The sequence below is a fragment of the Haliotis rubra genome, unplaced genomic scaffold, assembly GCF_003918875.1.
Source record: "Haliotis rubra isolate DU_JTF1 unplaced genomic scaffold, ASM391887v1 Scf479, whole genome shotgun sequence".
NCBI lineage: Eukaryota > Metazoa > Mollusca > Gastropoda > Lepetellida > Haliotidae > Haliotis > Haliotis rubra.
In genome coordinates this window covers 742,331-877,922 of record NW_025767167.1, presented here as the reverse complement: position 1 = coordinate 877,922, position 135,592 = coordinate 742,331, and the positions used below count along the sequence as shown (strand labels likewise).

The following is a 135,592-nucleotide window of genomic DNA, read 5'->3' as shown; positions in this document are numbered from 1 at the left end:
TTGATGTACTTCGTTCAGTGTGTGGATAATCCGGAACTCATACAGGATACTCGGAACTCATACAGGATACTCGGAACTCATACAGGATAATCGGAGCTCATACTGGATACTCGGAGCTCATACAGGATAATCGGAACTCATACAGGATACTCGGAGCTCATACTGGATACACCGGAACTCATACACAGGATACTCGGAACTCCATACAGGATACTCGGAGCTCATACGGGATACTCGGAACTCATACAGGATACACGGAACTCATACTGGATACTCGGATCTCATACTGGATACTCGGAACTCATGGAACTTCCTTACAGGATAATCGGAACTCATACAGGATAATCGGAACTCATACAGGATAATCGGAACTCATACTGGATACTCGGAACTCCATACAGGATAATCAAGGAACTCCTTACAGGATACTCCGGAACTCATACAGGATACTCGGAGCTCATACAGGATACTCGGAACTCATACAGGATAATCGGAGCTCATACAGGATACTCGGAACTCATACAGGATAATCGGAACTCATACAGGATACTCGGAACTCATACAGGATACTCTCGGAACTCCATACAGGATAATCGGAACTCATACAGGATACTCAGAACTCATACAGGATAATCGGAGCTCATACTGGATACTCGGAACTCATACAGGATAATCGGAACTCATACAGGATACTCGGAGCTCATACAGGATACTCGGAGCTCATACTGGATACACAGAAACTCATACTGGATACACGGAGCTCATACTGGATACTCGGAACTCATACTGGATACTCAGGAGCTCATACAGGATACTCGGAGCTCATACAGGATAATCGGAACTCATACAGGATAATCAAGGAACTCATACAGGATAATCTGAACTCATACTGGATACTCGGAACTCATACAGGATAATCGGAACTCATACAGGATACTCGGAACTCATACAGGATAATGGAACATACAGGATACACGGAACTCATTACAGGATAATCCCGGAGCTCATACTGGATACACGGAACTCATACAGGATACTCGGAGCTCATACTGGATACACGGAACTCATACAGGATACTCGGAACTCATACAGGATACTCAGGGAACTCATACTGGATACTCGGATCTCATACTGGATACTCGGAACTCATACAGGATAATCGGAACTCATACAGGATAATCGGAACTCATACAGGATAATCGGAACTCATACAGGATAATCGGAACTCATACAGGATAATCAGAACTCCATACAGGATAATCGGATCTCCATACAGGATAATCGGAACTCATACAGGATACTCATCAGACTTACAGGATACTCCGGAACTCATACTGGATACTCGGAACTCATACAGGATAATCGGAACTCATACAGGATACTTGGAACTCATACAGGATAATCGGAGCTCATACTGGATACTCGGAGACTCATACAGGATAATCGGAACTCATACAGGATACTCGGAGCTCATACCGGATACATGGAACTCATACTGGATACTCGGAACTCATACAGGATACTCGGAACTCATACAGGATACTCGGAACTCATACTGGATACTCGGAACTCATACTGGATACTCGGATCTCATACAGGATACTCGGAACTCATACAGGATAATCGGAACTCATACACAGGATAATCGGAACTCATACACAGGATAATCGGATCTCATACTGGATACTCGGAACTCATACAGGATAATCGGAACTCATACAGGATAATCGGAACTCATACAGGATACTCGGAGCTCATACAGGATACTCGGAGCTCATACAGGATAATCGGAACTCATACAGGATAATCGGAACTCATACAGGATACTCGGAACTCATACAGGATACTCGGAACTCATACAGGATAATCCAGAGCTCATACTGGATACTCGGAGCTCATACAGGATAATCGGAACTCATACAGGATACTCGGAGCTCATACTGGATACACGGAACTCATACAGGATACTCGGAACTCATACAGGATACTCGGAGCTCATACAGGATACTCGGAACTCATACTGGATACACGGAACTCATACTGGATACTCGGATCTCATACTGGATACTCGGAACTCATACAGGATAATCGGAACTCATACAGGATAATCGGAACTCATACAGGATAATCGGAACTCATACTGGATACTCGGAACTCATACAGGATAATCGGAACTCATACAGGATACTCGGAACTCATACAGGATACTCGGAGCTCATACAGGATAATCGGAACTCATACAGGATAATCGGAGCTCATACAGGATACTCTCGGAACTCATACAGGATAATCGGAACTCATACAGGATACTCGGAACTCATACAGGATACTCGGAACTCATACAGGATAATCGGAACTCATACAGGATACTCGGAACTCATACAGGATAATCGGAACTCATACTGGATACTCGGAACTCATACAGGATAATCGGAACTCATACAGGATACTCAGGCTCATACAGGATACTCAGGAGCTCATACTGGATACACGGAACTCATACTGGATACACGGAGCTCATACTGGATACTCGGAACTCATACTGGATGCTCGGAGCTCATACAGGATACTCGGAGCTCATACAGGATAATCGGAACTCATACAGGATAATCGGAACTCATACAGGATAATCTGAACTCATACTGGATACTCGGAACTCATACAGGATAATCGGAACTCATACAGGATACTCGGAACTCATACAGGATAATCAGAACTTATACTGGATACACACGGAACTCATACAGGATAATCGGAGCTCATACTGGATACACGGAACTCATACAGGATACTCGGAGCTCATACTGGATACACGGAACTCATACAGGATACTCGGAACTCATACAGGATACTCGGAACTCATACTGGATACTCGGATCTCATACTGGATACTCGGAACTCCATACAGGATAATCGGAACTCATACAGGATAATCGGAACTCATACAGGATAATCGGAACTCATACAGGATAATCGGAACTCATACAGGATAATCGGAGCTCATACAGGATAATCGGATCTCATACTGGATACTCGGAACTCATACAGGATAATCGGAACTCATACAGGATACTCGGAGCTCATACAAGATACTCGGAGCTCATACAGGATAATCGGAACTCATACAGGATAATCGGAACTCATACAGGATAATCGGAACTCATACAGGATACTCATACAGGATACTCGGAACTCATACAGGATAATCGGAACTCATACAGGATACTCGGAACTCATACAGGATAATCGGAACTCATACAGGATACTCGGAGCTCATACAGGATACTCGGAGCTCATACAGGATAATCGGAACTCATACAGGATAATCGGAACTCATACAGGATAATCGGAACTCATACAGGATACTCATACAGGATACTCGGAGCTCATACTGGATACACGGAGCTCATACAGGATACTCGGAACTCATACAGGATACTCGGAGCTCATACGGGATACTCGGAACTCATACGGGATACACGGACCTCATACTGGATACTCGGATCTAATACTGGATACTCGGAACTCATACAGGATAATCGGAACTCATACAGGATAATCGGAACTCATACTGGATACTCGGAACTCATACAGGATAATCGGAACTCATACAGGATACTCGGAGCTCATACAGGATAATCGGAACTCATACAGGATACTCGGAGCTCATACAGGATACTCGGAGCTCATACAGGATAATCGGAACTCATACAGGATAATCGGAACTCATACAGGATAATCGGAACTCATACAGGATACTCATACAGGATACTCGGAGCTCATACTGGATACACGGAACTCATACAGGATACTCGGAACTCATACAGGATACTCGGAGCTCATACGGGATACTCGGAACTCATACTGGATACACGGAACTCATACTGGATACTCGGATCTCATACTGGATACTCGGAACTCATACAGGATAATCGGAACTCATACAGGATAATCGGAACTCATACAGGATAATCGGAACTCATACAGGATACTCGGAACTCATACAGGATAATCGGAACTCATACAGGATACTCGGAACTCATACAGGATACTCGGAACTCATACAGGATAATCGGAACTCATACAGGATACTCGGAGCTCATACAGGATACTCGGAGCTCATACAGGATAATCGGAACTCATACAGGATAATCGGAACTCATACAGGATAATCGGAACTCATACAGGATACTCATACAGGATACTCGGAACTCATACTGGATACTCGGAACTCATACAGGATAATCGGAACTCATACAGGATACTCGGAACTCATACAGGATAATCGGAGCTCATACTGGATACTCGGAACTCATACAGGATAATCGGAACTCATACAGGATACTCGGAGCTCATACCGGATACATGGAACTCATACAGGATACTCGGAACTCATACAGGATACTCGGAGCTCATACAGGATACTCGGAACTCATACTGGATACACGGAACTCATACTGGATACTCGGATCTCATACTGGATACTCGGAACTCATACAGGATAATCGGAACTCATACAGGATAATCGGAACTCATACAGGATAATCGGATCTCATACTGGATACTCGGAACTCATACAGGATAATCGGAACTCATACAGGATAATCGGAACTCATACAGGATACTCGGAGCTCATACAGGATACTCGGAGCTCATACAGGATAATCGGAACTCATACAGGATAATCGGAACTCATACAGGATACTCGGAACTCATACAGGATACTCGGAACTCATACAGGATAATCGGAGCTCATACTGGATACTCGGAGCTCATACAGGATAATCGGAACTCATACAGGATACTCGGAGCTCATACTGGATACACGGAACTCATACAGGATACTCGGAACTCATACAGGATACTCGGAGCTCATACAGGATACTCGGAACTCATACGGGATACACGGAACTCATACTGGATACTCGGATCTCATACTGGATACTCGGAACTCATACAGGATAATCGGAACTCATACAGGATAATCGGAACTCATACAGGATAATCGGAACTCATACTGGATACTCGGAACTCATACAGGATAATCGGAACTCATACAGGATACTCGGAACTCATACAGGATACTCGGAGCTCATACAGGATACTCGGAACTCATACAGGATAATCGGAGCTCATACAGGATACTCGGAACTCATACAGGATAATCGGAACTCATACAGGATACTCGGAACTCATACAGGATACTCGGAACTCATACAGGATAATCGGAACTCATACAGGATACTCGGAACTCATACAGGATAATCGGAGCTCATACTGGATACTCGGAACTCATACAGGATAATCGGAACTCATACAGGATACTCGGAGCTCATACAGGATACTCGGAGCTCATACTGGATACACGAAACTCATACTGGATACACGGAGCTCATACTGGATACTCGGAACTCATACTGGATACTCGGAGCTCATACAGGATACTCGGAGCTCATACAGGATAATCGGAACTCATACAGGATAATCGGAACTCATACAGGATAATCTGAACTCATACTGGATACTCGGAACTCATACAGGATAATCGGAACTCATACAGGATACTCGGAACTCATACAGGATAATCGGAACTTATACTGGATACACGGAACTCATACAGGATAATCGGAGCTCATACTGGATACACGGAACTCATACAGGATACTCGGAGCTCATACTGGATACACGGAACTCATACAGGATACTCGGAACTCATACAGGATACTCGGAACTCATACTGGATACTCGGATCTCATACTGGATACTCGGAACTCATACAGGATAATCGGAACTCATACAGGATAATCGGAACTCATACAGGATAATCGGAACTCATACAGGATAATCGGAACTCATACAGGATAATCGGAGCTCATACAGGATAATCGGATCTCATACTGGATACTCGGAACTCATACAGGATAATCGGAACTCATACAGGATACTCGGAGCTCATACAGGATACTCGGAGCTCATACAGGATAATCGGAACTCATACAGGATAATCGGAACTCATACAGGATAATCGGAACTCATACAGGATACTCATACAGGATACTCGGAACTCATACAGGATACTCGGAACTCATACAGGATAATCGGAACTCATACAGGATACTCGGAACTCATACAGGATTATCGGAGCTCATACTGGATACTCGGAACTCATACAGGATAATCGGAACTCATACAGGATACTCGGAGCTCATACCGGATACATGGAACTCATACAGGATACTCGGAACTCATACAGGATACTCGGAGCTCATACAGGATACTCGGAACTCATACTGGATACACGGAACTCATACTGGATACTCGGAACTCATACTGGATACTCGGAACTCATACAGGATAATCGGAACTCATACAGGATACTCGGAGCTCATACAGGATACTCGGAGCTCATACAGGATAATCGGAACTCATACAGGATAATCGGAACTCATACAGGATACTCGGAACTCATACAGGATACTCAGAACTCATACAGGATAATCGGAGCTCATACTGGATACTCGGAGCTCATACAGGATAATCGGAACTCATACAGGATACTCGGAGCTCATACTGGATACACGGAACTCATACTGGATACTAGGATCTCATACTGGATACTCGGAACTCATACAGGATAATCGGAACTCATACAGGATAATCGGAACTCATACTGGATACTCGGAACTCATACAGGATAATCGGAACTCATACAGGATACTCGGAACTCATACAGGATACTCGGAACTCATACAGGATAATCGGAACTCATACAGGATACTCGGAGCTCATACAGGATACTCGGAGCTCATACAGGATAATCGGAACTCATACAGGATAATCGGAACTCATACAGGATAATCGGAACTCATACAGGATACTCATACAGGATACTCGGAACTCATACTGGATACTCGGAACTCATACAGGATAATCGGAACTCATACAGGATACTCGGAACTCATACAGGATAATCGGAGCTCGTACTGGATACTCGGAACTCATACAGGATAATCGGAACTCATACAGGATACTCGGAGCTCATACCGGATACATGGAACTCATACAGGATACTCGGAACTCATACAGGATACTCGGAGCTCATACAGGATACTCGGAACTCATACTGGATACACGGAACTCATACTGGATACTCGGATCTCATACTGGATACTCGGAACTCATACAGGATAATCGGAACTCATACAGGATAATCGGAACTCATACAGGATAATCGGATCTCATACTGGATACTCGGAACTCATACAGGATAATCGGAACTCATACAGGATAATCGGAACTCATACAGGATAATCGGATCGAACTCATACAGGATACTCGGAGCTCATACAGGATAATCGGAACTCATACAGGATAATCGGAACTCATACAGGATACTCGGAACTCATACAGGATACTCGGAACTCATACAGGATACTCGGAGCTCATACTGGATACACGGAACTCATACAGGATACTCGGAACTCATACAGGATACTCGGAGCTCATACAGGATACTCGGAACTCATACGGGATACACGGAACTCATACTGGATACTCGGATCTCATACTGGATACTCGGAACTCATACAGGATAATCGGAACTCATACAGGATAATCGGAACTCATACAGGATAATCGGAACTCATACTGGATACTCGGAACTCATACAGGATAATCGGAACTCATACAGGATACTCGGAACTCATACAGGATACTCGGAGCTCATACAGGATACTCGGAACTCATACAGGATAATCGGAGCTCATACAGGATACTCGGAACTCATACAGGATAATCGGAACTCATACAGGATACTCGGAACTCATACAGGATACTCGGAACTCATACAGGATAATCGGAACTCATACAGGATACTCGGAACTCATACAGGATAATCGGAGCTCATACTGGATACTCGGAACTCATACAGGATAATCGGAACTCATACAGGATACTCGGAGCTCATACAGGATACTCGGAGCTCATACTGGATACACGGAACTCATACTGGATACACGGAGCTCATACTGGATACTCGGAACTCATACTGGATACTCGGAGCTCATACAGGATACTCGGAGCTCATACAGGATAATCGGAACTCATACAGGATAATCGGAACTCATACAGGATAATCTGAACTCATACTGGATACTCGGAACTCATACAGGATAATCGGAACTCATACAGGATACTCGGAACTCATACAGGATAATCGGAACTTATACTGGATACACGGAACTCATACAGGATAATCGGAGCTCATACTGGATACACGGAACTCATACAGGATACTCGGAGCTCATACTGGATACACGGAACTCATACAGGATACTCGGAACTCATACAGGATACTCGGAACTCATACTGGATACTCGGATCTCATACTGGATACTCGGAACTCATACAGGATAATCGGAACTCATACAGGATAATCGGAACTCATACAGGATAATCGGAACTCATACAGGATAATCGGAACTCATACAGGATAATCGGAGCTCATACAGGATAATCGGATCTCATACTGGATACTCGGAACTCATACAGGATAATCGGAACTCATACAGGATACTCGGAGCTCATACAGGATACTCGGAGCTCATACAGGATAATCGGAACTCATACAGGATAATCGGAACTCATACAGGATAATCGGAACTCATACAGGATACTCATACAGGATACTCGGAACTCATACTGGATACTCGGAACTCATACAGGATAATCGGAACTCATACAGGATACTCGGACTCATACAGGATTATCGGAGCTCATACTGGATACTCGGAACTCATACAGGATAATCGGAACTCATACAGGATACTCGGAGCTCATACCGGATACATGGAACTCATACAGGATACTCGGAACTCATACAGGATACTCGGAGCTCATACAGGATACTCGGAACTCATACTGGATACACGGAACTCATACTGGATACTCGGATCTCATACTGGATACTCGGAACTCATACAGGATAATCGGAACTCATACAGGATAATCGGAACTCATACAGGATAATCGGATCTCATACTGGATACTCGGAACTCATACAGGATAATCGGAACTCATACAGGATAATCGGAACTCATACAGGATACTCGGAGCTCATACAGGATAATCGGAACTCATACAGGATAATCGGAACTCATACAGGATACTCGGAACTCATACAGGATACTCGGAACTCATACAGGATAATCGGAGCTCATACTGGATACTCGGAGCTCATACAGGATAATCGGAACTCATACTGGATACTCGGAACTCATACAGGATACTCGGAGCTCATACTGGATACACGGAACTCATACAGGATACTCGGAACTCATACAGGATACTCGGAGCTCATACAGGATACTCGGAACTCATACGGGATACACGGAACTCATACTGGATACTCGGATCTCATACTGGATACTCGGAACTCATACAGGATAATCGGAACTCATACAGGATAATCGGAACTCATACAGGATAATCGGAACTCATACTGGATACTCGGAACTCATACAGGATAATCGGAACTCATACAGGATACTCGGAACTCATACAGGATACTCGGAACTCATACAGGATAATCGGAACTCATACAGGATACTCGGAACTCATACAGGATACTCGGAACTCATACAGGATAATCGGAACTCATACAGGATACTCGGAACTCATACAGGATAATCGGAGCTCATACTGGATACTCGGAACTCATACAGGATAATCGGAACTCATACAGGATACTCGGAGCTCATACCGGATACATGGAACTCATACAGGATACTCGGAACTCATACAGGATACTCGGAGCTCATACAGGATACTCGGAGTTCATACAGGATACTTTTACGTTTATCTGTTTAATGTATGCTATGGCGTGTGTGTTTAAAGTCGGACCCGAATTCGATGAGATTAAAGACATCATTACTGCAGTCATCCTTTACAGCAGACCCTACCGTTCAGGACAACCACGATACATAATCATCTCGACCTAAAACCTAGACTGTTGAATATACTTTCCTATAAGCCCCACATGTGTAAGAAATATTTTGTATGGAACCATATGTTGTTTTGCTCACGTAAATTTTTTGTCCTGTGAGGCTTTTGTAAAAATAAGTACTGACGATAAGAAGAGATTACTATTACTCCCTAATTAGCACGCCCAACCGTTAAACTCAAACTTAATAATGCACCTTTAAGAATGTTTGATCATCTGCTATATAAATATTATGTCCAATAACATAAAAATACATATTAAAATCCTACGCTAGGAGTGTTTACTTTCGACGAAAGAAAATCTAAAGAACTGCCTTAAAAAATAAGCTATTGTGATTGGGCAACATCAATATAATTATATTCTATCAATACTTAGATGTATATTTACATATTTCTCTATAAACAAACATCTTACATAGATGCATCCAGCATATATTTTCAATGACGAAACATAAAGATGTTGTTGAAATCCTTTTGGTATATTAGAACATCGTTGCTATTGATGAGCACAGTAAACAACACACTGTTAGTATTTATATTCGTTCATTTCCACTTTCGATTTCCGTCCGTCCCATACATTATTAAACACGTTGTCTAACGTGAGATGGTCAACACATGCTGTCCACAATCACGTGAACATCAATAATTTGTCCGATAGACAAGGTCAGAAATGTCCTTGATCACATCATTGACCATTCTAACGGAATGAACATCGCAAAGGTCCCACAATGTACATCCATAGCTAAGGTCGATATAACTTTGCCTGAACTAACTTGTCGGAACAGATGATAAGATCGTATGAATTGGACCTAAAAGCGTCCACGCGTCTTGTTTCGGGACGTGTTGGTTTTCTTCATTGAGTAGGGGCGGTTGGGTAGCCTAGTGGTTAAAGCGTCCTCTCGTCACGCCGAGGACCCGGGTTCGAATCCCCACATGGGCACAATATGTGAAGCCCATTTCTGGTGTCCCCCACCATGATATTGCTGGAATATTGCTAAAAGCGGCGTAAAACCATACTCACTCACTCACTCTTCACTGAGTATGCAATAGATACTGCTATAAGGGAACGTTCATAATTTATGGGTGGGGGTGGGGTGGAATGTGTGTGATGATGATGATTTTGTTGGGGAGGGTGGGGTGGGTGGGTGTGCACCCATCTTGTTCTGGGGAGGTAGGGGTCATCAAGTTGGTACAAGGCATAAAATTGTACTAACTAAAACTAAAATCACTCATTCTGACTTTTTATGTAACATTTATTCATGATACCATTTCCGTCACATCAGTATATGACTAGTCCAAACTGCTTTTGTAAATTTCCAACAAAAATATTTTATGTCTCTATAAAAACCCGGAAGCACAATTAGACCCCTTCCCCTAAAAGAAATGACCAGTCTGTAAGTCAATTGCAAGTAGGTTTAGTGTCCCTGTTACGAACACTCATTGAATGAATATTATCGGAAGCTGTTTTCCCAACTATCCTTGTATCACTAATGGTTGTTGCCGTGATGTGTGGGTTGAGAGCCTAATGACATGGGGACCTGTCGGTTTTGAGCAATTAAACTGGCGTTCAAAAGAAGGTACACAGGCAAAGATTTGGTCAAATAGCACAAAATCAACATTTTTTTTTAAAGATAATTTCATGTGTTTATTGAGGCACATGGTCAAACAGAACTCCTCACAATAAAATGAAACTTTAAGCGTGAACATTATTGCCTTATGGTACTGTCAAACATGCACGGGTCCAAATGACACATTTCATTATTGCAGATGAAAAGTTCAGTGTTGATTACCAGACACCCAAATGTCACAAAAACAGGTATCACATTCAGTATCTTGTATGGCCTCCACGGGCATCAATGCAAGCCTGTACTCGTCTCCTCGTGGAAAACGTAAGTCGCCTGATGACGTCATTTGGAATTCTTGCCCATTCCTCACGGAGAGCATTTTCAAGCTGTCGTACATTAACGGGCTGCTGTTGCCGAAGTCGGAATTGTCTTCCGAGATGGTCCCATAGATGTTCAATCGGGTTGAGGTCAGGTGAACGAGCGGGCCATGGCAATACATCAATATTATGGTGTTGGAGAAAGTCTGTGGTGATCCTGGCTGCGTGGGGTATGGCGTTATCATGCAGGAAAATAATTCCATGATGTTGTCGCATGAAAGGCAGTACAACAGGTCGCAACACTTCATCACAGTATCGCTGGGCATTCAGATTGCCATGAATTGTCACTAAACGTGTCTTCTGATCACCACAAACTGCTCCCCATACCATAACACCGCCGCCACCAAAGGGGTGAACATCTTGTATACAGTTTGGTGCCAACCGTTCTCCCCGACGCCGATATACCCTTATTCTACCGTCAGCATGAAACAGTTTGAATCTGCTCTCATCACTGAAGAGAACACGTACCCAGTTACGACGTTGCCACCGATGCACAGTCCTTGTCCACTGTAAACGGTTCCTACGATGTAGAGGTGTCAAGGACATGCCACGGAAAGGTCGACAGGCCGGGATACCAGCAGCACGGAGTCGCCTCATCACTGTGTACCTGCTGATGTGGTGACCTAATGCTGTCGCTGCTGATGACGTTGCAGTCAACATTCGATTGCGTAAGTGGATTATCCGCAGGTGCTGGTCATCTTGTGGTGTAGTGACTCTCGGACGTCCAGTTCGGGGTCGGTCAGCTGTCTGGCCTGTCTGCTGAACACGTCTGAACAGTCTGATTATGGTTTGTCTTGTGCACTGGAAGGTCCTTGCAATATGACTGTTGGACGCCCCCATCTGTGACATACCAATGGCTCTCTCTCTTTGCGCCGGTGTTAGTCTTGGCATTTTCTTCGTGTTTATTGTCGTCTGCCATATCAGCATTGGGATGAGTGTCTTTTATACCCGTTTACAAGTTGATTGCATGTGCAAGAGGGAATGATCACAATTTCCACAAATCTCGTGTTGCACGTGCAGCCACACATATGGCTGCATTTTGAACATTTTACCCTTATAGTTGCCTTTGTGAGATCTATTTTCAGTGCAAATCTTGATGAATTGAAACGAGCTTCATGTACGGTGAACAAAAGTTTAGGTGTGTACTTTCTTTTGAACGTCAGTTTATGTTAATGTCATAATTAAGAGATTATTCCAGATCCTGAACTTCCTTCCTTTTTATGCTATGCAGTGGTCATATTTTAAAGTTAATTCAGAGACTAATCCGCCTATATCACATGTTAAGATCAGTGCCAAAACCTTAAAGCCAATACGACATGCGCGTGACATGTAAAAAGATTACACATTGCCAGAAGCTATTGATGCTCACAGAAGGAATTGATCACCTATGTTCTTTCAGAGATAGGCTTTGGCATCAGTCTTCAAAGAGTCTTAACGTTAAGGAGGCAAAGGATCTCTTTTGTCTGTAGCTGACATCTAATTACGAGAATGTTGCAGGTGTTTCAGCTGTAGGTCTCGATCACATCATGATCTTTATCTAGACGGTTAATTGAGTCAATGATTGAGAATGGTTTCCGTCTCGTTTGGCAATATTGTAGAGAAGAAACGTGCACACCTTCAAGTGGGTAATTGCATCCGGTCTCCGTCATGACAAACATTCATGTTGACATGAGTGAGTGAGTGAGTTTGGGTTTACGCCACTTTTAGAAATACTCCAGTAATATCACCGCGGGGGACACCGAAATGAGCTTTACACACAGTACCCACGTGGGGAATCGAACTCGGGCGTTCACCTGATGAGCGACCTAACTGCAAGGCTTTCCCACCGACCCGGTCTAGCGATGACAAAATTGCCACCATCTGTTAAATAACACGTGGATGTGTGTTTCCTTTTTGGGAGTCGATCTCCGGCCTTTGGGGTGATGTCGGAACACTTTGTCGGCTACCTTACTGCCACTAATTTGGTCAAGATGGCATATCCGGCGCTCATTGTTTCCAGTCATTATTGTAAATACCTTGAAGCGCACAGTAAAACCCATTTCTGTAACACATGTCATCATAGTATTTTTTATTTGCTTTTCCTTGTCATATTTAAAACGATGTATGCATGGCCTTGTAAAACCTGACTTGGTATTTCTCTCCGCAATCACAATCCATTAGCTTATTGACACTTCTCCAGTCCAAGGGCAGATTTTATCAGCTCTATTTGACAGTGTTTGTCAATGTTGTAGGTGGTGTCTCTCGAGACAAGTGACTTTAGCCTCTGTTCACCCAGCTGTCAATGGATACCGGAAAGTGGAGATGGCAATCTGATTTCTAAGTATACCTTCTAGCGCCTCATGGGCACATTTGGTTGTATTCATTGTTGTATGCACACTGATCCATTGATCAATCAATATTTATATAGCGCTTTGATCAAACAAGGTCGTGTTGAATCATGGGTATTATCAATATACATATATATAATGTATAATGTTTGTACAAGAATACTAGTAAGTGAGTATGGTTTTACGCCGCTTTTAGCATTATTCCAGCAATATCACGGCTGGGAACAACAGAAATGGGCTTCACACATTCACCCATGTGAGGAATCGAACCCGGGTTTTCGGCGTATCGAGCGAACACTTAAACCACTAGGCTACCCCACCTCAACATACAGGAATACTACAGCATTGATCAGTGTAATACAGAAACAGAAAGTATTACCTGTGACTCTGTATGGCCGTACTGGCGCCTTGCACGTGGTGATGTCCTTTATCGGTCTGCCTGCGTCATCCAGACACTGACACATTTCCGGTTCAGTGCTGCCCTCTGGGCTGAAGGCGTGCTCCTGACAGGGTAGGCATGCGTGGAGCCCGTACTGGGACTTGTACGTGTTTTCAGGGCACTCTGGGAATAAGGGTTTTCGTCATTATATTGTATGAAATATGTGTTCGGGCAGACTGAGAAAGTACATACGCCATTGAAAGTGAATGCCCTGTCATGGTAATAGGCTTAAACCATAGGGTATACAAGGCAAAAATAGGGTTGACATCTGGTGTTTGCGTTATACTGTAAGTTCAAATTCGTATCCAGACAACAAGACACCCGGTACTCTGAATCACAGAAAAGTGAGTGAGTTTAGTTTTACGCCGCTTTTAGCAATATTCAAAGGCGGGGGATACCAAAAATGGGCTCCACACGTTGTACCCATGTGGGGAATCGAAACCGGGTTTTCAGCGTGACGGGCGGACGCTTTAACCATTAGACTACCCCACCACCCCGAATCACATAAGAAAATAACATTATCGAAATTGTGTTGATTCAGGGATGCAGGTAAATCTGATTAATACTAAAATTATGGTATTTTGAAAAGTGATTAGATGTGTCTTCGGGATCGTTTAAATAGAAACAACATAAATAATGTCCATTATCATTTGAAATCTCTACTAAACACAGTGCCTTTTGTACGGTTCCGACCGTTTCATGGCCACATGTTAATGAATAATGAGGCGTTAAAGTATCCTGCACCACTTGTTTTGAATTCAGTTAGGCCTTGAACGTTGGACAGTTAAATGACGCACGCCAAAAAAGCCTATTCTGTGTATCGTTACTTTCTTCTGTATATGTCATATGTGTCTCTTGGACAAAGATGATTTGGCTGCTATGGCACTCACTTTAAACATCGGGATAGAATTTGACGATTACATTGAAAGAAACATTACAATATAATTAGATGATCAATGCAGGGAACTGCAAAACAAACTCCAGACAAAGTCAAGCTTATAGGAGGAGTGGGTTAGTCTAGTGGTTAAAACGTTCGCTCGTCACGCCGAAGACCCGGGTTCCAATCATCACATGGGTACAATATGTGAAGCTAATTTTCTGGTATCCTCCACCATGATATTGCTGGAATGTAATGGGCGGCGTAAAACCCAATTCGCTCACTCACTGTATTGTTACCAACAATAATAAGGTTATACACCTGGACCCGGTTGTATCAAACTTTAATGAAGCATTAACGTGCCATTAAACGTTCATTAACTAATGTATCATTAAATTCTGTTGTACTAACGTTTTAATGATGCTCTGTTGTCATTAGTGCGTCATTAACTTAATGAAGGTCCTGGGGTATCATTAGAGCGTCATTAAACTTCCTGGAAAAGTGAACATTGCGCCAGAATTTCGTTTGCGCCGCACTGGATCTACCTACAGCTATAAAATTACACAGAAATGTAGAGTATTGAATGTCCTATCTCATGGTATAAACTCAGTTTGAAACGTAGACACTGCTGAATGTTACTCCTAATTTTGTTATGCGTTAAAAACAGTAAATTTCTCTGCTTTTTATCGTGCACTGATAAAAGTACTGTGCTACTATAGTTTTAATTTGGCATCTTTACGGAAAGTGTGAGTGAACAAAATTCTGCCTGATACCTGAATGACATAGGTATGTATTAAATTAGTTTGTGTGCTTATGTAAAACGTTATACACTCAATCTTAAAAGTGACTCGCAATATGTGTTGAAAATGGATTTCCCCCTATGACGTCAAATGGCTACATAAAGGTCACACGCTTATAAAGATAAGGGGGCCTCACTCAGGTATGCTTATAAGTCATTGTAACTACTGGCGAGAATTTGCTTCATAGTAAGTCATTGTAGCATTTTTATTTATTATGTCAGTTTTACTTAGGTTTAAAATACTAAATGATGATAATGAAATTAGTTTCATGAAACCATATGTGAACGATACACAAAGTATTCATTAATAATACAAGTGTAATCCGCAGGACAGTGTGATTGTGTTTACTCTTATTCAACCGACCTTCACCTCAAAGAAATTGCCACATATGTCCAACAATGTTGATGTATGACATCACTACCGATGACCGATTTCTCATGAAATGGCGGCTTCGTGGATATGGGTGCCCATGATTTTGCGAGGGAACCTTTGTCCATAAATGTATGATGTAAGTAATCGGAAACATTCTGACTATCTGCGTATGGTTGTTTGTTTTTATTGTTTTCATTGAAAAAGTCAGAAATGCCGATAATTGCCTATGTCGTTCTCCATGATTTTGCGTCTCGCATGGCGTCACGCTTCACAGAACTTTCGTATGAATATGTATATCAAATTTCAGTATTGTATCTGTTTTAAGTTTTCTAGTTCTTGCTACGATACTCTTTCCGTGCATATACTAAAAATATTGAGCTCATGCATGCTACGAATAGACGAACTGATGTCTAAAAAAATTTAGAAAATGCTGCACAGTATAAAATCTGATTTTTGCTTTGTTTATATTTCTAGCAAGCGCTGTGTAATGAGCACAACGTCCCGTTTTCACACCCAATATGTTTCGTTTTTTCTTAGACACTTGGTTATAGTGACAAAGACCATTTGGAATTTGATTCTAAAATGTATGAGGAATTCAGCGATGCATTTGTCACAACTGAATATGAAATATACATGATTTAATAGGCGTCCTATGACTGGCCTTAGCGAAACTTGATTTTGTAAACACTATCCAATATGACGGAAAGCTCACTTCGGCGTTCGTGTTCGTGTATATTCCAAAACATCCCAACTGATTCTAGGTTTATCGGCGACGTTTCAGAATTATTTAGCTGTGTTTCTTCACAGCAGTCGAAATGTTTGTTTTTGTTCCGAGGGGTTTAGCCCTATTACATGTTAACAGCGTGGAATTGTGGGAAGAAATTTGGGGAATCCCCGGATTTAATGAAAATATTTACATTAGGACGTCATTAGATAATGATACGCTAATAAGTGTTTGATAAAACCGTTTTTAATGATGCCATTGACTAATGATGCATTAAGGATTTAATGTATGATTAGGGTTTAATGTTGACATTAGTTAATGAAGGAATGATACAACCGGATCCAGGCTATCAACCATCATTATACTTTAATGCAGAAATCCGACCAGCTTCATTTTGTCAAGACCTTGATGTTCCACATAATTTTGTATAGCGCCTTGTTTCCACCATGCGGTGCTCTACGGCGTTGTGAGAAAGAGTCTTAAGAGGAGAAAACACACGGAGTTCGAAATAATTACAGTGTAGTAGTGTACACAGATGATTAGAGTAGCTTTGAGAATGCAATTTTGAAAAGATGAGTTTTTAATGCTGTTTTGAATGCGGACTCTGATGACTGTGATCTCAAATGAACCAGTAAGGTAATATCACTGTGGTAGAAGAATTCCTTTTAAATATAGACATATTTTCATAACAAACAAAAACATTTGGGAGAAGACTGAAAACTATAGATTTTATGGCCAACAATTACGACGACAACAATATGGCCGTATGGCCATCTTGGATGAGATATATACCAGTATTCCATAGGACTGAAAAATAATTGCTTTGTCTTTGAAAACCAAGTATCTATGACTGTAATTAGTTACTTGAAACAGAATTCCGAATTTATATGACTGTTTACTGTTGAAATGTATACCTCATATGACCTGCCTACGTCTTTAATGAAAGAAAGCTGAATTTCAAATTATTAGGGGATATTTTAAGAAACCAAAGTACCGCACATACTGAAAGACTGTATATATTACGGTCTTAAGATGTCTTTTGTCCAGAATCAATTCCAACGCGGCTATTGAAGTGTAAATATTTGGGCATTGTCTCTCAATCTTTTGATACTGGTATAAGTCTTGGAAAGATGTAATTGGTAATATCGATTAACTGATGAAGCAATAACTCGCAAAAATTAATCCACTCAGATCTTAGCCTCATCCCGCTCCCCCGTGACTGGTCAGGTTTACATAATTCCACGAGCTGCATACGAGTGGTCATATTGCATAATTGGACTGTTTTAGTTACAGTTACCGATCGATCTCCTCGCATACAAGATGCCGGCCGATTGGGGAATAATAATAATAAGGCCACTTATATAGCGCTTAAGTATCCGTGAAGGTCCGGGTTAGAATGAACCTTCAGTAACCCACGCTTGTCGTAAGAGGCGACTAACGGGATCGGGTGGTCAGGCTCGCTGGCTTGGTTGACACATGCTGTTGATCACTGGATTGTCTGGTCCAGACTCGATTATTTACAGACCGCCGCCATATAGCTGGAATATTGCTGAGTGCGGCGTAAAACGGAACTCACTCACTCACTATAGCGCTTAACTTCACGCAATACCATTCTGCATTGCATCCATGCATTAGGTATAAGGTGGATGTATATTCACGATGGTCATGTAATGACAGTTATGTGAACGACTGAAACTAGCGAGTCCCGATCCAATATGGCGTCTCCCTAAATGACTTTTGGCGGATTTGTGTGGACCTAGTAGTGTAGGCTGCTATTAAGTTTGTTGGTTCCAACATACCTCGACATCTGCCCCGACGCATTGTCCAGCCTGGTGAACAGACACACGTGTCTGACCCGGTAGTAATAGTACTTGACCTCTCGTCACATGACACACATGGGCTGGAACCAGAGCTAGCTTTGTAGAACCCCAGTGGACATGCTGCAAGATGGAAGACACGTAACGGGTGTTTATAGGTTCTCAAAAATATTAGTGAAATGGTGAAATGATCAAGTTAATTCGGCTTGACGTGCATGTGTGTGTGTGTGTGTGTGTGTGTGTGTGTGTGTGTGTGTGTGTGTGTGTGTGTGTGCTTTGTTGTACTTGTCACGGCTGCCGTTATATGTGATATAAGTGTCATAAAGAGAAGGTATTTGTCATGCAAACGTTGACAGACATAGCATCTATGCCTACAAACGTTTTTGCGATTGACGCTATGATTGATATTTGTTTGGTCGTTGTTTCACACCGCTCTCAGCAATATTCCGGTTTTTTGGTGGCGGTCTATACATAATCTGGACAATACTATGACTGGCATGAGCATTGATCTGCGCAACTGGGATACGATGACATGTGTCAACCAAGTCAGCTAGCCCGACCACCTGATCCCGTTAGTAGCCTCTTACGAGAAGCATGGCTTAGTGAAGACCAATTCAAACCCGGATGTTCACGGGTCTTTGTGTCAGAGGTACTGTGATTGATATGAAGACTATGGAATCTGAGAAGAGAATTGTCGCTATGTCGCATTGTCGCCCTCTCAAAAACAAGTAAAGTGAGTCAAAATACACCAAAACGCGACACGCGACATCGCGACAACGCGACATTTCGCCCATTTGTCGCATTGTCGCGATGTCGCGTGTCGCGTTTTGTTTAATTTTGCTTCATTTTGCTTGTATTTGAGAGGGTGACAACGCAACAATGCGACAACGCGACAATGTCCCTTCCAGGATTCCATAGAAGACTATGTACGACTACACATGTTTGAGTGATTGACGTCACTGACATGTAAAGTAAGTATAAACTACTGGATATGGTTGCCACTACGAGTAACATATTCAGTGCGTTTTGGTTTGGTTTGCTTGTTGTTTAACACCACACCAAGCAATATTCCAGCTCTATGGCGGTGATCTGTAAATAATCGAATCTGGACCAGACAATCCAGTGATCACCATCATGAGCATCTATCTACAGAACTGGGATACAATGACATGTGTCAACCAAGTCAGCGAGCCTGACCACCCGATCCCGTTAGTCGCCTCTTATGGCACTCATGGGTCACTGAAGATCAATTCTTACCCGGATCTTCACGAGTCTATTCAGGGCGTACCTTCAGTAGGTATATTGTTTAATATGATGTACGTACGACTACAGACGTCGGTGTGGTTTTGTGTGTATCCAGGAAGGCAAGCACAGGAATTTCCTTTGTCCACTCTGCTGAATGCTGGACACAGTGGACACGCATCCCCTCCTGCCCAGGCGGTCACGTGGCATGCCACGTGTAGGGAGACTGCAAGATAAATATGGCCAGGTTAGAGTTACAAGTTTCTAGGGGACTCAAACGGTTGGGCGATGCATATACATGTATATGCATCAGGAATTGGAGCTTTTAGTCTGGCAGACTAACAAAAACCAGTTCCCCAAAGTTTTCAATTTGCTTTTGTTTTGTTTGTTTATCACCACACTCAGCTATATTCCAGCTATTTGGCGGCGGTCTGTAAATAATTGAGTCAGACAATCCTGTGATCAACAGCATGAGCATAGACCGACGCAATTAGGAACCGATGACATGTGCCAACCATGTCTGCGGGCCTGACCACTCGATTCTGTCAGTCGCCTCTTACGACAAGCATGGGTTGCTGAAGATCAATTCTAGCCGTGATCTTCACTGGAGACATAATTAGAAGTATCAAAGAACGGCGTTTTCTGTTCCAGGGGGATTGCAGAATCGTTGTACCTGAGCGCATGATTAACATTGTCTGTGTGAATGGCAGGCGCTACCAGTCTGGCAGAACATGCTTAACCCTTTCGACAACACCTGTTGTTATCACTACCTTTCAGTGATACATTAATATAATAATGACAACTAGTGTGTGTGTGTGTGTGTGTGTGTGTGTGTGTGTGTGTGTGTGTGTGTGTGTGTGTGTGTGTGTGTGTGTGTGTGTGTGTGTGTGTGTGCTTTGTTGTACTTGTCACGACTGCCGTTATACGTGATATAATTGTCATAACGAGAATGTATTTGTCACGCAAACGTTGACAGACACAGCAACTCAATGGAAAATTTGGTTCGCTGCACTATCGTGAAGGCGAAAAGTGAAAGTAATAAGTTAAAATGACATCCCGTCGTTCTGTAAAACAATATAAATACAGATATTATTTATTCGGTTCTTCATGGAGACCAGATAGCAACATGAACTGTCCTAACCACCGTGGTATTCTGATGGACGAACTGACATGACAACATGAGGACGTTCCACCACTGACTGATCCACCGTGAAGGTTTGATCCCACATGTCAATGACAGGGAAAAGGAATTAATTCACCACATCTTCGCACCAGTATAATTGACATGTTTTGTTCTTTGATGCATCCTTGTCATGATGGCCTCAGCTCGCCTGTCGCAGAGTTAATTCCCAACTGAGCTCGAAAAAATATGTGAATGCGAATGTGTGGTGCGTGTTGCAGAATGTCAGATATAAGACTTTTATAGTTTGAGAGAAAATTGAATTTATTCCTATCATTATCAGACTCAATACCCACACAATAGATAATTGTAATTGAAAAAGTCACCAAAATCCTAAAAAACGTGACAGAGAAATTTCTGATTGTATATCACTGAAATTATTCTCTATGAAAATGAGACAAGCAGCATTTTTGTTGATTGAAATTGTACTGACGACACATTTATTTTTAAGTGAAAATATATTGGGTACAGGATAAAACAGTTCATGTTACTTTAAAGTTAATGTAAAGGTACGTCAAGATGTGATTTCACAATATGCATCTAACAACAACATTTATTTAGTGTGAATTACATTTTCTATTGAAAAATTGGACTTAATGGTAGATGTTGATGTAATAGACAGTAAGTTCGTGTGGAAATGATGTGACGTTGGTGTTCGAAGGCTGTCTTTGCAAAATACAGTCCAACACCTTTCTGTCGAACACGTAAGTATATATTTACGCCACTTTTAGCAATATCATTTCAGTATCAAGGAACACCAGAAATGTACTTCACGCATTGTACCCATGTGGGGAATCGACACCAGAACTTCGGCTTTAACTTCCGCTTTAACCTTTAGGCTACCCTCTGTCCCCGTTGTGTCGAAGTTGGGGTCCTACATAAATACTTCGGTTTATCCGAGGTTCGCACAACCACATAATCGTAATTTAATAAGGAATGCGCAGGAACCTAGCTTTTACTTCTCGAGACAACCGTGAGTTCGGTACAACAGTGATACTGGTCGATCAAGCCACCATTCACAAGATTAAGGCCAAACTAATACTCTGAACACGGTCTCCCGATATTCGTCCCATTGTGAGTAATGGCCATTGACATGTCATACATATTCATCGGAAAACGACATCACACATGACATCTAGCCATTGACATTGAGGGCGGACATGAATGAGTCCCGCTTCTCTCGACTATCGATGAAAGTCGTAATTGTCTGTCCCATCACAAAGACGTATGTCATTCCTCAATATCTGTTCTATTAGCGCCGTCTTTGAATGCCGCCTTCGAATTGAGCGACGTCTCTAATATAGGTGATGTACTTATATTGCCTTGTTTGTCATCTCAATCTAAAAGTGGTTCATAATAACATCACTCTGATAACGGAATCATACAATGGACTCGTATTTCAGAATGAATTCCTTTTTTGATTATAAAATGTTTTTGTTGCTTTTTATTTACATATGTATGTAAGTCTTTAACGAATTGGTACTTGCCTAATAAGTTTCTTGTAATTGTATTTGACAGTTAGCTCTTTAAGTTAGTTGATGTTGAAATAACTTAAAGTAAAACCTCAGTTATTCGAACAATTCGAATTCCAGGAACGCCATGCGGTTTAGTACCCTGTAAACTAGACAGTGTTCCTGAGTGATGTCGAATGTGGAGCAAGTTTAGCATACGCTTATGTAACCTCCTGTTTTGAAGAACTATTTTATTCGCCGATACTGTTGGTTGTTGTATGGCTGTCGGTGTAACGTCACACGTACTGCATGGAATAGTTTAATACATTCCTCAAGGGGTAGCATAGGGGTTTAAAAAAACTTATAAGATATGACTTAAACTTTATGCCAGTTCATTTGAGTAGACGTCGGAACACTCTAATGAACACACATAAAGTCAAAGTCTTAGTTAGTTAATATGGTCGTACGCCGCCTTAAGCAAATATTTCAGCAATATCACGGCGGGGGGACACCAGAAATGGTCCTCACACATTGTACCCATGTCGGGAATCGAACCCGGGTCTTAAGCGTGACGAAGCAACGCTTTAACCACCAGGCTACCCCACCGCCGCTGAAAGTCTTAAATAGCCGTGAAAGTTCCTTCAATATTACAGGGTATCAAAATAAAAAAATGTAAAACGTCCGTGTAAAAGAATACCTAATCTTGACTATTCTAGAGAAACAGATTCCATTAGGTTGACAGGTCTAAATAGCTGTGAAAATCACACAAATGGACCTTGAAAGTCAGTATTGACAGCAGATGTTTCGAAAGAGGTAAACATGCCATGCTCTTCCGGTAGAACGCGTTTTGCCAAACATGCAAGTATTTACAGCCCGGGGCCACAAAAATGCATTAATTTTAAAAATATTTTATTTTAAAGACGGTAATACTTTTTCCCCGGTAAAGAGATTTTTGCTAATTACGGGGATTTCGGAAAAGCAGTGTTTACTATAAGTAGCATTACGCGTACAAATGATATCAGCATCCCTGGTTCCTTCAGAAATTCCCCATCACGTGCCGCCGAAACATAACGCTTACAGAGTTGACGAACTAATCACCCTGGGTGTCGCTAATTCCCTTGCGCTATTTCAAGCAGCGTAGTAACAGCTTCAGTCACGGAAGGAAATTGATTACATCTATATAACAAATGATATCATCTCCCCATATTCACCTGCTTAAACCATAGCGGTAAAACTCCTGCAGATTACGCACGTTGCTAAGGGTAGTAAAGGCTATTTTCCTTTTGATGAAATTTGTAATCAGGCAAATGGAAATCTTGTGCGAATAGAAATTGCTTTAGGGACCGTTCATAATTTATGGCTAGAGGGGGTAACAATGTAAATTACCCTAAACGCCCCCAATTTATGTAGAAGGTAAGTGACCCCTGTCCCCATCCTATGTCTAGTACAAAACAATAACCACCCCCTGGTACATGCTTACAAAATTGATGCCTGCCTATCTTCCCAGAACAAAATCATCACCCCCCACAATTATGAATGGTCCCTTAGCTGTTGTTAAACAAACCAAGAAGACTGTTTTGTGCCCCTCATAAACTACCGTGAATAAATAATCTCTAATAAAGAGATTATATACCCATGTTTCATCGTTGTTGCAAGTGAAACATACACGCAATGTTTTTTCGATAATGATGTATTTTAAACGAATTTTATAGTTTCTGTAACATATGAGCATTTTAGAAGTTGGTACGATGAAGAGGAACAAGGTACGTGCCTACGTGGACTGACACATATCTTGTATTATAGCTGTGTTTACATCGTGATGTAGTGTTCTTCATCCCTGAAATGTTTTGATAATGTTTGTCATTTTGGTCAGATTCAACTTTTAAGTGTATAGTCTCTTTTGTGCTTTAGTAAATGTGTCCAAAGTAGAAATAGAAACACATCTATATATAGTTTTAGTGTCAAAGCGGAAAATTGATGCGTTGGAGCTCAGTCTTAATGATATCAACAGGCAAAGATCCCAGCTCCTAACATTTTTCTGTAAATAATGAAGTCATCATGGACCGAGATCAAGTCGTTACCGTTATTTAATGGACACCGCATATCCCGTGGATGAATGTCTCGTATGGCAATGTGAGCTGGCCACTCGCAGACCGGGCTTGAATAACTGGAGGACTTGTTAACATACCAGTTCCTCAGCCAGGTCAACCTACAGTCACACTGCCAGGGGTTGTCGAGGAGGTTTCTGGAAACAGAAAATAACGATCCTGCTTGATCCGAAACTCATTTTAACTCAGTGTCTAAAACTCCCAAAATTCCAAGCTAGACAGCCGGACTGGTAACTTAAAAAAAGTCACCAGTCCGGATACAAACTTGCCTGTCCGGTTTTCAACAATTAAAAAACTGCGACTGCCATTTCCAGCTCGCGCAAGCTCCAATCACAATGAACTACATAGCACTAACAGGCAATGAACCGAGTTTAGGTAAACTGAAACTGGTTATTGTAACATGAACTGTCCAATCTTATGTACTTTAATAGTTCAAACTGATGACAAGAGAAACTGTCTGATATTATTGACCACTGGATAGGCTACTTTTAAAATTTGACCGTCCGAGACGAAAATAAACCGTTCCGGACGGTCGGGCTGGCGGGAATTTTAAACGGTGATTAACTCATCCTGATGAAGGCTATGTCCAAAGCCTTGTTGTGAATAACTATTGACTTGAAAAGCCGGTTTCGGTGATGAAAGAAGAAACCTGTCTCATTGTGGCCGATGTCAACGTTACACCAGGAAGTGGGTGAGCGAGTTTAGTTTTACGCCGCTTTTAGTAATATTACAGCAATATCACGGCGGGGGACACCAGGAACGGGCTTCACACAATGTACCTATGTAGAAAATCGAACCCAAGTCTTCGGCGTGACGAGTGAAGGCTTTAACCACTTGGCTACCCCACCGCCCTACATCAGGATGTATCCAGGTGTACCTTCCAGTCGGGAACAGTGTGGGACTTTTCTCCATCTAAATATTGGCTAAGACACAATATATGTTTGTGTGTAGGTTTGACAACCAGGCGAGGCAAACTTATGCTACAGTTCAGTATCAAGGTCTCTGGATTCTCTCTTCGACTGAGATAAGCATTCAGACCAGCGTATCATATTCCGGATTTCGAAAACGAAATTAACCAGTCAGTTCTGATTATCAATAATAAAGGCCGTGTGATTATCAATGTTGATATTTTGAATACAGTGTCGTTTTATAGCTTCAAGGCATGAACATCAGCAAGTGAGCAGCATTTATGGTATATTTTTGTTGTGACTGGGATTTCGTTTGTAAATATCGATTTTCTGAATTGAGATAAAAAATACACCCGATGTAGAAAGTTGACCTCTGATTCATTTGACGTGAGGGTTCGAGTGATATCGTATCAGAGAAAAAGTATTATATATTTTAATAGGATTGTAGTGAAATATAAATCTATCTGACCGGACTGATCGATAGCTATAATCTAGACCTATCAATCATCAACATGTCACGGTAGTCTACAAACAAACAACAAGTGAACATGCAAACCGGTGACTGAAACAATGAGCACTGAAACAGTGCCGGGCCATCAAATACCAGCATAGCCTTCCTTACAGGTTATGTGTACCTTTGACTCAAAGATGACTGGATGGTAACGACACGAAAAATCATTAACAATCATGTTTGACACTCACTGACCTGTGTCTTTAATGATCCTGTGAGACATGGTACCTTGATTGCGTGGATTGCTGTTCATGCTATCAAACACTGGCTTGTACGATTCTAGCTGTAAACGCTACCCCCTAACTCTCCCCTAAACCCCTTCATTTAATTGAACTTACACTTTGTCCAGGTAGTGGAATGTCATCTGAAGTTGATGGGGGAGAGTCTTGAGCTTGTTCCCTTCTATATAACTGCAATGAAAGTGCAGTATATAGTATGATATATATGATATAGTAAAGTGTTATATCATGATATAGGGTTCGATATACAGGGAACTGCTTATCCCCTATCATATCATACAGTAAAATATAACACAAAGCATACAAAGATTGCATTGTTATAATGTATATTCTAACCGATAAGGATCTTGAACAATTGACTTGCTTTGCATGTGTTTGTGATGGTGCCATCGATGGGGCAAAATACGTTCATGTTTTCGTAAAAAAACATGGTGCCATCACTCTTGGATGGTGATTTATGAACACGTCTGAATCGTACAATGGACACTGCTTTTAACAGACATGTCTTGTACTCATGGACATGTTGTTTTTGTGCCGTCACTTTTAAAAATATCATGACCTGCCATTTAGCAAAATGGCCAGAGATAGACGTCTCACAGTCCCCGAACCACACTATTCTCCCTGCATTCTAGCCCTTCCTGCAATGCTAAAGCCCTAAATGAAGCAAAACTAGATCTAGATTTCTGAATCTCCCATCTCACTGGGGCTCCTTTTCTATTTAAATGGGATTATTTGTTACTGTCAAAATTATATATATTCAGGAACTAAGCATTTGTCTAAAGGCGACTGGGGCGGGGTAAATGTCAAGGACATAATAATAGTACGGATATACACACTGGAAAAACGAATCCAGGTAACAAATCTTACTTTGGGGTAAATTTTAAAAAATGTCTTTGCTCGACTTCATACTATACTCCCCATCAAAAGTTTAGACTCACTAGTGTAAATGTAGCCACTTACTTAAGTCAACTCTTCTAAACTAGATTTTGCAAAATTTTCCATACTAAAGGTACTGTTTACACATGAACTGATGTATTGTAAAACAAAATCGTAACGTTGAAAAGGTTATTGTCATGGGTTAAAAAAATGATAAAACTGAGTGAAAATTGGCGAATTTTTAACAACATTTTACACAACAACACAGCTGTTCACATGCACGATATTTAACGCATGATCTTCGTGAAATTCATCTGCATAAAGTTCGCAGTTGGTTCCCCAAAGTTAATGGAGAAATTCATCTTCGTGTAACCACACATATATGCATTACATATAGTGAGTGCTTTAAGTGAGTCTAAACTTTTGATGGGTAGTATATTAAACCAGCTAGGTAGAGTATATATATGAATATGCTTCCAGTTGTTAAACAATAATCAGTGAAGTAGATAGTTTGACTTACATTTCTCTGAGTTTCTCCAGACCACCTAACGCTGATGGATGAATTTTTGATATGTTGTTGTGAGATAAATAGCTGTAAGCAAAAATACACGCTGGTAAGGACAAAGTTAGTTATCGAATGTACGCTTTGAACTTTCCTTTTTTCAAATGAACCTGAGTAGGTCACACACCGAGATACCACGTTTCATGTTTCAGTTATAAGAAATACATAACACTTTGACATTCAGCGTTGTTACAATCTTGATTAAAATACATATGCATGCCTAAGGAATTCGGAATCAATGTGACCGCCTCCGTGACGTAGTGGACGGAGCGTTTGCTGGGAGAGTGGAAGGTGGGTGGTTCGATTCCCAGCCCGAGTCATACAAAAGGTAGTAACATATGGTACTTGTTGTCGCCCTGCCTGAAGCCTGGCGTTCAGGGATAACCAAAGACCGTTCACCCGGAGTCAGTATAATATGTCTTAGTGGGGTATAATGTTATAGTGTGTCATGGTATCTCAGAGGGTTAGCTCTATTAAACCAAGAAATAATCTTGACTAGAACAAGCAGACGCACACACACACGCACGCACGTACACACGCTACGTCAGTGTAACCATCACAACGTAAATCACACTTCACCTAAAAAAGAATCGTTCTTCAGTTTCGTTTAAATGAAGAATACAAGTAAAGTATACAACAACTATTGATATGCTTACAGATAGGCAAGATTTCGGAGGCTGGCGGTGGTGGCATGCAACTCCCGGATGCCATTGTATCGAGCGTATCTGTGGAAGAAACAGACAGGTAACAGCAATCAAACACACCATCGAAAATCATTACAAGTACATTTGTAGTATGCAACAACATTATAACTCTCTGCGTAACATTAGTAAGTAGTAGAAATGATGATCTTAAATATCTTCAAGAACGCATCATTGTTATAATTTGGCACCATTGAGTGAGTATGGTGTCACGCCGTTTTACCAATATTCCAGCAATATCACGCCGCTTTAGCAATATTCCAGCAATATCACGGTGTTTTAGCAATATTCCAGCAATATCACGGCGTTTTAGCAACATTCCAGCAATATCACGGCGTTTTAGCAACATTCCAGCAATAACGTTGAAACAGACTATAATCCCCGTATGGTGAGAGTGTTAGTAAACTTCGGATGGATGACATGGTCATATCGCCATGACCCAAAAACAGCATTATCCAATTTGTATTGATGCAGTGAAAAGCCCAAGATGACAACATTTCTCAAACACTCAGCTCGACTTATCCATGATGTTAAAAACGAGTTGACATCCTACTTACAGGCCTCTGAGTTTAGGAATCTTGCTAAGTGCCATCACTGGAAGTGCCTGGAAAGCATTCTGCTCCAAATCCCTGGAAAAAAAATCCGTAAAGATTGATGGACTGACTGATCGAGTTGGACGGTCGGTTAATGTCAGTGTGTCAGACGTCCGTCTCTTTATGTATTTAAGCAACACCAGTTGTCCATTTACATGAATCTGGGTATGTTTTGTGAGTGAACACGCAGTAATCTTCACGTCAGACGTTCGTTTACCATCGACATTAGCTGTTGGGTATTTTTTTAAAGAGTCTCTTGCGGGTTTGATGTTTCACGCCAGTTTCAGTAACGTAAGCTTTGTGTTTACACTGAACGTGAACGTGAATGTATAAATAAATTATGTGTCAGTGTTATTCAACAGTGTTGTAATTGTACTTCATAATAGGTCTGTTTGTGTTAAGATTCGGTAAAGGGCAATGGCGTGCTTGTGATTACGTTAGACTGGGAGTCAAGACTCGCCTTGAAACTTCTGGAACAGAAGGAATAATCCAATATAGTCAGGCCCAGAAAGGTGCAATATGTTCCAAGGCAGATTCATAGTATATGTAGAGGGCCATCGAATGCGTCTCTCATTTCACGGTACATCAACACCAGCAACCGCCTAAAGATCACTCTTAACCATGGATTCCAGGCTTGTCTACTTTGGAAGCCTGACCAATGTTGCTTCTGAGTGCATATCGTTATTGCTGTCTTTGTTGCTATAACCATCTTCACGTCAGACATCCGTTTAGTATAACGACAGTAACTGCTGTGTAATTTTTGTTTCGTAAAGAATCTGTCAGGGTTTTAATCTGTTTCACGCCAGTTTCGTGAACGTAAACGTTCTGTGTACACTAGAACGTAAACATGTTTTAAAAAAAATTTGCCAAGGAATTTGTACTGACATTTAATTTGTACTGCCACTGTAATCGAACTGCCATTTTAATTGCCTGGCATAAATTTATATTGATTTGTAACCTAAGTTCATTTCAGAATATATGTGATAAATCTATAATGTTTCAGAATATATGTGATAAATCTATAATATTTCTGTGATGTTTGGTGGGTTAACACTTAATTCTACGTACGGGTTTCTGGTTAATTTACTGTTTCAAACGGGGATGGATGGATAACCAATTAAACACAAAGGAGGTGTTAATCACAAACGTGAACAAGAACAACGTTATTACGCAAGGTGTTTTATTTGTCCACTCTTAGACAACTAAACAAGTATACTTACAAATATTCAAGATTGTGCAGCTGTGAAAACGCCCTCTCGTGGACTGAAGACAAGGAGCAGTTTCTTAGTTTCCTGAAGAATACATTGAGAATACAATGAGAACATGGTATAACAAACACACAGTTCTTACGTTTAGGAATGTAGGCTACCACATTTCAATTTTAATCCCAGAACAAAAACAAACGAAATCCAAAGACGACTGTAACAATGACGTGGGCAGTTGGTCGTATTGTGTTTCAGCATATGTCATGGACTCGAGAAAATGGAAACAGATGACATAAAAAAGCCCAAATCTCTATACGTGAATTATTTATGTACGTAAAAAACATACACGATCAGCTTTAAAGCATGGGTGTTATCATGATTTCACTTAAGCACATGTGCTTAGATGGTTGTGCTCCCTCTTCACTATCAGAAACTATTCATGTTGGCAAATAATTCTGAATCAGTGATGAGCAATGTTTAAATAATGCTTCAACTGGTCAGTAAATGGGAAATCCATCATTCATCTGATGCATGGTGACCCGTGAAGGTTCGGGTTAGAATGAACCTTCAGTAACCCGTGCTTGTCGAAAGAGGCGACTAACAGGATCGGGTGGTCAGGCTCGCTGACTGGGTTGACATATGTCATCGGTTCCCAATTGCGCAGATCGATGCTCATGCTGTTGATCACTGGATTGTCTGGTCCAGACTCGATTATTTACAGACCGCCGCCATATAGCTGGAAAATTGCTGAGTGCGGCGTAAAACTAAACTCACTCACCCACTCTGATGCATGGTTGATGATGTCTCAGCCGTTGCTCACATTAACCCTCACTGATTCATCTACCTTACATTAAAGATGCCACGATTTGAAGCCAGAACACCCTTCACTCAATCACCCGTGTTCTCTGCTGTCTCTCCTGTACTGCTGTCAACCCGTGAAGATCCGTTTAGAATTGGTTTTCAGCAACCTATGCGTGTCGTAAGAAGCGACTAACGGGATCGGTTGGTCAGGCTCGCTGACATGGTTGACACATGTCATCGTATCCCAATTGCGTAGATCGTAGATTGACCACTGGATTGTCTGGTCCAGACTCGATTATTTACAGACCGCCTCTATTTAGCTGAAATATTGCCGTTTACGGCGTTAGCCAACAGCAGAAACTATTTATGCTGATAAAGAATTATGAGAAAATATATATGCCCAGCAATACTCACAGTGTCACAAGATTGTGAAGACCATTGAATATTTTGTGATTTCTAAGTTGGTTTGAGATCGGGTTATTCGACAAATCACTGCAAAATAGAAGCATATTTTACATAACACATTTTCAACGGATAATGAAACATAAAAAGTATATGAGAAAGATTTTAATGACTTTGTATTATTTGTGAAGGGGGGCAATGATGGGGGGCCCGGGATGAATGGGTGTATGAGTTAAACCTGACTCGAAGCCTTTTTCCAATATATCTGACACAAAATATTCATTTTAAAGAAGCAGAGTGGGAATTAGCCGCTGGCCCGCTAGCCCGTGGCGAGTAGAAATCCAGTCGGGCCAGTAAATCTCCACAGTCACTGGCCCTACTGGCTTGTGATTTTTCATGGGGTCTTTCTTTACATATGTCACTCTCTCTGACTACTTAACTTATTATATACATTTAAATCATGCAAGATTATGGCCTGATAAATGATGGTATTTACCTTTTTACCTTTTTATAATATTTTGCTTAGTTTCCATATTCAAATATCGGGCCAGTGAATTATTTTGTGGGCTAGTAACTTTCAGGCATAGCTAGCCCGACTGGCTAGCAAAATTTACAAACTGTTTCGCGCACTGTCAAGAAGTCAGCAGGTCCTCAGCCAAGTTGCCCGTGTTGTACTTACACATCACACTAGTTCATGTATAACGCACGTGGTGTTTACCCGCTGACCTCGGGCAGCCAAGTCAAACAACTTTAAAAGAGTTGCACTGCAGACAAGATATCGATAGGTTAAGAGATGACGTTTCGCATATCGACAAAAAACACCCACATTACATGACGAACAGTGGCCAGTGCTTTTGAAATGTGAGTGCTTAAGTAATGACTCTCCATTGTGTCTGATTCACAACGAAATGAATCTTTTTTTGTGAGTGTTTCTGCGGCCGGAACCGATACACCTTTCATGCTATATACACTAGTTTTATTATAGGTTCAAGTCGTGGTTTTAATGAGATATATATTTTGTTTCATAGGCGAAGACAAACGTGAGTGGGCCGGAATGCTTTTAGAAAATGAGCTAAGATGATAGCATTACCACTGGTCTCATTAGAATCACTGTAAAACAGCTGTACATCCATTTAGATTAAAACGCGTTACCTACAGGCATAGACGTTTCTTTATGTGGTATTTCCAATCAGGCGGAGTATTCCTTTTAGAGAACACTATTTCCATTTTGACAAGTTCTCCTTTCATTATGTTTAATATCTTGAAGTGTGTATAGATTTTCCTCTTTCATAATATATCATACAATATAATCCAGCAAATACGTTTTGATGTGGGTAGCCTAATCGTTAGTTTCACCAAGGTTAGATGAACTTGGTTTGATTCTCAAATTGGTAACGTGCGAGGCTTATTTCTGTTACCCTCCCGCCCAAATATTTCTGGAAACTTGCTAAAAGTGGCGTAAAACCCAACTCGCTCATTCGTATCTTAGAAATAAGGGTCTATTGTGAAATTCTTTGCGTATCTATCTACTTGTACCCTGCTAGAGAGACCACGTACCCTTCCACCCCTATCTCCACCCTACCCCATAACTTAATGTATGTCTCTGTCAACATGTCTATGTTAACATTTCGTTGTCTTCGTTAATATGATTTTATTACATAGAAACCGGGGCGGTGGGGTAGCCTAGTGGTTAAAGCGTTCACTCGTCACGGCGAAGACCTGGGTTCGATTCCCCACGTGGGTACAATGTGTGAAACCCATTTCTGGTGTCCCCCGCCGTAGTATTGCTGGAATATTGCTAAAAGCGGCGTAAAACCCAACTCACTCATCACTACAGAGAAACCGATTTGAACATTCAGATTGACGTATCTCCAATATCTGATTGTACCTGTCGGAACCAACACAGGCGTCTCACCATGATTTTTATTGATGTAGTAATGATGAATGATTGAGCAGGTTCTACCGTTAGGGCAGAATACGCACCTGTTTCACGAACACCAGGTGTCTCATTATCAATGATATATATCAATGATTTTCACCGCTATTTTACGTTTTACGTTGAGCCTGATTGTTAGCGATGACATATATTTATTTAATCTGTACAAAATATTACTGACTAAAAATCAGTTGCAGTCATCACCGCTGTGGCAGCGTTTTACTCATAGAACAGACTGTCGACTTCATATTGGAGGAAATCTCAAAGTAATGTAGATCTTAGACAGTAACTACTTTGATGGAATCTGCTATTATGGGTATGGAATTGAGAGATTATTTGCCAATCAAGGAAAATCCGAACCCTTGATCATCGGATCCCAGCTCGCCTCGGGGACGCAACCCCTATTACTTCAAGATATTTCATTTATCGATCACAGGTTACACACACTAATCATTATTTCTGTCATACCCGGCTGTAACACTGTATAAAGTTACAGTTGGACGCTTTCAAAGCGGGAAACGGGCAAATGGAAATGAGAAACGGGAAATAGGACTGAAGTAGGCCATAGGTAGTAAAAGTGACTTTCTGGATTTCTGAGAACGAAGTGTTTTTAAGTGTACAGATTAAACATTGCTGTATGTACTTACAGTTCTTGCAGTGCTGGTAAATCCGCAAAGGCATTGGAATATATTTTATCCAATCTGTTATTGCTCAAGTCTCTGAAATACATAAAGGGTGACAGTTAAAACCGTATATATTTGACATATTCCAAGACGTGACACATTTCAACTTGCACTTTCTTGGCCTGTGTTGATAGTTGCATTGATGCTACTTGTCTTAAATTGTCACTTGTTTTCCTAAGAAATAATAATTAACACAGACGGCTCACAGTCGAAGAGATCTACACATAACCATGATACAACACAAACATTTAAACACACTGTGTTTTACAACATTCGTTATATTTAGGATTCATACTTTGTATGTTTGAATCGTGGGTTAAATGTTTGGACATCACTCTGGTAAAAAATTCGAAAGAAATGTTTAATAGAACAATTAATTTTAGTGTATTGATATTTGTATTTGAAAAAAAAACCCACGCAATTTTTCTGATTTTCTAAAGATGCTTTTTCTGCATTTCTTTCCACGATCGCACAATCAGTGTAGGAATGACTGATATGTACAATTCATGATAATTCAGCCAACTTGCGTCATCTGGGAGTGGATATCAGTCTGTGGTTAGAGAAGTGAAAATAGCTTTTGAAGCAGGCAAACTATATATTAAAGAATACCTTTTCAAAGTGTCGAGACTTAATGCTTTATTATATCGCGTTTTGTTTTCATTTGCCTAGCGATCACATTTTGAACACCATTTCAGATCATGAATATCACAAATACAGAATCGATACTGCCTAAGTGATCTTGCGGCTAAAACCACCACTGATTGTTTGCTTAAAGTCGCCCTTGGAAACATTTCAACCGTAGGATAGCTGTCTAGCGAATCAGACAACCCAGAGAGTGACAGTATGAGCATTAATCCACGCAATTAGGATACCATGAAATGCAGTCAAGTCATCGAGGCTGAGTATACAATCCATTAAATCGCCTTTTTCGATCAGCATAGGTTTCCCAGCACAGAGACCCGTGAAGATCCGGATTAGACTTGATGATCTTCAGTAACCCATGCTTGTCGTAAAAGGCGACTAACGGGATCAGGTGGTCAGGCTCACTGATTTGGCTGACACATGTTAACGTATCCCAAATGCGTAGATCGATGCTCATGCTGCTGATCACTAGATTGTCTGGTCCAGACTCGATTAAAACTAAACTCACTCACTCATTTCTAGCACATGGACTAATGGAAAGGCATATTTAGGGTTCCTTTGACCTAAAGAATTTAAAAACCTGAAGAAATGAGCTGAAGAACCTATTCTCGAAGTCATCAGAAGCATTCACATAAATGATGACTAAATTGCTCATTAAAACATTAAATATCCATGTAAAGTGAAAATACAACAACACAAAATGTCCAAGTTTTGAGATTTTGAAGAAAGATATTTTAAAAACGTTAACAAATATATGAGTCAAGCTGAGTTTCTTAGAACTACTGAAAAAAAGACACAGCATATTCAACCGTATGGCAAGCAATTCATCTTGGATCACGAATATGCCCTTAGATGTTTCTTTGGAAATGTCAGCTTTTTACACACATACTCCCGGGCAAAAGGAAGTATACATGTTTGATAACGCTTACAAATGAAACAAACGAGATACAGATATTCGTGTTATTCGATGGTCATTTATTAAGTTGATGAGGGTGTCATTTTCGTGTTTAGGCATAACTCTTGCAGTGTTGTGGCGACTGTTTGGGCTAACTAACGTTTTGATAACCTTTGGAATCTTTTTCATCAAATTCTTCCTTCAAGTTTATAGTTTCTTTTGCCTGCAGTTTTGTAGCCGTACTTTGTACTAAGTAGATTCAATTAAATGTCAAACCAAACTTTGTACCAGTATTAATTGTAACATTAATAATTTTCCATTTGGCCAGCATGATCATAATCACACCTTGTCCTTAAGCTGCCGATAGTTGTAGACTTTCACCTATTTACTCTCTGGAAAGTGAAATAGGTCGAACAATGTAACCAGCCACGAGCGTCGAGCATAGCACTTTAGTTTCTCCCGCAGTAATTATATTGGTACTGACGCCATTCCACTTTGCGGCGGTTGTTTGTGAATGGTGTTACTGATAGACCAGCTGACGTTTGTAGTTAGCGTCTTAATTTCAGGACAAACTAACTCGCTCAACATCCCCCGCAATAAATTGAATTATTCCAGTAGTGTCATTAACATTGACACGTCTTCCGAAGATGTGTGTTTGATTGGTTGGTTGGTTGTTGTTTAATATACTCAGCAATATCCCAGCTATATGGCAGCAGTCTGTAAATAATCAAGTCTTGACCAGACAATCCAGTGATCAACAGCATGAGTATCGATCTACGCAATTGGGATACGATGACATGTGTCAACCAAGTCAGCGAGCCTGACCACCCGATCCGTTAGTCACTTCTTGCGACAAGCATGAAGAACAATTCTAACCCGGATCCTCACGGGTCGCGTGTGAAATAGAGGAACAGACTGTGCGTATATGTGTGAGTGGGAGAGTGCGCGTGCACGTGCATGCCTGACTTTTACGAAAACTAAATCTGTTCCCATAAATGCTGTAGAGATAAAATTCGCCCACGTGTGTACTTATTCCTTCCCTCGAATACAAAACCGGATGGTCCCTGAGGCCAGAAGCTGTCTAGAGTCTCCTCCATTAGCTGTCATAAATCTCCTCCATTGACATCCTGCTCATGACATTTAGTGCCCACGTTTTTCATCAAAACGCCGAACGTGGACGATCTGTGTCACATTTGGCGTCCCCTCTAATGTTAGGCAGACACGAAGTTGTGTCATTAGCCTGTTGCTGAAAGAACTTGCGTATGGATGTCTATGTGCGACGCATTAAGAGTCGTAATTGAGTCTTGTCCCAGGCAGACTTACAGAAAAGTCTCGTGTCAGGGTCACCACAACATCTCCTGCACATGTTATAGTTTAGTCATTCACATTTCTAGTTAACTTTTCGTTTATTTGAGAATCTGGCTATGGGGCAGGACGGTTCCGGAATATATCGTATATAACGAAACGTTCACCGGCCACTCTCCACCCGTGACCTACGCCCAGCTTATACTGTAACCTACATTTATTTAATAAATCTAATCTGTTTAAACTTAAACGGATATTTCAATAAAGAAAACAAAACATTAGAAAAACCTCACTAATTTTTAAATGCATTGTCAAATGTTTTGAAATTGTAGACGAATTGTACTATAATAATGATAATAATTTATTTATTTAACTATTGTATTTTTATTTGTATATTATGGTATTATGTACCACCGTGTACCACCGTGGGTGTTTCTTTTAGGGAATAAAATGTCCTGTTCTGTTGAAAAATAAGAAATACCCCGGGAAGAACTTAGTGACGTCATGATCCATTCAGATAGGTTGTCTCCCTTCTCCAGTACTCCCTAGTGATATGATACACGTTATTGTTAGGAGGCAAATTAACCTATACCCACCATTTATAATACACATGTTTAGAAGGTAGATGTACCCGTGAAGAACTGTTAACATATTTAAACTAATTGGATCTAACTGAAAACGCACTGAAGCACTTATCATTAACATAAATAAATATATATATGAATAAATGGTTTCCGGCTTGGGTCATGTGTTAGTCACGTGCACACAACTTGTAGACATCTAAACCAATCGCAGATGATCCATGGATATGTGCAGAGTTCCACAAAGCGATCTGAGCGTTACGACTGACGTTAGTCTATGTTAAGGAACCATAACTTTGGGCAACGCGACATGATCCGAAGGGCCTGCCATACAACATCTACACCGGTACTTACAACGTGTCCAGATTCGTGAAGTTGAGGAAGTCATCGGGGAGAAGAACTGTCAGTTTGTTTCCGGAAAGATTTCTGTAAACAAAACCAAAAATAATGTGTGTGATTGTTCTATAAGTACTATTGACAGTTGATACTGAAGAGTTGTTGGTAACTATCAGCGCCATCTCAATATTGATAACACTAAGTGGGCAAGACTAACAACGCAATCTTAAGAACATCTTTGTACCAAAAGGTCTAGTCTTGTCAGTCGTAAATTAAGAATGACAACACCGAATCTACACTGAAAACGATTCGGAATGATAACACGCGAACACGCAATGATAACACCCGACTGACCAAAAATAAATAAGACTCAATGATAACACATAATCATCAGTGTTACCGAGTGGGCAATGATAACACCTCCAAAGCAATAATAAATATGACCTTACCATGATAACACCAAATCATCAATGTTCGCATAATGTCGACACTGTTAACTCAACACAGCAAAAGGAAGTCCCTTGACAGCAATGTCAGCACAACCTCACCAACGTCAGCAATAATAACACCGACTCAACAAATATTACACCAAGTCAACAATGTGTGTACCACCACAGCAATAAGAACACCGACTCAACAAATATTACACCAAGTCAGCAGTGTGTGTACCACCACAGCAATGAGAACACCGACTCAACAAATATTACACCAAGTCAACAATGTGTGTACCACCACAGCAATGAGAACACCGACTCAACAAATATTACAGCAAGTCAGCAGTGTGTGTACCACCACAGCAATGAGAACACCGACTCAACAAATATTACAGCAAGTCAGCAGTGTGTGTACCACCACAGCAATGAGAACACCGACTCAACAAATATTACACCAAGTCAGCAATGTGTGTACCACCACAGCAATGAGAACACCGACTCAACAAATCAACAAATTACAGCAAGTCAGCGGTGTGTGTACCACCACAGCAATGAGAACACCAACTCAACAAATATAACACCAAGTCAGCAATGTGTGTACCACCACAGCAATGAGAACACCGACTCAACAGATATTACTCCAAGTCAGCAATGTGTGTACCTCCACAGCAATGAGAACACCGACTCAACAAATATTACACCAAGTCAGCAATGTGAGTACCACCACAGCAATGAGAACACCGACTCAACAAATATTACACCAAGTCAGCAATGTGTGTACCACCACAGCAATGAGAACACCGACTCAACAAATATTACACCAAGTCAGCAATGTGTGTACCACCACAGCAATGAGAACACCGACTCAACAAATATTACACCAAGTCAACAATGTGTGTACCACCACAGCAATGAGAACACAGACTCAACAAATATTACACCAAGTCAGCAATGTGTGTACCACCACAGCAATGAGAACACAGACTCAACAAATATTACAGCAAGTCAGCAGTGTGTGTACCTCCACAGCAATGAGAACACCGACTCAACAAATATTACACCAAGTCAACAATGTGTGTACCACCACAGCAATGAGAACACCGACTCAACAAATATTACACCAAGTCAACAATGTGTGTACCACCACAGCAATGAGAACACCGACTCAACAAATATTACACCAAGTCAGCAATGTGTGTACCACCACAGCAATGAGAACACCGACTCAACAAATATTACACCAAGTCAGCAATGTGTGTACCACCACAGCAATGAGAACACCGACTCAACAAATATTACACCAAGTCAACAATGTGTGTACCACCACAGCAATGAGAACACAGACTCAACAAATATTACAGCAAGTCAGCAGTGTGTGTACCACCACAGCAATGAGAACACCGACTCAACAAATATTACACCAAGTCAGCAATGTGTGTACCACCACAGCAATGAGAACACCGACTCAACAAATATTACACCAAGTCAGCAATGTGTGTACCACCACAGCAATGAGAACACCGACTCAACAAATATTACAACAAGTCAGCAGTGTGTGTACCACCACAGCAATGAGAACACCGACTCAACAAATATTACACCAAGTCAGCAATGTGTGTACCTCCACAGCAATGAGAACACCGACTCAACAAATATTACACCAAGTCAGCAATGTGTGTACCACCACAGCAATGAGAACACCGACTCAACAAATATTACACCAAGTCAGCAATGTGTGTACCACCACAGCAATGAGAACACCGACTCAACAAATATTACACCAAGTCAGCAATGTGTGTACCACCACAGCAATGAGAACACCGACTCAACAAATATTACACCAAGTCAGCAATGTGTGTACCACCACAGCAATGAGAACACCGACTCAACAAATATTACACCAAGTCAGCAATGTGTGTACCACCACAGCAATGAGAACACAGACTCAACAAATATTACAGCAAAGTCAGCAGTGTGTGTACCTCCACAGCAATGAGAACACCGACTCAACAAATATTACACCAAGTCAGCAATGTGTGTACCTCCACAGCAATGAGAACACCGACTCAACAAATATTACACCAAGTCAGTAATGTGTGTACCACCACAGCAATGAGATGTGTGTACCACCTCCACAGCAATGAGAACACCGACTCAACAAATATTACAGCAAGTCAGCAGTGTGTGTACCACCACAGCAATGAGAACACCGACTCAACAAATATTACACCAAGTCAGCAATGTGTGTACCACCACAGCAATGAGAACACCGACTCAACAAATATTACACCAAGTCAGCAATGTGTGTACCACCACAGCAATGAGAACACCGACTCAACAAATATTACACCAAGTCAGCAATGTGTGTGTACCACCACAGCAATGAGAACACCGACTCAACAAATATTACACCAAGTCAGCAATGTGTGTACCACCACAGCAATGAGAACACCGACTCAACAAATATTACAACAAGTCAGCAATGTGTGTACCACCACAGCAATGAGAACACCGACTCAACAAATATTACACCAAGTCAGCAATGTGTGTACCACCACAGCAATGAGAACACCGACTCAACAAATATTACACCAAGTCAGCAATGTGTGTACCACCACAGCAATGAGAACACCGACTCAACAAATATTACACCAAGTCAACAATGTGTGTACCACCACAGCAATGAGAACACCGACTCAACAAATATTACACCAAGTCAGCAATGTGTGTACCACCACAGCAATGAGAACACCGACTCAACAAATATTACAGCAAGTCAGCGGTGTGTGTACCACCACAGCAATGAGAACACCGACTCAACAAATATTACAGCAAGTCAGCAAGTCCACAGCAAGCAGGTGTGTACCACCACAGCAATGAGAACACCGACTCAACAAATATTACTCCAAGTCAACAATGTGTGTACCTCCACAGCAATGAGAACACCGACTCAACAAATATTACACCAAGTCAGCAATGTGAGTACCTCCACAGCAATGAGAACACCGACTCAACAAATATGACACCAAGTCAGTAATGTGTGTACCACAACAGCAATGAGAACACCGACTCAACAAATATTACACCAAGTCAACAATGTGTGTACCACCACAGCAATGAGAACACCGACTCAACAAATATTACAGCAAGTCAGCAGTGTGTGTACCACCACAGCAATGAGAACACCGACTCAACAAATATTACAGCAAGTCAGCAGTGCGTGTACCTCCACAGCAATGAGAACACCGACTCAACAAATATTACTCCAAGTCAACAATGTGTGTACCTCCACAGCAATGAGAACACCGACTCAACAAATATTACACCAAGTCAGCAATGTGAGTACCTCCACAGCAATGAGAACACCGACTCAACAAATATGACACCAAGTCAGTAATGTGTGTACCACAACAGCAATGAGAACACCGACTCAACAAATATTACACCAAGTCAACAATGTGTGTACCCCCACAGCGATGAGAACACCAACTCAACAAATATTACACCAAGTCAGTAATGTGTGTACCACCACAGCAATGAGAACACCGACTCAACAAATATTACAGCAAGTCAGCAGTGTGTGTACCACCACAGCAATGAGAACACCGTCTAATAACGTCTGACTTAGTAATGATAGCTTGACACAGCAATAACACCGTATCAGCTTTCATAACACCAACAGTACTGCTAACATTGACGTAGAAATGCTAAAGCCTGACTCAGCATGGATTACACCGACACTGATTTCATAACACCTCAGCAAGGTTAACATCGACACTTCAGTGGGGTAGTCTAATGGTTAGAGCGTCCGCTCACCACGCTGAAGATCAGGGTTCGATTCCCCACACGGGTACAATGTGTGAAACCCATTTCCCTGATATTGCTGGAATATTGCTAAAAAGCGGCGTAAAACCATACTCACTCACTCACCTCCACAATGGTAACACCAACATAGCAATGGTATCACCAACTCAATTTCAACATTAACTAAAGAATGACACTACTAACTTTAAAAAGTTAACAAAGCCTTTCAAACGTGAAAACCACATCATTCGGTTCCCCTATTTCACAGGGACGTCGTAAATTTGATATATCGACAGTTATTGAACATTTATGCTGCTGTAAGACATTAAGTCACTCCAAACAGCTGAGTCCCCTGGTGTGGACGGTTGCTAATATGATATTTATGATTGATGATGATATTTTGATTCATGGATATGGCTATAGTTATGAAACATGGTATTAATCCCAGGAGTATGGGTCAAGACGTTTTGGCATGAATAAAGATATTGTAGACAGTGTTCGTGTCAGTCGGTGAGGCAAGAGAATGAGTGGTATGTCTCACACGAAACCTCCGCGTCAATGACAAATCTGATATGCGATACAAAAATCCGGCATGCCAAACATGGAAAACGACACATTTTTGTTTTACGCCGCACTCAGCAATATTCCAGCTATATGACAGCAGTCTGTTCAAATCGTGTTTGGACCAGACAATCCAGTGATCAACAGCATGAGCATCGATCTACACAGTTGGGAGACGATGACATGTGTTAACTAAGTCAGCGAGCCTGACCACCCGATCCCGTTAGTCACCTCTTACGACAAGCATGGGTTCCTGAAGACCATTTCTAACCCGAATCTTCACAGGTACATATTATATCGAAGTGGTATATATCTCTGTGTATGTCTCCTCCAGTAGACTTTACAAGTATGAATATATACACATCTCCTCGGGTTTCCAACTGACATGCCGTGATGGCGCTGAAATATTGTTCAAGGCCGTTGATGACACTCGCCCACTAGGTCACTCACTCAGTCGTGAGAAAAGTCTAAATTGGGGAACTAACATGATCCGGAATTCCCACGGACTAAAATATGTCACGACTGTCAGGCTATGATATTGAAAGTATTCAAATCTTTGAAGGCCATTTAGACGTGATACACATTAAAGGGTAGAATGTATGCTCGCCAACGTCTGTATCATCAAGAAGTTGACATCCATTAATTCCACCTCACACTTCCTCCATATGTTCTCACATCACCAAACACAGTTAAAACTTTCCGACAGTAATATTTCTTATATAAATTCGTTTCTGAAAAGCTTGATTTCATTTTTAACGTCAAACCTGGTAAGATCTAAAGCTATTCTTCATAGTCTATTTTAATGTTTTTTTGCAATAAAAATCGCAAGTTGACGGAAAACGTGACCAAATAATAATGGAGAGTATGAAACCTCATTTAAACATGTCTAAAAGTGTGGGCAGGAACACGAGGGCGGAGAAGAGAAGTCAAACAGAGTTGGAGATGTTTGGAAATCTATACTGTTTCACAAACAGATTGAATATCCATCACATCTTTCATAGACTGACCGGGATGGGTTAAAACCGGTGTAATTGATTCATTAGTGATATCGCAGAAAGTGAACATTATGTGGAGGGAAATACAGTAGATTGTACAGCACTCTGGTGCCGCCCACAATCCCCGGATGTTACTGCATGGCATGTCTCTATACCTTGGGCTACTCAAGTCGTGATAGGGACAGGAAGGGTTACATTATTTTCAGTCGATCAGGAAAACATGATCAAATATCTGGCTTGTGAAACGGAAACGTCGCCATCAGGTCGTCCTGTTTTTTCTAATGTCATTGCAACAACCATCCTCTGACTTGAAGTATATAGGTTAAGATTTATGTCATTGGAAACATCCTCTGACTTGAAGTATATAGGTTAAGACCTATGTCATTGGAAACATCCTCTGGCATATAATATACTTACGGAAAAAAGAAAGTACACACTTGAATATTTTCTACAAAGCTAACGTTATCAAAAATATTATTTGTCTGAAAGCACTGATCGAAAGCCTGCAAAATTTATAAAAAAATGTTTTTATATAAATTGGATTACTCCACGCGACACAAAACGTTCCACACATGTATTTTGACACATGTAAACACAGCTTAGATTACTGAGTCTTGTGAATTGTGACGTTTTCCGTCTTAAAACTCTAAACTTCTATTTCCACCACTAATGTTAGCAGATTGCTTCAACAGTAAGCCCATGGAGTGCTAATCGGATTCCCTACACTGTGCCTTTCGCTTACTTCACTTTGCATCTGCCGTAAACAGTCGACTTGGTTGCAGATGATGTAAAATGGCGTCGTCCCTGAGCCATCCGTCATCATTTATTTAATAAATCCGTGACCGTTGATCCATCTCATGATTTGTCAACATCAGGATATGTTTTATCAGACAACAAAAGCACATTTCACCGATCGATAACGGATGCGGTTGGGCTTATCTTAGTGGATAGCGATGATGGTACAACCTCATTAAGGATAGCTTAAATATTGTCACCCCTTTTCCAAATACCAAAAGGTGCACTCTATTTCGCGTTTGATCTTTAAGCAAGCGTTTATAAAACAGTATGTCAGTTTTATCACGAGTGAGTGAGTGAGCTAGTGGGCGAGTGTCACCAATGGCCTTGAACAATACAGCGCAATTACGGCATGTCAGTTTGAAACCCGAGGAGATGTGTAAATACACACTTGTAAATTCTACTGGCCATACGGCCATGTATGCCACTATCACATGGACCCGTGAAGGTCCGGGTTAGAGGTGATCTACAGTAAACCCATGCTTGTCGCTAGGAAGACTAACGGGATCAGGTAGTCAGGCTCGCTGACGTGGTTGACACATGTCATCGTTTCCCATTTGCGAAGATCGATGCTCATGCTGTTGATCACTGTATTGACTGGTCCAGACTCAATTATTCACAGACCGCCATATAGCTGGAATATTGCTGAGTGCGGCGTTAAACAAAAACCAACCAACCTGCCAATCAGTATCATATGCGGTTCTCATATGAATTTTGGAAGACGTTTCAGTGTCATTAGGCGAAGATAGAAAGGATTTAGGTGTTTTCAGTAAGGGAAGACATAGACGAAGTAATATGTATTTCCCTGTCGCAGAAATGTTGGCTTTTGGTTCATCTGGAGCTCTGTTGGCTGCAACGACACGTACATCTCCGCTTAACGACTCCATCATCGGCACATAAACATGTTTTCGACTTCACTTTCCTCTGAATATTGCCTTTCCTGAAAATGCGCTCTGCGTCACACACAGAACGCCTGAACACTGGGTCGTGGCACTGGAAACCTATTAGGAACATTTAACACCTCAGACATTCCTAGTGGCACGCGTTTAGCATCATTGAAAGCGCTGACATTAGAACTGTCACTCAGTGTCTAACATTCACAGCACGAGTTCCGTGTTTGATGTGAGTTATAGAGGTGACTGTGGTTGATAGGTTGGTCACCACTCTGGTATTCACCTGTCACATTATTCACTATATGTCACTATCGACGAGCTTATCATGATTAAATATCTAAAACGAACACAATGTCACGGTTATCTGTCTCTAGAAACAGTTACTTGGGTAAATTGGAGTGCCAGAAGGCGATGCTCTGCGAGAGCTGCGTTTACTGTGTATCGGATATTGGAACCAGGAAGAGTGAGTGAGTTTAGTTTTACGCCGCTTTTAGCAATATTCCAGCAACATCATGGCACCAGAAAAGGGCTTCACACATTGTACCCATGTGGGGAAACGAACTCGGGTCTTCAGCGTGACCAGCGAACGCTTTAACCACTAGGCTACCCATCCGCCACCTGTCGTGTAAGGTGACGCAATTGGTTGTGTTGAGTTGCGTCCCTTGCGCATGCCAGAAACCTGTGACTTTGGGTTGGAATCTTGGTTGATTCCCATTATGTTACTGTGTTTGTTTTGCTTCGAGTGTCACCAACGTAGTGGAAGTTTATGACCTGCAAGACTTCGAGCTCCCCTTCCACATAGCGCTGGTCAACCCCCGTGATTTGACTGGAGCCCATCACACTCTCTCATTCACTCTCGTACAGTTCTCTTGGAATGGGAATGTGCAGTTATTGTTTCACGATGACACGAATAATAGTTCCTGTGACATATTGGATTAATTAAAAGATTAATTTTGCAGGGGACTTCTATACTGGGTTCTAATCTGCATCTAAAATAACAAAAGGAAGTCCATCTGGCACAAATAATCCTTTGATAATATAAAAGCACAATGTCAGATATTTATTCGTGACCCACACATTATGTCCCCGAGTTAAACTACTGTTTAACACTGCACTCTATAATATTCCACCTGTATGATTGGCGTCTTCAAGTCTTCGTGGCTGGAACAAAAATCCAGTGATTGATATCATGAACAACGATCGAGTCTCTAGGGGCAGGGTGACACGCCAGCAAAATACGGAAACTGGCAACCAGATCCATTTGAATAACTCTAACGACCAGAATACATTTTTTAACATTAAATATAGAATCCAGACACTATAAGGTAAGATTACATGGTAAATCTAATAATTCTATGCGTACAAAAAAAGAAGAAAAGAAGAAGATTGCATGCCTGACCACCTACGTAAGGTGCCATTGGTAGCAGAAGAAGGTAGCCATGGCAAAGACCGATGGCACTGAATCAATCTGTATTGTAAACTCGGTCACACCTCCACGATCAACCATCGACAAGAGCACCTAGGGCAATCTATCTACAGTGCAAATACCACATTCTGATGCCAATATTATGACGTTCATCTCCCCGGACCATAATATGCCCGGAGTAATTATCATCTTGTCACTATTATCATTAAATGGCAACTCTAGAGTATCGCGCCCTTAAAGATGCCCGGAAGCAGTGTGGCTTTCTGTAGCAATCCCGTATTGTGGGGTCGGAGGGAGTGCTATGGATATAACTCTTCCAGAGCGTATTGATCACGTATATATGAGGCCCAATCTACTCGAGGCCCGAGGAATTCTTCAGATATCAGATATCTTTGAACAGACGCCCAAATATACCATGGTATTTCGGCAAAGGACAAATTAGAAAACAAATTGTCTCTCCTGAGGAAGGATGATTGGAAACAGTGTTCTACTACACATATCGAAAGGATATGTCTGGTAAGTCCCTTTCAGGGCGTATTGTTGACTAACGGGTGCGTGAACAGCCTTATTACGACGGCATCTACAACAACCTCACCGACAAACAAGTCGGGAACGTCTTCAAGGCCATGTTCGATCGCAATCAAAACACATTCACTTCCTCCACTATTGATATCCTGTCCCACACTTTCTTCTCTAACTCTGTACAAAGGGCAATGTCGGTTTCATGGCTTTTACATTAAGTCGGTTTATTTGCTTGATGCCTAACGTCACAGAGAGCAATATTGTACCTACATGACGGCGGTTAGTAAAAGACATTCCAGTGATTGACATCCCGAAAATCAATTTACACCGTTGGTGTATGTACAATGACAAGCAGTAAGACAAATGACCGAGCGTGACCACTCGATCGGTGAAGTTGCCCCGTGTATCAAGCTTAGGAAGTACGGGGCTTAAAGTCTTACCCGGGACCCCAAGGATGATTAAATCAACACAGGTTTGGGAGTTTTCTCTCTTAACCTCGGGAGCCGATGATTTTGGGGTTGAAATCCAGAATGTGCCCGACTAGCTGGGTCTTTATCCTTGATGTTTCAACGCCATTGGCCTTTTATCCAAAATGTTCAAGAACAAACACACACCTGAGACAGTGATATCAGTGCCCCTGCACGACTGACTGACTGACTGAGTTTAGTTTTACGCCGCTTTTAGCAATATTCCAGCAATATCACGGCGGGGGGACACCAGAAATGGGCTTAACACATTGTGCCAATGTGGGGAATCGAACCCGGGTCTTCGGCGTGACGAGCCAACGCTTTAACCACTAGGCTGGAGAGCCACTTAAGGACATAGCTAGAATTCCAATATCAATATTACAAAGTGTTCCGAAATTCCTGAAAATTTGCTAAGTAGCGTAAAACCATTACGCTACCACTCATTTTAAGACACGTGTTCAAGGACTCAGTAAAACTTGTAAAACGTTTTATAGTGGACAGGTGAGTGGCATTTCCAAATATGAACGCCTGGTATCATCAATATATCAGGGTGGTTAATAAAAACAAGCTCGTGATGAATTCTACGATCGACTCTGCGTTTGCCAGATATTTCTTACGGATGTGTAAAGGCTGTGTCGTTATATTTACACGGTGCAATCGTTGGGGCATGACTGTCGTGGCTGGCATCAAATGTGATGACTTTCCCGAAGTGTTGAAGAGACCGCTGGAACTAATGACTACGTGAATGGTGCTTTACAGACCAAGGATCACATTCGCTGCGTTTTATGAAAATGGGTTCCAGTTCCTGAAACAGTCTAAACTGAAGTTTTCCCCATGGTTACAACGCCAGTAACAATTTACACTTAGAAGTGGTGTAGTGGTTAGAGCGTCCGCCCGGAGAGCGGAAGGTCGCGGGTTCGATCCCCGACCGCGTCATACCAAAAAGACGTTAAAATATGGTACTTGTTGGTCCCTGGCTGGCGCTCGGAATTAATGGGTACAACAAGGACTGGTCGGCTCGGAGTCAGTATGATGTGTCATGCTTCACTGCGGCATGGTATCTCAGTGGGCTAGCACTATAAAACCAGCTTCAGTCTGGGCTAGTACAAGCCGCCGCACATACACTTACACACGCATGCACGTCGTCATATGAGCGAAATATTCTCAAGCACGACGTTAAACCCAATCCCACCACCACCACTACTACACGGAGAAATCGTATGGGTATGACTGTCGTGGCTGGCGTCCTGGACCAAATGTGATGAAGTTCCAGATGTGTTGCAGATCAGAGACTGCTGGAACCAATGACTTCTTGTATTGTGCTTGACAGACCAAGGATCACATTCGCGGCGATCTATGAAAAAAGTGTTCCAGTTCCTGAAAGAGTTTAAACTGAAGTTCTTCCTGTGACTACAGCGCCAATAACAATTGCCTCGCTTTGCCCACCCTGACAACACATCTCCAGTTAACGTGGTATAATTTGACGCTTGTGGCTTACCACACATATGCAGGGTCAGTGAAGTGAATCTCTTTACAGCGAGGAGACTTCAGCGTGTGCTAAAACACATTAACATGTCTCCGGCTTAACTTATAGTTATTGCTTCTGATCGTTATGTCCATTCTTTTAATGGTTATGTTGACAGAATAGACTTCTATTCAGCAAATACGACCCGCGAGAGATTACACTTTGAAGTGTAAATGCCCTAGTGTCGTGAAAGGTAAATGTCCAGTCCAATTGTACACCACTGGCTGTTCCTGAAAGCGCTGTTTAGAGCCCCGCGCGTCTGATAAATGCTGTTAGTTGTAAAAACAGACGCGCGGTTACATGAAGACATGCCCGTTATTGGATTTCCAAGATTCACTGTCTCCGATACTCTGGAGGTTCCAGCAAATGTACGACTCAGTTCTTCTCCCAAACATTAACTAATGCAATCAAAGCCATCTTTTCTTTCTATTCACATACGTCTGTAAAGTTGGTCGAACTAATACCACGTGGATTCTCAAGAACTCAAAGGATATGCATGAACATTTACAATCTCAGAAGGGAAGTTTAATTTTGTCAGACAAAGATTTCCTTTTACAACTCTATTCCATAAGACAAATTTAATTACAATCTTCATTCTTGATCCACGGGATATTTGTCACTAAACGTGGATACGAGATGTAGTTAGATTTCTATTCCCAAAGGTCTATTTGTCATAAATGAAAGCAAATGTCATCGTAACTTTTAACGAGAAAACTTTACGTTAAATGCTTGACTTTCTCATGGACAACACCCAATCACGTTTTGAGATAAGACATCTGGGCAAGAAGTAGGCATCGCCAGGAAGACAGACCGTGTTCCCCACCTTCCTGATTTCCTTCTTCATACAGACTTTCAACCTAAGCATCCGGAATACCCAAGATATCAATGTTTCACTGATTCTCAAAGCGCCAGTTCCTTATCAATATCAGCACTTTTCCCAATTCCTTATCAATTTCCCAAACCGTTTCTAAACTATACTTTCCCGTTATGTCAAGCGATATTTAAACAAGTCCGTGGTAATTCACAACTTTTGGAGCGTAATGGAGTAAGCGCTTTCCACATAGATATCAAGGGCCAACATACGACTTCTTTAACCAGTTTTAGTACATTTCCTACCTTTCTGATTTCTTTCTTTATGCATACGGACTTTCAGCCTAAGCCTCCGGAAAACCCAAGATATCAATGGTTCACTGTTTCTCAAAGAGCCAGTCCTTTATCAATTCCAGCACTTTCTACAAACCGTAGGCTATACTTGCCCTTTATGTCAATATTTAAACAATTCCATGGTAATTCACAACTTTTGGAGTATAATGAAATAATATCTTTCCATAAAGAGAGCAAGCCCGACATACGACGTCTTCTTAAAAGTGACCAATATATATAATATTCAAAGCCTCAGTAAAGCTCTTCCAATCTGCTGCATTGGTGTCCATAATGATGCCCGATGCTACTTCTGCTTGTGTTTGCTGAGTGAACAACTGACTTACCTCTGCCTGTGTTTGTGACAAACCAGATTTCAGGGCAACTTTTACAACTGACACTGGTAATAACTACATTTTAACTACATTTACATCTAAATAAACCAAATCGTCACTCGCTATATACACCGGTGACTGGAGATAGACAACATTGCCCCACATAATTTACATGCGATAAAAATACATTTCCACACTATGTGTACACCTGCGACTGTTGATAGACGACATTGTCAAGCAATATTTACAACTTTGACAGTAGATAACACACAGTCATACACATATTAAAAGAACACAGATTGTCCAAGGGGTTTCCCGCAACGAAACCAAGCTGTGTCCAATACAAGCAATCCAATATAAGCAATGTGTTCACTTGTCCATCATATGGCGACAGCAATCATGTAACAGTAAGTGCTAAAAGTTATACTTACACAACCGCTAAATTTGCTTTAACTGTAGCGGATAGAAACCGTAGTCCTTGACGCAGAGAGTGCATCCTCCCGGATTTGATGTGTCTGAAACAAGTGTAGAAAATATCTATAGATTATCATACCTGAGCAAACTGACCCTAAACTTAAACTAACTGATATACCTGAACGTTAAAACCGGCTTCACATGATACCTAAAGAGAAACCGCTCGCTTGATGTCAATGTTATCCGGAGCTAACTGTATCTTCAACGTATGTCTTAACTGTTCAAACTGCGTATATATAATGTACACAAACTACCTAGTTGAGTGGCTAAGGGTTTAGGTAGGAATAGTAAATGTACACTATCCCCAAAAAGAAACGCACAGGCGATTTCCCTTTTTAAAAATCAATTAATTACCTATTGTGTTCAAACAATCGTCAAAATATGTAACAAAAGTGTTGATAACATGATTTTACACAATTGCACAAGTAAAAAATCGATTTTACCTGAAAATGTTGATTTTGATGAGATTTCTTACAAGGATTAAAAAGGCTTCGCCACAACGCAACAGAAATCACCTTCAAGTTGATATTGTGCAGCAAAGAGCATGCACTGTCTGGCAATAAAATCCAGATTACTTTCAGAAATTGGCATTCGTTTTGAAGGAGTTTCAAGGTCAAATCACTACGCCACGTCTTGACTCTGCGACACGGAACTTCGCCATTGAAAGAATGCACGCTGGAGATAACCAATCATTTGTTGCCAGGCGTCTGAATGTTAGTCTGAGCAAGATATATATATATATATATCGTATCCCAGTTGCGTTGATTAATGCTCATGATGTTGATCACTGGATTGTCTGGTTCACACTCGAACATTTACAGATATAACGTCATAGCTTGAAAATTGCTGAGTGCGGCGTAAAACTAAACTTACTCACTAATAAAGATAAGCCAGACTCGATTATTTACAGTTCTAAGATGCCCAGCGGTTAGAACAATCGAAAAAAAAAACCATTATCAGACAATAAAGGTATAGTTTTTTGATGACGTAACAATTGAATGACGTTATCCCGTCACTGCGCCATTCTAGTGTGCCCCCTCGTAATCGAACCATTTTACATTACGTCACAATGTAAGCGATGTCACGATGCATGTCAGTTGTCATCGCCTCGTACGGCCTCCTACAGTAAACTACACCGTTGCATCCCGTTTCTTGGTTTGCTGTTGCTTCACGCAGCTAACATCACTGGTGGAAACATTACGTTTATGTTTTACTACGGTTAAAATGTGTCATTTCGACTCACAAGTTTTCAGCAACACGGTAACGTTCGCAATGTTTACATTCCCACAATGCAATCGTGGAATGTCGCTTGACTACTCAACTTCCTCTGGATGTACTGATCTAAACTTACGTTGGTAGTAGAAATGCAACGTTCATATTGCCCCATATGGTTTACGTTAATGACAGATGTAATTAAAATAATTCAGAGAAGATATTTAATCCGAACGTAAACCGTCATCAAACTGTTATCTTTTGTTTTTTTTCTGGTAACGTTCGTCTTAACGTAGGGGGCAGACACATCAATAGAACAGCGCGCCAGTAAGCCCTGTGCGAGGATTCTTAATTTAGGTCACAGACACCGTCGTTTGTTTTCTGCCTTAAATTAATCGTAATTATCCTTAGAAAGTATTAAATTTGGCATCTTAGAAAAGAAATACAGTTCGCCCTACCACCATGTATAGTGTAATAAAACACACTTTCGCCCTGAACTATTATAACGTTAAAGCACTCGGACGCAAGCGTCCTCGTGCTTTTACTATAATAGTTCAGGGCAAAAGTGTGTTTTATTACACTATACATGGTGGTAGAGCGAAGTGTATAATTTTCTTAAATATAACGTCATATAACTGTAATATTCCAGAGTGCGGCGTTAAACAACAGTCACTCAAACCACTCTTCTCTGTGAAGACAGTTCCAGTAGTTATCGACGATGCTTCCAAAATTCAAATCTGGCATAAACAACTCAAGGTAATATTTCTTCTGTGAATCAATTCCTGTCTTCAAGTAGTTTCCACTATACGTAAAACATTCCCAGAGGCGACCAAATTGTGTGGCTCACCAAATTGTTTGTCATCGTTGAAAAACAATCTATTTTCCCAATGTTTTTTTCAAATTCACTCTAAAATACAATTCACCAATCAGATGATTTGCTGCAGTACAGAAAACATAAGTAGTTACCATTATACATATAGTAGCATCTCCAGAAGCGACAAACTTGAGTGCCTCCTCACAATTTTGTCCATCATTGAAAACCATTTTTGTAATGTTTCACAAAATCGCTTCCAAAATAACTAACCAATCAGATGATCAGAAGGTAAACACATGCAGAGAATAAAGGGATAAGGAATAATATCTACAAAACGTGACCAAGTAATAGCTATTGTAATTAGTACACGAGCACTGGCAAATAACGTTTACTTAACTACCCCTTACCACTGCGAGCCTTTCAATAATACACGATCGGCTGTGTAAAAGGCCGTGGATTCTGGTATTAGGCGGAATTTATTTGCTGAACGGTATCCACAGATAGCTCAACGATTTATCATCCCGACAGGCTGCAGATGGATTTTTATGTGGGAGGCAGTCCGGATGTAGATGGTTGTCCCGTTGATGGAAACCACGGCCGCGGCGTCGGTGCGAACAAACCAAGTAGGTAGGTAGATGCGGCTTTAGGGCGACCTTGGGCCTTAAAAGGCCTATATGCGCCCAACACTTAACAAACTGTTATATTTATGTTCAGTTAAATTACGTCGTACTTACCCGTTTTAACGAGGAAGTCTAAGACAGCTCTTTGTATGCAACCATACATTAAATTATCGCCAAGTACTCTGTGTACTGAGCCTGTTTCTCCATGCAAACAAACTTGAATTAGCTAAAAGCGGCGTAAAACCATACTCACTCACTTTAAGAGGCGATACATGTGACTCATCTACCAAACGTTAGGGATCCTAAACAGTATTTAAAGAAGCACGAAGGACGACAAATTCAATCGAGGACATCATTATAATCCTAAAACCAGGACCCAACAAATCATAATTTCATATTTGCACAAAGTGGTATTACCGCTACGTGCATTAACATTTGAAGATTGAATTCTACACGAGTTTAATGCAGCTATATGAAAGTGTGTCTGTAATCCAAATCAATTCTATTTAGTCAGGTTAATGGCCAAATTTCCTCGTATTTATCACTCGTCGGTATTCCTGTAAAGCCATCGATTCGTCAAATATGTGTCACCGTCTACAAAGAAAATCTATTTGGGAGGTCTCGTCTTTCACTAGAGCCCCATAACTCAATTCTGATGGTTCTCCTTCCTTACCAGCTCCATGGTTTACATCCAGAACTAACAAGGCGGTAAGCAGCGAGAATGTTTGCAGGTAATTGGTAATTAATAGCTGTGATTTGTCAAGGATTAGATTTCTGGAAGAACGACGTTGATATGTATCTTTAGTTTAAAGGCTAGCCAGGATTTAAGGATGACGAATGTCTTAAATGTAATGGATTGATTGTTAGTGTAAATAAGACGTCGACACCAGCTTTCTTCCCAATATGACATTAATTACTGTAAGCCTGAAGCTTATACAACAGATCCGGTTATTAGTGGAACAAGTCAGACTTGAACCTGATGCTCGACAAAGGTAGGTCCAAGGAGTGAAAGCGGCATACAGACTTATGTGGAATTCTTTTATGAAGTGGGTGAGTGGGTGAGTGGGTGAGTGAGTGGGTGACTGGGTGGGTGGGTGAGTGAGTGAGTGGGTGAGTGAGTGGGTGGGTGAGTGGGTGGGTGAGTGGGTGAGTGAGTGGGTGAGTGGGTGAGTGGGTGAGTGAATGGGTGAGTGAGTGGGTGAGTGGGTGGGTGGGTGAGTGAGTGGGTGAGTGGGTGAGTGAGTGAGTGAGTGAGTGGGTGAGTGGGTGAGTGAGTATGGTTTTATGCCTCTTTTTAGCAATATTCCAGCAATATCACGACCGGGGACACCAGAAATGAGGTTCACACATTTTACCCATGTGAGGAATCGAACCCGTCTCATCGGCATGACGACCGACCGATTTAACCACTAGGCTACCCCACCGCCCCTCTTATTAAATGTTCCACCAAGGCTGTCTGCAACTTCCAAATTCAAATATGTTATTAGTTGATTTCTAAAGAACGTTTTAAGATTCGGCCGAAAATGGAATGGTTTCTTAATGCGTTTTGCATTTTTATCGGAACCGGCATACGGATTACCCATTCGCAAGAAGTAAGAGGGTTTTGAATACATTATGTATTTTATTGAAAATATTGGCGATAAAGTAAAGCTACCCATCCACCCAACCTCCAGCATGAAAATGTTTTAGAGGTAATACGACTTGTAAAAGTTAATTTTGCATTTGGAATGAAATACACGAAGTGTCGATTTCGAACCCCTCCAATCCTCATCTCAATCACAGAGATCCCAATGATGTATTCAGGGTATACTCTCACCCGTAATACCCCTATTGGGATCCTCGCAGGTTGCACTGAACACCTTTACTACCTCAGCTTCTCCAAGGGGTTCAAGAAAGACGGTAAATGAGATATTGCTACTAATTAGTCTCACACTCGGTACACGTGGTCCAAGAATTGACCGAAACATTCTCACCTTGGCCAGGATGTAAGTTAGAAAACACGCACTAATAAACCGGAATTTCTTTATAGCAGCCAATTCTGATGCAGACTACCCATTCATTAGGGTCTGACTAAAAATGCCTAACGTTACAGATGTGGAAAGGGTTGTGTCGCCTCTATCATACTTATCATAATAGTGTTGATCAAACGCTCAGCGGGTGATCAGTCCGATTGGTAATTGTTTGGGACATTGTTCTGTTAGTTCCATCAGGGGTTGTCCAGGTTTTATGGTGTCAGCAGCCATGAGCATATACATGGATGTGTGTTGGATTTACCTGAGCAGGGAAGATCCGGGTTAGAATTGGTCCTGAGCAGCCCATGCTTGTAAGAGGCGACTGACGGGATCGGGTGGTCAGGCTCGCTGACTTGGATGACATGGCATCGTATCACAACTTCGTAGATCGATGCTTAAATACTGTCAATCACTGCATTGTCTGATCCAGACTCGATTACTTACAGACCGCCGCCATATAGCTGGAATATTGCCCGGTGGGGCTTTAAACAAACAATATTCATGCCTAAATATTTTATTCACCAAAGTAAAAATCTACAACTTACGTCTTTTCATTTACACATTTAGCTGACTCGGCAAAATATAACCTGTATTGGTGACACACGCATGTGCAAACACACTTACGCACGCGCACGCACACGCACACGCCGCCATTGTATAGGCCATTCTCCATTTATTTGGTGATGTAAACACCGTGCTGGATACCAAGATTCCTGTACACTTTGTTTCGACTTAACGTGTTTCAGTATTAAAAACAGGTATTAAGAAGTATCTATTAAATATCTATTTAATATATATATGACCATGTGGTAGGTAGGGATGTATCACCTTGAGAAGCGGTGGGGTAGCCTAGTGGTTGAACCGTTCGCTAGTCACGCCGAAGACCCGGGTTCGATTCCTCACATGGGTACAGTGTGTGAAGCTCATTTCTGGTGTCCCCCGCCGTGATATTGCTGGAATATTGCTAAAAGCGGCGTAAAACCATACTCACTCACTACCACTGAGAACATAAAACTTTGGCTCAAATATCTAAACGAAGACAATATAAACCTGTCTATGTTTATCCAAACCGAATATCTGGGTGAGACAGTTATGTACAGCCCTTTACCAGATTTATCCATAACCGGATCAGTATGTCAATATTTAACATCGTGCAATCCATACCCAGTCTGGGCGTCTTTCAAAACGATAAAACTCCACTGTTGACACAGACACATCTCTGGGTGGCATCAATACAGCTTTACGGCATTGGCAACTGAAGGAGCCGTTTGAAACAACAGAAGCCGAGCCGCTAATATTCACTGATTCCTCGTATCCGATGGAGATGGTCTCTGTGTATTATGTTCATACACACGATCTGTGAGTTGATGGAGTGTGTGTTCTATCATTGTCTCCGCGGTTTATTCGGTTAGCGTCTGTCAGTCACTGCGGCCGCCTCTATATACCTGCACTTACATTGTCGTAAATGCCTTCACCATAAATGGCGGTCATCAGTACCACCAGCACTGCCATTAACACCGTCACTACTGTCTATTATTGATAACTACCACCTCGAGCACCACCACTGTCGTCGTCGTCATCATCTTCATCATCTTCATCGCCATCTTCATCACCATCATCATCATCATCATTGCCATTAATACCATCACTACTGTCTATTATTGTTAACTACCACCTCAAGCACCACCACTGTCGTCGTCGTCATCATCTTCATCTTCTTCATCTTCATCATCTTCATCGCCATCTTCATCGCCATCATCATCATCATTGCCATTAATACCATCACTAGTATCTATTATTGTTAACTGCCACCACTAGCATCACCACTGTTGTCGTCATCATTATCATCACCAATAATCACCATCATCATCAATGCCATGACTACCTATCAGTACCATGAACATCACTACCAGCTGCCATCCATTGTCCATTGTATGATTCTGACATAAGTGATGACACCAGGTGTCCACGAAAAGGTGAAAACACGTGTAGAAAGTCCAAAAACGGTTGTTCTTCTTTAACGTGATTATTGAACGTTAATTATGGATCAAAATGTAAATTTACTCTAGTAAGAATAGATGATCAAGAAACATATTTATGTCACTTCCAAGCATTAGAACAAATATTGACGGCAAACACCTGTGCGTGTGCGTTTATCCTGACTCTCTGTCATTAACACCAAGACATCAGACTGCTTGCACGAACCGCATGCACTTGCGTAGGGTGTTATTCCTGATTTGGACATGATAAATATGTATTATGGCTGTAGATAATTATTTCTGTCAGTCTCATTTATTTTGCTCATGACACAGTTGTGATTTCATTCATAGTTTGAGTATGGTTCAGAGATGCAGCATCTGCAAAATCTATGGGCTACTGGCATTGCTGGAAACGTGATGTCAACGCTCTGTGGCAAGCAAGTTCGATTGGCAGACTGTGGAACATGTAACAATTAGGCTCTGAAAAGTAGAGCTGAAATGGTGAATCATATAGCTGCAAACCTTCATAAGGTTACTGGAGTTCGGGTCGGGCACCATGCTGAGAAATCGCCTTCATGAAGCTCATGTTATTGCTCGGCGCAACGTACATATCGTCATACTTATAGGCACAATGTCACACATATTCGACAATATTTTGGCTTATATTTTATATATTGGGGGCATATGCACTCACTTTAGCTCCCTATTGATGCAACAAAAGACATATTATCCCTTACGACTTACCTGAAATCGTAATTGAAACTTCGAGGCGAACAGCTTCCTAACAGACATACCTGCCATATATGGAATGTAAACAATTGCTCCGTATATCGACAACTGTCGCACTGTGTTTGCCGAACTGGTTTTCAATCACAAGTTGTGCTGGGATATTCGTAAGGAGCATTCCAAGGGACATAATTCTATGGGATTCGTTTGAAATAATGTTCGGCCGGTAGAGGGCGCGAGAGTCGATTTAATGCCACGTAGTATTAATTAATTCGAACTCTGTAATTTATTATTGTAACCTAAATACGTAATGGGTTTTTGAAATAAATTATATGTAGCTTCCTTGAGGGCTGATAGTTAGTATTATTGAGAGAAATGCATTATGTATTTTTAGAGAAATGTGGTGTGACATTGTGCCTTTAACACACACAACGTCAATATTGATGTAGTCGTCGGTAGCCACGTGTCAGGTGTTCAGATGAGTTCCGCAATATCCATTTCTTTGATGGGCGTGGTCGTGTCTGACGACGTTGAAATGAACGTCAAGCCAACGCCAACGTAGGACCTCCTGACAGGTTTGGTGAACGGTTTTAGCTTGCATCACTATGACCAAGTCCCACTCCATATTGTGCATGGACACTCACTGGACAACAACGTGTCAATCACCAGCCAGCGGCACACATCCATGGCCAGCAATGAGATCTTTCCCCCATTAAACACTTCTTGGACATGAAAGTGAGATGTGTGTGACAACGTAATATGCTACTGACAATATTGGCTGAACTTGGCCAGGCGCTACAAGAGGAGAGGGACAGCCAGTGGGATCGGAGAAATATGCGCAAAATGCCTCGTCGAATGAATGAGTGTTTTTGTCAGATTGGGATGTTTAGGGCGCACATCTGATTGAAAAACATCAACATTGAAATTTCTCCGTCCCAACTCTCATGTCATAACATCTATCGTAGTATTGCCTACCAGTTGTAAGGTGTTCCCTGTTTGTTTAATTGTCAAGCAGCTATTTCTGATAACTCATATCTTTCACAATTTTGGAAAATATAATTTTTAACAGTTCTACTTCTTGTTTGAACAGTACAAGTATATAAAACGCCATCGCCAGAGAATAACCAGTGCCTATTATTAGCCCGGAAGGAATCTATTGGGTATAAAAGGCAAAAGTGGCGGTGAAAAGTACATGGATGGATCACAGAAAATCCGATTGCACGAAATCTCTCTAAAAAGACACTGCAGCTCACACAATATTTGTAAGTACACGCCTGTTGTCTAAAGCTGCACGGGAGTACTCCTGACATACAACATAATCAGTATCATACACGGCTGACTGATCACAACACCACTTTTATTTCCTACACACTACTTAGGATGCCATGAAACCTTACTTAAAAGCGTATCAAAACCTACTTATTGATGAACATGAAGAAAAAGTAATTTAGGTCTTTTGAAGATTTCTCATCATACCAAACCAGCAAACCAATTACTCATTAGCGTTGAAATTGCTGCCTTTGTACGAATGCATGCATCTTGCTCGTTCATCAAAAGATCGTTCTGTGAGAGCAACAAATCTTCGCAAACCTCAAGAAAACATCACTTGGTATGGTAAAGCCATTTGTGATGAATAGTCGATTCTAATTGGTCAGCGAGAGGTTTCAAATTGCAATAACCACATCTTATTGAAACAGCTGATTTGATTCCCGCATCCTGTGGAAAAGTAATTCGTTCTCAATCTTTCGGGGTAGGCGTTCCTAAATATCGATATTAACAGTTGGTGGTTACTTCAGAGTCAGGGTCAGAACAATATTATGAAGTTGTACATGTGGTGCAGAAAATGCAATAGAAAACGAGAAAAACGAGTAGTGTGACGAAGGCTGGCAAAACTGACTTTGTCAGGGTCAGAACAATATTCAAGTTTATGTCGCAGTAGACGTTGTGCAGAACATACGATAGAAAACGACAAAAACAGCGTCTGGAAGGGGCTTCACACATTCTACTCATGTGGGGAATCGAACCCGGGTCTTCAGCGTGACCATTCACCATTAGGCTACCCCATCGCTCGTTTTAATATACTACCCATCAAACGTTTAGACTCCCTAAAGCACTCACTATATGTTATGTATTATATACGGTTACATCGACGATGCATTTCTCCACTAACTTGGGGAAAGCATCTGCAAACCTTATGCAGATGAATTGCACGAGGATCATGCATACATTTTCTGAAAAGCATGTGCAAATATAGTGCATGTGAACAGCTGCGTTTTGGTGTAAAGTTTTGTTAAGAATTCGCCAATTTTTTTTGAACTCATGAAAATATTTTTTTCAACGTCACGAATTTGTTTTACAATACACCAGTTCATGTGTAAACAGTACCTTTAAACAGTATGGAATATTTAACCAAATCTAATTTAGAACAGTTGACTGAAGTAAGTGGCTACATTTACAGTAGTGAGTCTAAACATTTGATGGGTAGTATAGAATGTGTTTATGCGTTATACTAATGCAAGTGCACCTGACGAAATAACGTAAATGTTGTCTAAGTATTTTTTTTAAAGCTGGGATAATGTTTAAGTTGAGTTTCTTCCTCTGTGATCAACTTGGAACGGGTTCTGTAAGTTAGATAAGTATAGCTTTCCTCAGTTTGTATCATTCTTACATTTACAATTAATATGGTAAGAATTTAGAGTGTATATTTTAGCTGTTATCCCCAAAAGCACAACTATTTTCCAGACACTTTTTATATACATACAAAATACATAAAACTACGCTACATGGATTAAAGTAAGTTGTACCAGAACCACTGATTGCCTGAACAGGGTTTATTACATGTCGTAAAAATGAGATCTTGCGGAACGTAATACGGTTATTGTTGGGAATACATTTTCTAATTATCACCAGTCTCAGGGGACAGGTGTTTTAGTCAAGATATGGCTGAAATATTGCTGATGTGACTATAAACCATAACTCACTCACTCACTCAAGGGACCGGCTGTTTTGGTCAGGGGCGGTGTTTCGCAAATGCTGTCTTCACGAAATATCTACAAACAAACTATCGGTTTATTCCTGTGATTTTGTGTTCTTTGGCATTCATGAACTTGTTAATAGATAATGGGCGACACGCCAAACAGGAACAGATTGAGGCAAATAAATGAATTACTTCTTTCATAAATCATAAGTTCTGCTTATTCTACAACTTAAGTAAACTCTTATATTCAAAAAAATATCTCAGATTAAAGAGGCTTATCAAGATTTACATCTCCTTAAGTTACTTAGAAATACAAAATTTTCACACGGAAAACTGCAATACTCATGAACCATCAATGTGTGTTTACATATGTGCGCAGAAATAAATGTCAAAGAAACTGATATATTTGTATAGTATCTATGAATAGAAAATATACAGAGAATCTGACCTAAGTGTCTACTGAAGACACGAGGGTGTGATTCTATGTATCATACAAAAATCACTCTTCGTTAGTTTACAATGAAAGATGTATATCTCATTAGACTTGCAGTGCAGCGATGCCGTAACATTGTGACGTCAAGCTTATGACGTCATAGCATTGTGATGCCATGTAATTGATGATGTCAGGGCATTGTAGAAAATCTGCTGTCTAAACGATATCTCCTAGGAGATGTCGATGATCTCACACAAGCAATATCTCCAGTGGAACACAGTTTTGGATGATAAATTGTTTTATATAAATACTTTGTAAAGACCATATTTCGATGTAGAGCATGTCTTCCGTCTAAAATGCGTTATGACATTGATGTATCATTCTCAGGAAATGTCCCCGCATAATGGCCGTGCTCAACGATTTACTTAACGTACAATCAACTGTCTGGCTTATCACCTCAGTGAAATACTCGTGAGTAAGAAAATGATGGGAAATGCCTGTCTGGAGTGGTAACGGATTAACTGATAGCGCAGGCTCGTCAGAAAATGTTTTTAACTCACATAAATCTACCTGTAAGAAAGTTAAGTTTTTCATGAGTTATTCAAGGTAGCAATAGTATACCTCCCATCATTAAATGTGTCATTACAGCATCATTTGTGGCCTTATAAGGTTTTCTAATCCATTTCATCATACAACATATATATTCTTCAATATTTTGAAGCTTTAATTGATAGAATGTGCCAGTTCAGTTTGGACTATGAAATCATTTGCGTTCTTCAAATACCACGGATATTCCAACGAAATCATGTTTACAAACGGTTTACACAACGTGAGTTCAGTATTAATGGTTTGATTGCATACTGTTCACTTTATTGTTATTGTTTTTTTTCTAAACGCAATACCCCATGAAGATCCGGGTTAGAATTGATCTTCAGTAACCCATGCTTGTTGTAAGAGGCGACTAACGGGATCCGGTGACTTGGCTGACAAATGTCATCGGTTTCCAATTACGCAGATCGATGCTCATGCTGTTGATCACTGGATTGTCTGGTTCAGACTCGATTATTTACAGACCGCTGCCATATAGCTGGAATATTAACTAACTCTTAACGCACTTAGTGCTTCAGTGATGGGCAATTAGCTTTAAACTTTAAGCAAGTTGAATTGTGTGTGTTGAGACACTGTTTGGCATAGAGATTTACAAAGTAATAAATATCAATAAAATCTGTCTTTCTTGAAAAAGTATAAGCCTTTATATTTCCATTGTTAATAATATGTACATGTATGTGTAACATTTGTATATATTTTCTCGTGTCTGTTACACAATGAATTTGCAGCCATGGCTTGCACACTTTGTGAATAATATTAAGCTGAGCTCAAATTAATTACAACATCATAATAATACGCAACATTGCACCATTTACATATACCATACAAACTGATAGCTCAGTAAAACAAATTCCGCACTTTCAAAATGATTGCCAAAAAGCTTTCACTGCCTGTGATATCCACTCTGTTGATGAATCAGTTTGGTGCACTACAACACATAGTGAAGAAACATACGGAAGAAACTGACAGCTCGGCACAAACCGATTTCAACACTTGTCACATACCTGTCACCGCCAGTACAGTCTCCCTTGTCTGCTAATCTGCTATGTGCATTAGACCATTCATGGCTACTGACGTATGTTGTTACGTGCCAGGACCACTAGACATGTCCTTGTCCTACATGTCAATATCATTGCAAGGAGAGTACCATCCAGCTAAAACCCAAGTTCAAATTGCACGCTACTATAACAGGACGTAAAAACTGCATTTGGTCCAAATAGAATAATCACTAAACATTACACACCTATTGTTTCCCTCACCAAGGAAAAACAATTTTATATATATCATCTTTACAAAATTGTTTAGGTCTTGTATATCTCATCTACACAAAACCGTTTAGGTATTGTAAATGTCATCCTTATTAGACACATACAAGCTTGTACATCTACACGTATTTTTGCAGTGCGGAAAATATAAAAAAACATTTAAACATTAAAGACCTAGAAAGCAAGAAAACCAAATAACACGTAGACATGTTTGAGGTAGTGTTTACCCATACCAACTTGTAACTGAGGGAGCTGCGTAATTCATGTACCACCTGCTGAGCTTATACTGAAAATTGGTTAGAGGATATACAGCGCCGTGGTTTTGATACAGCTTAAAGGTTTTGATGCTTGTCGTAGTAGGCGACTAACGGGATCGGTTGGACAGGCTCGCTGACACATCATATCCCATTTAAGTAGATCGATGCTCATGGTGTCAATTACTGGACTGTCCGGTCCAGTCTCGATTATTTTCAGACAGCCATCATACAGCTGAAATATTGCTGAATGCTGAAACACGCATTTGTTTTGGGATTCTAAAAGGGACATTGTCCCGTCGTTGCAATATAGCTCTAACTAAAAAACAAATAAATAGACCAAACAAAGAAACACAAAACACAATACAAAACAACAACAACAACAAGAAAAAAGACTAAGCAAAAGCAAGTAAAAAAGAAAGAAAGAAAAACAAGCAAAAAGGCAGAAAGTGCCACCATGATGTCAAATTACACCAAAGCGTGACAATGCGATGCGACATCGGGGCATTTTGGTAATTTGTTTTTGTTAAGACGACAACGTCACGGTGTCCCTACGGGATTCCGCCGTCCCTATGGGTTTGTGGTGTATTGTCTTCCCTTCTCGTGTTCAGCAAGTAGTACAGAACGCCATCTTCAAAGGATTATCTTATTTCCTTGGGGGCGAAATCGTTGCCAAGATTAGATCCATTCACCGAATAAAACACGAAATTAAATTGAAAAGATTCGCCTTCATTGACAGAAAGTCACGTTTAGCCTCGAGGTGAACTGAATATCAAATAGGAAGGAAGACTGTAGATTTGTCGTCATGTTTAATCTTTTGATAAGACATTTATTAAAAATAGGTAATTGATATTTTAACAATATGGTTTGGTTGTATTAAGAAGACTTCACTCTTGGAATTATTTTTTAAGTTTCAGTATTTCATTTCCTGTTCAGCGCATCTGCAAAGACACTTAGCCTCTGAATTTGTGCAAGTATATTGACTTATGTCATAGAAGGTTTGATAATATAATTGGAAGCTAAAGGGCAGCGTGATGAAAATAGTTTCTTCAATTTCCTTTAATACCATACTTGTCTGTGCATTGTAGCCGTCCTCAGAGAAACTGTTGCTAATGTCGCCGTTGAACTTTGAGAAGTCGTTCAGCTTGTGATGCTAGACAGCTGCGTGAGTGGATCAGCAATGTTTTAGTTATATTAAAATAACATGTAAATACTCGTGTCTGGGTCTTACAAACATACATGGGCGGATCCAGGAATTTTGAAAGGGGGAGGGGGAACCCCTTGAAAGCCCCCCTCCCATTGGCTCCGCCAACGCAAACATATTTTCAATGTGGTCTTAAGTCTTTTTAAAAGGGGGTTCGAACCCTGACCCCCTGTATCCGCCAATGAACATATGTGTTTATGGTTATATTTGTTTGCTGCTTAATGCCACACCCAGCAACTGTCCTTAGCAAAGTGTGAGTAGTATATTTTTCCGCATTTGCATAAGGTTGAGTACTTGATCATATTCGAATCTCACATCCTTGATGTATCATCCCGCGCGACCTACAGGGCCGTACAAGCTTACTGTTCCTAGCGCCCGGTGTCATCACTGATGTTCAGTGAAGCATTCATTCACATGTCAGCTCTAGTTTGCCATTGACGCCTAATGGAATCTGGTTTAGTGGACAATCAAGATAAAATATTCTCTGGCGTTGATGTTTGATATTCATGTCACATTTTGATATTAGTTCTTGTTATTGTGGAGTGAGTGTTTGAGTTTAGTTTTGCCCCGCTTTAGCAATATTCCAGCAATATCACGGCGGGGGACACCAGAAATGGCTTCATGCATTGTACACATGTGGAGAATCGAACCTGGGTCCTTGGCGTGACGATCGAATGCTTTAACCACTAGGCTACCCCACCGCCCCTTATAAACGTGGAAATCCTTCCTCATGATACACGGATTTAAGTAAAAAGCAGAATTACATTCACTCATTAAAGATCCATAAAGCGAATACAGGCAGAGTACAGTAAACTACGCTTATATAACGTTATATAACGAAATAGTTCTAGGTACAACAAGACTGTTTCACTTATAACGACATAGATGCTTTTAACGTTTTGATGGATGCTGCCAAATTATTTGGGTATCGGCCATTTGTATTCTTAGACGAAATGCATAATACGAACTAAGGATATAACGAACTAAAATGAGTGGTCCCTTTTAGTTCGGGATAACCAGAGTATGTTGTTATGTCAGAGTGAGACTGTGACTGATCGGCCCTCTCCGTGTTACGGTGATTCCTCGCGTCGCTTCATGCTCGTTTACAACTATTCAGAACACTTGAGTTACGAGTCGAAAGCGTTCAAAACTGACATTTTACGTTCGAATGACTATTTCACTGGATTTGCAACGACCAGTACCTGTATTTTTACTTACTGGCGCTGTAAATAGTTGATTTCTTTTCTCAATCGCGCTCTTCTCTTTCTCGCGGCGCGCCGTGTTTTTTGTTCCAATGTATTCGTGCGAAGAACCGAGTTTTGACGTTTACGCTAAAACCACTTTATTTTTGAATACCGAATTCTGTCTTATATTTGTGCCGGAACAAAGAAGTGAACAAACTTTAGATTACACTTGAGAGAATTTGGATTTCTCTGATTACTTTTGTTTAAATTAAATTAAACAAAAAACTGGAAGTACACAATATATAAAACATTTCGCGTGTCCAGTGAAATATGATATATCTGTCATCTCGTGACATTTTCTCTAGTGGATACGTCTCTTGTGAAAAACGTGTCTCAGATCCGTCACTGGACAGATGAAATACTGTCTATATATGTCTCCTTAGTCGAGATACGGCTTGCATGTAGCTGAAACGTAAAATCGTACTCACTCACCCTTGTCCAGAGGGGCTGATGTATAACATGTGTTAGTTATAGACAGGACCAAAACCCCAGGCCGATTTAAAGTCTTCATATTGCAAACGATCGTAAGCCCTCCCTGAATACATACATGTTCTACTTGAAATCACTTTAGCTGATCTAATGTCCTTGTTATAATACTCTAAAATCAACTTCCTCTTCTCTAATTCATCCATACTGAGGATCACTGAAACTCTTGTCTGCTAGCAAGTAAACAAAGGGGGATAACTCTTCACAAACTAATGAAAAAGGATTAACGGAGTTGTCTCTCTTGAATGAAACCAAGCACTTGATAGCTGGTCAAGGTTGTTTACACTAGAAATCCAATTAAACATATTCCTAAAATTCTCAATAATTTCTGGTCATACTATATAACAGGGTTCCATGGCACCACCCAGACTCATCATTATAGCTGTGATAAATGTGGGCGAGACACTCCTTGCGCTGAGTCACTTTTACATAACCCCCGTTTAATATAACCCTCCCCTGTATAATAAACGACCAGTCACCAAAGAATTGGCCTGTTTCTGCATTCAAAGCATTTCAAGGTTTGGAAGCTTCCAATTACCTCACATAATGAGCATCTTGTTATTGCAACCCATCAGTCAAAGCAACAAAAGACGGCACGTGGTCAGGAATGGCCTGCAGCTATGCTTCAGGATGTGAGTTTTTTACATGAAAAGAAAGACTGGCATTTGGTTCATACATTATACATCTACAACGCCGACCCTCGAAACAGCCCTCTACATCACACAGTACTGTCTTCCGATCGCATGCAATGGTGTAATAGAGTAAGAAAAATATTTGTTTCAAAAACATATACAGTAGACAGGAAAAAAACAAAAATAAAAACATGCCATGCTAGTACCTATTTACAGTGTATGGCAAGATTTAAAAAAAGAACTTCTATGATTGCTATCCTTGGGTACGGTAGCAAATACATGTATTTCGTTTCATGATTTGGAACCTTCTTATTTGTAAATACGGATATTTTATATTGAACCTGGTACTTTGCAGACTCACTTTCCTTTAAAACATTGACAAAATATTTGATTATTTTAAAGATTCTGAACCTTTTAGCAGCTAAATGCATGAACGAGACGTGTCGTCGACGCCATCCTTCCCTTCATGCTACTCCCGTTTCATTTTCATACATTTACGCTACCATATGAAGCCCCTGTGCAATTTCGCTTTTTCAAATATGTTGCCACTTAGACCCAATAGCTGTCACTTTCACCTTTTAAGCCCAGCTTCAAATCTTCAGTTTCCCCTCTCTTGTGCTTATGCTACCATTTTCGTTCCCTTCAACCTTTCTCTTATCACCCTCAAAGTCCCTCTCAGTATACCTGTCTCCTGTCCTTATGTTTCCATTTAAGTCCCTCTCGTACCTTTATGTTCCCCCAAGTACCTCTTCAGTGTCTTTCTCTTACATTTGTGTTTCCCCTTTTAGCCCCTCCTCGGGTTACTTAAGGTACCGTTTAAGCTTTTCTACATTTTTGTAAAATTTTGTTTATCATATACTTACGTTATTCTTAAGACATTCCTAACACTTATTCTCCAACACTTATATCATCTCTCAAGTCCCTCTTTAATATCGCTCTTTTACGTTTATATTTTCCGTTAAGTACCTCTTCAGTGTCTTTCCCTTACTCTTGTATGTCCCCTTTCTGTCCCTCTTCGGGTTGTCTCGTACCGATTAAGCTATTCTACAGTATTTACCTTTTTGTTTGCCATATACTTACGTTATCCTTTAAGCCACTCCTTAGTGTCTCCCTATAAAACTTACGTTATCCCTAAAGCCACGCCTCAGTGTCTCTCTATAAAACGTACGTTATCCTTTAAGCCGCTCCTTAGTGTCTCTCTATAAAACTTACGTTATCCTTCAAGCCACGCCTCAGTGTCTCTCTATAAAACGTACGTTATCCTTCAAGTCACCCCTTAGTGTCTCTCTATAAAACTTACGTTATCCTTCAAGCCACTCCTCAGTGTCTCTCTATAAAACGTACGTTATCCTTTAAGCCACTCCTTAGTGTCTCTCTATAAAACTTACGTTATCCGTTAAGCCACTCCTTAGTGTCTCTCTATAAAACTTACGTTATCCTTAAAGCCACGCCTCAGTGTCTCTCTATAAAACTTACGTTATCTGTTAAGACGCTCCTTAGTGTCTCTCTATAAAACTTATGTTATCCGTTAAGCCACCCCTTAGTGTCTCTCTATAAAACTTACGTTATCCTTCAAGCCACGCCTCAGTGTCTCTCTATAAAACTTACGGAATCCTTTAAGCCACTCCTTAGTGTCTCTCTATAAAACTTAAGTTATCCTTTAAGCCACCCCTTAGTGTCTCTCTATAAAACGTACGTTATCCTTCAAGCCACCCCTTAGTGTCTCTCTATAAAACTTACGTTATCCTTCAAGCCACTCCTCAGTGTCTCTCTATAAAACTTATGTTATCCGTTAAGCCACTCCTTAGTGTCTCTCTATAAAACTTATGTTATCCTTCAAGCCACTCCTTAGTGTCTCTCTATAAAACTTATGTTATCCGTTAAGCCACTCCTTAGTGTCTCTCTATAAAACTTACGTTATCCTTAAAGCCACGCCTCAGTGTCTCTCTATAAAACTTACGTTATCCTTCAAGCCACTCCTTAGTGTCTCTCTATAAAACTTACGTTATCCTTTAAGCCTCTCCTTAGTGTCTCTCTATAAAACTTACGTTTTCCTTTAAGCCACTCCTTAGTGTCTCTCTATAAAACTTACGTTATCCTTCAAGCCTCTCCTTAGTGTCTCTCTATAAAACTTATGTTATCCTTTAAGCCACTCCTTAGTGTCTCTCTATAAAACTTACGTTATCCTTCAAGCCACTCCTTAGTGTCTCTCTATAAAACTTACGTTATCCTTTAAGCCACTGACTCCTTAGTGTCTCTCTATAAAACGTACGTTATCCTTTAAGCCACTCCTTAGTGTCTCTCTATAAAACGTACGTTATCCTTCAAGCCACTCCTTAGTGTCTCTCTATAAAACTTAAGTTATCCTTTAAGCCACTCCTTAGTGTCTCTCTATAAAACTTACGTTATCCTTCAAGCCACTCCTTAGTGTCTCTCTATAAAACTTACGTTATCCTTCAAGCCACTCCTTAGTGTCTCTCTATAAAACTTACGTTATCCGTTAAGCCACTCCTTAGTGTCTCTCTCTAACACTTATGTTATCCGTTAAGCCACTCCTTGGTGTCTCTCTATAAAACTTACGTTATCCGTTAAGCCACCCCTTAGTGTCTCTCTATAAAACGTACGTTATCCTTTAAGCCACTCCTTAGTGTCTCTCTATAAAACTTACGTTATCCTTCAAGCCACTCCTTAGTGTCTCTCTATAAAACTTACGTTTTCCTTTTAAGCCACTCCTTAGTGTCTCTATAAAACGTACGTTATCCTTTAAGCCACTCCTTAGTGTCTCTCTATAAAACTTACGTTATCCTTTAAGCCACTCCTTAGTGTCTCTCTATAAAACGTACGTTATCCTTCAAGCCACTCCTTAGTGTCTCTCTATAAAACTTATGTTATCCTTTAAGCCACTCCTTAGTGTCTCTCTATAAAACGTACGTTATCCTTTAAGCCACTCCTTAGTGTCTCTCTATAAAACTTACGTTATCCTTTAAGCCACTCCTTAGTGTCTCTCTATAAAACGTACGTTATCCTTCAAGCCACTCCTTAGTGTCTCTCTATAAAACTTATGTTATCCTTTAAGCCACTCCTTAGTGTCTCTCTATAAAACGTACGTTATCCTTTAAGCCACTCCTTAGTGTCTCTCTATAAAACTTACGTTATCCTTTAAGCCACTCCTTAGTGTCTCTCTATAAAACTTACGTTATCCTTCAAGCCACTCCTTAGTGTCTCTCTATAAAACTTAAGTTATCCTTCAAGCCACTCCTTAGTGTCTCTCTATAAAACTTACGTTATCCTTTAAGCCACTGACTCCTTAGTGTCTCTCTATAAAACGTACGTTATCCTTAAAGCCACTCCTTAGTGTCTCTCTATAAAACGTACATTATCCTTCAAGCCACTCCTTAGTGTCTCTCTATAAAACTTACGTTATCCTTTAAGCCACTCCTTAGTGTCTCTCTATAAAACTTACGTTATCCTTCAAGCCACTCCTTAGTGTCTCTCTATAAAACTTAAGTTATCCTTCAAGCCACTCCTTAGTGTCTCTCTATAAAACTTACGTTATCCTTTAAGCCACTGACTCCTTAGTGTCTCTCTATAAAACGTACGTTATCCTTTAAGCCGCTCCTTAGTGTCTCTCTATAAAACGTACGTTATCCTTCAAGCCACTCCTTAGTGTCTCTCTATAAAACTTACGTTATCCTTTAAGCCACTCCTTAGTGTCTCTCTATACAACTTGAGTTATCCTTTAAATACCTCTTCAGCTGCTCTCTCTTAGGAAAAGATGTTATTCTTTTAGGACCTTTTCCATTTCTTCTAATGCCCTTACCAAGTAGTTAGGTTACCAGTTACGTCTTTCCTCGTCAAACTTTTACCAAAGGTTTAGCTTTGAGACCGTTGCTCATTTAAGGCATCTAATATAGACGTTGCCTTTAAAGCCCTTTAACAACTTGACTCTCTAGTGGCTTAGGTTACCTACAAAACAATTATTTTGCCGATTACTTGGTTTCGGGAGAATGTCACATACCAAACCCTCAAATGTTAATCTTTATATAGTATCACACAAGCCTGGATACGCTCTTCTTTGGCACTTGCTCAAACAGGAAAGAAGATCCCTGTCTTGCTCACACTATTAATCGGATAATTTCTACAAAAACATTACGAGGAAAGTGTGACACTCGGCATTCTATTTTTTATTTATCGCCCGAAAGGAGCAACCCAAGTGTCGTGATCATCGGATCGAAGACAATTCTGGGCAGTTCTTACATTTGCACGGCTGATGCCTATTGCTTCTACAGTAAGGTATTTATACAAACCATCTAAATGTAAACCTCTTTCCTCTTCTGTTGTCCGTCCTCAAAATGTCTCTTTAAATTATCAACTGATTTTGTTTTAAAATACATCATGACAAGAGGTTAATGGTGTTTTTCACGACTGCGTTCCTTGTTGTTAAATATTTGAAAAAGGCAGACGTAATAAAATCATGCCTTTCATGGCAGTTAGTATATTCATTTATCACCCACAGGGTTAAAAAAAAGAACAAAGTTCTTACAACTCGCATGTGCACTCGTGCAAATATCACTTGACGGGCACCACTGTACGGTTGGTGTCGGACTCAGAAAATCCTGCCCGCGATGGCAACATCAAAACAAGGTAATTTGGCCAAGATATTCTACTCAAGCTTAAGCTCGATGATGTAACATCGTTCAAATAACCAGTTCCCCTCCCACTCATTTACATACCTGATACTGAAATATGGGAAACAAGTATCATCGCCTCATGTGCTTCATATTGGATTTTGCATAAACACAAAAAAGAGACAAAAAATGCCCACAATGCTTTATGATTTTTTTTTTTTTAAATAATCAACATTCCCTTCACGTCGAGCAATATTCCAACTCCTCCAATCTTTGGTGACAATTTTTTAGGAACAGTGAAGCATGCTCTTTTTATCCCGCCTTCAAGAAGCGTCATCTGACTTGCTCAGAAGTATCCCGCCTTCAAGAAGCGTCATCTGACTTGCTCAGAAGTATCCCGCCTTCAAGAAGCGTCGTCTGACTTGCTCAGAAGCTGTTCTACAACATCCAAGGCATGTTGTAAAACGTTCTATGGTAGACCTGTGGAGGACATTTCAAAATTTGATTTATCAGTGATAAAAATGATACAGTTCCCTATTTTCACTTGTACCATACGTTTCCGATTATTTCAAGTGAACGATTGACAAGTTGTTTTATATGTTTATGGAGCCGGGTAGGCTCACCTTTTTGCGAATTTGAAATCATCATTATTTGACAGTGATTCATAAACACATGCTCTGTCATCGATCGCATTTCATGATGTTAAACAGTGAATTGTCTGGCCCAGATTCCATTATTTACAGATCACCGACATACAACTGTGATATTATTGAGTGAGGTGTTAAACAAACACTCAAACAAACTCATGCTCATGATATAGTAGGTATTGTTTATTGTTACTGCTTCTAACAGAGGTTTTTCTGCTTTCATTTACGTCTTCAGGGGGCATTGTTGATTCTTATCTTACTGTGACGTAAGGTTGTAATGACGTGATTTGAGGACCGAGGTCATGGCTGGAGTTAGTTGACGTCATTACGCGTTTTCTACGGCAGTAGTCGTGATCAGTACATTTTTCTCAATGAGGCTCAAAATAAGTTAATGGGTAATATACAAAGTATCACATACGCACGTACAACATATTAATTTTAAGAAAAAATCGTGAAAGAATTGAATCTCATATTAATTTTAAGAAAAAATCGTGAAAGAATTGAATCTCATTCTGACAATTGACTCGTTAAAGCAGTATAACACGCATGCTCGTATTATAATCGTCTCCATTTATGTTTCAATCTTACCCACTACAAATTTGTGATATTTTATTTCCTTTCCCTTTACACACATGGGAACCCTTAAACCCATGAACAGCCGCCCGACATCCTTAAATTACCCTCATGTTTGATTCTCTGACATTACTAATTTGTAGAAAAATACTCCAACATCATAAACACAAACCTTTTGAATTGTGAACATATCTATGACAGGCCAAATTATGTTCCTATCGCTCTTGACGTTGTTTCAATTTGGTCAATGTGGCGGAACTTGATATATATGGATAATCTGATACCATTCAATAACTATGAAATAGCCAGCTCCCTTTCGTTGATTTACGCCTCTACTTGACATAAAAGAGACCGGTGATACTGTCTCGTGTGTTTCGTATTTATATCTATGCATCTGTATGGAGAGAGCAAAGACTTCACCTTTCCCATATTCAACTGTCACTTCATGTCACAGTGTTATATTCCTGCACCTTCCGCCTTTAGTTTCACAATGTGCAATTTTTGAGGTACAATGACGCATGCGACTTCATGGGACGTCATTTGACTTGTCTTTTAGCGGCTTTTCAACTGTCACTTCATGTCACAATGTTATATTCCTGCACCTTCCGCCTTTAGTTTCACAATGTACAATTTTTGAGGTACAATGAAGCATGCGACTTCATGGGACGTCATTTGACTTGTCTTTTAGCGGCATTTAGAAGTTGTTAGACGACCAAGATATTTCCGTTCATCGGGTGAAGTGACAGTTGACACTATCAACTGTCACTTCACCTGATGAAGGGATCTGAGATGATCCCGAAACGTGTGGGAAAGAATAAAGAAGCTTAAATCCATAAAATATCTTGGTCGTCATGCAACTTCTTCACAGATTGTTCGAACAATGTTTCAACGTTCACTGTAAAGCTTTCAAAATATTTTATGGACGAAATGTCCATAAAGGACATTAAATGACATAAGTGACAAAAATGACATAAGATGCAATTCCCTATTTTGTACTATACGTTTTCAGAACAATTGGCTGGCCTTTGCATGTGTTTATGACTCGTGTCACTGTTGAGACAAGATACCCTCAGCTTTACCTTCCTTTGCCGTGATTCATGAGGACAATGCTCATGCTTTTGTCGAAACCACACTATCGACTCAGCTCTTAGCAGGGATTTCTTGTGGAAATGGTTTTGTGCTCATATTTGACTCAGATGTCAGTTACAAGATGTGAGACTGATTCATAATGCCATATGTGGGACAGGATACGCTCACCATTGGTGAACACCTGGCGTCATCACTATTGGATAGTGATTCTCATGCTTCTGATAAAGTCGAAATCGTATGGATTTCCCATGATTAAGGGGGCTCGTGAAGATCCAGGTTAGAAGTGGTCTTCATCAACGCATGTTTGTCATAACGGGCGGGTGGTCAAGGCTTGCGGACTTGGTTGATACATACCGTCGTATCATAGTCGATGCTCCTGATGTCGATCACTGGATTGTCTGGTCAAGACTTGATAATTTACACACCACAGAGCTGATTATTACTGAGTGCGACGATTAACAACAAACAAATCATGACTACGGGACTGTATATCAAATCTTATCACGTCTTGCCGTAGATACATGTATATAATACATGGGACGCCGTGAAAAAATGGAAATGTTGATATTTGTTTGGTCGTTTTCTTTAGAACGTAGTATTTGCTTGCTACTGTAAGATGAGAACGGTTGACCAATTCCCCGAAGCAGTATTTATGTGGAGGCTTTATTTACATGGAAATACAAATTGCTTTGTCCCGTAGACAGTTTGCTGAAAGGACTTTTTCAATGAATAAGACATACAAGGTCAAAGCCTTTGATTTCACACGAGGTGTAAAATAAGCTTTGTATCACTTGTAAGGTCTAAGCGGAAACGGAAGCGCTGTATTTTTATTTGATTAAAAAATCATCCATAATTACAAAAGGCGTGTTCTTGTTAGTGAGTGAGTGGGTTGAGTTTAATGCTGCCTTTAATCCTACTTATAATCCTACTTATGTCACCTCAATATAGCAGGACAGCAATGCTGGTCTCAGACGTGTACTAATGAGGTGAAACCGACGGTCATTATTTTGGTGATTTGAACAATCATAGGACTGATTTCTGCCAAAGTGTGACTGTGTAGAATCAAATAATGAAAGGGTTAATCCGATGAAGCTGAAGAAAAGAGTGTTTCCAAGCACTAAACATAATCAAATAACATGTACAACAGCATCACATTTCTTGTTGTTCTTGTGGATGTGTAAGACAAATATGTTCCTGGCTATGATATTGGTCTAATGTAACTATACCAGGCGTTGTATCCAGGTGTCTGTGGCTGTCATTGTTTTAGATTGTCTCTGGCTTTGTTTATGACGCATGGAACCCATGTGTCTGCGGCTATGATGTAGCTGTAATATTGGTTTATGACGCATGGAACCCATGTGTCTGTGGCTATGATGTAGCTGTAATATTGGTTTATGACACATGGAACCCATGTGTCTGCGGCTATGATGTAGCTGTAATATTGGTTTATGACGCATGGAACCCATGTGTCTGTGGCTATGATGTAGCTGTAATATTGGTTTATGACACATGGAACCCATGTGTCTGCGGCTATGATGTAGCTGTAATATTGGTTTATGACGCATGGAACCCATGTGTCTGTGGCTATGATGTAGCTGTAATATTGGTTTATGATGCATGGAATCCATGTGTCTGCGGCTATGATGTAGCTGTAATATTGGTTTATGACGCATGGAACCCATGTGTCTGTGGCTGTGATATTGACAGCGCAACGATATAGCTGAAAACATGCTCTGATATGAAAACATGCTGTGATATTGCTACAATTGCCTTCGTTAATGCGAGGAAGTGTCACGTGAAATCATCACAAGCGCACAGTTTGTGAGTTCAGCGTTCTTCGAAATTCACACTTCCTTTTTGATTTGATTCTTTGTTGCTTAGCACGTGACTCTAATTCTGCCAGGCTTTAACTGTCCGTCGGTATCCATCGCAAAACATATTCGGAAATGTTTGCGTTGAACCGATGATTGGTCGATTTACATCACGTTCGTTCCTGTTCTATATTTCCAAGACGTGATCTAAACGGCATGGGGGTCTTAGCAGGCATCGTAAAATATGACCATTATGTGAGAAAAGTTTAATTGCATGCACACTCCTTGCTCTGTCTTAATTTCGACAAAGTAAGATTGCAGCTATAATTATTTTGTTGTTGTTTAACGCCGCACGCACGCCGCACAGCAATATTCCAACTATATGTCGGTAGTAAATAAATCGAATCTGGACCAGGAAGTACGATTGCAGCCATAATGAAACGTCCACGGCATTCTCAATGTATGGCAAGAGACAAGCTGTCAAAGGAACCCAGATCGGATTGCAATGATACAGCAAATCACTGGGACAGTCACTATAATGATGGTAATTCGGTGGGAGTTACACAGGTCTCAGCAATCACTTCAGGCAGTCGTGACTACCGTCATCAAGTGCTTTGACTTTCAAAAGGGAAAATAAGAGCCACTTTGAAGTTCGCACGAACGTGCTCGATAATGAAGCTGAAAAAATGACACCTATTTTCTTTGACGTGATGTGAACAACAGGCGTACTTCAAAAATATGTTTACTATCTTCTCAATAATAATAATCATTTTGAATCTTGAGGTAATAATACAAATATAGCTCTTTTTATTCTAAGGAGAAGGATACATATAATGTATCGATTAATTCGTTGTTCGAGAAAAACAAAAAAGAGGTTATCAAATATCAGGTCTGTTATGTTGAAGGTGAAGGGTAAATTGAATGGATCGAGTAATTCGTAGTTCGAAAAAAACGGAGTGCAAATAGAAACATAAAAAGGTTACTTCGTATATCGTTGGGGCATTGAATGTATCGAGTAATTCGTAGTTCGAGAACTACTTTAAGACCGTAGTGCCGACAAACAATGCATATGGTGGTTAACACTGAAACGCTTTCCAAAGAGATACTGAATTTTGTGAATAATCGTGAAAGGATATTTTTCTCTTAGGCTTAACGTTTTATATCACATTTGTTTGTTTGTTCGTTAAAGCCGATGTCAGCAACATTCCATCTGGGTGTGAAGGGTCGAGTTCAGTGGTTGTCACCTCGAGCAACTGGGATATGATGACGTGCATCCACCAAGGCAGAGAGCTTGAAAACGCGATCCCACTGATTGTTATTCGGATCTTCTCGGTGTTAATGCTTTTCGAGAGTTAAGGAGGCTTCAATGTGTATTTGGATGGAACTTAATTTATTTCGGAGGTGGTTACAACCATACTTTGTTCTGTATGTGTCACCCTGACCTTGTCTGTACGTACGTGCAAGAACGTTTCGCAACTTTGTTTTATTGCTCTTTTGGCTGAATTGCCATTTGAGGGCATTCAAGTCAGAATTGATCGATAATAAATATTTGCTCCACGTAAACGGTCGATGATGGTTGTGTTTTGCATGGAATACATTTAGCTGTGAAATCCTGAAAGGGGCATTGTCACGTTGTCGACTTTGGTTAATGTTGACACTTTTTGCTTGTTTTTGTCCCTGCGACAACGCGACAATATGTCTTCTACTAATCCTTACTTTCAGCTATTTAGTCCATGTCTGTATGACATTATCTGAAATGGTTTAACCAGGAGAAATTCCAAATACAATTCTCAACGTACACGCTTGAAATATTTAATGGGTTTCTGAAGAGTTTCCGAAATGGTTAAGAGTTACAAAATAAAAATGTATATATTGTTTATTTCGTACTCATTCGTGTTACGTAATGAAACACGTGTTACGTAACGAAACTCAAAAATGCGACGAAATAGGAGTGTAAAAGAACCAAGATTCTGTTTCCGAAAAAATGACTCTCAATCTTACGAACAATTCATTGCTTCACGTCTTGAAGAAGTGAGTCAATAATCAATGTCTATATCGGGATCTGTCTTCTAAATTAGAATTGATGGAAACGGCCCTGACGTTATAACGAGGGGACATTTAATCTACGTATCGCCTTCCGGTCTAGGCGCCCGGGTATTTTGGCTTTGAATGTGTTGTAAGATGGCGGTCAATACTCGTTCTAAAACACAACCAGCACGCGGACGTTATCAAAACCTTCTACAGCAAGCGAACGTGGACTGTCATAACCTTTTGCACAATAAAAGTTTGTATTTAAGCCACTGTCTGGTCATTCTGACACCCTATCAACTATCTTGCTCACCATACGAATCCCAAATTGTACACAATAATAATAACTACTAGATTGGGAGCAGAAAATAGATTAAATAACTTCGATTATGGTTTTGCGGTTTATGGTGTGGGTAGGTTATAGGATTCCTGTCCGTCAAGTAGAATCTTCTGAGCAGGTCCAATAGTGTTATAAAGGGTACTGAAATGAGAGCTTGTATTGACTGACAGAACAAACAGTTGCCACTGATGTAGACAGCGATTTATTGGTTTAGCTGGTCAATGAATTTATCAGATAGCGCTACAAAACAGATGGAATGAAGACATGTAATCTGATGAGGCTGCTAGCCCTATTTGCAAGTAAATGATGCTATTGGGATGTCAATAATGGTGTTTGCTGTTCAAACCTTCAAGAATTCCTTTTATACATTTGCCCTTAAACCTTGAGGTAGCTACTCGTAATTGGGTTTAAGAAATTTAATTACAACATGGACTTTCACTGGCCCTGAAGCCCTCATCCCCCCTCCCTCCAACGCACATACACACAGACCATGAGGTAGTGAGGTGAGGGACGTCGCGATCAAGACGTACGTGCGCACTTGCGTCAGTGTGAAATTGTGTGCAAACAATTGTGCAAGAGTGTGTGCATATGTGTGTGCGCGTGTATGGAAGAGTGTGTGAGTGCGTACGTGTGTGAGTTCGTGAGTGCCTGCGTGCGTGTGAAATTGTGTTTGCGTGCGTACAAGTGTCTGAGAGTGTGTCCATGAGTGTGCGTGTGAGAAAGAGTGCCAGTGCGTGAGTGTGTGCGTCCGCGTCCGTGATTGAGTGAGTGTGACGTCATGTTGACCGAGCCACCGAATAAGATTTGCTTACCTCTGTCTGTAGTAACGTGATTATAGTAACTTAATATAGAATGTGGTCTGATTTGATATGAGGAACGCAAGACTGGGTATTATTTTGCACTGAAGTTCTGATGTCTGATGCAATTCCCTAGTTTGCACTGAAGTTCTGATGTCTGATGCAATTCCCTAGTTCTGATGTCTGATGCAATTCCCTAGTTTGCACTGATGAAGTTCTGATGAAGTTCTGATGTCTGATGCAATTCCCTAGTTTGCACTGAAGTTCTGATGTCTGATGCAATTCCCTAGTTTGCACTGAAGTTCTGATGTCTGATGCAATTCCCTAGTTTGCACTGAAGTTCTGATGTCTGATGCAATTCCCTAGTTTGTCTGATGTCTGATGCAATTCCCCTAGTTTCTGATGTCTGATGCAATTCCCTAGTTTGCACTGAAGTTCTGATGTCTGATGCAATTCCCCTGAAGTTTGATGTCTGATGATTCCTAGTTTGCACTGAAGTTCTGATGTCTGATGCAATTCCCTAGTTTGCACTGAAGTTCTGATGTCTGATGCAATTCCCTAGTTTGCACTGAAGTTCTGATGTCTGATGCAATTCCCTAGTTTGCACTGAATGCAATTCTGATGTTCTGATGCAATTCCCTAGTTTGCACTGAAGTTCTGATGTCTGATGCAATTCCCTAGTTTTTGCACTGATGCAATTCCCTAGTTTGCACTGAAGTTCTGATGTCTGATGCAATTCCCTAGTTTGCACTGAAGTTCTGATGTCTGATGCAATTCCCTAGTTTGCTGATGTCTGATGTCTGATGCAATTCCCTAGTTTGCACTGAAGTTCTGATGTCTGATGCAATTCCCTAGTTTGCACTGAAGTTCTGATGTCTGATGCAATTCCCTAGTTTGCACTGAAGTTCTGATGTCTGATGATGCTGAGTTCTGATGATTCCCTAGTTTGCACTGAAGTTCTGATGTCTGATGCAATTCCCTAGTTTGCACTGAAGTTCTGATGTCTGATGCAATTCCCTAGTTTGCACTGAAGTTCTGATGTCTGATGCAATTCCCTAGTTTGCTGATGTCTGATGTCTGATGCAATTCCCTAGTTTGCACTGAAGTTCTGATGTCTGATGCAATTCCCTAGTTTGCACTGAAGTTCTGATGTCTGATGCAATTCCCTAGTTTGCTGATGTCTGATGTCTGATGCAATTCCCTAGTTTGCACCGAAGTTTTGATGACTGATGCAATTCCCTAGTTTGCACTGAAGTTCTGATGTCTGATGCAATTCCCTAGTTTGACGCATACCCTACGTTCCCGAATTATTTTGGCGAAAAAAAGACTTTGCATATGTTTATGACGGGTGCCACCCGTTGGGCAGGATACGCTTATCTTTTCCAAACACGTGGTATGATCATTATTTGATAGTGATTTATTAGCACATGCTCATCGTATCATCGTCATGGTATCGCTTGGTGACAATCACTGGATTGTCTGGTCCAGACTCGATTGGTTACAAACTATCGTACAAATAATACTGCTGAAACAAATACATACTCACGATACAATCAGAATTGGACAGTCAACTCTGCTTTTAGCATAGAATTCTTATGGATCAAGGGTTTTAGTCGCTTCTATTTATATATAATTATGAGAATGCCGAGGTAAAGAGCAGCTAGCGCTTTTTATCGTGATTTGCTCAGATGCAGCGGGGATGGAATCAACAGTCTTCCGCTCCAAGCAGACTCTCTACGGATGGCATCTAGACGATCTGGGATAAACAACGTAATTAAAAAGAGTATTGGAACCTATCCTTCTTTCCCTCAATACTGCCATTTTAGAGCACAAATGTACTCCATATGTGCCCTCTAAATGAAGCTGTAATGATATTGTTCTCGATACACTCACGGGAACCTTACAGCAATGAAGGACTGAGAATAACTTCCCTGGAGAAATGATCGCTCCAATTCCAGCAGATTAACCTGGAAAGTCTGTGAGACCATGCACATGAAAGATCACAATTTACAAATAACGACTGTGATAAAAATACAGCACTCGACAAGTACAGTTCATTGTGAAATGATTCTTGGACCTTACAGGAATTTCAGTAATTGAGCATAATAGGGCTGACTGATAAATTATTAATCACAAGGAGAAATATTTGACCTAAAAGCCTTAAATTGATCTATTTTCCGACATAATCCCCTACCGTCTTAATGTTGGGATATAACAGATGGTCTCTTCTTGATTGCTGAAACCTTAAACTGACTTTGTTCGAGTCAAAATGTTTTCGCGCCACAGCTTTGTTCATGTCTTGGACCAGATCGAAATCTGACGCCTAGATGTTGAGAGTTTGATGTTCGCTGAAGGAATTCACAGCCACAATTGTCGATTATGACCATGGCACTCAATTGTGCACTGGAGTGTTCTCTTGATGGAAGGACACACCTTTCCTGAGCTTGTTTATCCAGCACTGGCCTCAAATGTGCACCATAACACGCTCCGTTGTTGTTTCTACCTTGGTGACATCCTCGACATACAGGAACACAGATGGAATTACTTCCGACCTGGTGGGACAATCTTTGCTTTCTTTAGTGCAGTTGTAACCACTGCTTTCATTGTGGAGGTGTGTGGTCCCTGGGTGTAGAGCTCCGGTTACAAATCAGTTAAAGTTCATCAACGATGGGCGCGGAGAGATCTTGGATGGGTGACCGTGTGACAGCTTGACTCATGGGTTTCTACGACTTCAGTCCTGCCCCACAACGAAGCACATGTGGTACATGTGTTCTCACCTTAGGCAAGTGAGTTTGTTCAAAAATTGTCTCTGTTCACCCAGCAGAAAATAGGTACCCGATGGGATAAGTCATGTGATTATTAACCTTCTAGCGCCTCACGGGCAGCTTTGTTATCCGGAGTGATATTGTAGAGATTTGAGCGTGCCCCTCCGTAGTGCGGAATTCAGCGCATTACAAATGCCCTTGTTATTGTTTTGACTCAGGGTAGAAGGAGTGAACCCACCTATAATCCATAGTCACAGATCATTGCAAGAACTTTCTGGATCAGATTCAAACAGAGCTAGATTACCACGTGACATGTGTTGCTTGGTGCGTTTTTTAATATTTGGGAAATTTAATAATTGCCAAGTTTCTGTGACAAAATAATATACTCTCCCCTGGGAAATGCCTATAACGAGCAACATACGACTCAGTTATCTGCTGGAAAATCATCACGATATTGCAGATTATGGATCAGTCTGGGTCATTTCTGGTGTGGATGACATACGAGCTTTTAGGGACAGGGTCGTCTTCAAGGCCAAGCTTTAACGTTCCTCCTCAAGTTTTTACGCTTATATATTAATTGGCATCCGTCTTTAGCGTATCTCTATGGGTGGCCTTGGGATTGTGTTGTCTGCTAATGCACGTTCATCATGTTTGCTCATCTACAAAGGTCACATACCCTTGCAAATATTACTCACATGTCACTGTAAAATTGTTTGCTCAAGCGACTTGTGTTTTTGTGGATCAACGTCTACGACATCGTGAAATACCCACAACGAAGGATTTCACTATTACTCAGCTTCCGTGCGACGCTCAGAGCTTAATATCCATCAGCCCGTTAATAGAGAGATTACCTGGGTGACGGTAAAGATGAGAGGTGGACCAATTTTGCTTTGCAACAAAATTGCAAGCTTTGTTGGGAATATTCTCTACAGGTCAGATTTCAAAGAAAGAAAGAAAGAAAGAAAGAGAGAGAGAGAGAGAGAGAGAGAGAGAGAGAGAGAGAGAGAGAGAGAGAGAGAGAGAGAGAGAGAGAGAGAGAGAGAGAGAGAGAGAGAGAGAGAGAGAGAGAGAGAGAGAGAGAGAGAGAGAGAGAGAGAGACTGTTTCAGCAATTTCGGGACAGATATCTATTTTTAAAAAACTGCAGCGCTTAAGTAATTATTTTATTAAAGCACCATAATGGCATGTGTTATTATCACGTAATACATTTAGTCGATTGTTTTGGTGTAAGTGAGTTCAAATGACTTCTAAATGATCATCCCTGTTTTCATTAGTACGTTTTGTGATTAATCGTTCTGTGTAATATTCATATCTTTTGTTGACGAAACAATCTAAAACAGATTAGGTTTGAATTTTATGGATTGCCCAGGTATAATCTCGTGGATATCCGATAGCAATATTTCATACGCGTCATGTTCATATTTCAATTTGAATGTTTTCCATCATAAACTTTATTTCTGTGTTTTCATACACACTGATGCTGTTAAACCAAACTATTTTGAAAGAATAGAAAACTTCCTAACTATGATTGTATTATTGTATGGAGATGGTGCAGTGCTGTTGAGTTCAAATGTAAAAGAATTACAAAATACCTTAAATAAAAGAGAAATTTAGCCCTTTAAATAACTTGGCGTTATCTTGCGAAAATCAATACTTCTAGCCTGAGTCAAAACAACAACAATGTGTGAGTGAGTGAGTTTGGTTTGAGGCAAAAGCAAAATTCCAGCAATATCACGGCGGGGGACACCAGAAATGGGCCTCACACATTGTATCCATGCGGGAATCGAACCCTAATATTTTCCGTGACAAGGGATCCCTTTAACGACTAGGCTACCCCACCGCCCATTCAATTTTCCTAGTACGAGGTTAAGTTAATCAGAACAAAACACTAATGTATTTAGGAGATAAACCTAGTGTGTTTGAAAATCAGAGACATGCTTTACTGAATTGATGGCGACTAAATATTACAATTGAAACCTCACGAGTCGCCATCAATTCAGTAAAGCATGTCTCTGATTTTCAAACACACTAGGGTTATCTCCATTCTACCATGACCCATTTAAAATCGAACTTCCTCGCTCTGCGGAAGACACTGCGTAATCCGGCATGGGACGAGAGGCGAATTGAACTCGTCTGTGAAGGGAGCGGTAGATGCCGTTCGTATTTTTTTTAACATTACCACATAACAATATTCTGTCCAAAGAAATCAAACTACTGTTTATTCAATGCAATTATGTAATACCCGAGATCTTGTGGGTTTTTTCATTCCAACTCCACACGACTAAAACCAGCCTATTGTTTTGTGTGCCGTGAAACTGTACCCCCCTGGCCTCACTATAATGGAATCGTCTGACCTACTTATTTTCTTCGAAGTAGACAGTTACGCAACAGTTTGACATGGCGGACGAGCCAGTGTTTACATTTTGCGAAAGGTTGCAATTTGAAGTGACAGTGGACAATACTTGACTGACTGTTGAATCTGAACCCTGCAGAATCGAACAAGAGATCCTTTCCTGATCAACCTACGACCTGTAACTCACCAAAGACTGTTGATTTTTATGACCGGCCGATAATGATTTCACGTACTGCTTCCACCCCCGCCATGCGACAAAAGCGTGACAGTGCTGCTGCTTAGTATACATGCGACTAACTTGTGATTCCTTGGAACTTTGTTTTCATCGTTTGGGACTAGACTGTGTCCAAGCGTTTTTCAAAGTAGATGAACATGACAGTGACCACCTTTCGGGAAAGTTGGCAGACAACAGAATTATTTTGTGAACGATGCAACGGGATATGATGGAGTATGACTATGAGTGGCATAAATGTGGTGTTTTGCCAGACCGTTAGATCTATCTTGCAAATTTCCCATTCTAATGGAATTAAATATACCATTTACCAGGTAGGTAAATGTTTACTAAAGTTTTGCTGCATATTTATATAATAATTATATTTTTCGAGTTTAAATAAATGTTTTATCAGCATTTCCATCACGTCTGTTGTGTTGATATTAGTCATGTTGGTGGTCAAGCTGAAGTAGTGCGGCAGTGTTCTATACGTGCGCAGTGAAGCGCAATGAAATCAAACGCATTTTTATTCCAAAAATTTCCAATTGCCTATGTGGAAAATTCGAAAGTCAGCGTCAAAATCCATGAAGTTGTTGTTATGATCCGCCATCATTGTGGTCAAACGGAAGTAGTTCTCACAATAAGATTTGTTAATGCGCGGTGAAGCGGCCTTACAATCAGATGAGCGTCAATCCACAATTGATGCCGTCTGATTTTTCTGAACAGCCAATCAGAATCTAGTATTTTCTTGATTCATGGTAGAATACATCGTATGCAACGAACGGATATTGGATGTCAATTGGTCGCCCGCTGCGCCTTATTGACGCCGTAGCTATACCAATTCTGTATGCTTGCCAAATACCGGTGTGTGAAAACCTTTCGGTTAAAGAAATATTCCCTTCCTTTACTAAACACCTTGTTTCACTGAGAAAGTGTACTCCAAATGTTATGGCATTTGCAGAACTTGGAGATCATATCTCTTACGAAGTCAAATTGAAAATAGTATCTGTCTGTGCTAGGAAGTTATATGGGAAAACATATTATCTTGCAGTATGTGTCATTTTTAATGTGATTGACAATCCAAGGGGATATATGAGTGAGTTAAATCTTCCAAAGGTTACGTGTATAGAATTTTAGGAAATGTACTTTTTATGGACAAAGGATAGAGGCATTAAGAAAACCAGCTTAGTTATCTGTCTGAAAAGGAAGTTTGTACAAATTCTCAGTTGTGTTCTTTACGTGATCCAAGAACCTGTGAGAGATTTTAACAACACCGGAATGTAGTTTTCATGTACACAACTTTCAACAAGATCAGACCTTCAACTGCACCTGTAATGTCGCTGTGAGCGATCTGAGTGTGTTCAGTTCAGTTACAAAAAATTCTAATAATTACTCACAGTGTTCTCAGTGCAGGAGACGATAACCTTTGATGTACAGGAAACCCTTCGATGTCCATATCGTAGATGTACCTGGAACCGAAAATAATTAATTTATTATTTATTTACTTCTTTGAGTGCCCTTTTTAGAAGTTGGAGAGTCAGAAAAGGACGGCTTGACAACGATACACCAATTTGTATCGAAACTAGGGGTGGGTATTGCAGAGAATTTTCATATTGCGATATATTGCGATGCAAAAGCATATATTGCGATATGTATTGCAATATATTGCAAGAAGTGTTTTTAAAAAAAACCCAAACTACTTATAATCGAGTTAATGCTTGATTTTTAAAGCAAAAACACAAAAAATCACTATGCTTGATTAAGCTTTGATGAAAACTTTCAATCATGACAAAATAAAAATGTAAATAATATTTGGCACAAAAGAAACAAGGAAACCAACAATTTAAAAAACGGAAATATCCGAAAATTTCCGAATGTTACGAAGTTTTCCGAATGCATGTCAAAATTCCGGTTTTCGATCAACGTATCGCAATACGTATCGTTTTCATATCTGAACCGGTAAATTAAACCGGTTATATTGCGCAGCCCTCATCGAAACATCACATCACCTGAATAAAAAAAAAAGTTGTTCACCCTTAAAGTTTATCCTAATCTTACATGTATTTACTGATAAATTCCAAATTTATCAGAACATGTCAATACACAATGGTTTCGGAAAAAGGTCAGCAGAAGATGAATCATATGTATGTATATGTGTCCGTGTATATATATTCAACCTAACAATGTTGACATTTTCCTTCGTTGTTGTGCCAGTCTTAAGACATCAGCCATATAAAGGTCAGGTATGATATATACCTGATATTTCACAAGAATATGTAAATGCCGTTTTTCTAATACGGTTTGCGTCAGTGGAAATCGAGTTTCACATGTATTGACAGTTCGATGTGCAGTTTATCAGTTTCATGTCAATGAGTTGCGGTATATTTTCTCTTAATATTTTCATCATGAATATTCGCAAATCAAACGCTTTCATTCATGAAATATATTTGTTCGGTATTTAGATTGTTACATTGTCATATCATTGTAACATCAGATGTGTGAGGGAAGAGTGAGTTTAGTTTAACGCCGCTTTTAGCAATATTCCAGCAATATCACGGCGGGGGACACCAGGAAAGGGCTTCACACATTGTACCCATGTTGGGAATCGAACCCGGGTGTCCGGCGTGACAAGTGAACGCTTTAACCACTAGGCTACCCCACCGCCCTACATCTGATGCAGATACAGGTGATTAATATCACTATATCAGGGTTGGTTGCTCTCCAACCACTTTTTGCGTGTACTGCTCTTTTGAGTAAATAGAAGCGACAAAACCATTTCCGAATGCATACATCATGAGTATATATTTATTTCAGCAGCATTATTATCAGCGAAGCTTGCCTGTTTTATTTATGACGAGACGGTCCGCTTTCTCCTCCACGCCATGTTTCCGCTTGCTCTGAATAATGTCCACACAGCGATGTCGTAACTGGCGTCAATGTCCTCATGAACAATCAGCGCTTGTATTAACGATGTTAAACACGCTGAGATGGTCGGAAGACCTATTAACTGCATTTTTCACACCGACATGTTTTATGTTTCGACACAGAACTAACTTTGTACTTGTAAGTTCTTTCAAAGACAAGTAAAAAATGGTAGCCTGTAGAGTAGCTGCATTTATACCGAATACGCCTGTAACGAACTGATGGATAAAACGAACTGTTTATGGGTTCCTTTGCACTCATATTTTAACGCATATAACTAGCCACAGATGTAACGAACTAAAATTAGTATTCCTTTGAGTTCGTTATTACCGTAGCTCGCTATATTTAATTTTTCAAATTGTTAACTCGAAATAAATATAATATGTCATTGCCATCAACGTATGTGAATGTTGATAGAAACCTGGCGATGTATATTTATCATGCAAATTGCTTTAGGAGGATTCATGAAGTTCAGCTTCTCAATTGTTCTGTGAATAAAGACTGGACCAGTTCTCACAGAAACCGTAAATCGCAGAGAATATCTCTGCCAGGAGATGTTTGGGCTGAGTGATAAACGGAATATAGAACAGTCTGTCCAGTGCTTAGCTTCCATCCCGTATTAGACGCCTCCGTGGTGTAGTGGTTAGAGCGTCCGCCCAGAGAGCGGAAGGTCGCGGGTTCGATCCCCAACCGCGTCATACCAAAATATGGTACTTGTTGGTCCCTGCCTGGAGCTCGGCATTAATGGGTAAAACAAGGACAGGTCGGCTTGGAGTCAGTATAATGTGTCTGAGTGGGTTATTCATGCTTCACTGCGGCATGGTATCTCAGTGGGCTAGCACTATAAAACCAGCTTCAGTCTGGGCTAGTACAAGCAGCCGCACCTACACATACACACACATGCACGTCGTCATATGAGCGAAATATTCTCCAGCGCGACGTTTAAACCCAATTTCACCTCACCTTACCTCCTTCCAGTATTAAGCTGTGAAGCTAGTGATAAACATAACTCACTAACAGTGATAAATTACACAGTTCGTATTTTATCAGAGTGTACACAAAATAATATCATATTTCTCAATGAATGGCACAAACAAGATCGCTGAAGCGCAATGCGACAATAGGGGGCATAACATGGCCATCCACCTCTGACGTTGATCATTTGTTTACTTTAACAGGAGCAATGTTCTGGGGGACCGAAGTTCCACTAGAAGCTCATCGTAAGCTCAGTTCCAGTCAGCAAGCTGACAAGGTAAGGATGTCATCTGTGGGATGACTCCATTTCCTGCTACAGTTGCAACACAATCAGCGAAGACGCTATAGAGTCATCGGATTGTCTGGTCCACCTGTCGTGAACTCAGCTGTGTAATAAATGGTTTCTAAATAAATTTGTCAAAATTCGATTGTTTTAAGGGTAACGCCATACGGCAGGAGGACTGAAAGATACGTTTCAGCAAATTGTCTGATTGACGGCTGTTAGTGATGCTGTACCATTACCTAACACCCGGTGTCCTTTTAAATTGACAGTGATGTTTTTACATATAATTTGTCCTGACAGATAATCGAGTCCGATAGCATTGCTATTCTCTATCGATAAACGTTTATGTTGTACTTGCAGTATGAAACCGGTAGATCCAAAGGTATCAATAACTCTATTAATGTAGACAGGATCGACATGACCCGGAGCTTGGCAAAGTAAAGGTCTTTCTCCCTGCGGGAACAAATAACAGTTACATTGCATTAAGACTGTTATTGACCATTACACCTCCGGGTTCCTCTCCAGCAGTGCTGTATTGCCTGCAAGTGGTGGAACTGGAACCGCACCATATAAGTAATTTGTTTATCATATGAATTTTGGATATCAAATTGTTTCAGGGGACATGAGTTCAACTAATCGTGAACACTGCCAATAGGGAGTGAGTGAGTGAATTGGGTTCACGTCACCATTGCCACAATTAGATACCTTTGACACACTAACTGTAAATAACAATTAAATCAAAGACTACATTTAAATCAAAGTGAGTGAGTGAGTTTAGTTTTACGCCTTATTAGCAATACTTGAGCAATATCACGGCGGGGGACACCAGAAAAGAGCTTCATTCATTGTACCCATCTTGGGAATCGAACCCGGGCCATCATCGTGACGCGCGAACGCTTTAACCACTGGGCTACCCCACCGCCCCTTTTTAAACTTAAGACTACATGATGTGTAGTGTAATATTACTGAAGAACATCACGTACTAAACAATATTTTCAGCATCATCATGAAGCTATCGTCAAGCATGCCACCTCCTGAACACCCTAATGGGATATTATGATGTATTCAACATCATTAACACCAAAATAACACCATTTATGTAGGTTAAACATAACAGATCCTTTAAAAGACCCGAGGACACTGATATATACTCATACCAATAATGGTTGTCACCCACCTCCCCACCCTAACCCCCCACACACCTCACATCCCCACCCCATCTCCAATTAAAAACATTGAAGGGGGTGACAACCATTATTGGCATGAGTATATATCGACTTAACCGTTGTTCGATACAAGCACCGTCCAGCGTCTTAAAAAGATATAGAATTACATGATATTATTTAAAGAGGTTTCACTTTAGACGGCAATACGTCAATAACATTACAGACGTGAGATATGCTGGGCGGTTGATGGTGAGTCGGAGGCTGAAATACTTTTCGAAAACTGAAACTATAATGTGTTCCTGCTTTGTGCTAAAAAAAGATATTTTCCCCGGCTAATTTACCCCAAAAAAGTACATCCTGCACTCGACACTGTGATTATCACATGCATTGCGTCTGCCTCCATAATCTGCAATAACCTTGACGAAAGAAAAGGATTCTTTGTTTGTTCCCACCCAAAATGTCAATTCATGAATTCTATTACATGAAGGTATTTGTCTGTAAACGGAGTTTCCGTACATAATGGTACTTGTCGATCAGCTGAGTTTCCGTACATAACAGTACTTGTCGATCAGCTGAGTTTCCATACATAATGGTATTTGTCGATTCACTATGTCCCGATGCCTATATCCTATATAATAGTTACTAACACATCCATAACCTTACACAGTACATTCATAGTGTAAAGTACCTATTTAACCACGTCAACATTATCAATCGTCTTTGTCTCCATACAACAATCAACTCTGGAAAACACAAAGGCAAAACATCCATGGACATTCCCAGCCAGTTAAGTCTATTTGATTTTGGAAGAAGTTATTGACTGGTTTTGTGTTTCAAGCTGTAGGTTGGTTGTCTGAGTGTCCCGAAGACAACGGATTCTGTGTTTGTTTTCTCCACGTGTTTGTGACCCTTCGGGAGGTTGCATGCTGGAAAATGAATATCTGTTTATTGTATACCGGGATGTAATAATAATAATAATAATAATAATATAATATATATTTATATAGCGCCTTTGACATGTAGTACTGTGTACTTACAACACTTTGAAGAATCTATGTGAACATTAAACCAATATTTGTTATTTACGTTGTCCATAGCAACCCGAGTCACCTGACAGTGTTAGCGCTCAATACAACCAAGTTATTAACAGATGCAGTGAACACGAAGGAACTTTCGACTCATTTCTTTACCATATCAACTTTAATGAGCTTTTGCAAACTTGGGGACTTGTCTTGAACTTCATTTCCGTAGGAGAGACAACACTTTTGTATTGCCTCGTCGCCATGTGTGCGATGAACCGTTTTCATTCTCCTGAGTAATCTAAACATTACGTTGCAAAAAAATCAGATATTTCCTAAAAGCCACTAGTTACCAGAGTTAATGTGTTTTGTTACTTTTGTCTGGTTAAGGCCAGACTTAATGGTGAAAAAGCAAAGCAAATAAAGCTAAATAGATGTGCGACGACACTCGGGAGAATGGGCAACATCGGTATTGTATCAACAATGACGCATAAATATATTATATTGGGAAGGAAGGCGATTTCAATGGTTGGCCAGCGCAAAAACACAAATATGAGTGAGTGAGTATGGTTTTACGCCGGCTTTAGCAATGTTCCGGCAACTTTCTGGGGGACGCAAGAAATGGACTTCCTACATTGTACCCTAGTGGAGAATCGAACCCGGGCCTTCGACGTGACGAGCGAATATTTTAACCACTAGGCTACCCAACCGCCCCCCACAAACATGAATGCTGTTTTGACCAAAAAAAGGTCACACAATTGTCACACAGGTATTGTAAGTCTGTTCATTGGTAGCATTACGGAGAGGTATATGCACATTGCAGGCAATACGGCAATACGACAATATCTACAACAATCAATCTTTTATTCGGTAGAAAGGCCTTCGGTCCATATACAGTGTTAACATATACTGAGAGAAACAAATAAGGGAACACAGAAAAACTCAAGCGTTCCTTCAATATGCTCCAGTTTTCATCACCAGGTTTGAATAGCACTGTGGGAGGAAATCTGAAAATAAATAAAGGAACACTGTCATGAAGTGAGGTTCCCTTATTTGTTTCCCTCAGTATATGAAATACATTTATGAGTTGCTGTCAGACAAATGAATTGCGCAAAATTAAGGCCTCTTTAACATAATTTGAGATGGACAGTAAATGAGTTGAATTATCATGTTGAAGATCATAGATCATGACATCTTCATTGATGTACATAGGTATATTTTCAGAGTATTTAACACGTAATTAGTTATATGCTGGACATTTATAAAGAAAATGAAATTATTCATCCGCTACATAATTTAATTTACATACCTTACAGTAGTGACATTGACGTAGAATTCCATCTCGTCTACCAATATTTTCATATATGGGAAGCTCACCAATTCTTAGTTACGATATCCTGCGTCTCGCTTCTTTTGATTTTACATTTACGAGATAATTTTAGATATAAATGTAATGTTGAATATTCATTAATATCAGCCATTATTGATTGAACGTGGCAATTCCTTATCCTTGTTTCAAAATTGAATAGAAATAGAGGTGAGCTATATTTCAGCCATATCGTGACTTAAAAGTTATAAATTCATAATAGACACAATTAAATTGTAAAAAACTGCCAACGAAGGGCAGTAAAATAATTAGATTATCACAGATAGAGAAGTGAAACAAGCATGTAACTGTAAAATTCGACACACTTTTATGGACAATACAATATACAAAACGGGCTGGAGATCACCAACAACTGAAGGTACGTCACCGTACTAGGGACCATGGGGACTTACAGTACCTTTGCTACCTGCATGGACCCGAGCTGGATTTACACCATCCCTTCAGCCGTTGGTGATGGGAGACAAATATAGCCATTAATTAAAAGCACACATATTCTACGATTAAAAGAGTGGTAAGTTTAAATTAAATTTGAATGTATTGGGTTTTACGTACCCTCTCAGGAGGACAATAATGTTACGGTACTTTAACCCCCCTTGAGGATACAGCCACTAAAAATCTCAGTTACTAATCTAATCTACAAATCATAAAAGTACATCTATTTACAAAACATATTAATCAAAATTTAATAATTAATTCAATCTCTTTTAAATATTCAGTGATTTGAGGTGAGGTGAGGTAAGGTGAGGTGAAATGGGGTACTTAAAAATATTTCGATCATTTGACGACGTGCATGGATGTGTATTTGTGGCTGCTTGTACTTGCCCAGACTGAAGCTGGTTTTTTTCGGTGCTAGCTCACTGAGATACCATGCCGCAGTGAAGCATGAATAACCCACTCAGACACATTTTACTGACTCCGAGCCGACCAGTCCTTGTTGTACCCATTAATGCCGAGCGCCAGGCAGGGAGCAACAAGTACCATATTTTAACGTCTTTAGGTATGACGCGGCCAGGGATCGAACGTGCGACCTTCCGCTCTCCGGGCGGACGCTCTAAGTTCTAACCACTACACCATAGCGATGGTCCTGTTAGCCAGAGGAAGTCTTTTCCAACTCTTAGTACCAGAATGAAGTAATGTTTCCAATGTCGAACTTCATGTAATTGCGACGGTCTGTTTACCTGAGCAGAATGTGCATTTCGGATGAACTGACTTCCGCTCATTTTATGTGCCTCTGACGTGTTAACTCAGTTTAGCATTTGTCGAGCAGGTATTCATCTTATAGTGCAACTTGTCGTTTTTAAAATGTGTCTATGTTATGTAATAAGTTTTCCGGAACAGTAATGCGGACGGTGTCCTACGTTCCCTTAAGGACGCACTAGGGTAGCCTTGTGGTTAAAGCCCCACCGTGATATTGATTGAATATTTCTAAAAGCGCCGTAAAACTAAACTCACTCATTTATTCAATACCCCAAGTGTTGATTGACATTAAGATAATTATTACAACGGTTCAACGACAAACCCCCTGGGATTAAACGTTTCTGCATACAATTAACAAAGCACGACGACGTAAACAGTTCTAAGATGGTGGTTTGGATTCGACCATGCATTTCATGCATATTTCCAGAGACTAAGAACTGATAAATAAATGAACGAGCTTTGCCAAACCAGAAACAATCTCCACAACCTCTCTCCTCGGTCATAAAACAAGGGAATACATGCTTTAAAATAAACATTTCGTAGCAACATTCTATAATATCGATTTCAAGTAACTGCAAGGAAGCGTCAGCAGTTATCTTTTCCTAGCTCCTCCAAATTGTCCAATTACAGAAACGTATTGCAGAAAGTGCACGTGGCAGCTCTTGATGTAAATTCCATTGCATGTCACCGCCAAGACTCATCTCATACTGCTTCCAACCTCCTGGCCATGTAATCACAGGTGACTTCTAAATTGTTGACAGTAACCACCTTTGTCAGTTATGCAAACATGGATGCTGTTAAAACATGTGATGAAAAATTGGCAAAAAAGGAATATGAATTTTGAATGAATGTCTTTCAGAGTGTGCTTAGTAAGTGGGCGATGTTTTCTTGTTAGAATTAACAAACTGAAAAAGGGAAAACATATTTGGAATATACCCATTCTGATCATTCCTGCAATATTCCAAAGTATGCTCTGCATACCATCATATATTAGCATCATTGTTTGATCAAAGAACTTGGTTTATACTGTAAGTATATTTATTAATATATGTACGTGTACTGCGCTCACCACCATACACAGGATGTATGCTCAAAGAACTAACATCGTTACCCCAGACAATGCATACGTGTACACTATAACCCAAGATGCCTGTTGGGTGCTTTAAGTTTAGCATCCATCTCATCCCACCGGATACCCATTCGCTGCTAGGTGAACAGAGGCAATGTGCTTCTTTGTTGGACTGGACTGAAGTCGTAGAAACTCTCAGGAATCAAGCTGCCAGACATCTACCTAAGATATCTACTTACTGCCTTATTGCGGGGGCGAAACTATCGGGGTTCATCTTTTTCATACGATGCCCTAGGGCAAAATATCACTTTGTCATTCTTATGTGACGTTGCTTTCTTCATGCGGCAACGGCGGGTAGCCAGCCTATGTTTGAAAGTAGATTTGGGTCTATTTTCCTCAATTTGACGACTTCGGTAAGAAAACAGAATATAATATTTGTGCCATACTATGTTTACGACACTCGTGCCTAAATATCGGCATATCCCTCGCTCTTGCTCGGGAAATACCAACATTTAGGCACTCGTGTCGTAAACATAGTATGACATGGACACTCATATAATATCCTCTGTATCCACCAACGTTTCTTAACCTCCTATTTATTTTTATGACGTTTATTATTATAAGGTCTGAAACATGAACATTGTCCGGGAATTGCGATCACGCTGCCCCGGATCTATCTACGGCTAGAAACTTAGATAATTTAAAGAATATTAAATTGGATTGGAACCCTATAATCTCGCTAGTCTTTGTTTCGCATAAACCACATTTTTCTAGTACAAAGATCCACATTGTAACTAGATACGTTTTCTACTAGACTCTTAGAGCTCGTGACAAAAAGCTGTTATTAAAACTCAGCTTTAAATACACGTGATGTTAGATTCGTCTCATGACCGACCTTTGAGAAACGTGATTTTGTAAACACTATCCAGTATGGCGGAAAGTTTTACTTCGGCGTTCGTGTTCGTATATATTCCAAAACATCCCAACCGAATCTGTGTCTATGATTCGACGTTTCAGAATCAAACCTGGTTGTTTAATGAAAAAGAGATACCTGTGATCACTAACACTATCCCTGCTATTTTCCAAATTCAGTCGTCAAAGTAATTATAAGATTTTTTACCTTTCAAAACATCGTAATTTCGTGCCAAAGATGACATTATCATACAGAAATGTCGCACAGAATTAAAAAACTGGGCAGTGTATACGTGTGGGCGATATATTTTGAATTTTGTTCAAAGTTCCCTCTGGCATCCAGATTTGTGATCGGGTCTCTTGCCCAGGACCACACGCCAGTGTAGAAGAAGATTCTATAACACCCCGGATCAGTACCATTTCGACTTGAGGTACACCGGAACATATATCCATTCCTGATACTAGATTCCCAAGCGATATACAGTTCGTACAAATAGACTTCAAATGTACAACCAAATCACTGTTCCAGGTATTGAGTTTAATTTCCAGCATAATGAAATTTGAGAATTTCAGTTGTACCAGGACGCCTCTGTATCCCACTATTCCACACGACAAACTGAAGAAAACGCTCACCCCATAGATATATCACCATCTTACAGGACAATGTGTCCAGTGCTGGAGTCTGCTCAGATCTGTAATGGGAACTGCAAATGGTGTGCATCCTCATGGGCATCAACTGTTTGTCCCGTCTTGCTCATCAGTTTCTTCGTGCATACGAATCGGAATTTCTGCTCGGATTGTCAAAGTCAGAGCAAGGGAATTTGGCCAACTTTAACACAAGCTTCAGGTACATGTATGTCGAATGTCTGACATCGTTTAGAACTGATTGAGAGGCCAATTCGAACAGTTGATTGTTCCATTTTGTGGAACAATATTCCAACCGCTCCAGCCTTTACTGTCCACATGAAACCACAATCGAGCTTCAAAGAGGGTATGTTTCTTGCTAACCGTGTTACACCATTCAAAGCCTCAGTTTAACTTTGATAACGTTTTATGGCATGCACGTGGATGCCATTTCCAGATTCATGTCTACATCTCTACATTCTTTTGCATGTATTTGTCACGAGTCTTACTGAAGCAGGAAGGATAAGTTCCCTTTTTGCGAACACCACATATCATTTCTGTTTAATAGTGATTCATAACTACACGCTGAGGATACAGTTTACACAAAACCAAATGTTTTCCCATAGACTTCCATAGTAACGTTATATTGTCTTAAAAAATAAACAGATCGTTAATAACCATTACATGTATATATATGAACAGTATGGCCTTAGAACCACAACAAAAACACAAATTTTGCCTAACCAATTCCTTTTCCCTGTACAGGAAGTTTGACACGCCAACCCCAGCTCCGCACCAAATGTCATAAACAGTTTTCACATACACACAGACCGTACTTGAAAATATCTCTGCACACATTCAGCATGAGTCATTGTGTTAAAAAGGACAACTCAAAATATTGAAAAATATGGTCAGTTTTAATTACTGGACGGAATTACATTTAAAAAATCTTACACATAATCATTCAATCACAGCTGTCAGATGATTCTGCCTGCACTGAAGGCTCTATGAGAAGTGTTTGTAAAACAATCTGATTTGGTGTAATATTACCTGTGGCCTGAATCTTACAATGGGCTATTGAAGCCGAAATGTCTTATGGTTATAAATAATGTCACTTTTATTTATAGCGATTAGTGAATGTATGATTACTCAGCACCATGCATGTCCTCATGGGTGTCACAGTGGTAACTACGGGGACAGCCTCAATTCGGGCGTTCCTCCCACATTAAACAGCTCACTACGAATATATTGTTCAATTTTACATTTACCACCGCTACACATTCGTCTGATGGAAAGAGTTTTATGTTTAATGTATATAATGCAACTTTGTTCAATGTTTAAATTTAGTCACATGTTCACCTTTCATTATGGAAGGAGATCCCACTGTTTAATCCTGGGGAAAGCAAATAGCGTCTTGTGAGGTGTACAAATGTCGTTAATAGGGTTCACACTGGGAAAACTATGGTGTCCTATAATTGCCATCGCGTGGCGCGTAAAAAAAGAACTACGTCCCACGACGTCGCATAAAAAAGATTTTTGTAAAATATTTTTTGGCTACAAAAATAACGGGCGACGTCGTTCTTTTTTCACGCGCCACGCGATGGCAATTATAGTACACCATAGAAAACAGGTTCTGTCGTGTTGACAAAAGCATATAATTGTATCATGTGGCTTTTGATTCAGATAATGTTTACAGATTTACGAAAATACACCAACATAGCCCCTAAGTAGGACACTATTACATGTCAATAGTTGATTATACCAGATATCATCGGCTCAACATCCATGTACATATCTCCACCATCGTCTGAACATGAAACACACTCTTTGATCTGAAAAACGAGATGAGGCAGTCTGACATATACATGCTGTTCGCTTTCACGATCGCGAAGGGCCTTGATGTCCAAGAGTGTGCATCATCTGTTTGTATACAGGCCTTTCTTTCCATGTCCAGACCATACACCGATGAAGGAGGAATCTATACCTCTCAGACCACCGAGTCCTGGGAATGAGGGAGAGAGGAGAGTGTAATCCTCAAAATAGGACATACGTTGGAGCAGTGTAAAGGATTTTAAAGACTGATGGAAACTGTTATTATGATGAACACACTCTAAATTAATGTCGGTTACCATGGCATCATATGTAATGATCACATCACTAAAGAGGCGCACCAAACTTCTTTTAATGGTTGACTTGCAGTGTCTTTCTTGATTGTTGGTTGTAAGAACATATTAAACATGATGAGGATGTTTTAATGATTTTTTTTTCAGAAGTCACCGAGCAATTAATCACCCGCTGTTTCCTTCTGATCTCAGGACCGCCTCCGTGGTGTAGTGGTAAGAGCGTCCGCCCGGAGAGCGGAAGGTCGCGGGTTCGATCCCCGCCGCGTCATAGCAAAAGACGTTAAAATATGGTACTTGTTGGTCCCTGTCTGGCGCTCGGCATTAATGGGTACAACAAGGACTGGTTGGCTCGGAGTCAGTATAATGTGTCTGAGTGGGGTATTCATGCTTCACTGCGGCATGGTATCTCAGTGGGCTAGCACTATAAAACCAGCTTCAGTCTGGGCTAGTACAAGCAGCTGCACATACACACACGCATGCACGTCGTCATATGAGCGTAATATTCTCAAGCACGACGTTAAACCCAATTTCACCTCACCTCACCTTCTGATCTGAAGGCATATCACCTGCTATAATGATAATGATGAAGGGATTCAACGTCAGTGGCTTTTGATCGATTGATGGTGGAAACCCGAGGAGGAAGTGAGCATTGACGCAATTTCAATGACAGTTTGTGGTTTCAAAAATAACAACCCACGTTTGTAGCTGCATTGTTAACACAATTATATATATATAATTATGTCACCTTTTTCATTTCCAAAGCATTGAACTTATCAATTCGTTATTCGTGTGGCACATTAAACGCAGGAGTCCAGTTATGCTAAGGTAATAGAATTAACCAGTAACCGGCTTGTTCATCCTCTGGCGGAAGGGTTTGATAAGAACAAAGTGTGTACTTCCATCGTGTCTCTGATGCAACCCTTCTTACATCCTATTAATTTGGAATTCAATTTCTGTACTATATAAGGTCTTTCATTTCTAAATTCATAAATTCGAAACTACGTTGGATCATGTAATATGTTAAAAATCAAGTTGATGATATTTGTAGTATAGACGATGGGGTACTGGTATCCAATCATCTAATTTCATTTTGGTCATGATTAAAATCCCATGTATGACTTGCGGAAATGAAGAGCGCATTAATATGATGACATTCACAGATGCCATACATATAGGAATACGGCCTCAATCCACACGAGTCAACATAAAATGATATTAAAATTAAAATATTAATCAATAATGGATAAAAAGTACTGTAACACGCGAGGATATTGGAAATTATAGAAGCAATGCAATAACTAGCTTCAGTAGCTTAGGTATCTGAAGATTGTTTAGGATTGGTTAAAGAAACAAGAATGGGAAATGTACTTTATATATAATAGGAAGTTTAACATTTCCATTACGATGCATTTCTGACCTCCTGTTTCTTCCACACGATAAGGTAAGACGCAAAACATATAAATATGCAGCAGATATGTGCATTTTTCCTGAGCATGTCCTTTGCCAATGTACCCGTGAAGATTTCGGTTAGAACTGGTCTCCATGCTTGTCGTAATATCATCATCTTCATAAAATCATCATCATCATCATCATAGCGCCAGTTCCAGTCAAAAATTACTGTTCAGTAGCGCTCTCCGAACAACTCGAGAATGAAATGTATGTTTTCATTTTAGATTTGAAAATCTCCAGGTGGTTAACTGTCCTTAACTCCAGTTGAAGTTGATTCCAGAGAGTGCGTCCTGCCACCTGAAATGATCGATCCTCAAACCTGGTACTGGACCTAAAGTGTGGGACAACAAGAAGACCAAGATTTTCAGATCGGCGACTTCAGTTGAGTTGATATCTGGTGATCAGGTCAGGCAGATACTTTGGAGCTAGGTTATTGAGACACTTGAAAACAAAAAGGTTGAGTTTGTATCGGATTCTGTCTGATATGGGAAGCCAGTGTAATCTCTGCAGAATAGGAGTTATGGAGAGTATTTCTGTGATCTGGAGGCAAGTCTAGCAGCAAAATTCTGTACGCGTTGGAGCTTTCCTGTTGAGGGTTGAGGAAGGCCATAGAGTAGACAGTTGCAGTAGTCCATGTGGGAGTAATATACGCATGGAACAATGAACAGATTGTCCTCTCATCAAGGTAACGCCGGATTTGCGAGATGGTCCGTAAGTGGTAGAATGACTTGTTGCATACTGACTTAATATGAGCATCCAGAGATAAGAGTAAAAAATAACACCAAGGTATCTTGCCTCAGGACTTGGGACAATGATATGACCGTCAAAGTGGATAGGCGACTAACGATATCGGGTGGCCATGCCTCGCTGATTTGGTTGACACATGTCATCGTATCCCATTTGCGTAGATTGATATTCATGCTGTTGATCACTGGATTGTCTAGTCCAGGCCCGATTATTTACAGACCTTAGAGACCTTGAACATTACTGAGCGCGGCGTTAAACAATCAACCAACCATCCTTTGTGAATGACATCACTGGAGGGGTTATAGAAGTCATATCTGCATCTACATCCTTCCTTGTATTAATTCAGTACCCATCATTCGTCCATCATAAGTGAAATATCTGCCTTCGGTAAACAAGATTCTGCATTGAAAAAATACCTGTGATATTTTTAATATACTTTGAATTACTTCAAAATGTCAGGAGACAGAGAAATGCAAAATGGCGGACAAATTGAGCAGGTAGTGTTTGATCTTGTTTCATGACTGATTCCTCGTGATTGGAATATGCAGCATTAACCTTTCTGTTGTTTAAAATTCCAGTTGTCATCAGGAAAGCTTGATTAAACTTGGACAAAGAGGCAGTGTTCGTTGAGAGAACAGAGAGGTTTTGCTATGAGATACAGCAATAATTGTGCATGTATTTGAAGGGAAGCTGAAGGTATGAAGAAAGTTCAAACGTAAATCCTACCATGATATCTTGGAATCTTGCTTTCCGATAGGTTGGCTAGCTGTCTCGAATCTACATTAGACCACATCAGATTGCATTAGTTTGATGGTGGTCGCAGCATTACGAAAGAAATATTTGCATGGATACACTTCTTTCTCCAAATTTCAAACCGATCTGATTTTATAAAACGTTGGTAAATATAATGTCACAGTTGCCAGTATGTTTCAAGAAAACGACTGGTAATCAGAACACTCGAAGGGGTGCGGAGACTGTATTGTGAGACAACTTAACGATCAGCGCTACTGAATAAGTTACAGGTGTTTCCAAAGGCTCATTTGTCAGTTTTGGGAGGCATATTCAAATAGTTCAATTATACTCAACGAAAAAAAATATATTGTGACATGGTAAATTGACATTTTTCACTGGTAAATAAGTTAATAAAGTTTTACATTTGAACCAGAGAAAGAGTGTATTAAAATGGTCGAAGAAACGTTAACGTGCAGTTGTTGTTGGAATTTTGCACAACAGTTGTAAGGTGTATATTGGCCAGACACCCAAACGCTCACCATTAACTATACATGCAGTTTTAATAAATGAAGAAGTTGGAAACACACCCGTGTACATCGTTCTGGAACAAGTTCGACAGTCGGAGAGCTTTAGGTATGCTCCAGACTGGCAGGGTGACGTTACCCGCCGATTCAACGTCTATTGAAACAAAAATTTCGCAACATGCCAAGAAATGTTATCAAGCACCTTAGATTCTGGTTCCAGCCAGCACCGCTTATAGTCCACAACACACCTGGCAACAGAGGTCTTTCTGCGAGGTCAGTTCGACTTGCACTTGGGCATGAAGCCCAGTCCCACATATTCTGACGCCTAAACACCGACGTTTTCTCCAGTGGAGCCGAACACTTGCAATGGTAAGCTCTCATCACCGATGGGTTTTGTTTCCTTCTTCATTGAGGTGACGGCAGGACACGTGTCCACAGGCGCACAGGTGAACGTTACGTCAGGGTATGTGTTTTGGAGTTGGAGGCGTTATGATCTGGGTGGCGATAACAGTTGCAGCAAGGACGCCAATTGATGATTGTGATGGAGGGGAGCTTGATGTTGGGTATCGAGGCGAGACCGTTTTTGCAACAGAACGGCCATGGAGTGACGCTTCAAGACGATAACGCAAAACAAATTTGCTCGAGTTGTACAGCAGTGTCGCAGCCAGAACAACAACAGTATCGTTATCAGAACCCTAGCCCACAAGATCCCTTGATTTGTCTGGGATGAAATGGAGAGACGTTTACGTCATCCGAATCCTCTGACAACGCTGCAGGAACTCCACCAAATCCTTCCTCGGATATGAAAAGATCTTCCCCAGGACTTTTATAATGTTTTGTGGCCTGAATGAGGCAAATATGTAAACCTGCATCAATGCACAAGGTGGAGACACTCGCTGCTGACCTTGTGAACTTGCTTGTGAATCCCTACTTGTGTTTTGGCCTGTATGTGTATGCCAGGGGCGCTGTTCCTATAGAACTTTGATTGTTACCAAACCTTGAACCATTTGACTTCCCATGTAATAACATTGCATTCACGACAATAAAAGTTTAACACTGATTGTGTTTGCAATTTGTGTGTCACGATAACTTTTGCCTTTGAGTTATGTTATTGTGTAAGTTATGTTTTTGACGCATGGAAGTTAACACATTTGCTGATATGAAGCGTTTATCCAATTCAACCAATGCAACAACACTAATCACATCTGCTATTATGAAAGCGAAATTGATTTGGATATAAACTATCAGTTTTCCCGTTAGATAAACCGAAGGTACTTTCAACAGAAAAAGATTTAAATGCATTTGTCTGTTTGTCCGAAACCACTAAATTGAAAATAATCAATTTCTATATTTTCGATTTTCATAATTCGTGTTGAAAGTTGGGAAGTTGGAATGTTAACTCGACCGTTGAAGGTTAAAAAACCCCAACATGTTGGCATTTGTTTCCTCGGGTGAAAGATTGCAAGTTTGAATATCAATAAACACACCGTACAATATAATATATAATTCCAATGATAATAATGGATGAATAGAAAAAAAACTCGCATAAAAGCGTGATCATGAACGCGTCGGCAGTGTATTTACGTGTGTTTACAACCAAAGAAGGCGATAGGATGTGAAGTGAAAAACGTTCTTGATTTCATCAATAATGAAATCAAACATTCGTTTTCACATCGACAATTCTCAAGAGTATTGTCAACTTAGCAACTTATCCAGCGCCTGGCTACCGTAACTGTGGCTTTGACGTAGGTGTAGACGTTGTCCGATCAGATGTGCTCTGTCTATCGTGGAAAAGGTCAGGACACATTGGTGGCCATGGCATTTTTGTGCTTTTTTCCAGCTAAGGGTAATTAGTTATCATACGTGCACGGCCACGGACAGTCCAGCATCGAAAGACAAAACGTGGAGCAGCACGGTGTGGAGTATTGGCGTAAGCATGTTGTAGAAGTAGTACTACCCGGTCACCCTTCCAAGGACAATATGCAGTGCCGTTCTGGTAGTCATGGTGATCCCGCCCTGCATCATTACAACCCATCCCCAATTTGTCTTGTACCCTTGCGTTGACGTTTACATGACGTTGCCTCCAGACACGTCTGGAAGGTCCAGATTCAGTCTCACCTGAACACATTACATGCCACCGTCGGCGATTCTGCCAGTTTATAGCCTTCTAACAACATTTCCGTCTGGCTAGAAAGTGTCCTTTTGTTACAGGTGGTACGGCACGTGATCTCGGAGTATGCAGATCAGCGTTATGCACACGATTCTGGTCAGGTAGACTGCTGAACAGTGATATTTTGACAATTTTGGTCCGATTTCTTCAAGTCCGGTTTCTGATTAATCGATCCAGGACTTTTGTTGTTGGCCTGCAAATGAAATGTTTTGCAGGAACGTGGCCGGAAATCTGCAAATCACAGACTGAATCACGTTCATCAAATTTGGAATAATTTCGAATCATGTCCATGACCTTAAGACGTTTATAACGTTGTTGACGGACCAAATCTCCGTCTCATCACAAATAGTGCACTAAAGGCAGAATAGAGATCTTACGGGATAATTGAGTCACCAATACCAAGAGCTCACAGTAATTTGACGATCTTTCATTGAAGAGATAAAATCAAGAATTACCCTTTCTACCGGAAGAATGTCAGTTAACGTGAAACCTTTCGGATGTGTTGAGGTGTTCCGTTTCAATTCCGAAACCGTGATTTTCTTAGCAGCCATTTCCCCCGAAGATGATCGTAACATTAATATCACATGGTCCCCAACTCTTGTGGGAGTACATCTGACTTAATGATGTCAACAACATCACGGTCCTGAGAGGGTACGTAGGTCCCAAAACATTCCCAGTAAATTAAAACTCCATTTTTTAAATCGTAGGATATATGTAATTTTAATATATGGCTAGATTTGTTTCAATTGCTAACAGCTGAAAGGATGATGTAAACCCAGCTAGGGCCCATGCAGGAAGTAAATGTACTGTAAGTTCCCATGGTCCCTAGTATGGTGATCTACCTTCAGTTGTTGGCAATATATAGCCTGTTTTTATATTGTATTGTCATCTATAGTTAGACTGTTTTAGATCTAATTACTAGTTTTAAATTCGAATCTGTGATCATCTAGTTATTTTACTGTCCTTCGTTGACAGGTTTTTACAATTTACCATTAATTACTATGTATAAAATTAATTGTTCTCGTCACGATATGGCTGAAATATTGCCGATGTGACTATAAATTTTAACTCACTCACTCACTCACTCAACAACATTACGGCGATACATCAACGAATACAGACAAACACGCGCTTGCTGACACGGGAGAAAAGTCTCCCCGTGGTTGTACCGCAACACACAGCCAGGCCACCATCCACCATAAGCTGCAATCATCCAAGCTTGAGTTTAATCTGCTGCTAAGATCATCGGGATGCTTTTTGCAGTCATTTTGCTTCGGAAATCCCCTGAAGGATATCAATGAGCAGATGGATCCGATCCTGTTATGAGATGGCTGTGGACATGGTCGACATATCAGCGACATCTGTCTCAAATTGAGATTTTAAGTTAATGAAAAATTAATGGGAAGCTCCATGTCTCCTTCGATGATATTGCGAAATTAAATCTGTTAGATTCTGTTAAATCTTCCACAGAAACTACTAAAATACAGGTAAAGTCAAAAGATCAAAAGCCATGGTTATATTTTCAGTTAGTGGTAATCCTATAAGTTTAGGTTCGAGGCTGCTTCTGCAACTTGTTCATGAAGTTAGAGAGTATATTCTGAGACTGTAGAGAGCTTCAACGTTCTGCAGCTACTTCCTTGCAGCAAAAACGTTACGGACAGACCAAACGTCGACGCGAGACTATAACCAGACTTGATGATCAAATCGATTCCATTGAGTGATTTAGCTCTCTCTTTTTTAATTAGGCAGAAATCTGGCTTCTTTCCGATATTCTTTGAATTCACAAAAGCAATGGCAGACTCGACAACACAACCGATTTCAGAGAGAATTTAGGCTGTGGTGTCCCTTTCCAGGCAACATTCATTAGAACTCGGTGTAGGCATCTGTATTGCTTCCCACACACTACCTGTGACAGTTATAGGAACATCCTCGACATACGTACATGCGGATCACGGAAGTGGTAAACATATATTGATTGACAACGTTGATTGTTTTTACTGTCAAAGAAAGAACAGTTTCTTCAAGCGAACTATTGTTTTCCGATTACAGACATGCATGTTCATGTAGATCTTCACCAATGACAGATGGTACCGGTAAATTGGGAAGTATCACGCCATTTAGCCGACACACAGCTTCGTATTTGTGATGGATTACATCCATGTTTGATCCAGATTTTGATGGATTTAGTGCACACGAATATCCATCTAGTCATGTGCTAGTAGGCTATAATGCGCTTACCGTTCCCCGGGATTCAGAAACACGTACTTTACAGAGTCGTACTTTGGACTCTGGGTTTGGTTGTTTGTTTGTTGATTAACGCCGAAGTGGGCAATGTTCCAGCTATATGGCGGCGGTCTGTAAATAATCGAGTCAGGATCGAGCATCGATCTACGCAATTGGGAACCGATGACATGTGTCAACCAAGTCTGCGAACCTGACCACCCGATCCCGTTAGTCGCCTCTTACGACAAGCGTGGGTTGCTGAAGACCAATTCTAACCCGGATGTTCATGGGTCGCATTTCAGCAGAGATTTCAAAAGTCAGGCACATGCTCCCCGACACTGTTACAGCCTTTTACTGCAGGACTTCCTCGCTGATTATACTCAGGTGATATTTTGGAAGAGGACATTTAAGCAAGACGTAGGCATCCCCATGGGCACCAACTGTTCCTCTTCAAGGCTCCTTGATGTCTGCGCTGTTTCCTTTTTACATCAAGACATGAAGATTCAGAGCGACAGAAAGTGACTCTGCGGCAAGACAGTATGATGAGGGATTACTTTCCAACAGTCAACATTCCGTTTTGTGTGCAATATTCTAACAGCCTCTGCCGTTCGTGTCTCCATTGCACGACTTTTGTGGTAAATTGAGCATGTTTTTGTACGGAGATTTCAAAGAGCGTCAAACAACCCTTTCTTAGATCCAGAACATCTGCTATTTTCAACAGGTTCTTCAAATTGCAGGGGCGGTGGGGTAGCCTAATGGTTAAAGCGTGCGCTCTTCACGTATAAGACCCCGGGTTCGCTTCCACACATGAGAACAATGTGTGAAGCCCATTTCTGGTGTCCCCGCAACGGTATTGCTGGAATATTGCTAAAAGCGGCTCAAAACCATACCCGCTCACTCACCCTTGAAATTGCAACATGGGATAGTTGGAATTGAACGTGGTATCTGCAATATTCAACGTAGTATCTTGGAACTTATTTGTTTGAACTTTGAAATTAGCTTTTTTTTAAATATAGATAATGATATGACTGTAATGTGCTTCCGTACTATCCTTCATACAGACATGTAATCAATAGTTTGTTTGTTGTGCAACGCCACACACCAATATTCCAGATTTGTATTCCAGATATGTAAATAATCCAGGCTTGACCAGGCAATCAACATTGTGAGCATTGATCTACGCAGTTGGGATATGATGACACGTGTAAACCATGCCAGCATGACCACCCGATCCGGTTTGTCGCCTCTTAGGTCAAGCATGGGTTAATGAAGACCAGTTCTACCCTGGTTCTTCACGGGTAAGAACTAGGGAATGTGAGAGCACATTATCAACAAAGAATGTGATAATAGTCGATGCCTTTGTGGTCACAGCATTTTGTGTTCTAGTGAAGGGCACCTCAGTTTGCATTTCAAGCCGGGTCAGGATCTAGTAATAGGGTTCGGAAACCATGTTTGCGCTAATAATGTTTCTGAGACAGCACCACATTAGTGACCGTGAATTTCCCCAAAGTGTTCAACATCCTGACCTTCTTCACTTTTGGCTTTCCTTTCACTTCAAACTAACGTGCCGTGATATAAATGAAATATTGGTCAAAGCGGCGATAATTCACTCATTCAGCCGAAAGTCATTATAGAGACCCAACTCCCCATAGGTGTGCAAATCGTGTGAAGCGTTTGTTAAGGGAAGTTAGGGTGCAAGTGCAAAAGCCCACAGAGTAACATAACAGTCGGTGTATGGGTATGGTTTTACGCCGCTTGTTGCAATAGTCCAGCAATATCACGGCGGGGGCACCAGAAATGGGCTTCACTCATCGCACCCATGAAGGGAATTAAAACCCGGGTCTTCGGCGTGACGAGCGAATGTTTTAACCACAACCCGGGTCTTCGGCGTGACGAGCGAATGCTTTAACCACAACCCGGGTCTTCGGCGTGACGAGCGAATGCTTTAACCACAATCCGGGTCTTCGGCGTGACGAGCGAATGCTTTAACCACAACCCGCGTCTTCGGCGTGACGAGCGAATGTTTTAACCACAACCCGGGTCTTCGGCGTGACGAGCGAATGTTTTAACCACAACCCGGGTCTTCGGCGTGACGAGCGAATGTTTTAACCACAACCCGGGTCTTCGGCGTGACTAGCGAAAGCTTTAACCACAACCCGGGTCTTCGGTGTGACGAGCGAATGTTTTAACCACAACCCGGGTCTTCGGCGTGGCGAGCGAATGCTTTTACCACAACCCGGGTCTTCGGCGTGACGAGCGAATGCTTTAACCACAACCCGGGTCTTCGGCGTGACGAGCGAATGTTTTAACCACAACCCGGGTCTTCGGCGTGACGAGCGAATGTTTTAACCACAACCCGGGTCTTCGGCGTGACGAGCGAATGTTTTAACCACAACCCGGGTCTTCGGCGTGACTAGCGAAAGCTTTAACCACAACCCGGGTCTTCGGTGTGACGAGCGAATGTTTTAACCACAACCCGGGTCTTCGGCGTGGCGAGCGAATGCTTTTACCACAACCCGGGTCTTCGGCGTGACGAGCGAATGTTTTAACCACAACCCGGATCTTCGGCGTGACGAGCGAATGTTTTAACCACAACCCGGGTCTTTGGCGTGACGAGCGAACGCTTTAACCACAATCCGGGTCTTCGGCGTGACGAGCGAATGCTTTTACCACAACCCGGGTCTTCGGCGTGACGAGCGAATGTTTTAACCACAACCCGGGTCTTTGGCGTGACGAGCGAATGTTTTAATCACAACCCGGGTCTTTGGCGTGACGAGCGAATGTTTTAACCACAACCCGGGTCTTTGGCGTGACGAGCGAACGTTTTAACCACTTGGCCCAAGTAACAACACAAACATCATCCGGCAACTACAATATGCTTGCCAGCTACAATTCAAGTAGAAAAGGAATGTACAGTGAAGAGCTGATGCTTAAAGGACTGCTTACTAACATTAATAGCATGTCTAAAACCACCAGAATTTAGTACATGGTTGACTAGCAGGCTTCCACTGTTCTATTTCTCTGTTAAGGCACATGTTTCAGTACTGATCCCTATACCATTGTCACCGTCTTTGAATATCTCCTTTATTCCCTCCAGTGTAATGTACTAGCATTTCTATTGAATCAATTGTAGTCCTTGTTCCCTGTATACACGGGAACTGAGGGTTGTGAAAAGGAACACCGCCCTCTCGTGTTGAACCTGGTTTGGGGCTTATTGTGATCGATGCCAATTGGTTGACCGTGTCGGCGGTCAAGGGGAAAGAGGGTTTTCACACTGAGGTGTGGATCGATCCCCTGGCAGCGTCTTATCAACAGATGGTTTTAAAAGGGTGCTGATTGTTACCCGGCATCGCCTTTCAGCTGATGTCACACGGAATGACCGGCTCGAAGGATCAGTTGTTTGATACAGGTATCCATGTTAAACTACAGTTTTATTTCTTGGGCTAGCACTATACAACTGAAGTAAGTCTGAACTAGTTCAGGAAGTCCTACACACAAACACACACGCACACATGCACGCACGCACCCTTGCATGTACCTATCTTATGAGTGCAACAATTTTGAATGCTGCGTTAGACCCCATACCATCTCTCCTTACTGAATCGATGCTTTGGATCGAACATTAATGAATTTGATAGCCTTGAGGATTCGTACTTTCTTTCATCGTGTATGGCTAATGGTACGTTCATCCCTTGCCTGCCAACACTTATGACACTAATATGAACTGTTTAATGATCCATACATTTTTATGATATATTTGGAATCGTTCAACGGACTATTCCAGCAAACATATCTTACAATTATGAAAAGGATATTGTCGCTTTTTATTCGTGTTGACCGATTCAAAATTTATTTATATTGATTCGTGAAAATATGTAAAGGCAAGAATGTATGTTCTTAAACGTTTCGAGTTTTCACACTGTGAAAAAACTAATAAAACTACCAAGCCTTCATGTCTAAGTTTGCCTCTAAATGTGTCAGTCTGGACCTTGAGAAAGGTCATCCTTATTTTAGAGATAATGCTTAAAATAATACCGCTCTGGGCCATGGAGTGAGTGAGTGGGTCTGATTTTGAAAATATTTTGGTACATAACGTATGATCCTATCATATATCACTTTCAGCAGCTGATATATTGACCCGTGAGTTTCAAGAAATAGCGATAGTGAGGTTAAGTAACAATGACAGAGCTACACTGAATAACATTGAGTGAGTGAGTGAGTTAAAATATTTCGTCGCATGGACATTATATCAGCCGTACAGGGACAGTGTGTATAGAAACGTTTTATGACAGTGACAGAGCTACATTATACAACAATTAGTGTGTTAAACTTTAACGGTGCTTTAACATTATTGAAGCCATATACGACAGTGAATATATCTGCGATACAGGTACTGTATATAACAATGAGTGAGTTATAGATTCAATGTTTAACGTCGCATCAAGCCGACAGTGAGTATAACAGCGATAGAACTGCATGATATGACAGAGTCACAACGTACCACAATGAGAGGGCTACGTTGATAAACTTACAATATGTAATACCTATTAGACATTTAACACTCTGGTGAAGCCTACGACCCTGTGGAGTCTACAAACAAGTGATCTAATCAGAACTGGGATTCGAACATACGATTCCCGGTCCTGCCACGATTCAGAAAAAAAGTATTTCAGATTCCTGAACCATTCCTGCATCTTAACAATACAGTTATGAACAGACATTCTATGACAACAAAGTGTTATAGTGATAGCATGTCCTCTTCGTGTATTCCTATATTACTTTCCCCATAACTACTAAAAACAGGTTACAAACTTACGGCGGTTAGAGTTTATTCCAAATACTCGTTTTGTCAAAGGACTGTAAACATTGGCATCCAAATGTAACAGAAGCATAAACATATCTGTATTAACACACCAGATTAACACGACATTGTTCCAGATGATTGTAGTAAAGTAGTCGGTATATGTATATACAAGTATACTCACAGATTCGTTGTCTGAGGGGGTAGATCTGTGAACAGGGTACCTATGGCTTCAGACGTTACTTCCAGCCCACTGCAGTTGGCTACCTTCTCAAATGTTCCCGTTTTGCAGTAGCAAGGCATGGGACATTTGACACAGGAACTCCATTGAAACAGACAGATGTGCCACACACTCCACACTTTGATAATCCAGTATATCTTGTTGACCATGATGTCCCACGATGTTAAGTTAACAAGACTCGGGAGGATATCACACATGCAGCCGATCCCGAGAAGACGTATTTACAAATGAGCTGAGAGCACGGCTCTGCTTCACGCAGGAGTAATTATCGATCTGCGGTGGAGGCGAGTACTCGATTTGATAGGAACACAGTGCTAAGGACTGTTCCTGCCGGGATATGGTCCCGATCTAATTTGTTTTAGGAGTACAGCAGGCGACAGTAATGAACTACTTAGAACTTATGTCTTGTCATCCAATGGCTTAGTGGTGGGATGTCGGAGGATTGGGTACCAATTATGGCAGGTTAGTAAATGTAACGAAGTGTTGACTGGACAATGAACTGCGCACACGGTGAATGTCCCAAATGGACTACTATCCTACATACAAACACAGTCCTTTTGAATCGATCTGAAGGGATCAGCTGGACCCAAACAGATGATTTACATCGATTCACCTATCCCGGGTTGTAAGCAAATATTAATTTGTGATATATGTATTTGTAAACGATTTCCAAATTTGTTTGAGTGGCATTTTAGAAGTTGAGACGTACAATATGGAACACGTTTTTATGGATAACAACTTCTTTATTTCGTGAGTGCGACGTTTCTGTATCGAAACGTCGCACTCACGAAATAAAGAAGTTGTTATCCATAAAAACTTGTTCCATAGATTTCACACATTGTGTGATCGGCGTTTTAGTAGTTGGTGAGTCAAAAATGAAGCATACAAATTTATGGAAGAAATAATCAAGCTATAGACTCAATTAAAAGCACAGTAACAGCTTGTTTTTACTACTACTTTGTCTCCCCCCCTTTCTCCCCCTCCCTCCCCCCGTGGCTTCATCACCTGTGCTATTTGCGTTGTTCTCAGTCCTCAAGTGGCTTCATCTAATTATGTGTCACTTGTTATTCAATGACATGCTGTTGGTTATGTTAGTCTGCTGTTTATCATGACATACTATGTATATATACTTCTCATCACCTGTTTGTAGTCACGTTTAGCATGATAACTGTGTACGAATCCTCATCGCAACGTCCCTAAATGCAATAAACAAGACGTTGTCATCCATAAAATTGTACGCTTCATTTTTTATTTCGATCAAGGATGGGAAAGCCACATTAACTCGGTCCGCCTAGTGCCAGCAAGGCTTGTTTGATCCCCGGGAAGTTGAGATTGATAATACGATGTGCCATTTGAGATTGACATCCAATGATCGAGGAAAACACATTTTTAGCGCCTTTGAGCGGCTGAGCTGGATATTGGCGCCATACAAATATTAGCATAATAATTTCACACATGTTCAATGCAACTGGTAGTAGAGTGTGGTACAGTGTATATACCAAGTAAGAGCATCAGATGGAGCCCAGTCGTCAAAGACGTTCGTCGTGTAGATTGTCTAAACCGCATGCCTTCGTGTGCCTTTGAAGCTCCAGCTGTCTAACACGGGCCTATGTGTTCAAAACGGACGTATCGTCCATATGTGATATTTACTTTACAATGATCCTTGTTTGTCAACAGGGTAGCTTAGTGGTTAAAGCGTTCTCTCGTCACGCCGAAAGTCTGGGTTCGATTCCTCACATGGGTACAATGTGTGAAGCCCATTTCTGGTGTCCCCCGCCGTGATATTACTGGAATATTGCTAAAAGCGGCGTAAAACCAAACTCGCTCAATCACTTGTTTGTCAAACCTGTCCCCGTGGGTATTCAGCTGTGAGTGTTGAAGACCTGTCTCATTCTGCACTTCCCACATTAAACTGGCGCGCCTTAACTTATTTGTACAACTGATCCCACCAAAAGAAAGGTAAGATGTTTTATTTAACAAGTTCATTATTTGAAGTAGGCATACGACTTCGTCTGTAACAACTTATTGTTATTGCACACAGCGAATGTGGTGGAGATTCATACACCGTTTTCAAGCTGTCTCTCGTCAGTCGATTGAGGTTGTTCATGGTGCTGACTGCCATGTAGACGGCTTACACTCCCACTCATCTAGAAGTTGATGAGTCAATAATAAAGCATGGATAACAACTTCTTGTTTCTTGCATAGAGCGACGTTTCGGTGTAGATTCTTACACCGTTTCCAAGCTGCACATCTTCTCAATTGGATGACGTGGGAGGCAATGGGAAGAGCTAGACAGTTAAAACTTTGGTAAAACCCCATGCGCTTAAGGGCATAAATGTTATTTGCATGAAATATGTATAATAATGACTCAGGTCATATCATTTTGCTTCGAGTCATAAACATAAAATTAAGTTAAAATATTCATGTCCTTACAATTTTCAGTTCATTTGCGCAGTTATTGCAGTAATAGAAATTTGATATGTATTTTATGTTGGTGATTAAATCAGATCGGTCTGGAAACAACGACTCACAAATGGGTGGTAATATTACTCTTCAGACAGACAAAGAATTCTATCTATCTATCTATCTATGGAAAAACTTATATAGCGCCTTATCCAGAAAAAAACTGCTCTGCAGCGCTTGAAACTCTGATGGAAAGTTAGTTGCTGTATGCTTCACGGAAGTAATGAGTCTTTAGCTGTGATTTGAATGAGTCCAGGTCGTGGTTAGATCTCAGGTGTTGTGGGAGTTGATTCCACAAGTTTGGTCCGACAATTTGAAAACAACGGCTGGTGATGCCACTGGTTTTTAGTGCAGGTTGCTGAAGGAGAAACTGGTGAGAGGATCGAAGAGATCTGACAGGTTGATATCTGGTTATCATGCTGGAGAGATACTGAGGGGCTTGATTGTGGAGACACTTGAAGACAAGCAGGACAACTTTGTATTTGATCCGCTGTGGCACTGGCAACCAGTGTAGATGTTGGAGAATTGGTGTGATGTGATCATGTCTCGCTGTTCTTGTTGCGACTCGGGCTGCTGAGTTTTGTACAACTTGTAACTTCCTGATCAGACATGATGGCAAACCTTGCAGGAGTGAGTTACAGTAGTCAATGCGTGACAACACACAGGCATGGACCAAGGAGATGGCGGTTCTTTTGTTCATGTACTTTCGTACCAAGGCAATGTTGCGGATATGAAAATAAGATTTCCTGCAGACAGAATTTATGTGAGACTCAAGTGTCATGTTTGCATCGAAAGTGACACCGAGATTTCGGGCCTGTTTGCTTGGGCTGATCTTATGGTTGCCGATGTGGATGTCAGAATTGGATGTGATTCAGTAATACCTGACATATCATGTTAAAATCTGATGAAACAAATGTATGGAATATATGGATATATATTTTAAAAATATAGTGATGTCTATAAAAAACGTCACTTTGGATCTTAAACTGTGCTTCTACTTGCGATAACAGAAACAGCAACGAAGTGTACAATGCTTAAGTTCCGTAATTTCCCATCGGTTGCTGAGGAGTCAAACACGTTCATCAAAGAACGTCAATGGAGTCAAACAAGTTTAGGAAATAAGTCAATGGTGTCAAACAAGTTAGCAAAGAACGTCAGTGGAGTCAAACGCGTTCAGCAAAGAACGTTAATGGAGTCAAACAAGTTTAGCAAAGAACGTTAATGGAGTCAAACAATCTTAGCAAAGAACGTCAATGGTGTCAAACAAGTTTAGTAAAGAACGTTAATGGAGTCAAACGAGTTCACCAAAGAACGTTAATGGTGTCAAGCAAGGTTAGCAAAGAACGTCAACGGAGTCAAACAGGTTTAGGAAATAAGTCAATGGTGTCAAACAAGTTTAGCAAAGAACGTTAATGAGTCAAACAAGTTTAGCAAAGAACGTGAATGGAGTCAAACAATCTTAGCAAAGAACGTCAATGGTGTCAAACAAGTTTAGTAAAGAACGTTAATGGAGTCAAACGAGTTCACCAAAGAACGTCAATGGAGTCAAACAAGTTTGACAAAGAACGTCAGTGAAGTCAAACAAGTTTAGGAAATAAGTCAATGGTGTCAAACAAGTTAGCAAAGAACGTCAGTGGAGTCAAACGCGTTCAGCAAAGAACGTTAATGGAGTCAAACAAGTTTAGCAAAGAACGTGAATGGAGTCAAACAATCTTAGCAAAGAACGTCAATGGTGTCAAACAAGTTTAGTAAAGAACGTTAATGGAGTCAAACACGTTCATCAAAGAACGTCAATGGAGTCAAACAAGTTTGACAAAGAACGTCAGCGAAGTCAAACAAGTTTAGAAAATAAGTCAATGGTGTCAAACAAGTTAGCAAAGAACGTCAGTGGAATCAAACGCGTTCAGCAAAGAACGTTAATGGAGTCAAACAAGTTTAGCAAAGAACGTGAATGGAGTCAAACAATCTTAGCAAAGAACGTCAATGGTGTCAAACAAGTTTAGTAAAGAACGTTAATGGAGTCAAACACGTTCATCAAAGAACGTTAATGGTGTCAAGCAAGGTTAGCAAAGAACGTCAACGGAGTCAAACAGGTTTAGGAAATAAGTCAATGGTGTCAAACAAGTTTAGCAAAGAACGTTAATGAGTCAAACAAGTTGAGCAAAGAACGTCAATGGTGTCAAACGGGTTCAGCAAAGAACGTTAATGGAGTCAAACAATTTTAGCAAAGAACGTCAATGGAGTCAAACGAGTTCATCAAAGAACGTTAATGGAGTCGAACAAGATAAGCAAAGAACGTCAATAGTGTCAAACAGGTTTAGCAAAGAACGTCAATGGAGTCGAACATGTTTAGCAAATAGTGAGTGAGTGAGTTCAGTTTTACGCCGCTTTTAGCAATATTCCAGCAATATCACGGCGGCGGACACCAGAAATGGGCTTCACACATGGTACCCATGTGGGTAATCGAACCTGGTTCTTCGCCATTACGAGCGAGCCTTAGTGCAGTCAATTAAGCTCAGTAAAGAACGTCAATGCCGGGAAATGACCAGTCTCAATTATCCGCAGGAATTCGCTGTCCATTTGAAGTGAAAGAAAACCGTCTGGAGGGAACACTTAAAATAGGTGATGACACCAAGGGTTCACGAAAAGTGAAAGCATGACATTGTACTGCCCAATCGGTAGCTCCCGCCACATACACACAATAACCATGGTAAATAAGTGCATAAAGTTTGCCTGATGCCGCGCGGAAGTACTGCTGCCATACGAAGGAAACATTACGTCTGCTGTGTGGGGGTTCAATTATTTTATTTTGTTCAATGAATGAATGAATGAATGAATGAATGAATGAATGAATGAATGAATGAATGAATGAATGAATGAATGAATGAATGAATGAATGAATGAATGAATGAATGAATGAATGAATGAATGAATGAATATTGCTTCCTATTTCTGGGAAGTAGCAAGAAGCAGTAAAGACATATAAGGGTAATTGTACTTGATGTCGCAGTAAGGCATTGTATTGTATTCTAACTAGGTAGATGGTCAGTCAGGGAAGCTCTAGTCATCAATCTACCACCTGTGGTCAATGCCAAGGTCAAGGTCACGACATCTGGCATTAAGAGCCAAGACTCCCGGGACTGAATGAACTAACGATAACAAATCTATTCCAGGAGCTGTATATAACGAACGACCGCATACTTTGTTTAGCGTATAACCATTTGTTATACAGCTATACCTCCGAACGGTTATGCTTTATGCAATAACTGATGCTACAGGCAGAACCATCACTGGGTCTCCAGCAACCCATGCTGTTTGTAAGAAGTCTCCTTGCAGATGCATATTTAGTTTTTTGAAACGACACCACCATGTTTTTGGATTATCTAGCAATACCTGAGGGGTATTACCATTCATAAGGGTAAAGATCACATATACTCTAGGGGGTATGAAATACATAAATCACTAATTGGCATCGTTATAAATGAAACCCCGTCATTAAAACTACTCATTTCGATCTTTAATTAACTTAAATCGACCTTTTTGACAACAGTGCACAATTCTCACCCGCGAACGAAATTTCAACCAATCAGAGCGGCGCGTCTCTGTGACGTCATATGAGGAATAGATATGAGGGCCGATGCAGAATTCATGTACATTTCAGGGGTAAATTATCTTGTTTACAGGTTTGTATAAACCTGAAATCGTGACAACTGTTGTGAAAAATGAAAGCTATATGTTCTCACAATCTACTGTCATTTAATTTTGTCTCCTGCTTTGCCTAGTTTCCGAGTTACAACTTGTTTTCATAGACGATTCTGTCAAAATCGCTTGGTGTCGCTAGGCCTTATTTGTTCGAGCCAGACGCTAGTGATAGTGAAAACGATGATCAGCCTCGCTCATCACGGTTACGGTTAATTTCTTCAACCTAAACAGTGCGACATTAAGAAGGGTGGATGCCCATCAGATGCAGTTATTTGAAAATATCCCCGGTAGTTCTTGTCTGATTGTAATAAAGTATCAAAGCAGTGTGGGCTTTTTCAGGTTTTCTAATGCCTGGATGGTATAATGACTGATCCAAATTGATCCCATTTCTGTGTTTTTTACCTCGATATTTAATCATGTCATGTAAAAATATGACGTCTATTACGTATGATATTAAAAATTGACATTTGATTTATTTGAATCCGTAAACTAAACAACCCTACTTTGCCATTGCTAGAAGAATCTGAAAATTTACTTAGGTAAATAGGTACATACAGTTTTAGCACACAGCAAATGCTTATATGTATTTCTTATGCAACAATGAAGTTCTGTTTGTATTCTCAAAACAGTGTCGGCCCATAAGTTTTCACATGCAATTAAAATTGCATGCAATACAGCAATTAATACTCCCTTGTTGTAACCCGTGTTAGGTGGTATAAACCTACACATGTTATTTGTCATCATTCACTTGATGGTCAGTTAATGAATTTATAACAGGTATAATTAGTGGTAACACCACTTAGATTACCCGACAAAGGTTCCCATTTGGCATTTCTTGTGTCTGGAGTAAATACTCAACATTATAAACATCGATCAAAGGATTAACCGATAACACGCTGATTGATTAATTACTTTTATCTTACACAGCGGATTTGTCAATAGGTAGTGTTTATGTATGTAGATTAACTAAGCTATACTGAATACACTCTGTCGTGTCTGTGTCTGCGTAAAAAACAACGTCCTTCTTTCAAAGGATTAACCGCCAATACATTGATTGATTGCTCATTATTGGCTAACTAAATTACTTTTTTTAAAGAATGGCGGACATTATGCAATTAGTTGCCAGGTGTGCTATCTTGGGTGACCAATGAGACTATACACCAATGTGAAATACCTGAAACGATATATCACTTTTTCGTATATTAGACTGTTAAAAGACACATCACTTGGAACAGCTGCAGATGAATGGCATATCACTCGTTTTTGTGGATATTGATGGATACATTCCTCGAACAAGGTAATAGCCTGACATTGTTCCTATAACTTTAATCTGTTTTAATTTTAATATTTGCATTTTGTTTTTATTCATTTGTCGTAGCATTCAACAGAATCATTGTTTTCGCCGTGAAGTGTAATGAGACAGACAACATACACTAGGGCGTGTGTGCGAATTATGATTCACATTGGCAAACTATAAAATGTCTAGATATTACAGTCCTGTTATAAATTCACTATAAGTATCAGCAGATCGTCTGCTTTTTATTTAGTTTCAAAATGCATACAAGTATGATAATAAACTAATTAGGATTATAAGACCAAATATAAAGACGTACATTGACTAGTATCTACATACTGGTGAGTGGACGTTAACCACGTGAATGTAGCAAGAAATTTATCGCGCAGTATTGTCACTTCGACCCCCACCTCGCTTCCGTGGAAGAAATCGTTATGTTATAAGTTGTGTCATGCAAAATCCTTTTGGTCATGATTCAAATACATATTTAACTACGAGTAGAAAGTAGTTTTGATTTTCTAACTTGATGAAAACAAACCATAATCTCATTAATTCTAACAGACTTTAGCCCGTGACTTTACGATTTTCAAAAATGGCGGCGCCCTGTCGCGAACATCCGCCAGTCTGAGGATAAATGCTATTTAGGTTTGTTTTCACCGAGTTACAAAATCAAAACTACTTTCTACTGGTAGTAAAATATGTATTTGATTGATGGCCAATAGGATTTTGCATGACATAGCTTATAACATAACAATTTCTCTCGTGGAAGCGAGGTGGGTGTCAATATAATACTACTTACAGTATTATTGTTACTTCGACCACAACCTCGCTTCCGAGGAAGAAATCGTTATGTTACAAGTTGTGTCATGGAAAATCTTTATGGTCATCAATCATATACATATTTTACTACAACTAGTAAGTAGTTTTGATTCTTTAACTTCCGTGAAGCGATCTGAACACAAGTAAGATATCGTTTCAGGCTTCCACAACGCTCGCTTCGCACTCACAAACATAACCCATTTACCACGAACTGCGGGGTTCCTGTGGAAATATGTCCGTGGCGACACCATCGCCGAACTCCTTGGAGCAATTGACAACAATGCAATGATTCGGCATGTCTTCGTTGATGTCGAGAAATCATCAAAATGACGAGCTTGCTACACACTTTCTTTTGGCAACGTTTAATCGCTCGGTATTAATTAACCACAAGTTTTTTTAAGAATGAATTTGGTGCTCCGCATAAGACTAACCACAAATCTTTCATATGTAATAGTTAAAAGAGTACAAAAAACAAAGTATATTTGTTCTTTAAACAAACATGGCGGGAAACACGGCATGCGACTCGGAGTTTGAAATTGTGAATAACGATAAGTTTAAGTTTGAACTGTTTACTTGATCTGGGTTCCTTTTCTGTTATTATTTCATATAAACTATACATTCATTTGGGAAATGACTTCAAATGAGACAATTTGAGAAAAAACTATTGCAATAGTATTGCAATAGTTAGTCGCAATAGACTATCACTAGCGCAATAGTATGTTGCAATAGACTATCACTAACGCAATGGTATGTTGCTATAGACTATCACTAGCGTAATAGTATGTTGCTGTAGACTATCACTAGCGCAATAGTATGATGCAATAGACTATCACTAGCGCAATAGGATGTTGCAATAGACTATCACTAGCGCAATAGTATGTTGCAATAGACTATCACTAGCGCAATAGTATGTTGCAATAGACTATCACTAGCGCAATAGTATGATGCAATAGACTATCACTAGCGCAATGGTTGTTTCCCCCTCAATAGTCACCCTTAGTCCGTTGTTCTGTTGGTTGTAACGGTTGTCAGTGGCCAAGCTTTTAAAGAGTTTCACGTTCTTGTACCTGGTAAAAACAATCCAGTGATCAAACGAGCCTGACCACCCGATCCCGTTAATCGTCTCTTACGACAAGCATGGGTATGAAGACCAATGCTAACCAGGATCTGCACGGGTATGTAGCGGTTGTAAGTGGTCGAGCCTTCAAAGAGTTTCATCATCGTTTGATTGTAACAGATCTTGTACCTGGCACCTGGAACCGGCACTTTTGGATATCATGAACACAGGCTTTTGACCGGGATCGTACAATGAGATTAATTGGATTATGTTTCTTGTAGTTTTTGTTTCAACGGAGCTTGTTGGGAAATATATTGTCCTCTAGAAATGTATTTTCAGGTGTCTGTTATCACATGCAATGACCTAGTCAGTACAGTTTGGGGACTTTAAGACAGTTAGTCTATTACAATTAGTCACAACGTCAAGGCAAATGGTTATAAAATCAGATTTGACAATTTATGTAGCGCACAATCTCTTTTTATGATACTGCAGTGATTTATTCGTTGCATTTGTGTCTTATAAAATAGTTTTCACCAGTTATTCACTGGAAGAATTACAGAATGCCCAGTTATATAACAACGAGACACTTTTAAATTTGATACTTATACTGTTTACTAAAATATTTAACCAATATGATTGAGTATTGAGTCACAGAATATTTAATTAACACCAGGGCACAATAACATAGGACGCCTATGTATGATTATGTAGTAATTACTACAAATCACAAGAACACACACACGGAACCAGTCTAATGCACGTGTACTGTCATCGTAATTCACGCTGGAGTTATTTTAGATGAAAAAGCTGTCAACGGCATCATCATCGTTAGCATACACGTGCGCATTTCACAATCCAATGCATCACACGTTTAAGAATGAACCACATGATGATAGTATACATGTAAGCTACAGCACCGAGGACGACACGTCCACCCAATATCTCAGACAACTGTCCCGGATGGATTTCTCCCAGGAAGCTGCTGTCTTTGCAAACTTTACCTTCAATAACCTTTAAATTCAAAAGCGTGAACTTAAATGTTCACACTGAAATGTTAAAAAACGTGAGGTCCGATCGAGTTCTATATAATGATCACATTTAAGATGAGGAACATGGATTGTGTCAATGAGGAGTATAAGGTGATCTGAAATTTATCTACCAGTATAACGGTTGAATTGTCCAACTTTTTAAAACGTTAAAAATATATATGTCCAATTTTACATGAGGTATATTTCACTGCTGTTTTTAACATCGAAATGCAGAAAATATTATTTGTTATATGCGTGGAACACTTTTTAAGTGAATGTATCATTTAGCTTTTATCGTCTCTCATACCTTTATATGAGTGGAGCTGTACTATAATGTTTAAGCATAAACATTTACATGTCCATATACGATGTACAGTGGCAAGACAAAAATCGAAATAATGTCTCATATTGTGAAGATGTTATCGGTGTTTACATAATAGAATGGCCCATCAAAAGCCCAGGAACAATGAATAAATACTATGCTTTTGACATTTGTTAATTTTTTTATGTAACACCATGTACATCTACTGGAGAATAAAACGAACAATATAATGCTTGATAATTTCCATATACGTTATACCTGGTCAGTCTTCCAGAGACCAATTGCCATGTCATGATACAATTCTACAACGTACTGAAAGTAACGTTCCCTGAATGACCTATTGAATTATCCTTCAAGTAGTGTGTATATACTTGTTTTCTGCATAAGGTTGTTATTAAAAGGAATATGCATATAAGTTATAACTCGCAACGTTACAAATGATTTGCGATACTGTTCAGTGTCAGACAAAGACTTCTTAGCGATGACAAACTATACATGATGCCATGAGTTGCGTTAAAAGTTTCTTTTAAACAGTATTCGTTTTGCGACGTCATCCACGACGACCGAAATTAAAGTTGTGTGCGATCACGATGCCCTGAGAAGCCCAATTAGTGCCATTATCCTTTACGTAAAGTGCTACTCTCCTTGATTGTCTCGATCGATTGTTATTGAGTTTGATGACATTTAAAAAATGTTTGCTTTTGTTGATCCGCATGGACCATTCTGCACAATGTATAAAGATGTTGAGAGGAGGATAATGTTGCTTCGTAAAACGGATGATGTTGCAGTTTGGTATGTAATGTCAATCCTGGGGAATAATTCGATTATCTGCCAAGCAGATTCCAGCGGCGACATGGATGGATGTTTTATGGATAAAATGATCTGAAGGATAAAAATGACCTCAATAGCAATGGAGTTTAACCAAGATGACGTTAAGAATCCCCTGTTACATAGAAACCCAAACCGCTTTCTTGTATAGTTCATCTTCAGCAACCCTTGCTTGTCGTGATAGGTGACTAACGCTATCGGGTTGTCAGACTCGCTAACTTGGTTGACCCCCGACATGTCATTGTAGATCGATGCTCATGCTGTTAATCACTGGATTGTCTTTTGTTCAGACTTGATTATTTAAAGACCGCCTCCATACAGCTGGAATATTGCTGAGTGTGGTGTTAAACAAACAAACAAACAAACAAATCATGTTAACATTACAATGTGTAGTATCAATGTGGCAACACATACTAACACTAAGCCTGACTGACTATGGTTTTATGCCGTTTTTAGCAATATTCCAGCAATATCACCGCGGGGGGACACCAGAAATGGGCTTCACAAATTGTACCCATGTGGGGAATCGAACCCGGGCCTTCGGCGTGACGAGCGAACGCTTTAACCACTGGGCTACCCCACCGCCCCACTAACACTAAGAGACTACATGTATCTACAGAGCTCATATATGGCTGACTTATTTGTAATAAGATCAGATGGTGGTAAGACATCGTTGTGATATTTTCTTTGTACCAACGTGATAAACAGCTTCTGTAACACTACGTAATTGTGTCAAAAACGATTCCTCCAACGTGACATTGACAAGCTGTGATACAACGGAAAATATTGATCGGATTGTTATTAGATCCAATTTTCTTACACAAGTGACACTATAAACTCTTTTGTTTTTACGCCTTTCAATCACACGTCGACGTTTCTTGCATAGTGTTTGACGCAGAAATATGATGTAAATTAGGTTAATGGCCATGCAAGTTCCGACCATAATGCGCACTTGAGATATGTGGTGATGGAATTCAATTTGCTGGTGTCATTGTTTCACGACATAGCAATCAGAACGACGACAGCATGGGTGTCTTCTAAAAACCACGTGAGCCTTTTCCATATCAAGTTCCACATCACTTGATGATATCACGCATGCGTAATGGGGTTGACATGAAACAAAACTGACATCCGGAGACACAAAGTAGCAAATCATTTTTAGAAGAAAAACAACTGCGTGAACTGAAAGACATTGAACATTACATCTTGGAATGCGAGACATTTTAGCATGGATCTTGAAATCAACATGCAAGTGAGGCAAAATAATCTTCTGATTTTAAAAGAAAAAACTCTTCTTGATGTATCTGTAAAGTTGTTTATCTTTCAAATTAAGTTTGATATGCCTTTGAAATGCGTCAGACATACGTCTTGGCCACCGATGTGTCCAATTCGGAAATGGCATGCACATGTGAACAACTACAACTTTTTGAAAGTTTTACAAATGTATTAACTATTGTAACCTTGATCAAACAACTTTTGAGCAAGAGTTAAATGCCTCGCTTTGATATCATAGGAGAAAGAGAATGTTTGACTTCATCTAAAACAGGTGAACTGTAGACATCAAAGGCTGGTACTTTGTGGAATATTGCTCGACATATAAACCGAATGTTGACTATTGAAAAACCCCTTGTCATACATGCTTGTGAAGGTTTTTTGCTGTGTTCTATGAACTTTAGATGATATTTGCTCACACTGTAAGCAAGTTGCTCTGAACCTACAAAGGCTGAGATGTAACTATATCTATGGTAACATGTTTAGTGACAAATGTCCCATTAAACATTTTCCTAAAGTTTATGGTCGGGGTAAGGGCGTAAAAGGTTAAATGCACGAAATGTATATGAATGTGCTCATTTAAGAATGTTTAAGGTCTTTTTCTTGTCCCTCCTTCAAGCGAATACTGTATATGATGAACATATTCATAACTATGTGTGATTGTGCGAACATGTGTGTGTGTGTAGAACGTCGAGTTGGTAATATAATAGGATTAGCGAGCGCGAATGCTGTTAAATTGCATTGGACAGTTGAGACTTTGCGATTGCTGCAAGTACAGGTGTAGTGGTTGTCAGTGTAAAAGATGACTAGACTTTAATATAATGTGTGATTTAGAGTTACTTCCCTTGGCTGCCAATAAACCTTTATTTGGAGAAGTTTCGTGTTTCTAGGCTTGCGTCTTATCCACTACCATTGATACCTGATCTCCTTAATTTAAACAAATGCAGCTGTTTACAACGTGACATCTGGCGAACTTTCTGACGATTTTGTCTGTCAAACAGGAAGGTCAAGATTATCAAAGACACAGTATTGACCTAAATATTGTAACTTCCTTAAATTTCCTTATGCGATGTTATGGTGCCATTTCAAATACCTTTAACTTGCCAAACTTTGAACATGCTTCTATAAGGTAATACCCATGTTACTAAACAGTGGGTTCTGCCACAGTCGATGAGAAATGTGACTTTAAGAACACCTTTAACTATGATTCATCACAAGTTCTCTTCACTTAGTATTTTTACACTATACCTGATATGCCAAATCTATGTACAATACCACTAGAACGTACAAAAAGGGCCATCGTCACGAAAAGGTTATTTTTTCTTTTCTACTTGATTCTAAAAGGTAATATCCAGGTTACTAATATACAGTGGGTTCTGCCAAAGTCGATGAGAAATGTCAACATCTTTAACAATGCTTCATCACGAATACTCTTCACTAAGTATTTTTACACTATACCTTATATGCAATACCACTGTGTACAATAGTGGTATGTACAATGCCACTAAAGCGTACAAAATAGGGCCATCGTCACGAAAAGGCTATAATTCATCAAACTTTTAACATGATTCTAAAAGGTAATACCCAGGTTACTATACAGTGGGCCTGCCAAAGTCGATGAGAAATGTCAACATCTTTAACAATGCTTCATCACGAATACTCTTCACGGTTAGGTCTACTAATGCCTACAGTGAATAATGCCTACAGGGAATAATAGCTACAACGTTTGTAGTGACAGCGATACGCTTACCTGCACACAAGTAGATTGTTCCACTTAGTGTGCACTATTGCCTACAAAGGGATTAGGGGAGGCCAGCAAGGAGAGTAAAGAGTAAGATCAAGAGTATTAAATCGTTAGCTAGCTTATGTTTTGATAATTCCATACGCATTTAGTTCTCACACGAGAAGGAAATTGAAGAGTAAAGTAATTAATAGAGAGATTATTAAAGGGAGAAGGAAATGTATTGCTTTAAAATTGAAGAATAGAGTAATTAATTGAGAGATTATTAAAGGGAGAAGGAAATGTATTGCTTTAAAATGCTTGTGATACAAATCTTTATTGCAAATCATGGCAAATCCCAAGAAAGTCGAATACTTCACATCACAGAAAGGAGGACAGCAGGTACTCTTGGACGGATACCGCTACAGACTCAACAACAGGCGACAGACGTGTGTACACTGGAAGTGTGTTCAAGGTGGCTGCTTTGGCAAGTGTACGACAGTCGGACAGTTTGTTCGGAATCAGACCCCACACAACCACCCACAAGAAGACCAGGTAGCCCTGAAGATTGCCAGTTCCCTGAGGCAGCGGGTACAGACTGAGACGACGCCAGTTCAGGTGATCTACGATGAGGAGATTTCCCGACTTGACCGAGGTGAAGCAGCAACAGTCAAGTCGTTCCATTCTATGAAGAGTGGACTCTACAAGCAGAGACGGAAGATGATGCCGCCACTTCCCCAGACGCTCAGCGAGGTGAATCTACCCGACTTCTTCAAGGAGACTACAGATGGACTGCCCTTCCTCTGCATTGATGACGGTGATGATGACAAGATTCTCTGCTTCGCCACAAGTGACCGCCTGACCCTCCTGCAAGAAGTGGACACCCTCTACATGGACGGCACCTTCTACTCCTGTCCTCCTCTCTGGGATCAGCTGTACGTCTTCCATGGCCTAGTCGGAGGGAAGATGACCCAGTTGGTCTTCTGTCTACTGCCGAATCGTCAACGCCGCACCTATGAACGCCTGCTACGTCTCCTGAACGACAAGATCCAGCAGACAACGGGATCGCCCCTTCAGCCTGATGTCATCCAGACGGATTTCGAAATCGCTGCCATCAACGCTGTTGAGACCGTCTTCCCCAACTGCGACGTCCGTGGATGCTATTTCCACTACAGCCAGGCTCTCTTGAGGAAAGTACAGAACCTCGGCTTCAGCGAAGCCTACCAGCAGGATCCTGAGGTCCACAGATGGGTCCGACGAGCAGCAGCACTCCCTCTCCTCCCAGTGGCCATGGTACAAAATGCCTGGATAGAGGTCATGGACGACGCCCCTGTCATTGGACAGAAGGATGAGTTCCAGGACTGCATCACCAGCACCTGGGTAGACGACCATGCACGGTTCCGAGCCGGACTATGGAATCACCACGACACCAGCGGCCCAAGGACGAACAATCATCTCGAGGGTTGGCATTCGCATCTCAACAAGACCGTCCAGAGAGCCCACCCGAACATTTTCGCTCTTGTGAAGGTTCTGCAGAAGCTGGAGAAAGCGGAGAGAAATAAGCTGGTGCAGATGGCTCATGGCGCCCGTCCCCCACCCCGCAAGAGGACGTACACAGAAATTGACCAGAGACTCACTCGTCTGAAGGCCCAGCTGACATCTGGTATCAAGACACCCCTGGAATTCCTGACTGCTGCAGGATATTTGATCAAGCTAGCTTGGAAACCAAATGACTATGTTGATGAATGTGTGAAACTGTGTGTATACATGGAAATTACTTTTGGTTACCACAATGACTTTATTAATGAATGTGGTAGTTGACTGTGTGAAAGATGTATATATGTATATATAATCATGAATCAAATTAAGTTTTAATTACATTTTAATCCAAATAAATGATTATGTTTATTTTTGTAAATTTATTTATCTCAAAACAAACTACTATGTGAAAGATATGAATAAAGTTTAAGAAAATTAAGAAAAATATGACAATGTGAAAGATATGTATATGAATGTACATATGTATATGAATGACCAAATAAAATGTCTCTCAACATAGAAAGTTACTGTTTTCTATATACTGTAGGCATTAGTGCACTTTGAAATAGGACCATGCCACTTTATTGAAAGGTTGAAGGCAGGTGCAATCAGCAGCACTGGTGCGTAAAGTTGTTTATTTAACACTGTAGGCATTAGTAGACTCCACCCTCTTCACTGAGTAATATGCCTGATATGCCAATCCTATCCATTATAACACTAGATAGTACAAAATAGGGTATCATCACGAAAAGGCTATTTTCTTCCTTTTTGCTTGATACTGTTTTCTTTTGACGTTTTCGTTTGAATATGCAATATACCCAAGTCATTTCCAATAACGTGTGATTGGTCTGTTCACGCTATGAACACATTTCTCGACATGTATTAAGAAATGCAGGCACGCGTCTCAACAGTCTTAATAATGACAGATTTTCAAACATGCGTGCGTTCGTGCAAAGATAAAAACTTTTAATGTGCAGTTCTGATACAAGGTTACGGCAAATCTTGGAAGTTAACATAATGAGGGAACATAACTTCCTGGTACGCCTGATGACTCAATTCTGTGTCACCACGAACAACACTGGCTTGGTATTAAGAAATGCAGGCACACGTCTAACCAGTCTTAATAATGATAGATTTACAAACATGCAAACGTGCAAAAACGTACCGAGCAGTGTGTGGGCTTGATATAAGAGGAAAAAAACTCTTTTTAATGGACAGTTCGTTTTTGCGTTACGACAAATCTTGAAAGTTGACATAAAGAGGGATTCGAACCCACGATCATAGCTTCCTGGTACGCCTAAGGGATGGAATTCTGTGTCACCACGAACAACAATTCTACCTAAACACCAGTGGTTGATCGCCTGATGAACAATTCACCTTATAGGTCATTGAAGATATTAGGGCTTTCAAAGAAACATTTCTTTGACTTCAGTCAACTTTCCCTATATCGAGCAACGTTCAAGCAGATCCAGCATATGATGTCTACATTTCACAAATTTTAAGCAGATTTTAACCGAGTATGTTTTTCCTACGAACGAAACGTTTCAGAGCATCATACTCTTGCCCAAAATTGTTTGATAAAGGTTATTCAAGACTTTTTAAAATAGCTTTTAACATTCTTTTACGGCAGACATGTGGAGGACACTTCCAAACTTAAATCGTGCATTTTTCATATGTGCCATGTGGACGCCCGTTGTTTTACAGGTTAACAAATGTCTTGCCTTTACATATGTTTCCGTTGGAGCAGGATATGCTCAGCTTTTCGCGAAAACCTGGTACCCATGATACTGTACGCATAATACAATACTCTCTTATTTTAGCAGTCAAAAATCTCTTACAATTTTCGAGAAGTTACTGTCGATTTCATTTATGTTTTCATTATGTTTGCTTGAAAAAAGAAACAGATAATCTGAATTCTAAGTTAGCTACCAATTTATATAAGGCTATGCGACATATACTGGACACCGTATACATGTCTGTATTTCAAGAATCACATTTCTTGATAGATATGCCCAGTCTTATGAACATCATGAGGACGGATTTCTTTCTTCTTATTCTGATTAATTGTGAGTGAGTGAGTGAGTTTAGTTTTACGCCGCTTTTAGCAATATTCCAGCTATATCATGGAGGGGGACACCAGAAATGGGCTTCTCATATTGTACCCATGTGGGGAATCGAACCCGGGTCTTCGGCGTGACGAACGAACGCTTTAACCACTACGCTACCCCACCGCCCCCTGATTAATTATGATTAATAGCTGTAATAATTAGACTTATACTGTGCAAAGTATAGTTTGCAATGACATTATTGCAAACGGTTTCGTTGCAGATATTGTCAGATTAATGAGGTAAAAGCCATGTTATTAAAGACTGTTTCAAATTCCAGTAACACTTTAATTCATTTATCTATTTATTTTATGAAGGTTTTAGAAAATCTTGTACAAATCAAACAATGAAAATACAATTTCTTATCAATATTTGGCATTCCGACAGTAAGTGCCTTAGAAAACTATTTGACAGCACCCATACACTGAAATAGGTTTTCTATTTTGGGAATCCTTTAAAAGAAGCACTAGTCGTAATCTAACTAAATATGACATTAATGTTTGCCCATACCAATCACATCTAAATAGTCTCCATTATTGCATTAAAATTGTCTGAATATGTGACATTATTTCACATTACCTAAAACCAGCAAATACACAAGATGCAATTTCAATAATAGAAATGTTTATAAAACGGAGGCGTTTAATACAAGCATCTGTGACGAGGAAAATAGAATTACATGATGGACAATTGGAAAGCAGTGCTGAAACAGGTGTTTGCAGTGCGGGTAAGCTTTTCCTACGCTACAGATAACACAATTTGCTGAAAATGTATCTATTGCCTAACGCCGCACAGTCGTGCGAACATTACGCTGCAAAGCAACATATTGTAGAGTATCTGTTACCAGTATAGAATTTTCTGCATAACGCACAAGGCTTACGACGTATACAGTATTTAGTTTTGTTTTGGCTGTTGTTTAACGCCGCACTCGGCAATATTCCAGTTAGATGGCGGAGGTCTGTAAATAATAGAGCCTGGACCAGATGATCTAGTGATCAACAGCATCGATCTCCGCAATTGGGATACGAAGACATGTGTCAACCAAGCCAGGCTGACCACCCGATCGCGATAGTCTCCTATCATGACAAACATGGGTTGCTGAAGACAATTCTCTTATAATGGATAATGAAATAAACCTTCGTCAGTGGAACAATCGGTGTGTCGGATACAATCCCCATATTGTTACCAAAACATTGCACATGGACCATACTCTTTTCTAGGGAATCATTCTAACACCTTCAGTGGAAGGCTGTCAGTATTGTTAGTTTTCATCATCCATAGTGACGCGTTAACTCTCTTAATCTTGATTAAACGCAGTATTTATGATCAGATTGAGAATGGGTCATCTACTTGATGAACACCTCAGGATTATTAGCTTAACACAACCTAGTAAAACTAGAGGTTGGCAACGTGTTCAATATGTCACAGTCTGTGAGTTGCTGACTTTGGAACAGGTTTCAACAGACACAAAAAGTGAATGCGCGGCCAAAAATGGCTTCTGTTTAAGAACACAAGTCCAGTATTAATCGGAAAACAGAATCGAACCAAATAACCAATCAAGGCACCTCGCCGCCGGAGTTTCAATTTACTGACGAAACGATGACAATTGTATAGTCTTTCTATACAGCGTTCTTTTAATGTTGACCCAGTCATTTTAAACCTATTTTATCAAACTTTTATCCAAAGTGTTATCACATTTTGCTTACAAGGCATGGCACGGTTATCTTCCCCTGAAGCTAAAAAACAAAATCAACTCAACTGTGAAACTTTCTAGTATAATTTGCGGCATTCCCAATCATAATTTGACCGCCTTATATGAGTGCCGGGTTGAAAAGAAAGCATTTGCAATTCGGGCTGATACGTCCCACTTTTTACATAATCATTTTGGACTACTTCCTTCCGGCCGCTAACAGAACCTACCATGCAGCATCAAATTCATAATAAGTCCTAACGTTTTACTACTCACATGTTTTCCTTTTTAATGCGCACATTGCTCTTATGTGCATGAGACTAACTTTTAAATGTTTAATATTTATGTTAACAATATATATTGCTGTTTTCAATCTTAATATTACTAGAGTTTTTAAATTGTCAATGCAGTATTTTATGACCGTTAAATGTCCCAGAGCTCTTATGAACGTAAACCAAATTTCCTCTGGTGATAATAAAGTCTTATCTTATCTAAGATTTACATGCTGAATACCTGCATATTTGGCTACCACATTTCGTACCATTGATAACAAAGCGACACATGGTGCTGGAGGTCATGGGAGTAATTTGCAAGAAATATGTTTAAAAATGATTCTGGCCAAATCATTTTGCTTCGAGTCATAAACATAAAATTAAGTTAAAATATTTACATCCGTTCATTTTTCAGTTCACTTGCACAGTGATGGCAGTAATAGAACTGTGAAATGTATTTTATGTTGGTGATCGGATTTGCCTGGAGACGATAACTTCTAACGATGCCCTAAATATTGTTTCACCTGAATTTAATAACCTTTTGCTATAATCTGGACTAAAGAATGGTTGGTAATATGACCCTTCAGACAGACAAAGAATCGGAAGTAATTGGTTTCGCTGTCCATTTGGAAAAAAAAGTCGAATGGAGGACATACTCTCCAGAAAAGCATCGAGGAATCGCTTAAAATAAAAGTGAAAGCATGTACTGCCCAATCGGTAGCACCTGCCACACACAAAATATGCATGGTAAATAAGTGATTGCATTTTGCTTAATGCCGCGCGGATGTGCTTCTACCATGGGAAGGAAAATAGTCAAATGATTGACTAGGATATCTATATCGTTGAAACTTAAAACGGCACATTGCGTTTACATTAAGAAACAAGACTTCTGGGACTGAATTAACAAACGATAACAAATCTATTCAAGGAGCTGTATATAACGAACGACCGCATACTTTGAATAGCGTACAACCATTTATTATACAGTAATACGTCCGAACGGTTATGCTTTATGTAATAACTGATGCTACAGGCAGAACCATCACTGGGTCTCCAGCAACCCATGCTGTTTGTAAGAAGCCACTAACAGGGTCGGGTGGTCAGGCTCGCTGACTTGATGAAAAAGCTGTCAACGACATCATCATCGTCAACATACACGTGCACATTTTACAATAAGATACATCACACGTCTGAGTATGAACCACCTGATGACAATATACATGTAGGCATGACATTCCCACCCCTTCCCTTCTAGATGCCACAGCCACCCCTACCCCTACCCCTACCCCTACCCCGGGAAACACGCCCACCCAACACCCCAGACAACTGTCCAGGGTCGATTTCTCCCAGGAAGCTGGTGTCTTTGCAAACTTTACCTTCAATAACATTTAAATTCAAAAGCTTGAACTTAAATGTTCACACTGAAATGTTAAAAAAATCCGATCCGATCGTGTTCTATATAATGATCACATTAAGGATAAGGTGATCTGAAATTTATTTATAATAACGGCTAAATTGTCAAACGTTTTAAAACGTGACATAAATGTCGAATCTACACATGAGGTATATTTCAGTTCGCATTTTTAACATAGAAATGCAGAAAACATTTGTTTTATGCGTGGAACACTTTTAAATGAATGTATCATTTGGCTTTTAGCGTCTCTCATACCTTTATATGAGTGGAGTTGTACTATATTCTTTAAGCATAAACATCTACATGTCCATATACGATGTACAGTGGCAAGACGAAAATCGAAATCTGTCTCATATTGTGAAGATGTTATCGGTGTTTACATAATAGAATGGCCCATCAAAAGCCCAGGAACAATGAATGGATACAGCTGCATATGTTTTGATATTTGTTATTATTTCCTTTACAACACTATGCACATCAACATGAAGAATACAACGAAGCATACAATATTCGATGATTTCCATATACGTTATACCTGGTCAGTCTTCCAGAGACCAATTGCTCTGTCATGATATAATTCTACAAGTAACGTTAACTGAATGACCTATTGGGTTATCCTTCAAGCGAATATATCAGCATCGTTTTCTGCATTAGTGGTTATTAAAGTGAGTGAGTTTATGCAGTTTTACGGCACTTTTAGCAATATTCCAGCAATAGCAGGACTGACTGACTGAGTTTAGTTTTACGCCGCTTTTAGCAATATTCCAGCAATATCACGGCGGGGGACACCAGAAAATGAGCTGAACACATTGTGCCCCAGCAATAACAGGAAGAAACGGGCTTCACACATTGTACCCATGTGAAGATTCAAACCCGGGGCTTCAGCGTTACGAGCAGACGCTATAACCATCAGGCTACCCCACCGCCCCGATGGTTGTGAAAAGGAATACATGCAACTGCATGGTATGTTATTTAATTGCAACGTTACAGGTGTTTTACGATATTGTTTTATCTCAGACAAAGACTTCTTCGCGATGACTACAAAACATGACACCATGAGCTATGTTAAAAGTTTCTTAAAAAACGGTATTCGTTTTGCGACGTCATCCACGACGACCAAAGTTCACGATGCCTTGAGGAGCCTAATTAGTGCCATTACCCTTTACGTAAAGTGCTATTCTCCTTGTTTGTCTCGATCGATTGTTACTGAGTTCCATGACATTTCAAAAATGTTTGCTTTTGTTGATCCGCATGGACCAGTCTGCACAATATACAAAGATGTTGAGAAGGGCGTGTTGCAGTTTGGTTATGTCGCTACAGCAACTCCAAAGAAAATACTAGTAATATGTCAATCCCGTGGAATAATTCGATTATCTACCAAGCAGATTTCACTGAACATAAAAGCGGCGACATGGATGGATCTTTTATGGGTAAAATGATCTGAAGGATACAAATTACATCAATAGCCATGGAGTTTAACCAAATTACAAGATGACATTAAGAATCCCCTGTTACATAGAAACCCAAACCGCTTTCATGTAAAACTGGTCTTCATTAACCCATGCTTGTTGTAACAGGTGACTAACGGTATCGGGAGGGCTGACGTGGTTGACACATGTCATCGTATCCCAATTGCGTAGATCGATGCTCATAATGTTGGTCACTAGATTGTCTTGTCCAGACTTGATTTTTCACAGACCGCCGCCATATAGCTGGAATATTGCGTGCGGCGTCAAACAAACAAACAAACAAATCATGTTAACATTACAATGTGTAGTATTTTTCAGTGTTGCAACACATATTTAATACTAAGGCACTACATATATCTACAGAGTCTATATATGGCTGACGTATTTGTTATAAGATCTGGTGGTGGTAAGACATCGTTGTGATATTTTGGTTGTCTTCAAAGAGATAACATCTTCTGCAACACTACGTCATTGTGCCAAACATGATCCCTCCGACGTGAC

General features: G+C 40.4%; 1 protein-coding gene across 1 annotated transcript; it reads right to left on the bottom strand.

The window, feature by feature from the left end:
• Window positions 1-14,647: 14,647 nt before the first annotated feature.
• Window positions 14,648-112,303, bottom strand: LOC124290952 (carboxypeptidase N subunit 2-like; the record flags this gene model as incomplete). The annotated part of the gene is made up of 15 exons (XM_046727798.1): window positions 112,041-112,303; window positions 86,931-87,002; window positions 51,783-51,866; window positions 38,473-38,544; window positions 34,660-34,731; window positions 32,089-32,166; window positions 30,889-30,960; window positions 29,633-29,704; window positions 29,031-29,099; window positions 28,333-28,404; window positions 27,036-27,107; window positions 25,252-25,415; window positions 20,622-20,765; window positions 19,280-19,420; window positions 14,648-14,830 (listed from the first exon to the last, which is right to left on the bottom strand). Coding segments are annotated over exons 1-15 (1,621 nt in total), but the record flags the coding sequence as incomplete, so codon positions are not given.
• Window positions 112,304-135,592: the final 23,289 nt, after the last annotated feature.